Source organism: Camelina sativa, chromosome 5 (genome assembly GCF_030686135.1).
Source record: "Camelina sativa cultivar CO46 ecotype springtype chromosome 5, ASM3068613v1".
NCBI lineage: Eukaryota > Viridiplantae > Streptophyta > Magnoliopsida > Brassicales > Brassicaceae > Camelina > Camelina sativa.
Genome location: NC_141884.1, coordinates 38463225 through 38586929, shown reverse-complemented (window position 1 = coordinate 38586929; position 123705 = coordinate 38463225). Strand labels below are relative to the sequence as shown.

At 33.5% G+C, this 123705-nt stretch overlaps 22 protein-coding genes, 2 non-coding genes and 3 pseudogenes across 49 annotated transcripts; 14 read left to right on the top strand and 13 right to left on the bottom strand.

The window, feature by feature from the left end:
* Positions 1 to 8534: 8534 nt before the first annotated feature.
* Positions 8535 to 20442, top strand: LOC104788224 (short-chain dehydrogenase/reductase 2-like). 3 transcript variants are annotated; one of them, XM_087451393.1, is made up of 5 exons: positions 8535 to 8692; positions 8805 to 9066; positions 9328 to 9510; positions 9650 to 9832; positions 20099 to 20442. In XM_087451393.1, exons 1-5 carry the CDS (start codon positions 8652 to 8654, stop codon positions 20315 to 20317), a joined length of 888 nt encoding a protein of 295 aa, XP_087307519.1. In that variant the 5' UTR covers positions 8535 to 8651; the 3' UTR covers positions 20318 to 20442. The 3 variants fall into 3 exon arrangements, with proteins under 3 accessions (XP_087307519.1, XP_010512245.2, XP_087307518.1); XM_087451392.1 differs by having other exon boundaries at positions 8539 to 8722; XM_010513943.3 differs by lacking the exon at positions 20099 to 20442 and having other exon boundaries at positions 8536 to 8692; positions 9650 to 10313.
* Positions 10634 to 13513, top strand: LOC147944907 (uncharacterized; annotated as a pseudogene).
* Positions 16691 to 18014, top strand: LOC147944906 (uncharacterized). Its single transcript, XM_087452067.1, has 3 exons — positions 16691 to 17337; positions 17745 to 17874; positions 17985 to 18014. Exons 1-3 carry the CDS (start codon positions 16691 to 16693, stop codon positions 18012 to 18014), a joined length of 807 nt encoding a protein of 268 aa, XP_087308193.1.
* Positions 17864 to 19297, top strand: LOC147944905 (uncharacterized). Its single transcript, XM_087452066.1, has 3 exons — positions 17864 to 18270; positions 18350 to 18578; positions 18815 to 19297. Exons 1-3 carry the CDS (start codon positions 18086 to 18088, stop codon positions 19295 to 19297), a joined length of 897 nt encoding a protein of 298 aa, XP_087308192.1. The 5' UTR covers positions 17864 to 18085.
* Positions 20443 to 21798: 1356 nt separating the features above from the next.
* LOC147944904 (small nucleolar RNA snoR86) lies at positions 21799 to 21922 on the top strand. Its single transcript, XR_015558593.1, has one exon. It is a non-coding gene; the product is annotated as a small nucleolar RNA snoR86 (small nucleolar RNA).
* A 422-nt stretch (positions 21923 to 22344) lies between these two features.
* Positions 22345 to 22468, top strand: LOC147944903 (small nucleolar RNA snoR86). Its single transcript, XR_015558704.1, has one exon. It is a non-coding gene; the product is annotated as a small nucleolar RNA snoR86 (small nucleolar RNA).
* Positions 22469 to 22785: 317 nt separating this feature from the next.
* LOC104788223 (L-type lectin-domain containing receptor kinase V.5 pseudogene) lies at positions 22786 to 25062 on the bottom strand (annotated as a pseudogene). Its single transcript, XR_015557991.1, has one exon. The product of XR_015557991.1 is annotated as an L-type lectin-domain containing receptor kinase V.5 pseudogene (transcript).
* A 776-nt stretch (positions 25063 to 25838) lies between these two features.
* On the bottom strand, positions 25839 to 29093 carry LOC104788222 (protein IQ-DOMAIN 13). 6 transcript variants are annotated; one of them, XM_010513941.3, is made up of 7 exons: positions 28691 to 29053; positions 28124 to 28211; positions 27917 to 28027; positions 27331 to 27798; positions 27037 to 27246; positions 26833 to 26949; positions 25839 to 26722 (listed from the first exon to the last, which is right to left on the bottom strand). In XM_010513941.3, the coding sequence occupies exons 3-7, from the start codon at positions 27998 to 28000 to the stop codon at positions 26039 to 26041; spliced, it is 1563 nt and encodes a 520-aa protein (XP_010512243.2). In that variant the 5' UTR covers positions 28001 to 28027; positions 28124 to 28211; positions 28691 to 29053; the 3' UTR covers positions 25839 to 26038. The 6 variants fall into 6 exon arrangements, with proteins under 6 accessions (XP_010512243.2, XP_010512244.2, XP_087307514.1 ...); XM_010513942.3 differs by lacking the exon at positions 28124 to 28211 and having other exon boundaries at positions 28691 to 29093; XM_087451388.1 differs by having other exon boundaries at positions 26833 to 27246; positions 28691 to 29046.
* A 3787-nt stretch (positions 29094 to 32880) lies between these two features.
* LOC104788221 (uncharacterized) lies at positions 32881 to 36305 on the bottom strand. 4 transcript variants are annotated; one of them, XM_087451386.1, is made up of 2 exons: positions 35858 to 36305; positions 32881 to 33737 (listed from the first exon to the last, which is right to left on the bottom strand). In XM_087451386.1, exons 1-2 carry the CDS (start codon positions 35884 to 35886, stop codon positions 33125 to 33127), a joined length of 642 nt encoding a protein of 213 aa, XP_087307512.1. In that variant the 5' UTR covers positions 35887 to 36305; the 3' UTR covers positions 32881 to 33124. The 4 variants fall into 4 exon arrangements, with proteins under 4 accessions (XP_087307512.1, XP_087307513.1, XP_087307510.1 ...); XM_087451387.1 differs by having other exon boundaries at positions 32881 to 33721; positions 35858 to 36297; XM_087451384.1 differs by having other exon boundaries at positions 32881 to 33784; positions 35858 to 36255.
* A 1345-nt stretch (positions 36306 to 37650) lies between these two features.
* LOC104788220 (uncharacterized) lies at positions 37651 to 40846 on the bottom strand. The gene is made up of 6 exons (XM_010513940.2): positions 40702 to 40846; positions 39451 to 39921; positions 39035 to 39357; positions 38884 to 38934; positions 38345 to 38814; positions 37651 to 38268 (listed from the first exon to the last, which is right to left on the bottom strand). Exons 2-6 carry the CDS (start codon positions 39843 to 39845, stop codon positions 37951 to 37953), a joined length of 1557 nt encoding a protein of 518 aa, XP_010512242.1. The 5' UTR covers positions 39846 to 39921; positions 40702 to 40846; the 3' UTR covers positions 37651 to 37950.
* A 1067-nt stretch (positions 40847 to 41913) lies between these two features.
* LOC104788219 (BAG-associated GRAM protein 1) lies at positions 41914 to 46597 on the top strand. 4 transcript variants are annotated; one of them, XR_015557989.1, is made up of 19 exons: positions 42005 to 42383; positions 42501 to 42551; positions 42626 to 42723; positions 42950 to 43025; positions 43297 to 43425; positions 43527 to 43573; positions 43892 to 44012; positions 44136 to 44252; positions 44328 to 44357; positions 44447 to 44546; positions 44633 to 44738; positions 44823 to 44892; positions 45049 to 45195; positions 45279 to 45383; positions 45529 to 45675; positions 45791 to 45844; positions 45951 to 46014; positions 46126 to 46187; positions 46276 to 46597. XR_015557989.1 is itself a non-coding variant. In XM_010513939.2 (18 exons), exons 1-18 carry the CDS (start codon positions 42189 to 42191, stop codon positions 46402 to 46404), a joined length of 1779 nt encoding a protein of 592 aa, XP_010512241.2. In that variant the 5' UTR covers positions 41914 to 42188; the 3' UTR covers positions 46405 to 46597. The 4 variants fall into 4 exon arrangements, 2 of the variants coding, with proteins under 2 accessions (XP_010512241.2, XP_087307509.1); XM_010513939.2 differs by lacking the exon at positions 44633 to 44738 and having other exon boundaries at positions 41914 to 42383; positions 44786 to 44892; XR_015557990.1 differs by lacking the exon at positions 44633 to 44738.
* Positions 46598 to 49736: 3139 nt separating this feature from the next.
* LOC147944902 (BAG-associated GRAM protein 1-like) lies at positions 49737 to 52447 on the top strand. The gene is made up of 12 exons (XM_087451380.1): positions 49737 to 49862; positions 49986 to 50102; positions 50178 to 50207; positions 50297 to 50396; positions 50636 to 50742; positions 50899 to 51045; positions 51129 to 51233; positions 51379 to 51525; positions 51641 to 51694; positions 51801 to 51864; positions 51976 to 52037; positions 52126 to 52447. The coding sequence occupies exons 2-12, from the start codon at positions 50043 to 50045 to the stop codon at positions 52252 to 52254; spliced, it is 1005 nt and encodes a 334-aa protein (XP_087307506.1). The 5' UTR covers positions 49737 to 49862; positions 49986 to 50042; the 3' UTR covers positions 52255 to 52447.
* Positions 52448 to 56215: 3768 nt separating this feature from the next.
* On the bottom strand, positions 56216 to 58113 carry LOC104788216 (uncharacterized). 8 transcript variants are annotated; one of them, XR_015557987.1, is made up of 5 exons: positions 57907 to 58110; positions 57641 to 57731; positions 57269 to 57450; positions 56587 to 56706; positions 56216 to 56471 (listed from the first exon to the last, which is right to left on the bottom strand). XR_015557987.1 is itself a non-coding variant. In XM_087451381.1 (5 exons), the coding sequence occupies exons 1-5, from the start codon at positions 58002 to 58004 to the stop codon at positions 56364 to 56366; spliced, it is 516 nt and encodes a 171-aa protein (XP_087307507.1). In that variant the 5' UTR covers positions 58005 to 58105; the 3' UTR covers positions 56216 to 56363. The 8 variants fall into 8 exon arrangements, 4 of the variants coding, with proteins under 4 accessions (XP_087307507.1, XP_010512235.1, XP_010512236.1 ...); XR_768209.3 differs by having other exon boundaries at positions 56587 to 56663; positions 57346 to 57450; positions 57907 to 58107; XR_015557986.1 differs by lacking the exon at positions 56587 to 56706 and adding an exon at positions 57112 to 57188 and having other exon boundaries at positions 57346 to 57450; positions 57907 to 58105.
* Positions 58114 to 59657: 1544 nt separating this feature from the next.
* Positions 59658 to 60202, bottom strand: LOC147944901 (uncharacterized protein At1g43920, Chloroplastic-like; annotated as a pseudogene).
* Positions 60203 to 62398: 2196 nt separating this feature from the next.
* Positions 62399 to 64862, top strand: LOC104788217 (protein CONTINUOUS VASCULAR RING 1). Of its 2 annotated transcripts, XM_019246163.2 has the most exons (7): positions 62399 to 62607; positions 62709 to 62999; positions 63398 to 63450; positions 63545 to 63654; positions 63739 to 63906; positions 64007 to 64104; positions 64511 to 64862. In XM_019246163.2, the coding sequence occupies exons 2-7, from the start codon at positions 62826 to 62828 to the stop codon at positions 64754 to 64756; spliced, it is 849 nt and encodes a 282-aa protein (XP_019101708.2). In that variant the 5' UTR covers positions 62399 to 62607; positions 62709 to 62825; the 3' UTR covers positions 64757 to 64862. The 2 variants fall into 2 exon arrangements, with proteins under 2 accessions (XP_019101708.2, XP_019101707.2); XM_019246162.2 differs by lacking the exon at positions 62399 to 62607 and having other exon boundaries at positions 62628 to 62999.
* A 3766-nt stretch (positions 64863 to 68628) lies between these two features.
* On the bottom strand, positions 68629 to 69543 carry LOC147944900 (uncharacterized). Its single transcript, XM_087512766.1, has 2 exons — positions 69376 to 69543; positions 68629 to 69267 (listed from the first exon to the last, which is right to left on the bottom strand). The coding sequence occupies exons 1-2, from the start codon at positions 69541 to 69543 to the stop codon at positions 68629 to 68631; spliced, it is 807 nt and encodes a 268-aa protein (XP_087368892.1).
* Positions 69544 to 71431: 1888 nt separating this feature from the next.
* Positions 71432 to 72492, bottom strand: LOC104788218 (large ribosomal subunit protein mL43-like). Its single transcript, XM_010513936.3, has 3 exons — positions 72323 to 72492; positions 71910 to 72016; positions 71432 to 71814 (listed from the first exon to the last, which is right to left on the bottom strand). The coding sequence occupies exons 1-3, from the start codon at positions 72400 to 72402 to the stop codon at positions 71642 to 71644; spliced, it is 360 nt and encodes a 119-aa protein (XP_010512238.1). The 5' UTR covers positions 72403 to 72492; the 3' UTR covers positions 71432 to 71641.
* A 2934-nt stretch (positions 72493 to 75426) lies between these two features.
* Positions 75427 to 76475, top strand: LOC104789788 (F-box/LRR-repeat protein At2g43260-like). The gene is made up of 2 exons (XM_010515436.2): positions 75427 to 75994; positions 76060 to 76475. Exons 1-2 carry the CDS (start codon positions 75427 to 75429, stop codon positions 76473 to 76475), a joined length of 984 nt encoding a protein of 327 aa, XP_010513738.2.
* A 94-nt stretch (positions 76476 to 76569) lies between these two features.
* On the bottom strand, positions 76570 to 78375 carry LOC104788215 (uncharacterized). Of its 2 annotated transcripts, none has more exons than XM_010513931.3 (4): positions 78236 to 78375; positions 77754 to 78063; positions 77105 to 77347; positions 76570 to 77019 (listed from the first exon to the last, which is right to left on the bottom strand). In XM_010513931.3, exons 2-4 carry the CDS (start codon positions 78018 to 78020, stop codon positions 76789 to 76791), a joined length of 741 nt encoding a protein of 246 aa, XP_010512233.1. In that variant the 5' UTR covers positions 78021 to 78063; positions 78236 to 78375; the 3' UTR covers positions 76570 to 76788. The 2 variants fall into 2 exon arrangements, with proteins under 2 accessions (XP_010512233.1, XP_087307505.1); XM_087451379.1 differs by having other exon boundaries at positions 78182 to 78345.
* Positions 78376 to 79393: 1018 nt separating this feature from the next.
* LOC104788214 (uncharacterized) lies at positions 79394 to 80835 on the bottom strand. Of its 2 annotated transcripts, XM_010513929.3 has the most exons (5): positions 80583 to 80835; positions 80325 to 80415; positions 79976 to 80102; positions 79770 to 79846; positions 79394 to 79642 (listed from the first exon to the last, which is right to left on the bottom strand). In XM_010513929.3, exons 1-5 carry the CDS (start codon positions 80666 to 80668, stop codon positions 79535 to 79537), a joined length of 489 nt encoding a protein of 162 aa, XP_010512231.1. In that variant the 5' UTR covers positions 80669 to 80835; the 3' UTR covers positions 79394 to 79534. The 2 variants fall into 2 exon arrangements, 1 of the variants encoding a protein (XP_010512231.1); XR_015557985.1 differs by lacking the exon at positions 80325 to 80415 and having other exon boundaries at positions 80583 to 80783.
* A 2089-nt stretch (positions 80836 to 82924) lies between these two features.
* LOC104788213 (F-box/LRR-repeat protein At3g60040-like) lies at positions 82925 to 85037 on the top strand. The gene is made up of 4 exons (XM_019246161.2): positions 82925 to 83070; positions 83394 to 84361; positions 84448 to 84597; positions 84694 to 85037. Exons 2-4 carry the CDS (start codon positions 83432 to 83434, stop codon positions 84778 to 84780), a joined length of 1167 nt encoding a protein of 388 aa, XP_019101706.2. The 5' UTR covers positions 82925 to 83070; positions 83394 to 83431; the 3' UTR covers positions 84781 to 85037.
* A 7757-nt stretch (positions 85038 to 92794) lies between these two features.
* LOC104789787 (F-box/LRR-repeat protein At3g60040-like) lies at positions 92795 to 95252 on the top strand. Its single transcript, XM_087451378.1, has 4 exons — positions 92795 to 93002; positions 93484 to 94445; positions 94529 to 94678; positions 94783 to 95252. The coding sequence occupies exons 2-4, from the start codon at positions 93525 to 93527 to the stop codon at positions 95041 to 95043; spliced, it is 1332 nt and encodes a 443-aa protein (XP_087307504.1). The 5' UTR covers positions 92795 to 93002; positions 93484 to 93524; the 3' UTR covers positions 95044 to 95252.
* A 1807-nt stretch (positions 95253 to 97059) lies between these two features.
* LOC104788211 (uncharacterized) lies at positions 97060 to 99750 on the top strand. 2 transcript variants are annotated; one of them, XM_010513926.3, is made up of 10 exons: positions 97060 to 97263; positions 97367 to 97563; positions 97643 to 97751; positions 97845 to 98169; positions 98349 to 98418; positions 98532 to 98599; positions 98688 to 98803; positions 98905 to 99011; positions 99116 to 99261; positions 99352 to 99750. In XM_010513926.3, exons 1-10 carry the CDS (start codon positions 97177 to 97179, stop codon positions 99594 to 99596), a joined length of 1470 nt encoding a protein of 489 aa, XP_010512228.2. In that variant the 5' UTR covers positions 97060 to 97176; the 3' UTR covers positions 99597 to 99750. The 2 variants fall into 2 exon arrangements, 1 of the variants encoding a protein (XP_010512228.2); XR_015557984.1 differs by having other exon boundaries at positions 97069 to 97263; positions 98353 to 98418.
* LOC104788210 (jacalin-related lectin 39-like) lies at positions 99649 to 105715 on the bottom strand. Its single transcript, XM_010513925.3, has 3 exons — positions 105520 to 105715; positions 100117 to 100375; positions 99649 to 100031 (listed from the first exon to the last, which is right to left on the bottom strand). The coding sequence occupies exons 2-3, from the start codon at positions 100363 to 100365 to the stop codon at positions 99783 to 99785; spliced, it is 498 nt and encodes a 165-aa protein (XP_010512227.1). The 5' UTR covers positions 100366 to 100375; positions 105520 to 105715; the 3' UTR covers positions 99649 to 99782.
* A 4071-nt stretch (positions 105716 to 109786) lies between these two features.
* On the top strand, positions 109787 to 110959 carry LOC147944899 (zinc finger BED domain-containing protein RICESLEEPER 2-like). Its single transcript, XM_087512765.1, has one exon. It carries the CDS (start codon positions 109787 to 109789, stop codon positions 110957 to 110959), a length of 1173 nt encoding a protein of 390 aa, XP_087368891.1.
* Positions 110960 to 113970: 3011 nt separating this feature from the next.
* Positions 113971 to 116260, bottom strand: LOC104788209 (jacalin-related lectin 38-like). The gene is made up of 3 exons (XM_010513924.3): positions 114672 to 116260; positions 114504 to 114584; positions 113971 to 114418 (listed from the first exon to the last, which is right to left on the bottom strand). Exons 1-3 carry the CDS (start codon positions 116019 to 116021, stop codon positions 114173 to 114175), a joined length of 1677 nt encoding a protein of 558 aa, XP_010512226.3. The 5' UTR covers positions 116022 to 116260; the 3' UTR covers positions 113971 to 114172.
* Positions 116261 to 120640: 4380 nt separating this feature from the next.
* On the bottom strand, positions 120641 to 122624 carry LOC104788208 (F-box/LRR-repeat protein At1g06630-like). Its single transcript, XM_010513923.3, has 4 exons — positions 122390 to 122624; positions 121236 to 122150; positions 121000 to 121149; positions 120641 to 120903 (listed from the first exon to the last, which is right to left on the bottom strand). The coding sequence occupies exons 1-4, from the start codon at positions 122516 to 122518 to the stop codon at positions 120775 to 120777; spliced, it is 1323 nt and encodes a 440-aa protein (XP_010512225.1). The 5' UTR covers positions 122519 to 122624; the 3' UTR covers positions 120641 to 120774.
* Between the last annotated feature and the right edge of the window lie 1081 nt (positions 122625 to 123705).

Below are 123705 nucleotides of genomic sequence, written 5' to 3'. Positions count from 1 at the left end.
ATATCTAACACAAAAGAAACGTTTCAATTAATTTTTTTTACACATAGGCCAAAATTAAAACACATGACAGGTAGTTGCATTTTTTTATTTTTTATATAGTATTTATGTATTTAAATATTAGTTTCATAAATTTATACATTTGAACATCTATTTATCCTTATGTCTATTCCTGCAAAAAAATTTAGTTAAACATATTTATAGACGTATATGTTTATATGCTAACAAATAGTATCACCATATAAAGTGTTAATTTAGTAGAAATGTACAAAAAATTATTTTTAAATTTATTTGGTATCCCATGGATGATGATCTAAAATTAGAAGTTAAGTAGAAGCTTATATATCTTGAAACCTTATATTATCACAAAATTTTCATTTAAAATCAAAGCTCTATATTCTAATATTATATCATCATCCATGGACCATGGGGATATGATATCAATACTTTTTTAATAGCCAGCTGGAATATAAATGTTTTCTATACAGATTCACTTTCATCCATTGTTTTTTTTTTTGAAAAAAAATGGCTAGCTACATAAAGTATAGGTGAATACATGGTCACACATACCAATTATAGTATTGTATATTCAACTACACGACGTATATATATTACATGGCCACATGTATGAACTATATGACGTCATGTGTTCAACATCATAGACATACAATCTGGTACACTGATTGGTCAATTTCGGTGAAGACCGGTATTGACTCCGGTGTTGACCAAAAAAATTATAAAATTAAAAATAAAAACTAAAAATTTACTATATTTAATCATTTATAGTTTTTATTAATAAAAAAATTATATTCAATATCTAAATATTTTTTACATATTTTTAATGTATTCATTCTTGGAAGATTTTCAAAAATACTTTTTTCCTATGTCATTTTTCAAAAATACCCTTTTATGTTGTCCATTTTCAAAAATACTCCTTTTCTATATATAAAATAACTAAATTCTAAGCCTTAAACTCCAAATACTAAATCCTAACTCCTCAACACTATATCATAAATGTAAAATAGAGAATCCAAACCTTAAAAAAAATTCTGAAAATTAAATTAACATTCTTATACTTAGTTAATTTTCAATTTTAAAGCTAAACTAATAGTTACATAAAAATCACTGATGATTATTTTCAAGATATAATATAAAGGCATTTGCAAAAATACTCTTATTCTATACCCTTTTGCAACATACCCTTAAATCAATTACATTGTTTTGCTAAAATGAATTTTTTTGTATCTTTATCTTTTATTATTAAAAGTAAATATTATGAATTTTGTTGTTGTTGTTTATATGTTATTTTGAGTATGTAAATTTTAAAGTAAAGAGTATCTAAAATTTTGTATAACATTTACCATGCAAAATTTAGAGTAAAGAGTCTTATACTCAATCTTTTGCATATTATTTTCTAATGAAAGTAGTTGAATTTGATTTTATTGATTTTGTAGTATAAATAATCTGATTATCAGAGATTTATATATATATTTATATATATATATATATATATATATAAATATATATATCTTTAATATAATTATAAATGATTTTTTATATCTTGAAAATAATTATAAATGATTTTCTATCTTGAAAATAATTATAAATAAAATTTTCTATCTTGAAAATAATTATAAATGATTTTTATTTAACTATTTACTTTAGCTTGAAAAATAAACAATAACTAATTATAAGAATGAATATATTAGAGATATATAAAAATATTTGGATATTGAATAGAATATGTTTTTTAATCATGAAAACCCATAACTGATTTAGTCTAATAATTTATTATTTTTAATTTTAAACTTTTAAAAATTTAAAATATATATTTTTTTGTCAGTGTTGGTCAACGCCGGAGTCAACGTCGGTTTTCGCCGGAGTCAGTCAACCGGTGTACTGGATTATATGTTTATGGTGTTGACCGCATAACGTCATATAGTTCATGCATGTGGTCATGTAATACATATACTTCGTGTAGTTGATAATACAATAGTATATTTGGCACTCTGATACTTCATGTAGCTAGGCATCTTTTTTCCTTTTTTTTCTAACGAAAAAAATCAAAAAAGATATACATATTGTTTTTTGAATAAAAAGATATATCATATTGTTAATTATATGAACCTAATTTCTTATAACACAGTCTCTTAAAACCTTTTCTGTTAGCCTTGTTTTTGTCAAAAATCAAACACGAAAGAAAATAAAAACAATAATCTCAGAAACCTGTATAAAAGAAAAAAAAATCAATATTGTTTTTGTCGTCTAAAACGTTAAACGTACGTGGAGAAAGAAAACCAAGAGAGTCGAAGATCAGCAAACAAAGTTATAGCCGTATAGATGGGAACAAGGAGACATATATACACGTACGTAACTTTCAATAGCTTTCTATAAGCAAATTGAATCAAAGTACATAAAGCTGTAACTTTGGTGAACTTGGTTTGATCACTACAGTTGATCCTTAATTCTGAAAATAACTGTAGGTTCTCGATTCAACTTAACACTTCTCTCATTCATCGTCGAAGAGTTGTTCTCTCCACTCTCCTGCCTTCTTATTTAATTACTAGAAAGTAGCCCACGCAATGCATGGATTATGTATGCATTATTAGTTTGAAATAAAGAATTAAATTTTTATTCAATTGTATATGAAATGTACATGTAATTGTTAATATATATCTTAAAAATTAATTTTCATAATATTACAGTTTAACTATAATATTCTAATATATAATTGTTATATGATGTTTCATAAAAGAATCATTTTGAAAATGAGAAATTTAAAAAGTTAAATTACACAGAATTGTTGAAAATATTTAGACAATATGTTACTATAATAAAGGACCATTGTTTTAGTTAACGCAAAATCAATTTAATTTGGTCTTTTTGTTAAGTAATTAAGATAAACTATATTTATTTACATTTTTGTTTTTTTTGGAAACAAACTGAGAAGTAGTCTAAAAAGAAAATTGTAAGACCTTACTATATAAATACTTTGATAGATAATTTAATGTTGTTCTATATATTAATTTTACTTTCATCATCTAAAAGTAATACTTAACAACAAATAATTTAAAAGAAATACCATCTCTTGTAATCCATTTTCAATAATATCCTTATATATATACAAAATAACTAAATTCTAAACCCTAAACTTCAAATACTAAACATACTAAACATTATCTCTCCATCACTCTTGAATAAACTTGCCTCAACTTTTTTTTTGTTTTGTAAATGATTTCATAAATAAAACATTTGACTTTTATAAATTTTATACTATGGAGTATTGATTTACCATTTTTTCTATTGCTTACCTTTTTTTACGACTCACTTCTGTATAATTAACTTTTATTTTGTTCGGTCCAAATGTTTGAAGTGCCTTTAATATTGCCTCCATCTTCATGGATAGTGATTCTCCACAATCCAGCCTGGCCAATATTGTAATATGAAACAAAATCCCTTTCATCCAACAAAATGAAATTGTTGCCACAAATCATAAGCCGGCCTTCTTTCTATTTATCATTGAAAATTTTAATACATTAATATAAAAATTATGTGGGACTGTATTAAATGGTTATATTAGACAATACTCCCTATGTTCCTGATTAATCCATATTTTAGGATTTTCAAACATATTAGAACCTGACTTTAGTCGCATTATTTTTTTCGATTAACAAATTTCAACCCATAATATTCAGTTTCTTTTTTGAAGTTTACAATTTGTCATTAGTTACTTATTAAAAGTATATAGAAAACCTAAAATTTGTTTTTTTTGTGCAACATTTTTTTCTCTAGAAAATGGATTAATAAAGAATGGATGGAGTAGATTTTAGTGAGGAAACCATATTGTTTAATAGGAAAAAAATATTTTACAAAATGTACCTTGTCAATGCATCTATGTAACTATAAAAGTTGGAAAAGACTTGGCCATGTTTTTCACTCTTCTTCGCATCTGTGAAACACAGAACACATGAAATATATCTTGATTATGGAGAAAAAGAGTAAATATATTTTGATTAATTATAAGGACCACTTGCTAGACATCAAACCTCTGTTTGATCATCGAGGATTGGAGAAGAGTACCATCATATCAAGAAACTTGACAATCTGTTTTCCTCTTGCAGCGATGATGATACGTTAGAACAGATCTAGAATTTGAGAGTAAATTTGAGTCCAAGTATAGTAAATGTCTACCTCTGGCTATATATACGTACACTATTTGAATGTTAGATAGATGTTATTCTTAGGTTCAAAATATCTTATTGACAGTTACAAATTTGGGGATTATGAAATTTGGTGTCATAAATTTTGTAACATAAATATTTGCAACGGAAATATTTTCATTAGATTAAATACAGTTCAATACATGGTTATTGAAATTATAAAAACGCATCTCTCTTTAATGCATGGTGAAAGAAATTTGTAACCCACTACATGATATTAAATATAAAATTTCAATATATTTTCCATATAAGAAATAATCAAACTTAATGATTTAATTAATACTATATTAAATATGTCACTTACAATTGTGTAATGAAATAAATAGATAGAAAATCAAGAAAAGTCAACATATATCAAAATCTTCTTACATATATATATATACATATATATATACATGACAACAATTCTGAAATGCTCTTGACAGATCGCTATTATTGTGTAATTTATACATTATTATGTAATTTATCATAATTTAATAGGATTTTAGTGGAATTGACTAACTTTATTGCCTACTCAATTAACAAAAGAAAACATTATATGATTTTAAAATGTGTAATAATTAAGGTTTATAAAATTACATAAAGGCATAATTATAATCATGTATTTAAACTATTTCATTTCTCATTCAAGATATGGTTTTTATTATGATATATATATATATATATTTTTATATAAAATAGTATGTATTTTTTCACTTTAAAGGATGAAAGAAAAATTAGATAATGTAAGAAAATGTGTAAAACAGATGTATCAAATATCAGTTAATTTATTAGTAAATGTTATAGAATATTAGATTTTGTATCAAATATATAATATGAGATTTTATTATAAAAAAATCTGATTTTGTTTGACAAAAGAACTTAAAATATAAAAGTGGATTTAAAAATATATGCCAATTGTACTAACTGGATAAAAGAAGTATGATTATTTGGATTGAAAATGATATAAATTTATTGATAAAAATGGAAATAAAAGATGACATGTGTCATTAAAAGAGAACTAGGTTCGGACCTGCACGTACGTGCAGGGTTAATTTCAAAAACTAAATTTGTAATCAAATTTGCAATATATAATGTATATACGGATTATTTTTGCAAACCTATTTTTAGTAGGGTTGGACCTTCGGGTAACCCGTTCAGATTAGGATATTATCCGATCAAGTTTGGTTAAATGGGTTTAGAAAAATAGAACCTAGTAAGTATTTTTCAATATATGGGTTCGGTTTAGTTCGGATACTATCGGCTTTGGGTCAGTGCAGGTTATAAATTTGAGAACCGATTAGTACACCGAGTACCCAAAAATAATGACTTGATATAGCATTTATATTATAACTTTTGTTTTAAAAAAAAAAAAAGACATAAGAGTAAAAAAAATATAAAATAATTAAAATATGTTTGATACAAATATTTTGGAGTGGATGTAATTCATGTTTCGTCTTGTAACTGAATTCTAGTTGTATAGAGAATGCATTCCCAATAGTGAAGATTCTTGATATATGACATTTCCGATATTTGAAAAAAAAAATTATTCCCGACTGGAAACGGGATAGAACGAATACAAAAATTACCAAAATACAATTTGGGACAAACACAAATATAGTTCATAGTATATTTCTATATCATAAAATAAAACAATATTACAAAATTAGTTGATTTTTTTATTCTTATTATTTTATGTTTGGTTCATCTATATTGCATTACGTTTCTTTGTTTTTAAAATTTTAATATTGTAAAACACACTTTAATGCCTTTTAAAAAAACATGTTACATATAAGATTGTAAGCGTCGATATAATTCAAAAATAAAATAATATTTCTGAGGAAAATAAATAGATAAATTAGCTCAAAATAAAATAATATGGTTAGATATAATAATTATTTATAATATGTTCTAAAGGTATAATATTATATATATATATATAGGTGAGAGTTTATGTTGCTTTTAATTATAAATAGTAAGGATCACAAAGTTTCTTTTAGTTGCTTTGTGGTTATTTTCAGTTTTGGGAATTCTTGATCACAAATATTTCGGAGTGGATGTAATTATTTGATCGGTTTATTAAAAGATAATTAATAAACTAATTTACAAACATAGTAACCACCATCAACATTATGCACAAAAAAAAAGGGTAGATTGTTTTTCTTATGAAAATTATGTGTTTTTGTAAATATTATTTGTAGACAAAAAATCTTAAATAATTTCAATATTGCTTTTAAGAAACAGTTGAGAACTTTATAACATAAAAACAGAAAAATGAATAATAATGAGAAGGCAGAATATATAAGTCAAATTTCATTTTTGATGTCTCAAAATTCATTACAAATTTTAAGTAAAGTAAAGAAAAAATGAAATGTCAATTCGAAACTAAAATAATTCCAAATGGCTCTTACCAATTTTAATTTTAGACTAAAATAATTCCAAATGGCTTTTATCTCAAAAGATATAACTAAATTAAATATGTTTACATATATAAGTTTAAATTTAATTGCCCGATTTTGATAGTAACAAATTTACTTTTTATAAATTTGAATTTTAGATTAGTGGTTTGTAATTGGATAGTTTCATTTAAATGCATTAAATATTTTGAGTGATTTTAGGGATTAAATATGCTTGTAGTGAGTATTATTATTTTACCCCCGCTGGATAGGATCCAAATCCTTTCAAACCGGATAGCATAGGATCCGCGTATTTTTTATTTAACCCGACTTCAAACAAACCGGGTCACTTTAGGATCCGCGGGTTTTTTAGTTTTTATTTTGACCAAACTACTATTTTCTCTGTTTTTTGTTTGTTCTAACTTGAATGACATTACATTTAATAATAGAGAACTTTGTGACTATATAATGAAAAATATTTCTCTTTTAATTGTATAAATATATTTAGCTAATGTGAGACTCTACATACACTTATCTATATCTTTTAATATATAATCAAATTAAATTTTTTTACATATATAAAATTTTGTTTTTTAATTCTTTTTTATCTATACTAATCGTGATTAATTACTTAAATTTCGTTTAGGAAATATTGCAAAATCTAAACTAAATAATTATTTGTTTTTATCTAATTGTATTAAATTGATTTGTTATTTTCGTAAATATCTCACAATATAAAACCAAATCAAATATGTTTATATATATATATGGAACCAAACTTTAAATAGCTTTCAAAGATATTGAGTAATTATCGGTTCTGTTTATATGGCTGTAGAATTAAATTGTGATTTTCTTATATATCAAACAAATTGATTAAATTCATTTTTTGAACTGTTTGTATACGCATCTATACTAAGGTTCTCATATTTTTAATAGTAAATATATACTAAGGTTTTCATATTTTTTTTCAGTTTTTTCCATATGTATTAAGATGAATTAATTAACATAGTTTTTTTGGTTAAGAAAATTTAAAAATCTAAAATAAAAGATAATATTCAAATATTAAATTAGATTTCTATAAATATCTCAAAATCTAGAACCATTTACGTTATATATACAATTTCAAATTTAATAATTTGCTTTTATAGTAACAACTTTAAATCATTTCCAAAAATATCAGTTAATTTAATTTTATAATTAATTTCGTAATTATTGTTTTCATAAATATTAGATTTTTGAATAACAGATTTTGTTCACCATATATTGTTTTTTAAAATTATATAAGTAATTGGACATGTTTGGCAATATGGATTAACAGGTTTTGTTTACCATATATTGTTTTTTTAATTATATAAGTAATTAGACCTTTTTGGCAACATGGATATATGACATGTTTTTTTTTCCAAAATCTTGTTTTGTACTCCCCAATTAATAGTATATATATTAAATATCACAATGTGAGTAAGAGTTAAAAAAACCTTCTCATATTATATAAGATATAAGATATTCCTACAGTCTAAACTCTTTTATTTGTTAAAATCTCTTAAAATCACCTAATATTATTCTTTTAATTTTTATCACATCACAAACCATTTTTCCTTTAAAAAAACAATCAAAAAATTCCAAATTCGACAAAATCATTAAAAATCTTCAATCCAATAATACACATAGGTCCCGGTTTTCGAAGTTGGTATAAATTGTTGTTTGTTGGTTTCTGTTTCATTCGGTCCCATTGAAGTTTATATAAAATGGTATATTTTTGTAAAACGAAAAAAAACAAGAAAAAAAACCTGACATTATTTTACAGCATTATTTATTCACGTGTTCTTCTTAAATATTTTATTCTTATTATTTTTTGGCACCGCCACACACACCCACACACGAACAATTACCATATATGTTGTGTATTTATTTATATACCAATTAACATGCATGTGTTTCAGATCCAGGTCTATTTACATAATAACCCTATCATGTAAAATTATATATAATCCCTTCATCAAGTCTTCGTTAGCCTCAAATATCATATCACCTTGTTGCTTTCCCAAAAATATTTAAAATGGATCATCTGATCTCTCCTCTTTCTCCATTAACAAATAAGTACATATATAAAATCCCGTTCTTAAAGAGGTTTTTTTTTGTTTGTGTGTGTGCAAAAGTCTCTCTCTCTCTCTATATAACTTCAATAACCATTTATTATCATTGCTTGAAGGTGGTGGTCGGAAGGAACAACAGCTGTCGTGACCGGAGCAAACAAAGGTATAGGTTTTGCGGTGGTGAAAAGGTTACTCGAGCTTGGACTAACTGTTGTATTAACCGCCCGAAACACCGTAAACGGAAGCCAAGCCACCGATTCCCTCCGTCGCATTGGCTTTCAAAACGTTCATTTTTGCTCCCTCGACATCTCCGATCCTTCTTCCATCGCCGCCTTCGTCTCCTGGTTCCGTCGCAACTTGGGAGTACTCGACATTCTGGTAATTATTTATAAATAATTGATTATCTAAAATGCATACGCAACTACTATACAATTAGTCCACAACTACTATATAAAATATGACCGAACTCCAATGAACCGTAGAAATTTTGATTACCTTCTTAATTGTTTTGTGTTAAAAAAGAATATTTTAGATTGACAAAGTTAAAACTTACAACTTTATCTTTCACAGGGTATTTAATTTATTATTATTCGAAACTTTTTTACTGATGGAAATATTACACGGCGTCGGCTTGGTCAGGTGAACAATGCGGGGGTTTCATTTAACGCGGTCGGAGAGAATTCAATCAAACAGCCAGAGACCATTATCAACACCAATTTCTACGGTGCCAAACTTTTAACGGAGGCTCTTTTGCCCTTATTCCGCCGTTCGGAATCCGTTAGCCGCATCCTTAACATCAGTTCAAGGCTTGGCACATTAAACGTACTATATGTCTATATCATCTAAGATTCAGAACGAGGCGCTTTTGCCCACTAAAACTTTATGTATATAAACTGAATATTGCTCTCGTTTACAAATGAGTCTATTTGTCTCATTTCGATATGTTTTTTGGTATATACAGAAACTGAGAAGTCCTAGTCTAAGACGAACACTAGAAAGTGAAGACCTTACCGACGAACAAATCGATGCTACTGTGACCCAATTTCTAGAGGATGTGATGAACGGGACGTGGGAAAAGCAAGGATGGCCGGAGAATTGGCCAGGTTACGCCATATCAAAGATGGCCTTAAACGCTTACTCTAGGGTCACTACACGAAAACACGGCGTTTGGGACTACTTTTTGTGACTGAATTTATAGTCGCAAACTTTTGTGACTACTTTGTGACACTTTTGCCACGGACTAACGATGACGAATACAATGGACGTAAAACAGTCGCAAATTTACGGCGATTAACTGTAGTCGCTAACTCGTTGCTATTATGCGACTACTTTGGGACATTTTATCGAGAAAAAATAGAGCGTCGCAAAATAATCGCAATTTATGACAAACTATAAACTGAAGATTAAGTCAGTAAAGTTAGTCGCAAAGCTGTCTTTAAATCACGACGTATTTGCCACTTTTGTTTTGCTTTTAATTTTATTGTCACAAATCAGTCGGTGACTATGTCGGTAAAAAACGTGGTAAATGTGGTAGTGTGGATTTGTACTGAACTTTTGTGACCCTTTTTTGAGTCTCTATTACGTGGTAAAACAGTGACAAATGCGTCGTTATTTGCGACACATCCGTTCGTTGTTGCAAAAGAGTCGCAAAGCAGTCACTTATTGATGTCGGCAAAAAACGTGATAAATGTTTCAGTTTGCGTTTGTATTGAGCTGTTTCGAGCTTTAATTTGTCTCAATTATGTAGTTTTTAGTTACAAAGGAGTCCTTATTTGCGACTGTTTTTACTGGAGTCGCAAAGTAGTCGCAAAATTTATACTATATATAACGCATCACTCTCACCATTCCATTCATATCACTCTCATTCATTTCTAAGTAGAGAGACGGAATAAAAAAAAAGTAGTGAAAAAAAGATTTTTTTTTTTTTTTTAGAAGAGAAGAAAAAAAAAGAGAGAAAGAAGATTTGTTTTTTTAGAAGAAAAGAAAAAAAAAAGCTATGTGGAATTCATCTCGAGAGTGGATGTATAATCGGATCGATGGAAGAACAAATAATATCTCTAAAGAATTTTTGGCGGGAGTTGAGCAGTTCATGAATTTCGCAAACAGCCAGCCTATGGCACAAAACAGTGGAGGTAGGTTTTACTGTCCTTGCGTAAAATGTCAGAACGATGTTATTTTGCATGGTACGACAATATCTAATCATTTGCATAGTAAAGGATTTATGCCAAATTATTATGTATGGTCTGAACATGGTGAAGATTATGACGTGCTAGGGGTAGGAACTAGTAGTCATTATCCTAATACAAATTATACTAGTACTAGTAGTCAGCATGGTAGTCAACCTGGTAGTCAGCCAATAGGATTTGAGGGAAATGTATATGCTGAGATGGTGAATGATGCATTTCATGGTACCACGCCTTTTAATGAGTATCATGAGTATGAAAGTGGATATGATCATGGATATGATCATATCCATGAAGAACCCATTGAAGAGGCGAAACGGTTCTATGACATGTTAGATGCTGCAAATAGTCCACTTTATGATGGATGTCATGAAGGTCATTCGCAACTATCATTGGCGTCTAGGTTCATAAACATCAAGGTTGATAATAATTTGTCTGAGGCATGCATGGACGATTGGGCTGAATTGTTTACGGAGGTTTTACCAGAGGGTAATCAAGCTACTGGTTCATACTACGAGACAGAGAATTTAGTTCGAAAGATAGGATTGCCATACCATACAATTGATGTATGTATAGAGAATTGTATGATATTTTGGAAAGAAGATGGGAATTTGGAGCATTGCAAGTTCTGTGGGAAGCCAAGGTACAAAAGTAGTGGGGGTAGAACTAGAATACCCTTCAGTCGTATGTGGTATCTACCTATTGCAGATAGATTGAAGAGGATGTACCAATCAGAGAAGACCGCATCATCAATGAGATGGCATGCTGAGCATGATTCAGAAGATGGAGTAATGTGTCATCCATCTGATGCGCCTGAATGGAAGAATTTCCAACATTTACATCCCACATTTGCGCAAAAGCCACGAAACGTTTACCTTGGGTTATGTACAGATGGTTGTAATCCATTTGGGGTCTCCAAAAATCATACTTTGTGGCCTGTGATCTTAACTCCATACAACCTACCTCCGGATATGTGCATGAACAGCGAGTATTTATTTCTTACGATTCTGAACTCCGGACCAAACCACCCACGAGCCAGCTTTGATGTTTTCCTCCAACCATTAATCGATGAGTTAAAGGAGTTATGGTATAATGGGGTTGAGGCTTATAATATCTCACTAAATCAAAATTTCAACATGAAAGTTGTTCTTATGTGGACAATAAGCGATTTTCCAGCATACGGTATGTTGTCGGGATGGACGACACATGGAAGATTAGCATGTCCAATTTGTATGGATGACACTGGTGCTTTTCAATTACCAGCTGGGAGGAAAACATGTTGGTTTGACTGTCATAGGAGATTTCTTCCTACAAGTCATCCGATGCGGAAGAATAAAAAGGACTTTCTGAAGGGAAAAGATTCATTGAATGACGAGCCACCAGCATCTCTGAGTAGTCAAGCTATCTATGAGCGTATAAGGAAAGCCAAAGCACCTAAAACATCTATTTGCGGTGGGAATGGTCACGAAAAGAAAGTTAAAGGCTACGGAAGATGGCATAATTGGCATAAAGAAAGCATATTATGGCAGTTACCGTACTGGGTCGATCTGAATTTAAGGCACAACCTGGATTTGATGCACGTCGAGAAAAATGTCTTTGATAACTTGATGTACACCACTATGAATGTAAAAGATAGATCGAAAGACAACGTGCAGTCAAGATTGGATATTGCAAGATTTTGTTCCCGGCAAGATTTACATCTAGATGCTCAAGGGAGAGCCCCATTCCCTATTTGGAGATTGAAAACCAAAGCGAAAGAGGCTTTATTAAAATGGGTAAAAGAAGATGTTAGATTCCCAGACGGATATGTCGCAGATTTAGCTAGCTGTGCTGACATGAAAAATGGAAAGTTTTCGGGAATGAAGAGTCATGACTGCCATGTGTTTATGGAACGATTGCTTCCGTTCATATTTGCAGAGCTTTTACCGCGTAATGTCCACCTGGCGATTTCAGGTATATAAATTAAACATTTAATTTGGTTTAGTTGTTGATATTATATTTATATGTAACAACATAACATGTTATAACTTTGTAGGGATTGGAGCATTTTTCCGCGACCTATGTAGTAGAACATTGGAGCAATCCCGCCTCGAAATTCTGAAGGATAATATTGTCATGATCTTGTGTAATTTGGAGAAAATCTTCCCTCCTTCATTCTTTGATGTAATGGAGCACCTCCCTATTCACCTACCTTATGAAGCACAACTTGGTGGTCCTGTGCAATATAGGTGGATGTATCCTTTCGAAAGGTTTTTTTAACGTTTAAAAGGGAAAGCGAAGAACAAAAGATATCCAGTTGGCTCAATAGTTCAATCCTACTTGAATGATGAGATATCTTATTTCTCAGAACACTATTTCGCTTCACACATTTCTACAACAAGGAGAAGAAGGTAAAACTTCAAATATGATTATTGAATTTTTCTATCAACTTCTAAAATTGTGAAAAGGTTTTACAAAATAAACTTTAACAGGTTAATTCGGCATGAAGAAGGTGAAGTACCTGTATATCCTATACAAGTACCAGATATATTCACTCAAGTTGGTCGTCCAGGCGGAAAAAGTAGTGAATTTTGGTTAACTGAAAAAGATTATAAATGTGCACACGCATATGTTCTGCGCAATTGTGATTATTTCCAGCAACATGAGAGGTATTTTTGATTTACCAAGTATATTTATAACCATATGTTCTTAGGTAAACTTTAAAATATTTACTTTTTGTTGATAAAATACAGATTGTTGGAGGCGCAAATTCGATATGAATATCCAAAACTATCTGATGAAGATGTTAGGTCGAAAAGAGAAGAAGATTTCCATGAATGGATTAAGCAATATGTATGTTTTACTATCCACCAATTAATTATATCAACATGATAAATATTGTGATCTAAAATTTTGTATATATATTTGGCACAGGTGCGTGGTGGTTTTGAAAGTTTTCCTCCATGGGTCCATGAAATCGTGGACGGTCCTGAAAATAAAGTTAAGTCTTGGCCTATATATTTTACAAGAGGTTATCTGTTTCACACAAAAGCTCACGGTCTCACTAAAAAAACAATGAATTATGAGGTATGTGTCCGAGGACAAACTTATTCCAATTCATCTGGCGAGGACGATTTTTACGGGACCATTGAAAATATCATAGAGCTTACCTATCCAGGATTTTTGAATTTACGGGTCACACTTTTCTATTGTGAATGGTATGACTCTACAATTGACAAAGGCACTCGAATACGCGATGGAGGCATTGTTGACGTGTTGTCATCAAGGAGATACCGACATTATGAACCGTTTATATTAGGTAATGTTCTATTTTAAATATATATTTATAGATATATATATACATCTAATTGAGAACCATTTTTTATGTGTAGGTTCTCAAGCTGATCAAGTTTGTTATCTTTCATATCCTCACACTAAACGACCTCGAAAACTTTGGCTCAACGTTCTGAAAGTTAATCCAAGGCATGCTGTACAAGGGAACTTAAAACAAAAGGAGGTTGTTATATTGCAGCAAACAGTTGATGATGGAATGACAGATTCAATAGAGGAGATCATAGTTGACAGTTTCGTAGATGGTAATCAGCCTAATGAAGAACTTGATTTTGAGATCAACGATGCTGAACAAGAAGACGAATTTCGTGGCAACTACTCGTCGTCGTCTTCGTCTTCAGATGAGGATGAAGATCAAGAAGATGAAAATGAGGAATATGAATAATTTTCATGTTTATTATTTGTGTATTTGTAATTTTATTGAAATCGCAAACACTAGTGTTATTATAATTTTATTGAAATTTCGATGATGTTTTCTCTCTAATTTTATCAATATTTTATAGTCAGAAAAACGTCATAAATTGAGACTATAGTGCGACTGTTATGTTTTGTCTAATATTTTTTTGGTTAAAAAATCTTAACACAAAATTAGACTAATATTTTATTGTCACAAAGACGTCACAAATTGAGACTATATTGTGACTGAACTTATATTTTGCGACTGTTTTGTCACTAAAGTGATTGTGCATCTGTTTCTGTCAGTCGCAATAGAGTCTTAAAGTACAACGGTTTAGCGAGTATCTTACATTAATTTTAGAATTTTACAAATTTGAGTACAAAAAATGTCAACTTATACATTTCTACTTATATGTGACATCTAATATTTACTAAATTTCTATAATCACATAAATAAAACACCAAATTAGACAATTATGTTTATATCCTCCAACACATGTATTAGGGTTACATGTGTTTAATTAAGTTAGAGTAGTGAAGGTTGTATATATTTACAAAAACATATAAAAATTATTATGTTTGATATTTTATCAAAACTAAACTCTTAAATGAGAGTATACATGATCAAAGGGTCATGTCTAATATGTTTTTGGTTATAAAATCTTAACACAAAATTAGACTAATATTTTATTGTCACAAAGACGTCACAAATTGAGACTATATTGTGACTGAACTTATATTTTGCGACTGTTTTGTCACTAAAGTGATTGTGCATCTGTTTCTGTCAGTCGCAATAGAGTCTTAAAGTACAACGGTTTAGCGAGTATCTTACATTAATTTTAGAATTTTACAAATTTGAGTACAAAAAATGTCAACTTATACATTTCTACTTATATGTGACATCTAATATTTACTAAATTTCTATAATCACATAAATAAAACACCAAATTAGACAATTATGTTTATATCCTCCAACACATGTATTAGGGTTACATGTGTTTAATTAAGTTAGAGTAGTGAAGGTTGTATATATTTACAAAAACATATAAAAATTATTATGTTTGATATTTTATCAAAACTAAACTCTTAAATGAGAGTATACATGATCAAAGGGTCATGTCTAATATGTTTTTGGTTATAAAATCTTAACACAAAATTATACTAATATTTTATTGTCACAAAGACGTCACAAATTGAGACTATATTGTGACTGAACTTATATTTTGCGACTGTTTTGTCACTAAAGTGATTGTGCATCTGTTTCTGTCAGTCGCAATAGAGTCTTAAAGTACAACGGTTTAGCGAGTATCTTACATTAATTTTAGAATTTTACAAATTTGAGTACAAAAAATATCAACTTATACATTTCTACTTATATGTGACATCTAATATTTACTAAATTTCTATAATCACATAAATAAAACACCAAATTAGACAATTATGTTTATATCCTCCAACACATGTATTAGAATTACATGTGTTTAATTAAGTTAAAGTAGTGAAGGTTGTATATATTTACAAAAACATATAAAAATTATTATGTTTGATATTTTATCAAAACTAAACTCTTAAATGAGAGTATACATGATCAAAGGGTCATGTCTAATATGTTTTTGGTTATAAAATCTTAACACAAAATTATACTAATATTTTATTGTCACAAAGACGTCACAAATTGAGACTATATTGTGACTGAACTTATATTTTGCGACTGTTTTGTCACTATTTAGATTGTGCATGTCAACAAATTGAGACGTGTAGGTGTCTGGGTTTATAATTTGCGACTGTTCTGCCACTAAGTATAGTTTTTGTTTAATGTTTACGACAGTCACAAAGTAGTCTTAAAGTACCACTACTTTCTTACGGATTAAAATTTCCCCAAATTTTAGTGAAAATTATTAGCGGTAATTATTCCCCCGAGTTTAATTATTCCCCCCCCCATCAAATTGAACACTCTTAGTAACACTCTTAGTAAATATCGAAACCCTCATAATTTCCCGAAACCCTCTTTTTTCTTTTCTCTCTGTCTTTTCGTTTTCTAATCTACTGAAATTCCGACTTCTTCTCCGACTTCTTCTCCGACTTCTGTTCCGATGAAATCCGGCGGTGGTGGTCGTGGATCTGGCGGTGGTGGTCGTAGATCTGGCGGTGGTGGTCATGGATCTGGCGGCGTTGCGAGACGAAGTAGAGATGTCGCTTCGTCGTCTCACTCCTCTAACCCTTCCTCTCACAACGAAAATTCTTCACACTCCCAACAATCTCAACCGTCGCTTCCATCTCGGTATACGCAAGCATCATTTCCCCAGTATCCTCGAGAAGCTTCTCCTCAGCCACAACAACCAGGCTTTCAACAACAGCTCCACTCCCAGATGCAGCAGCCACCACCACCGCATGCTCATGTTCCGGTGTATCAACAGGTGGCTCCTCAGAATCCGGGATACAACCAGCCGCTTCACAATGGTGGATATCAACCACCGCTTCACCATCCGGCTTATCCACCGCCGCTTCAGGATCTGGGGTTTCTGCCGCCGAATCCTCAGAATCCGGTGTATCAACCGCTGGCTCCTCCGAATCAAGGATTCCAACCGCCGCCGCCTCCGAATCAGGACGGTCAAGAGCATCCACCACCGGCTCAGAATCAAGACTTCCAACAGCAACTGGATGAGTTGCTTGCACTTCCTGGTCGACACCATCTCCCGATATTGAGTCCGCATCCCATCCCCGACACTCAAAGCATATGGTAAAATATTTTTTTCTTTTATTTTATCATTTGATTATTATTTTGATAAATAAGTAAAATATTTATCATTTGATTATCATTTTATCATTTGGTAAAATATTTTTTTCTTTTATTTTATAATTTGATTATCGCATTGCTCCCATTTGAATAACGCTTTGTGTGTTGTGTTATCGTTTAGATAAAATAAGTAGATTATTGTTTGGTTCAGTTTCTTATTGTTTTCAAAGTTTGGTTCGTTTTCTTAGTTGTTTTCAAAGTTTCTAAATTGTTTTCAAAGTTTGTTGTGTTGTGTTGTATTGTGTTGTGAAGTTTAGTTCAATTTCCATTAGATTATTGTGTTGTGATCCATTCGCTTATGTTTGATGGCTTATATTTTATAACTTAACACTCTCATATTTATGTAACAGGTTTGGACGAGACAAAGGAAAGCTATCTCGTGTTATTTCTGGGATTTTAAGGAGAAAGTTCGATGGTCCATACTTCAGCTGGAAGGTTACGCCATTACACATACGGGAGAGATATTTTAGATCCTTTACGGTAATGAGTTTCTTTTTAGACACAGTTTCTTTTTTTACTAAACTAAGTCAATGAGTTTGTCTTTTGTTTACTTACTTGACACTTACTTTACATTGTTGTACTGTGTAGAGGAAATACAATTGGGATGTTGCGATTACTGAGCTTGTGAGAGAAGGATTTGTGAAGATAGCGAAAAACAGAATGAAAGGAATTGTAAGTCAAGCAAAGACGTATGATGAGCCACCGATTTGGATCAATCCTACACTTTGGAAACAAATGTGGGAGCATTGGGACACACCTGAAGCTAAGGAGAAGAGCTCTAATGCATCCCAAGCCCGTAATTCTGATCGTGACGGTCTTGGAATCCACAAACATCTATCCAGCCAGAAATCTTACTTGCGAATTCAACAAGAGTTGGTAAATGCTCTAAACTAACTCTAATTATTTCATTTAAATATTTCAGTATCCACAATTAACATTTTTCTATCCATTGTAGGAAGAAAAGTTGGGACGTCCTGTCTCGCTTGGAGAGGTGTTTGTCGCAACACATACAAAGGCAGATGGAAGTTTTTATTCAGAAGGCCAAACAAGTTGTGGAGACATATGAGAAGAACATAGAGGAGGTAATGTCTCAAATGGAGTCTGATGTTACAGACCACTCCTCGCCAGATTCTCCTCATGCAACCCTCCTCCCCATTCAAGAAAAAGATGACATTTTCTTAAAGGTAATTTCCAGTACAATTGTCTTTGTTGTGCCTATCATAATTGTCTTATTTTGCTAAGCTAAGTATCTGATTTTGATTGATGCTTAAGAATCCTTGATATTGATATACTTTTGATTGATGCTTGAGAATACTCGATGTTGATTATCTGGGTTTGTGTGATATTTCTATCTGGGTTTGTGTGATATTTCTGTTTGTTATGTTTGTTTTGTGAATGATCATCTCTTCTTTTGTCTTAGTGTACTGTAACGAATGCCAAGGGAACCCCCTTTGGACTTGGAAGTCTCTCGGAGATAATCACCAAAGGGAAAAGAAAGGCTACTTATCCAAGCTCTAGTCCAGATTCGCTGTTAGAGATTCAAGAACAACTCCAGGTTGCTCGTCGTAAGCTCGCTGATCAAGATGAAGAAAATGCTCGACGTGCCAGAGAAGATGCTAGACGTGATGAGGAGCAACGTGACGCTCAAAACCGCATTGCAACCTTGGAGATGCTCGTATCCTACTTGAAGACTAGTGATCCGGGGGTTGCAGAATTCTTGTCTACTCAACCACCAGCCAATGCGCCATTAACCACAGCAGCACCAGCAACCAACATCACTCCAGCCACTGCGACCAATGTCAACCAACCTGCAACAACCACTTCAGGAGCTAGTTCACCATCTACTTCACCTGCGACTGCACCAACCACTTCACCTTTGTCAGTATCATCCTCTCATGCTTAACAAACTAATTCTATCTCTTTTAAGCCTCTATAACTATTTTTTGGATTGTGTAGTAGTGTTTCTAGATCCTTAGCCTAAAACTATTTTCTGTATATGATCGTTGAATGATTTGTATGTTTTTTGTTAAGATCATTCAAATCAGGATTTTAATTTAAATTCAGGTTTTTTTTTTCAAAATTTATTGTATACTGTCCCAAATTACTAGGTATATTTTCACTGATTTGCGACCATTTATAATTTAAATAAACACAAACAAAGTACCAAATTTGTTGTGTATATGTCAAGATTTTGGGACTAAAAAAACTTAGTCTTCAGTCCGTCACAAACAATTCTGACTCCTTTGCGACTATCTTGTGACTAAACAGCGACTATTTTAGGACCAAAATTCAGATTTTTAAAGTTTACTGTGGTATTAAGTCAGTCTTCCAAACGTAGCTAATTTGTGACTACCATGTCGTCTGAAAGAAGTCGTCTATTACGACTGCCAAAGCGAGTCACTATACTGTCGTTAATTACGACGGTATATTCCGGTCTGTCCGTAGTCGCCAATTACGACTGCGCCAGTGAGTCACTATAGAGTCGTTCATTACGACGGTACGTTTCGGTCTGTCCGTAGTCGCTAATTAACGACCATAACCCTTGTCTCCAATGCGTCGCAAATAAGGGACTGGTTTGCGACCAAAACAATTTGCGACCAAATATTTGCGACCAAATATAACAGTCCTTCAATAGTTGCACATACCGACTTAGCGACTGATTTGAGACGATTCCAGTAGTCCCAAACGCCGTGTTTTCGTGTAGTGGGTTTTGGCTCGACGTTACGACGGAAAAAGACTAAGTGTGAATTGTTTTTGCCCTGGTTTCACTCGTACGTCTATGACCGGTGGTCAGGGGACTCACACGGCAGATGAGGCTGCTGCCATTGTAGCCAAGTTGGTGTTGCTTCCTCCTGAGAAGCTGTCTTCCGGCAAGTTCTATATTTGCTTAGAGGAGCCTAAGAAAATTATTTCCAAGCTGTGACTCTCTTCTATTATAGCTTTCTTCACCTGCACGCTCGTAATTATTAGATTACCATTGGTTAATGTCAATTGCGATATATGCATAATTGTAACAATAAGTAAATTAATGTTAAGAGACTACTACAATCAGGAATGTTTAACGGTCCTGTTTATTTTTATTTTTATCATAAATAAGCTAAAATCTAAAAATAAGCACAAGTACCACGTTTTTTTTGAGCTGGCCTTGACTACAATCGGGCCCGACTCATACCTAGAGTGAGAGAGGCGGCGGCCATGGGACAAATTTTTTTTCAATAAACCTTAAGCAAATGGTGTCCAAAAAAATGGAAACAAAAAATTTATGTTGAGAAGAGTCTAAAAAAAATTATATGCCTAGGGACCAAAAAATTGTTGAGACGGGGCTGACTACAATGGCTGTATATCAATTAGTTGAACATTCCAATTTATACCGAACGAATCATGTTTGGAACCTTTTCACAGTACCAAAAGTAATTGATTCGGCTTGATCGAAATTTTTACGTCCAATTTAAAATTGATAGAGTGGAAGTGTAGAACTACAGTAGTATTATTATAGATAGACTTTTTAACAGTTTTTTTTTTTTTTTCACTGAAATATTATATTGATATTGATATATTGGACCTTAACTTACAAAATGGATCGAAGGCAATCAACCCAGCAAACCAAAGCTAAATCATACAGAGATTCTAGCTATGTCCTCCACAAAAATACAGTGTAACCAAGAGGGGTAACCGGTTGCTACATACGATTGGCGACGATCCTCTCTTGTTACGCTCTTAGCTATAAGGTGAGCCGCAAGATTCGAATTTCTGTCCTCCAAAAACAGTTTCCAATCCAAAAAATTTTCCAAACCTGCACCAATCCAAAGGGACTGTAACTTGAAAGAAGGCCAGGCTCGAGGCCTAAGAACCCCTTCTATCAGCTCTTTATCCTCTGACGCAAAGATGATCTTATTGAAATTGTGACTTTTCATGCTTTCAATAGACCATAACCAACCATGAAAACTTGGCATCAATATTACTAACCACCGATGCAAAAGACTTTCTGCTGTGGAGTAAAGCAGTTCTTTTTTAACAGTTTAATAGTATTGCTTTCGAGTTTCGAGTTTCAAATAATAATTTCAGAGCAATTACTTTGTGGACTTGAGCCCATTTTGAATCAAATGTAGGGCCTTTAGCCCATTAATTTCAATTTCGTCGGTTTGATAAAACAATGAAATTAGGGTTTCTACATCTTCTTCTGCAGCCGCTTCTTTTTCTTCTATATAAATCAGTAAAGTCGATAACTTTCAGAATCATCTCTTAGTTCGATTCATATAGCCATAGTTCATCTCTTCTTCATCTTCTAGGGTTCTTTTAGCTGTCTCTCTCGCTGCGTTTCTAGGGTATTAGTTGTTGCGTTTCCAAGTTTTGTTTTGTTTTCAAAAATAATCGAATTGTTAGCTTAAGGAAAGCCAATTAGCAGAGCAATGACGTCAAATAAAAAATGGCGTAAGTTGCCTTGAAGGTTGGCAATAACAAATAGCGATTCTCCGTGCCTATCAAGTTTTCTCAATGTTGATTGTGGCCTCGAACAAGTCGCTACATCCACTCTCTAATCCAAATCGTTGTTTTGTTTTCTTGATTTCTTCTTAGGTTTTCAAGATTTGCATCTTTTAAGGTTTCTTAGAGGTTTTGGTAACAGTAATGCTAATGCAATGTTATATTTACGATATTACTGATAATTACTGTGATTCCTGGTTGGACTGTAGAAGCAATAATGATGGGGACAACTTTGTTTGATATTGATGGTAACTGTTGTGTTGAAGGATTGCATAACCAACCATTCAGTTAAAATTGCCTATTTCAGAAGCTTACCTGATTTAGAAATGCTGCTTATAGAGATGAGTTTGAATGATACAAGAAGATCATTATATCCAAGAAACATACGATTGGCTTTGTGTTGCTGCATCAATTAGTTGTTGTTCAAAAATAATCGAGAATTTGTAGCTTAAGGAAAGCCAATTAGCAGAGCAATGACGTCAAATTATAAATGGCGTAAGTTGCCTTGAAGGTTGGCAATAACAAATAGCGATTCTCCGTGCCTATCAAGTTTAATCAATGTTGATCGTGGCCTCGAACAAGTCGCTATATCCCACTCTTAAATCCAAATCGTTGTTTTGTGGTTTTTGTTTTCCTTCAACTTCTTGTTAGGTTTCAAGATCTGCATCTCTTAGCGTTTATTAGATTTTACACTTTTAAAACATTAGGTAATAACAATTCAAAAGCATACGCAGTATCATTTACCGTTATTCTTGTTCATTATGCAATGAACTATATGCAGTATCGTGATGGGACAAAGGTTCTGAAGTACCAGGGTTTTAATATGAAGAACTGTTTTCATGGTCCGTAGAAAAATAAACCTGAACTTTGTTTGATCTTGTTCTTTCCCTATTGAGAAAGTGGTAACTGTTTGTGTTGAAGGATTTCATAACCATTCCATTAAAATTCCCACTTTCGGATAGACCTCTCTATGCAGGCTAAGAAACAGAGACGAAATTTACAAATATTATATTGTACATATATAATGCTCTACAAGAATAAAGAACTAAAGAAGGATAAAACAAATTTGGTGGAGACGAGAGTGTGGTCTAGTTCATGTACATATCCGGAAAACAATCGATTGGCTTTGTGTTGCTGCATCAATCTCAGGTTTGGTAACCAAAGAATCAAAATGGTTAACTGAAAGTTCAACGTCCGTGGTCAGCAAATGATGAATCTGTTAACTCCAATGTACTCAGTGAATTCACATCAAGTAGTACTTCCTCCATTGATGTCTCTGGCCATCCTTTGAATTTCTCAGCTCTTACGACATCAAGAAGATTATCTGGAAGCTGTGAAACGCCGTTCAAAATCCGCATAACCGCACTCATAGCTGGTCTGATTGATGCTGCTTGATGCGAACACAACACGCCTAGCTTCAAAACCAGCTCAAGTTGTCCCCTGTTTCGTTCTTGACGTATACTTCCCTCTGCTGCATCGAAAATTTTCCCATTTTCCCAAAGCTCTAAGATCCATTCCACAAGGTATTCTTCATTTTCCGCTGCACGTCGCTCAATCAGCCTTCTACCACAAACTACTTCCAGCATTACCAACCCAAATGCATAGACATCAGTGCTTGTAGTTGCTCTTCCTGTTCTTAGAAACTCCGGTGCAATATACCCGAATGTTCCCGCTACTTTAGATGTCTCAGGATCAAATCCTTGATCATACAGCTTCGCTAGTCCGAAGTCCCCTAGCCTCGCATTCATTTCATGGTCGATTAAAAGCCGGTTTGATATCTCGATGAATGATGACTTGCACCCATTCTTGATGCAGGTGTAGTAGAGCAGTCCCAACATCTTTGATAATCTTGAAACGTTGTTCCCAAGTAAGCCGTTCTTGATTCTCATTACGGTTTAAATACTTGTCAAGGCTTCCATTAGGCATAAAGTCATAAACCAAGTAGAGATTCTCCTTATGCCTACAATACCCCAAAAGCCTGACCAAATTTGGATGTCTTAGCCGACCAATGGTTGAAATCTCGGCTAGAAACTCGCTCATCCCTTGTCTTGAATCATGAGAAGTCCGTTTCACAGCAATCTCTGCATCAGAACCTGGAAGCGTTCCTCTATAGACTTGACCAAAACCTCCTTTCCCAAGAAGTTGTTTCTCCTTGAAACCCTTTGTGGCATTGTAAAGCTCCTTATAAGCAAACCTATGAGGTCCATACTGAATCTCCCATTCCTCAAGAACCTCTTTAACCTTCTTATGCCTCAAATAGAAGACGAAACCGATCCACGAGGCGGCAAACGCAGCAATCACTGATACCGTTAAGCAGACTGCTAAAACCGTTTTTGTTCTGTTAGATGATTTCTTTGGATATCGAGGAAGGATTGGTAGAATACCAAACTCCAGTTTCGGATACTCGACTACTCCATTAACAAACCAACCCATCATGTAATGTATTGCACCAACCGACCCTGTGGATGCAGTGAACCCAAGATATAATTTCTCACTCAGATACGGAGAGAGATCTCGGTTTAAAGACAAAAGCGGCTTCTTAGGTGGAACAGAGATATTAGCAGGCAATAAAGTAACATTGAGCTGTTGATCAGGTTGACTATAAACGATCGAAAGCCTCATTACCTTTCTGCTGATCAGAGAAAGGTTTCTAAATTTGCCATCTTTATCATCAAAGTAACCAGCAGGAGCAGAGACAACGGATCTCAGACCATTAATGTTAATCCCAACATGGTTATCATCAATATCTCCAAACTCATCGTCTTTATGTACATCCAACTCGATAGCTACCACGTGATTTGAAGTGTTACCGTTGTTTGTCTCGTTGAAGATTCCGAGGTACTGATCAGAGGAAGCTCCGGGAAGGCCTCTAGTAGGAGACATGACGAAAGCCATACCGTGTGAGCCTTGATGATTATGCTCAGGGACGATCGCGAAGAAGAAGTTGACTGAGAAAGATGTTAAAAGACCTGTTGATGAGTTCTTGATTGAGTAACGTTCGCTGTCGAAAGCTTGACCGTATGCATGTTTTGTTGTGTTGGTTAAAGTGAAGTAACCGTTGTAGCCGATTCCTACAGATCCTTGTGGGATGAAGTAGCCATGGGAATTGTAAAACAGAGTAAAGAACAGAGCAAGAATTGCTTGAGACAGAAGAGACATTGATGTTTTTTTTTTGTTTGCGTGAAAAGATTATGATCGTATCGTACAGTGATATTATCATCATATCTTGAGTGTTGAGAAGAAACACTAAAAAGTCAAAAGTTTGACTTTTAGGGCATGTGGTCAAAATTTACAACTAGGATATTTTGTTGACACTATTCAGTATCACCTATCCATTGTGGATTAATAGTGTGAAAGCATCAAATCAATATAAGAAATCAAGTCAATTATCACAACCAAAGTTCTGACCAGAAGGTATATATTTTTAGGTCAAATGATGATACTTCATACATGACGCCAATGTATCATACGTAGATTGACCTTTCATTTTTCTAATATGATTGACCTTTCATTTTCCTAATATTGATATGCTCTACGCACATTCAAAATTTTTATACTTTCTAGAATTCAAAATTCTTATCAATTTTCTACATAACGCATCAAAATTGATTGTTTTTTGTGAAGTGATTTTAGTGTAGTGGCAGGAGGTAAGTCCACTGGTAGAAGACACCATCACATCCGAGATCAAGTCCCGGTTCTTACGTAGGAATTTGGCTAACGGGCCGACCAGTTGTGGCCAATGGTTGACAAACAAAATTGACTGGTTTTCTTAATTAATTTAGTTGGTTGTTATTTCATTATTTGAGTGATGACAACAAAAGAAAGGTTAAAGTTTGGGCCCAATAGAAAGGTTAAAGTTTGTTGTTTGGCCCAGAAGATAGATTCGGGATCAACTAAGGCAAAATCTCTGTAGTTTAAAAATCGAAACCCTAGTTAAGATATATAAAGATCACATCACACTGTACAATCCAAATCCTCTGTTTTTGTTGTTTACTTTTTATTATCATGTTACATCTGTAAAAATCGTAATCAAAGAACACAAACAACACTCAAAATCATCACCACTCATAAAAATTGATGTAAGATAAACAAATCAAAGAAGAATCAACTGAGAAAAAAAAAAGTAAAGGTGTTTTTTTCTTTTCGAAAAAAAAAAGACAAATCACGCAAATCTGTTAAAAGCCCTCCTCCCAACTGTTGCAGGCATCGAAACAGTAGAATCAATACTCAAATTTCCTACGGATTTGAGGGTTTTATGCTTCTCAAGCACCACAGCACTAGAAGATGAAGAACCTGGACCCTTGTTGTTGTTGTTACTGTTGCTGCTCATGAACAATGACCCTTTGTTCCATTTAAACGAACCAAGAGGGAACGAACTCCGTCTCTTCTCGTTTGTGCTTACCGGTGTACGGTCCATTCTCTCTTTTGGATTGCTGTTTGCTCTCAGTTTTGCTTTAGCTGAGACTGTTGGAGCCATGTAGCTTGGAGCTGAGAACGGAGGGCAGCTTGTGAGGCTATCATCATCTTTATAAGGAGAATCTTGTGTAGCTCTTCCTCCACCTCGTGAGTATCTTGATACGCTGCTACTGTATGGTTGCGGAGTATGAATGGGTCTAGATGGAGTAACATATGTGGATTTTGATGAGTTGGGTGTGGAGATGTCGAAACTGTTGTTGAGCCTGAAATGGTTTTGATTGCTAGTTTGAGGCTGAGGGCTTGGGCTAGGTCGTGTTGGTGTTAGCCTGAATGGTTGGATTTGGTTCTTCTGCCGATCCACCCAGTTCCACCAAAGTGGGAACCCACTTGTTCGAATGTCCTGAGCAGACTTTGGACTATTTTTCCATAACTGCGTAGCAAACAAGCAAAGTGACAGAGTGTTATTGGCTAAAAAAACCATAGATATTACATAGCTATGATGAGTAAGTGAAGAAGAAGAGATGAGTCATGAGTGTATACCTGGTGAGAATAAGCATAGGCCATGGACCGTTCTCTTTTGATCATTGCATCAATCTTCCTATGTAGCCTCGCATCTCTTTCTTCTTTTGTCAGCACGCTATCGTCCCAATCCTCAGACTGTGATAAAGAACAATAATGCTCGAATGATTCAATATTTAAGAGAGATTTTTTTCTTGTCGAACTAAGTTTCATGAGAGCACTTACCATAAGGCTAGAGACTAATTTGGTGTCATCTTTATCATTCCTAGCTCTGTTTTCCAGCATTTGGATGCGACGTGACTGAACTTGTGTTTGGACTCGGACTAAAAGCTGCATATACTTCATAGCATTCATTGTTTGACGCTTCACGCTGTGTCCTCTCACCACTCCTTGAAGCCTAACAAGACCTTTCAAAGCTCTGAAACTCCTCCTTGCCTAACAAACAAATTTCCATCTCCTAAATTATGAATGCCTTGAGATTTATTGTGACAAAACAGAATCAAGAATGTTTTGCATTACCATGTAACCTCTGAAAGCTGCTTGAATCTTTGTTGCAGTAGCATTTCTGACCAGTAGAGTTGGCTCTGGTCTATGCACAAACTCACGTCGCTGCAAAACCCTAGGCGAAGCGGCTCTTGGGGAAGGAGGCTTTGGAGAAGGGGGCTTCGGAGAAGGGGCTTGAGAGGAAGCAAATCTTGGCGAAACTGGTTTAGGAGAAGAGACATATCTCTGAGAAGGCAGTTTAGGAGAAGCAGGCCTAAAAGAAGGAGATGGAACAGAGGCAGATGAGGCCTTTGCTCGATCCGTGAGGGGAGATGGTGGCCTAAAGACAAGGTTGTGCTCTCGTTCGGCATCAGACAAGATCTTTTCGATACTACTAGGCTGTCTAAAAATGGGAAGAAATGTATTGGTTTCTCCATTCCTTAGCTTCTTTCCGAAACCTTTCTTCTTCTTTTCTTTGTTTTCACTCTTTCTCTCTGGTTCTTGCTTTCAAAACACAAAAAAATGTATATACACACTTTAATCTCATCTCAAATCATCGTTGCAGTTTATCAAAACCAAATGTTTAAGTACATACATATATACATATAAGAAAATAGCTTACGTTGTTGTTGCTTAGCTGTTTCTCTTTGGAATGTGGTGTGAAAACCCTTTTGATTGCAGAAAACCAACTTCCTTTCTTCCCCATTTCTCAAACATTACTTTCCTTTTTTAACTGTTAAAAAACAATAGAGGAAACAGAAATATATAAAAACATTGTTAAGAAGCTTTTCTTGATTCAAACACATGCTCATAAACATTATTTGCTTACTGAGTTTGATGATGGCCAAGATTTAGCATGATTGTTCTGTTTTTACCAATGAGGAGGAACATAGATTGAACCACAACAAAAAAAAACTCTACAACATAATTCCCAATAGAAACAGTAGATTAGGACAAAAGAGTTAAAACAAAGCAACAAAAAAAAAAAAAAAACTGAAGAACAATCAATAATGACAAGAGGAAACTGCCAGGAAATAAAGATTTGAAGTTGTTGAGCTTTCATGAAAAAGGAAAGTTTTTTAACTTTTGAGAAATCTTAAATCGAACTCTATCTTTCTAAGTCCAAAATTAGGTAAACTGATTATATCACATAAAAATTGACTAGAAAATTACTTATGCAGCAGATAATTAGTATTATTATCGATTTTGTTTGAAATTATTTTGATTAAGATTACTCTAAAAGATAACTTAGACAAGATATATAAGATCAAAGAAACCAGCAAAAACATATATAATACACAACTTCTTGATTAAGCAGACCCAACAACAAGAACAAAACGATATTATTGGAAAAAGAATCATTGGGATAAATCACAAACAGCATGAAGCAACATACCTTGATTATGGGGTTACAGAGAAAAGCTGTTCCAGAGAAAGACTCAAAGAAGCAACCAAATTAATTTTGCTTTCTTTCTTTCTTCTTCTTCTTCTTATTGCTTTTCTAACATATTATTCTTTTTCTTTCTATATTTTGGGTTTTTTTTGGGAGATAAGTTACTTTGAATATGTAGAAAAACTAAAAGTCTGCTACTTTGATTCTGGGTCTAGCTGGTATGGAAGAAATTTAAAAAAAACCTTTTTCTTTTCTGTCTCTGACTACCTTTTTGGATTAATCAAATGAAATCAATTTAATTTTTTGATTGATGGTACAGAGAGAATTAGTTGGCCACTTTCTCACTCAATGTTGTTTTTAACCTTTACTTCATTGTAAAGACAAACATTTTAAGGAAACCAAACTCGATTTCAAAATTCGACCAAAGACTGTTGATATATAATCATTAATTAACCAGACTTAGATGATGATATAGATAGTAGATCATGAAAGCTAGCTAGTAGTGTGTAACAGTCCAACAAATAATAAAAATCATGATTGTAAATTGTTAAATGTTTGAGTTACATTAGTTAAGATGTTACAAAAATAATAATAGATTTTGACCAAAACGGTTAGGTTTGGTGGAGGGACTCTGTCCTATACTTATCATGATGTTTTACGTCAGTTGATGCTATTGAAGAAGGCTATAATATAAAGTTTTAAAACATTTTTATAAAAAAAAAAAAAAAAAAAAAAAACCGTAGAAGACGAGGACCAAGGTTGATTCTTCTTTGGTCGTGTCTGACGACCACACACGCCTTCGTTCGTACGCGCGTAATTCCTTCCATACTTATGTCTGTTTAAGTCAAAATTTTGTCCCCCTCCATTTTTTTTTTGGTCAGGTTTGATGAATTTAATTAAACTTATAGATTAAAAAAAAAGCTTATAACCGATAAATTTTGGACCCAAAATATATCAAACTAATTAATCTTTAAAAAATACTCATGTGAAGTTTGGATACTTTTGTCATTTCCAAAGTTTACAATTTTTCAGCTATAACTGAATTTCGTAATGGAATCATACTCTAGCAGTCTAGCTAGCTCTTTATGGATAATGATGAATCATTCAGCAACTAAAACCACCATGAGTTGGTTTTTTGTGATAATGAAAAACATTCATATCTTAAGGGTATAACAACACTGTTATTTGTTTAGTTGAAAGACAATTGTTCTTAATATTATATGAAAATAGAGTTATACTACTATTTAGATTGAAAAGTTGTGTCATTATCTCATAGCCCAAATACGGTACTAAACATATATATTTGTTAAATAAAACATATATTACTGTAGTTGTTTCAGACTTTCATCAGTACTAATGGAAATACATTGGTAATAACAATAGATATCATAGGTTCGAGATGTTAGAAAGTAAGTTAGAATAATAATGAAATGATATGAGCTTGGAATATAATTCAAGCAACAAGATTGTAAAACAAACAAAAAAAAAACTTGCAATTAACCTAAAGTGACAACTGACTAGTCTCCTTCCCAACATTCCTTCTTCTTCATAGGCTGACACACTTTGGTCGTGCGCGTGCGTGCCTGCTGTGTCTTCTTTTCTATTCTATCTATCAACTTTATGTTTCTCCAGTTTTCTTGTCACCAAATTTCGTTTGTTATCTAGAATAGATACGATTAGCTAGAGATATATATCATGCGCGCAATTGAATTTAGAAAAACTATACACTGATATCACTAGTCGGATATATACAACTTTTTGTATAACCGATTTTGTGGATTTTGTAATACAGTATGCACTCGTGAGAATACATGCCCACTACCTCCATTAACTATGGTCGATATTAGCCTTAAATATTTATCGAAGATTGTTTTAGTCATTTAAAATTACTCAATTAGCTGAGAAGAAATCAAAACAAAGTTACTAATTCCAAACAAATCATGATGTAATTATTGAAGTACGTATTAGTATAGTTTTCGGTATAATTATTTGTTGATTTATGTCTTTAGGGGAAATCTGGACATATACAAAATGTTTATAAACAGGAAACATGAGGAAATGCTAGACTATAACATCACATGATGTCAGATATTTCAGAGAGACCCGAGCTTTTGAGTGCCTTTCAAGCAAAGCTAACTAGACGTGTATCATGATAGAATGTTCTTATATATAATTAATTACGAAAATACATAATACTAAACTCCATACCTTTAATTATGTTTTATGTAAATGCATGCATGCAGTAATCTATATATATAAAGTTAACTTTTCTCTCTTCTCATTCCTCCACATCATCATCCACCTAAGCAATGATATATATATTTTTGCATTAAAAATAATATTTTAAATATTTATTCATTGCATATTTATTACTCATAATTAATAATATAAAAATTAAATAAAAACGAATTAAGTAAGATTACTTAAAATTTTAAATAGTAAATACAATAATAAAATTTGTTTTAGTAAATAATAAAAGTAAAATAAATGAATATTTTAAAATAGTAAAAATAATACTGTGGATTTAATTTAGTAGTAATGTTATTATTTAAATTTTAACCAAAAAATGATTATATTCCAAAATTTAGAATGGGTTAATGAGTTGTAGAATAGAAGGAAGATTTTAATGTATGGTGGAGTAAAAAAACAATTTATGTAGTTGTATTTATAAAATTCTAAACATAAAAATAAAATTGAAGTGAAACATTTGTTTCTAAGAAACATATATTACAAAGATTTATTATGAAATTTCACTTGTAGAAAAATAAAAGATTAATTACTCACCTCAACTTAAAGTTTTGATCTAAAACGAAGACATTAAAATGGTCACACTTTTTTTTTTGGGAAAACTATGAAAAAGAATCTTGGAAAAATAATCCATCTAAAAAAACAAAATCAATGGTCATAAAATATAGAAAAAATGATATGTAAGCCGTACAAAAAAAAGTGACATGTGATTTGTATAACATATCTCACAATGCATATTATCAACCGGAGCTACAATTCTATAACATGATAAAATATAAAATATAAAACATGCTTGAGATTTCATCAATTCTATTACATGCTCTTAACCGAAAAAATTGGCAGAAACAACATATTTAAAGTACACCATGTTTTTTTGAGAAGATGAATCTAAGGTTGTATCACAAAATTAACATCTGAAAATAACATACATATAAGGGTTTTAGACAAATATGTAACTTAGATTAGTGAATAGATATTCATTGTCGGGTTTAATCGTTTCACCATCTAAGCATTCTTAACTTGGTCGGAAGTTCCATTATGGCAGGTAATGCACTTGGAAAACTCCATTGTAGTGACATAGCAATAAAAATGTTAATGAAATTTTGTATATTTGCATTTAATGTGATATCGCTATGTTTAAATAATCTCTATAATTAGGTCAACCATCGACTTTCGATGTTAGAAATTTTAAAAAGATATTTTTGTGGGATATGAATGTGGAATAAACTCTTCTAGGGAGGTTTTAAAGTCATTTTTTTGTTACTACGTGATATATTGTTGATTTGCCAAAAAAACATTATTGTGATACTAGACAATATATGTTATATATAAATTAGTAAAATAAAAATGACTTTTATATGGATTAATCTTTTAAACTTCAAATGATTAATTATTTTTATATTAAATGATTCTTATTCCTAAAATAATTAAACTAAAATCTCAACCAAATAAATATAACAATGAAACATTATCTTCAACAATACATTTGTTGTATATCACTTAGTAAAGTAAGTTTAGCGTTTATATAGATTTATACTTAAAATTTTGAATAAATATATTTGAGCTCAAGAATTTAGATTAATAGAAAATATTTTAAATTAAAATTCCGCGCGTGCGCGGGTACAGATTCTAGTATTACATAAAGACTAGATTACATTGACATTCTTAAAATAAATAAATAAACAAATCAATTATGTACACATCCACGGACTATTATGTAATGTATATTGACTTAAATTTTAATTATTACTAAGTTTCTGATCAAGAGAACGATAGCACAAAACCAACTAATCTTCAACCTTAAGCATTACATCCATCCATAATCCATTACTATATAATATAGTACTATAAATAATACTATATACTGTATCAACAAAGATAATCTCAAATGAGTAGTCTAGCACCAGTAATCCATTACCAAAGTTATCAAGTTTAACCGGACCAAATAGACAATTAATCAACCATTTTAATTGTGTTTACCTTCCTTCCATCTTTCACATTAAACCTTTCCCACAAAAAACAGCTAAATAAACAAAACGGCACCGTTTACCATGTGGGCATTAAACGGCACGGTGTTCCGGTTAATTATCTCTGAAAAGGAAAATTAGAAAAGGAAAATTACAAAAACAAAAGCAAAAAAATCTTAATTTCCTTTTTCTTCTTTTGAATGTTTCTTCTCTGTTCTTGAATTCAATGATGAAAAGCTTGTTCATCTTCTTCAGCAATAACCATACGACTAAGAGGACTAGGTCCAAGCTTCTTCTTCCTCCTCATCTGATTCCTCTTCCTCACAATCTCCATCTCATCTCTCCTTCTATTCTCCATCATTGCTTCTTCTTCCGCCGCCACAAACCTCCTCATCAACGCGTTCTCCTTCAACGACTTCCCTCTAAAATACATCCTCCTCCCTGATGATGAATCCGTACTCATCCTCGTCGCTGTTGCCACCGCCGTTTCAATCGCCGTCTCCGTCACCATAGGAAGAGGCTTCGACGGAGGATAGCTACAGCTTCTTCTCGGGGGAACATAGTTTCGGAAAACGTCGTCGTATGGACCGATCGGAGAACAGAGACAAACCCTAGTAAACGAATTCGCAGCTACTTTCAAAGACGAGCACTTCCTAAGCTGATGATGGATTTGGTTTTGATTCGACGATGACTTGTTGTTCACGCTAGGGTTTCGAGACGTACGAATATTAATCTCTGCTTGTTGTTGTTGTTGTTGTTGTGATGATGATTTAGGGATTGTTCTCCAACTCGTCGCGAATCTCGCCACCGCCATAGCTCTCTGGTACCAAGGTTTTCTGTTTGTCATCACCTTTTTTATGTCACACTCACACATCTCTGATGACTATTAACAAATAAATATACAATTTAACATTGATGTATCAATTATTATCCATCATTGGTTTGTTAATGTATAATCAAAAGCGCGTATGAGATTTGAAATTTGGAGAAGCTAAGCTAATTTACTTACAACTTTCTTCTGAAATTGGGGTAATTTTTTTAGATTCCAAATTTGAGTTTAGGGAAAAAGGAAAACTATTATTTTCTTCTTTGACTTTTTTAAAAAGGAAACAAAATACTAATTTGTTTTAGGATTTTTATTTATTTACCAAAAATATGGATCAGTAACTATATTTGCATTTTTTTAAAGACATGAGATCATATCTTTAACAAATAATTAAAGAATCTGAAATTTATAAATCCATTAAAACAAAGCATCTTTATTATCTTTACATGTCTTTTTTGTATTTGATACGTATCTTGTCGCAGTATACATTTATGGCCGTTTTAAAGAAGGAAAAATGATTGCCTGCTACGTCAAGTATAGGCCAACACATCGCCACACATACAAACAATATAAATGTTTTATTAACTACACGAACTATTGTCATTACATACGGACATGCATAAACAAACATGAGTTATGTGTACAACACCATAACCATCTAATTCGGATACTTTTTTTACCGGAGTCCGGTGTTGACCGGTATTGACCGGCGTTGACCGATGTTGACCGGTGTTGACCAATTTTTTTTTTCATAAACAACAAAAATTAACAAAATAATTACATAACTTTGGTAAAAAATTATATAAATAAATTTTACTACAAAATAGTATAACGAATATACATTTTTCTTCTGTACATTCAAAAGTTAGTTTAATCTATACCAAATCATATTTATTATATACAAAATAAAATGTATATTTGTTATATACCATATTATATTTGTTATATACAAAAGGAAAATGTATATTTGTTATAATATTTTGTAGTAAAATTTTATTATATACAAAAATTTCCTTTTTATATATAACAACTATAATAGGGTATATAACAAATGATGAGACCTATAATCTTTTCTTAAAATCTTTTGGCTTAAAAATGTTCATAGACTTTTTATAATTGAGTCTAATTTGTTATATTGTTTTTTTTTTGGTCAAAGTATATTGCACCTAAACTTTTGATTTACCATTATTTGTTATATATTTGTTATATAAAAATATTTAATAACATGCTACATAATAAAATATAATAGGGTATAAAAATGATATGGTATAAAATTAAAAACCAACTTTTGAATTTATAAAAGGAAAATGTATATTTGTTGTATTATTTTGTAGTAAAAATTTATTATATAATCTTTTAGTAAAGTTATGTATTTTTTTTTTACTTTTGTTGTTTATAAAAGATAAATAATTTTTTTTGGTCAACATCGGTCAACGCCGGTCAATACCGGTCAATACCGGATTCCGGCAAGCAAATCATCGGAATTAGATGGTTATGGTGTTGTACACATAACTCATGTTAGTTTATGTATGTACTTATGTAATGACAATAGTTCGTGTAGGTAACAAAACATTTATATTGTTTGTATGTGTGGTCATGTGTTGGCGTATACTTGACGTAGCTGGCAATTATTTATCTTTAAAGAACACACAAACAATACGGTTGGGAAGAATTGAGATTAATTAAGCCCAACATTGGCCCAAGCTAGGTTGGCAGGTTGCAGTGTCCAATTTTATTTTATGTTTGTTAAATTACAAACTCTATTCTTAATTTCTTACCATCTATTGATGGAAAAAATCAAAGATTCCTTTGAAGTTATCAAATAATCAAATAAGCGTTCGAGTTTTAGTCTTAATAAACTGTGACTTAAAATAATCACTTTGAAGGTGAGAATTGGACTGCTTATCTAGTTTGGAACCAAATTTCAGAAAAGAAAACTATACTAGATCATGTATTAGAAGAGAATTTAATCTTTCTGCAAGAATGAGATTTTGATATGGTATTTCATTTTCCTTTTAAGAGAAAAACCCAAACAGTTACATAATCATGTGAGTGTTTATGAAACCCTGATTGATTTTGAAGCAAAACCAAAAAAACTAAGCATTAAAGGGAGTGAGGTAATAGGCATACCTTGCAGGTGAGGTCTTTGAATCTTGCATGAAACAGAAGAAGAAGAGTGAGTAAGTGAACAATTTAGAGAGAGAGATAGCCAAAGGATGGAGAAGAAGTTGGGGATACTTTTCATCTGTCCAGTGCCAAATATTAGATACAGAATTTGAGAGAGGAGAGAGGGAGGGGGGAGTGTGAGTTAAACAATTGACTAGCTTTTTTTTTTCCTCTTTATTTCATTCTTTAAGAGTTGCTGTTTTCTCTTCTCTCTCTCTTGCTTTTTACAGTCATAGGAGTCTTGTAGTTGTGGAGAGAGGTAAGAGATTCAAAAATTTGTAAAGAGAAAGTGATGAAGAGAATTTTGGTGCTTTTAATGCAATTACCATAGTCCTCATGATCCACTTTCAATGGAAGCCTTTAAAGAGTAGTCTTCTCTCATCAAATCTCATGATATGAGCCTTGATCATTCATGTATTTTACATGTTATATTCATTAAATATAAAGCAGAATGGTTCTCTTGTCTAATGATTTTGTTTGGTTATTCGATTACAATAGTGAAACTCACGTAAAGATTTACAAGCTTTTACAAAATTATGGACCTTATCGTACAAATCTATTTATTTACTTATAAAAGAAACTTATAATTCGACACTTGATGATATAAACATTCAATATTACAAATTCTTATGAAATATTTTACATGTTATATTCATCCTCCTCCGATCCAATAGAGATTTACTAATATAATATAGACTACATATGAGAATAATTAAGAAAGGGATTAAGTGCTGGATTAATCATGTTAACCTCATGGGACCATCTTCTTTTCAAAGATGATTATTATGGGCATGCATCATAGTTAGAGCATTTATTAGCTTTGGCATATATTTAGTAATATTTACACATAACGATGTATATATATGCAATGTCCTTCAAATAATATATATCTACAAAACCCCTCTTGTGATTTTTGTTTTACAATATATAATGATGTGAAAAAAATTCAAGCATAGCAAGAGGGTTTGTTTCAGTTTCACAAATAAATTGTTTTCGTTCTATGAAATTTATTGAATCATCATGTACTATATGTGTTATACCGATAAAATAATTACTAGTCACATTTCTATTTATACTCGTTTTGTCAAAATAAACCACCTATCGCATATTCGCACCGCGTGCTAGAATTGTGATAAGCGATTCATAAAAAATAAGAGGACACTTATAGAGAGATCAAACAAGTCATTAAAAAATGTAGATAGTATGTATAATCAATCATGGTTCTCAATATGATATCGTGGGTGGTGTTATATCAAGAACCTCCAAAAAGCTGCTGCAAACATTATGATTGGTCCTGTTAGTTTTTTTTTTTTTTTTTGGTAAATTAATTTAATTATTCAATGCCCAACAATTATTTAAACAAACAACTAAAGCTGAAACTTGAAGCTTTTTTTTCTATATTTATTAATCTTTTTTTTTTTTTTTCGGGATGATCAGAATCAGATTAATTTCCACTTGAAGTAGGCACTTTTTTGATTATCACCCACCAAGGGCACATGATAGGCCACCAAAGCTACACAAAGAATCCACCTTCATACTTTCTCATCTCATAATTTTTAAAAAAATATAAATCAGTTCCAAACATTTGATTTAAATAATTTGACTACAAACTCGTGAAACAGTAACTATATGCTCTATCAATTAATGGGTTCAAACAGTAACTATATACTCGTGAAACAGTAACTATATAATACAGAAACCAAGGAGGGTGAATAGAAGAAGAAGAAGCTAAAGGCATAAATCTTAACATGTTCTTCTAAGCAGAGCAGACATGGTTTTCTATAATTTGTAATAGAAATCTGAAGCTTATACACAGTGTGTCTTCTCTCTTAACTTTTCATCATCATAAAACAGAAAAGAAGCTAAAGAAGAAAATGATATGAAAAAAAAAAAACAAAGTTACATGGTTCTGTAAAACACACAGATACTGCAGAAAGAAAGAAAAACCAAAACTAAAGAATGTTCAGAAACAGAAGATTGAAGTAGAAATAGTAGCTGATTCAAAGAGGCATGAGAGACTCTGCTCATCAAAAGCTTAGTGATTTTTTTTTCATCAGTCACTGGCTTTCAGGATCGCTGAGATGTTTCTTGCACCAAGAACTCGCTTTACGTTCTCCACCTCTTGTCCTTTTGTTTCTAGGAACAAGCATTTCAGTAGCTAAGCATGATCTAAGAACCGAATCTTCACGGCCTTGTAGTACCAAAGATTTCTCTTCTTGGTCATCTTGTTCTGTTTCTTGATTTGGCTGCAATGGCGGCACACTGGTTCCTTCTCCTTCCTCTGGTTTCTCAGTTTCGTCATGGCAACTAGTTTCCATCAAATCATCATTCATTTCTTCAGCCACTCCATTTCGAATCAAGATATTATCCAAAATCTGCAATAAGTTGAATCAGAAAACATACATAGAAGCAGATGTTGACACATCACTAAAGTATCAAAGAGAAACTTACATTTTCACAAGAATCTCCAATTTGGGGATGATGTAAAGTAACATCAGCATCGGCGAAAAGACCAACGGTACTTTCGATTATGTCAGGAATATGAAACGCTTCTCCATAGCTCGAAATCACTCCTTCGGATGAGAAAACTAAATCACCAAGAACATAATCTGTCATATGCTGTGAAGAGTTGTAAATCGCTCCAATGGAGAGCACATCTCCATTTCCTCCAGCAGAAACAGTTGGGCTAGGAGCAGAACTTGCAGCAAGAAGGCTCAGATTCTCTGAGGATGAGAACCTTGCTGCGTTCTTGGACATCAAAACTTCAACCTGGCTTTTCAACCTATGAACTTTAGAATGCACTAGCTCAATTTTCCAGAGAACCTCTTCTAAGACACTATCCCCTTCTCGGTGATGAAAAAGTGAGTCATCGTCATCTAAGTCTTCCAGTTCCTTTGAATCAATCCGTGGATCTTTTGCATCTGCCCCAAGCAACATCTCAGTACACCAAAACATTAACAATAAACAAAATGAGATAATATTGAACATACCACCAAAATCATCAGCCAATGACATTCCATCTGAGCTCAATCTCTTGGTCTCTGAAACAAAAACCGCAGACATATTATGAAGGATATGCGCAAAGCAAGGACAGAGTTATGGAGTTAATACTGATATACAAGTATACTACTAGTCTCTTACCGATATAAGAAAAGAGGTTGTGACATGCCATATATGAAGTTATATCATCTGTGCTCTCGACCTTCTTACGCTTTCTTCTCCTCTTTGCTGCTCTTTTTTTGTAACACGGGTTAGAAAAAGGCAATGACTTGATCCCCTCACCACAACTTTCCAACACAGATGGATCAATATTAGCTTCAAGCTTTTCCTGATCATAAGACTCGAGCTCTTTCGGATATTCTAATGCTCGAGACTCTAACTCTCTAATTCTTAACTCAACCCACTTGGATCGCCACATCAGTGGCCTAATAAACTTCCTCCAGTGATTAGTTAGCCTTTTCTTCCTAGAAAACACACACAGAAGAGAGTACTAATTAGAGAAACAGCAAGAACAGTCAGTATAAAAGAAGGACTGTGAGAAGGATTAGAAAACACACCTAAAATGAAAAATGCTGCTAAAAGAATCATAAGCAGGTCCTAGATCAGTTTCATCCCAATAATGAGATTCAACCTCAGCTTCTCCGGTTAGTCCTCCATTAAGCAACATGTCAGCATTCTCAGATTCAGTGTCGGAAAATGAGCTTGAGTATTCAGTAGCGTTTGGGTCCTCATCAGTAGTGGATGTCTTGTTTTCATCAGATTCAACTATTTCAACATCCAACTCCTCACCACCAGAGACTGAAGTCACAGTTTCCTCACTTGTATTAGCACTGGGAAGACCACACTCTTCATCTTCTCCTCCAAGACTTTGTTCTTTCTTTGGCGATAACTTATCTGCATCTAATTGTTTAGTTTCTTGATTGAGCTCCATATGTGGTTCAGCCACAGTCATCACAACTGATATAACACTCTTATTTCACATTGGAACCCGTAAGTTAAAACCCCGTTGATGCTCCACGATGAAGATCCTGGAGATATAAAAGACTGTGAGTACCTCTGCTACAACTTACAGCTAACTCATATAACATTCATACTGAAAGTAGAATACATCAAGCAAGATACCAATTTGCTTTCTAAACTAACTAAAAGAATCTGGAATTCCATTACCTAAGTATTCAAAATTACTTAGATTAGACAATAAAAGACAAAGCTGTAGGCTTATGTTCAAAGCCAGAGTAAAATCTTGTAAGTAATCCCAAGAGAAGCACAACCTAAGTATTCCTTATGTTCGGATTTGAAGCTGCATCTATTACTTTTGAGCAACTAAGACAAACCAGACTTCAATTCATAACAATTCTACTCAAAGAAGCTAGCCCACGACCAAGACCAGAGTTGGAGCTCACAAGGCAGAAAAGAAAGTAAAGGGTAAAATATTTGCAACCGAACTAAGCATAGAAGATCTCAATTTGGGTACCACAATCTAAGTCCATTCTAAGTATTCCTTATGTTCGGATTTGAACGAAGCTATAGCAATCTACAAAGTTCGAAACTTTTTAAGCAACGGGGACAAAACCCGAGTTCAATTCTCAACAATTATGCTCAAAGAATATAAATAACCATCAAAGAACTGAATCTAACCTACGAACAAGAACAGAGCTGGAGCTCACATGTCATCAACAAAGACAAAAGAAAAAAGAAAAAAAAACATTTGGAACCAATCTAAAGCAAAGCAAATGAGTAAAACTAATAAAGAATCAAACTAAGAGCTAACATATACAAGAAAGAAGATAGAGGAATGATGAGATTACCAGAGAAAGAAGTAAGTGAGAGGGTTTGGTGTGTTTGCGGCGAGAAGAGGAGTAAAAGAGAAGAAGAAGGGAGGAGGAGAAGGGAATGTATAAAGGCAACTTAAAAAAACGTCAAGTGATCAAAAAGTCTATTTATACCTGACTCAAAAAACCTAAAACGGGTCCTTCCCTCTCTATCTGTCTCCTTTGTATCCCACGTGGCCTCTTCTCATTCGATTAAAACCACTTCTTTTAAAAACCGAACCGATAATTTAACTGATATTAGTCTTATTATGGATCTTTTATCCGGTTTATTAGGTTTTATATATCATAATCTATTGTATCCTGGATTTTTTCTTACGTAATTGTTAATTAGATATGCAAAAAAAAAAATATGAATATGAATAAAACTTTTATATTAAATTATCTAAAATATATTTTTTTACACTTTATTGTCTTTTATTTAATTTCTTATAAATCTAATTCTACACCTTTGTTTCAAGAAAAAACATTGAATCATTAGAAAAGTCAAGCACTATAGTTTGATTGATGATTTTGATTCCTATATCACTTTTATTTGAAAGTTTTAGATCAGATTTAAAAGCAAAGACTATATAATAAGATGAACATTTAATTTTAGTGTTATTATTTACCGTGTAGATTTTAAGACTGAAATCCGGTATCTTCATAAACACGTATATTCTCATATGATCTATGTTTTCTCACAAATCGACGAATTTTTTGCAAACAGAATTAGGATTATAAGATTTAGGTAATACAAGTTTTGATAGGATTAGAGTACCACTGTATAACCATATTGAAATTCATTTCATCAATTTTCTTGTCTCGGATGGACAATTTTACTGCAAACTTTAAACCAAATTAATTTAGGTTGTTTGGTCTGATTCAATTTGACGAAGTTCAATTTTGGTTTAGGTTGTTTGGTTTGATTCAATTTGACGAAGTTCAATTTTGGTTTAGGTTGTTTGGTTTGATTCAATTTGACGAAGTTCAATTTTGGTAAGCTTCTTTTTTTTTTTTTTTTTTTTTCTGTCGGCTTTTAGTAAGCTTCTAAAAAAATATTACTATCTTTCTTACAAGTTATACCTTTTCAACAAGTACAAAAATTGTATAGATTTTTTTTTTGGTTTTTCAGTTCATAAAAAAAAAACGAAAAAGTAGTAGTCTACGGTTACTGCTATTTACGTTGAAAACTTTTAAACTACCAGAACTACCCTCATGTTCTCGTTACAGTCCTCGACTTCCCCCAGCCAGTAACTGTTTCCAGTTCCAAGGGTAACTACGTAAATTCCATCTCCACAACTAATTTATCAGTTTCTTCGTTCTTTCTAAAAAATCCTTTTTTCTCTCTTTGATTGTCCTTTTTTGACTCACTCCTTCTCGAGAAGGCGAAGTTTCTCTTCTCTCTAGACTAAATGTTGATTCTCTTTCGTGTGATCCTCCATAAGATAAATCCATAGATTTCAAAATTTGTTTGATCGAGAGAGATGGTTCAGTCTGCGGTTGAAGTTTTATTACCGTCGTCGTGGGAGATTGAGGTTGCGGTTGTCGCTTCGTTTTTTTTATTCGCTTCATATTGGCTATTCGCTTATAGAGGAGGCGGAGATGACGATGTCGGTGGTGTTGGATTTGATCGGTCCCGTAATCTCGATTCCGGTGACACCATCTTTGACAAAGACAAGGTTTTTTTTTTTAATTTCTTAATTCGTCGTTTCTCTCAATTGATGGGTTTGATTAATTTTGCAGTAATTTCCCCCAAATTTTTTTGACTTTTGCAGTTTCTACACTTATTTTTGTAGATAGGACAGTTGAGAGGAGATGCTCAAACTAATGCTGCTTATATAATCAAGGTAATTGCTTCTTAGTGTTGTGACTTGACTGATTCTTACATTTGCATCAATGTGGGTGTATGTATCTTTTTTAGGTGGAACTGCTGGCTGCTAAGAATCTCATTGGTGCTAACTTAAATGGAACTTCAGATCCTTATGCTATTGTCAATTGTGGATCAGAAAAGCGATTCAGGTTTTTTTGTTATATATATCCTTTTTCCTATTTAGTTTTTATTACAACTTTTCAAAAGGAGCATGTGAACAACTCTTTTACGCTGTCCTATAGCTTCTTCTCAACAAACTCTATCCATCCATCCGAAATAAGTGAAAAACGTATATTGGTGGTTTTTTGGTTGTTGAGCTTACACATCTGATTGTTCTAATGTTAATGTATCTCTCTCTCTCTCTGCTTGTTACAGTTCTATGGTCCCTGGCTCTAGAAATCCAATGTGGGGTGAAGAGTTCAATTTTCCCACTGATGAGCTTCCTGTCAAGGTTAATAAAATCATTTACTGCTGTATTATGCTTTAGGACTTTTGTGGGATGATGTGAGAAACTTAATTTCACCTAAAAGCTGAGGCATAGGCCATAGGGTTTATCACTAAGTTTGAACCCTTGATATCTCCTAGTATGAAAATTTCGCGTATTTATGACTTGGTAAAGAATACCATAAAGACTTGTTCTTTAAAATAGGCATCTGGATTCAATAATTTTGGATACAAAACATGCACCTTTTCTAACATTTACCATATATTTGTGATGGCAGATCAATGTAACAATTCATGATTGGGATATAATTTGGAAAAGTACTGTTCTTGGCTCTGTAACTATTAGTGTTGAACGTGAAGGCCAAACGGGTCCAGTGTGGCACTCATTAGACAGCCCATCTGGGCAGGTGTGTTTTTCCTTAGTTACTGTTTGTGTATTTTTCTCTTCAAAGGGTTTTAATCTAATCCTTCTTTGCTTTCTAGAATCTAATCTAATTTTGTTTGTCAGGTTTGTCTTAACATTAATGCAATCAAACTACCCGTAAACGCTCCTAGGTAATACTCCAGTTCTACGTCAACCTTACTATTAGCTGGGTTTATCTTGTTTAGAAGGAGAATGATAAACGTCTTGGTCCATGACCATTTGGCTACGGCTTTGATCTGTTTGCATAAGTGGGATAACTTTTACAACATCTATCACTGTTTTTCGCTGACGAAAGCAAAAGGGGGGGGGGGGGGGGGGGGTGTTTGTTGGTTTACCAAAACACACTACTTGCATTTGGCTGGTTTTCATTTTGAATGGAACCACATCTCTGACTTGATTTTTACTAGTCTTTGTGGTTTAAAACTTTGGACAAAATGGATTTGATATAGGGCTGTAACCGGATATGCTGGAGCCTGTAGAAGAAGGGTCACATTGGATCAGCAAGGCCCAACAATTGTACATCTAAAGCCAGGACCTCTGCAGACGATATTTGATCTCCTCCCCGATGAGGTAAATCAACTAGTACTAAATGTATCATTAGTAATCTCATACGAGAGTTGAAAAATTGAGTGTCTCATATGGGATTGCCTTTACACGTTCAGTACTCTGACTAAGCATGTTCATTTTCCTTAGGTTGTTGAGCATAGTTATTCATGTGCCCTGGAGAGGTCATTCTTGTATCATGGCCGAATGTATGTTTCCGCATGGCACATATGTTTTCACTCCAATGTTTTCTCTAAGCAAATGAAGGTCAGGGCATCTATAAGCACTTACTTTTTGAGTTCTTTGAACCAATGCTAAAAACTTCCTCATCACATTTTGTAGGTTGTTGTCCCTCTCGGAGATATAGATGAGGTAGTAGTCTTTTCTTAACCACCCAAATTTCTGTTGATTTAAACTGATAAGCGGACTAACCATACATAGATTTTCATTGTTTATTATAGATTCGTAGAAGCCAACATGCATTGATAAACCCAGCTATAACAATCATACTACGGATGGGAGCTGGTGGACATGGTGTTCCCCCTCTTGGGACTCCTGATGGTTAGTAATTATGTTTGTTATTGGATATTTTTGATGACATCAACGTTCATGCCTTTCTTTATCTTCAGCAAAAACTTGTTTGATAGGTACTGTTTTACCTGCACAAGCCAGCAAGAACATTTTTGCCATTTGATTCGTGGCATAGCCATTTTTCTGTAGGAACAAAGCTTTTGGAGTTTGTCATCTATAGTGGTGCTTTGTTATGTTTATGTCTCTGTGGAATTCCTTCTTTATTTCAGGTAGAGTGAGGTATAAATTTGCATCATTTTGGAACAGGAACCATACACTAAAAGCATTGCAGCGTGCGGTTAATAATTATCATGCAATGTTAGAAGTTGAAAAGAAGGTCTCTCTCCATTTTTATAAATAAATTTTATGTTTATACGTTACTCTGTCACCGCATGCTGTATTCAATATTTGCTGGTTAATTAAGAGTAAAATTGATGTTGTCGACTGAAATCTTAACATGTTACATCTGTGGGGTGGCTTTCTTACCATATAGGAGAGAGCAGAATCTGCTTTACGTGCTCATAGTAGCTCTGTGAAAGGAGGTGGTAAAGTACAAGTTAAACCTCCTGAAGATACTGCAGCTGTACCTGTAAAGTTTCAGGCTTTCGTCAAGGAAGAAGTCCTTGTCAACATCTACAATGTAATCATTTGGTTTTTCTTGTTAGTGCTATAGTTGTCCGAAGATATTCTTCTGAATTTTCTGCATCATACTCTTGTGTGCAGGATGTTTTTGCCAGCACACCTGAGCAAGTCCTGAACGTCTTGTTGGCTGATGATTCCACTTATACTAATGAGTACAGATCTGCTCGGAAGGATAAAAACCTTAATGTAAATTTGGCACTGATATCTAGATAGTCTTCATACATATGTGCTCTTTTTGCGGTTTCCACTGCATTGCTTACATGTTTTAAAGCTGCACTCTTTAGACACAACTTCTCCGGCACTTCATTGTTGTTTGTTTGTTATTTTTTAGATTGAGCCGTGGCATACTGCCCAAGAATATGATGGCCAAGTTAGAGAGATTAAGTTCAGATCCATTTGTAATAGTCCGATGTGTCCACCAGACACTGCTGTGACGGAATGGCAGCACGTTGTTCTATCACCAGATAAGAAAGTGCTGGTAGGAATGATTCATTACAATTTGTTTCCCGTTGGATATAGTAGTTGCTTATGTTGTTTAGGCAAAATAGAAAAAGAAAATCCTGTCTGATGATACTTGCCTTTCCTTCTTTCAGGTTTTTGAAACTGTGCAACAGCCACATGATGTTCCTTTTGGGTCTTACTTTGAGGTATGTTGCCTATGACGAAAATCTGGTTCTCGATTCATCATTCTGTTTGCAACTCACCAATCAAGTTTCACCTTGGCATGCTTTATAAAGTCTGTTTGTATATCAGGTCCACTGCCAATGGCGCTTGGAAGTTAAAGAGGAGACTGTATCTGTGCTAGATATAAAAGTCGGTAAGTAAACCCAAGTACCCATCCTCAAACTATTTATGATTTCTACTTATCTGGCAGTGTGAAATTTGCAATGCACACTGTGTGGAATGATCTCTTTGGCTTCATCAACAGGTGTACATTTCAAGAAATGGTGCTTGATGCAATCGAAGATTAAAGCAGGGGCAATTGACGAGGTTAGTTTGGTGCCCTTAATTCAATTGATAAACTAAAAGGCGACATTTTAGGTTTCTCTGATACACTTGTCTTTGACACTTTACACAGTACAAGAAAGAAGTAGAAGTGATGATAGAAGTGGCATTGTCGTATCTCAAGTCACACTCTTCCTCAAGTAGCCTTGGCGATATAGACAAGTCTACTTCATCATCTCCAACAGCAGAAAACATCAGCTAAAACCTAATTTACCAAGATCAAAAAGCTTCTCAGAGTTTCATTCTCGAGCCAACTTAAGATCAGCTTTTTCCTTCTTTTCTACATGTTAAAGTGTATATGTGGTAACGGTAATTATAATTTATAATGGATATTTACAAGCGCTTGTCTGATTTCTTGTACTTTTGACAAAGAAAAATTAAGGATTCTCTCACAACTCTTTCTGTATTCGCAAACCAAAATACTAAGTCCTGTGAATTTTCACAGCAAACAAAGAACACTGTGAAAACAATGAATTGTACCATAAACCCTTGTGTAATCTTATTATAGACTGAACCATAAGAACAAAACAAAATTCAAACATTTTGGCCATGAATGTTATTTTGGCCATGAATGTTTACAAGTTTTTTTGGGTGGTTTTTGAATTCTAGATTTTAGTTTTTAGACTTTAGATTTTGGTTTATGGTTTTAAGATTTTTGTGTTAAAAATTTATTATAAAAAGAAAAATAGAAAAAAGAATTCAAGACAAGATTAAGGTCTTGAATGGTAACTAATTTTTAAGTAGATTTTGGTTTTTGATTTTTTGAAAATCTATTTTTTTACCATTCAAGATTTTAAAATTTTTGATTCTCTAAAAATTAGGGAAACTAGTTTTAAAGTGGGTTTTCCAAATTTTAAAGAGAAACTAAAAACCATAATTTTGAGGTTTTTGTTGAAAAACCTATATTTTCAAAGTACTGTTTTTACTTTTTACTTTTTGATTTATTAATTTATAAATATACAGCAAAAATTAAAAACCAAAAATTCAAAAACCAAAATCCAAAAACAAAAATCAAAAAACTAAAAACCAATGAATATGGCCATTCATAGCCTAAAAAATGAAAAACTAGTAAAACATAGATTTTGGTTTTTCTTTCAAACTTGCTAAACACAAACAAAATCTGGATTCCCTAACTTTTAGAAAAACTAATTTTTGTATAATCTTGATTGGGCTTAAACTAGATTTTTGAAAACTCTAAAACCAAAAAACATTTTTAAAATCCACAGCCATCCAAGACCTTATATCTTTTTAATACCATAATATTTTTGCTATAAATATGAACTTCTCCGTAATTTTAAAATTTTTTGTACAAAAGTTGTTTTTGAGATTGATATCGATATACAAGAAGCATCAAAAGAACCATCGAGAGGATTAATCAGACCATTGTTGGGTTAAGAATAGAATGTGAGCGCATCAACAAAGATATATCACACCTAGAGAATGGTAAATTTGCGCTGCTACGGATTAAAACAGCAACATCTTTGTTTACTGCTATGAGGGCCGTAAATAACGCCAGAATAAGATACCACAGGTTTTCTTTGTCTGATCATCGTTGTTTTTTTTTTTTTTTTCTTTTTTTTTTTGATTCCAATGTTTGATTTAGTTTTTGAGTTTCATACTCTTGGTTTTTGATTCTGGTAATTTTTTTTTACGAAGAATGGTGATGATGCAATAACAATAGTGGATTAGAGTGTGAGCGAGTTAACAGGTTTTGAGGGAGACTACTAGCTTCAAATCGGTAGAGTTGAGCGTGGAAGGGGTAGAACTAATAACCTATCAGGTAGTAATTTTACTCTCTATATTCTTCAATCCTATCCTTTTTGTTGTTGTTGATTGATTTACTGTTTTTGATTGTTTTACTGTAGAGAAGTTTACCATTTTTTGTTTTCACAGCGTTTTGTTAATATACCTTTTTATAATAATTATATTATTGTTATTTTAAATGTCAATTTTATTTTGGATTTGTCACAGAGAAAGGTTCAAATCAGCGATGTAAAAGTTCAGTTAATAGCGGCCGAGAAACATACTGGTAAGAGTATTTTAAATTTTAGTTACTGTATTTAATTTTAAAAAATCTATTAATTAATACTGACTATTTTTTTTTTTTTGTTTATGGTAGAGGGGAATAATGAAGAGAAGATCTATCTCCTGAGTAATAAAAACTGAGACAAAAAAAAAAAAAACAGTAATTGGTTTTTGCTGATGATGTCAGTGTCAAGTCTAAATGATTTTGTAAGATATTTTAAATCCCATTATTAGAGATTAAACAATAGTATACTTAGAAAAATCTTTGACAACTGTTGTCGTCTGTTGATCAGTCACCAAGAAGTATTATGTAAGGTAACTACATCCAGATGGAATGTGTCAATGTGATACTGATATCAAAGTAGTGAGAATTGCGAAGAAGTATCTTGTTTCCTTAACAATGGTGTAAGGTCACTACAAGAGAATATTAAGAATATTGACAAGTTATGTCTAAGGTTAAAAAAATACAGGGAATGTGATACTAATAGCAAAGGAGTGATAACTGAAAAGTAGTATACTTGTTTACTTAGCAATGGTGTAGAGTTATTGCAAGAGAAGTTATGTATAACGTAATTACAGGGATTGTGGTATCTTTAAAATTATTTGTTTGGCTTTTCCAGACTTAAAATGAGTGTTTCTCTAGCTCTGTTGGATAGCCAGCTGGTTTGGTAGAATAGGTTCTTGATGGTTTCCCTAACCTGGAAATCTGTTTATCTGGAAGTGTGAAATTTTGCAATTCACACTGTCGAATGATCTCTTTGGCTTCATCAATAGGTGTACATTTCAAGAAATGGTGTTTGATGCAATCGAAGATTAAAGCAGGGGCAATTGACGAGGTTAGTTTGGTGCCCACTTATTTCAATCGATAAACTAAAAGGCGCCATTTTAGGTTTCTCTGGTACACTTGCTTTTTTGACACTTTACACAGTACAAGAAAGAAGTAGAAGTGATGATAGAAGTGGCATTGTCGTATCTCAAGACACACTCTTCCTCAAGTAGCCTTGGCGTATATAGACAAGTCTACTTCATCATCTCCAACACCAGAAAAACATCAGCTAAAACCTATATTACCCTTGTGTAATCTTATTATAGATTGCATAAACTGCAAAACATTTGAAGACTGAATCTTTTGTTCAGGGTCACAAACGGTACAGACAACTTGGGATTGTAAACATAGATAAACAATCAATCCTGATACTTGCAACATTCGATTCAATATCTAGAAGAAGAAATCCTGCAAACTATGCAGTTAAGTAGGAAAGGTCTCAGAATTTGACAGCGGTAGTCCAAGTGCCTTGAACACTGGGGTGTTTGGTGACATGTCTGGTCCTAAGCTTCACCACTTTCCTTCCAAGCGAGTTCCTCAGCCTTGTTGCATTCAGAAGCACTTCTTCAGGATCCAAAACACACTACTTGCATTTGGCTGGTTTTCATTTTGAATGGAACCACATCTCTGACTTGATTTTTACTAGTCTTTGTGGTTTAAAACTTTGGACAAAATGGATTTGATATAGGGCTGTAACCGGATATGCTGGAGCCTGTAGAAGAAGGGTCACATTGGATCAGCAAGGCCCAACAATTGTACATCTAAAGCCAGGACCTCTGCAGACGATATTTGATCTCCTCCCCGATGAGGTAAATCAACTAGTACTAAATGTATCATTAGTAATCTCATACGAGAGTTGAAAAATTGAGTGTCTCATATGGGATTGCCTTTACACGTTCAGTACTCTGACTAAGCATGTTCATTTTCCTTAGGTTGTTGAGCATAGTTATTCATGTGCCCTGGAGAGGTCATTCTTGTATCATGGCCGAATGTATGTTTCCGCATGGCACATATGTTTTCACTCCAATGTTTTCTCTAAGCAAATGAAGGTCAGGGCATCTATAAGCACTTACTTTTTGAGTTCTTTGAACCAATGCTAAAAACTTCCTCATCACATTTTGTAGGTTGTTGTCCCTCTCGGAGATATAGATGAGGTAGTAGTCTTTTCTTAACCACCCAAATTTCTGTTGATTTAAACTGATAAGCGGACTAACCATACATAGATTTTCATTGTTTATTATAGATTCGTAGAAGCCAACATGCATTGATAAACCCAGCTATAACAATCATACTACGGATGGGAGCTGGTGGACATGGTGTTCCCCCTCTTGGGACTCCTGATGGTTAGTAATTATGTTTGTTATTGGATATTTTTGATGACATCAACGTTCATGCCTTTCTTTATCTTCAGCAAAAACTTGTTTGATAGGTACTGTTTTACCTGCACAAGCCAGCAAGAACATTTTTGCCATTTGATTCGTGGCATAGCCATTTTTCTGTAGGAACAAAGCTTTTGGAGTTTGTCATCTATAGTGGTGCTTTGTTATGTTTATGTCTCTGTGGAATTCCTTCTTTATTTCAGGTAGAGTGAGGTATAAATTTGCATCATTTTGGAACAGGAACCATACACTAAAAGCATTGCAGCGTGCGGTTAATAATTATCATGCAATGTTAGAAGTTGAAAAGAAGGTCTCTCTCCATTTTTATAAATAAATTTTATGTTTATACGTTACTCTGTCACCGCATGCTGTATTCAATATTTGCTGGTTAATTAAGAGTAAAATTGATGTTGTCGACTGAAATCTTAACATGTTACATCTGTGGGGTGGCTTTCTTACCATATAGGAGAGAGCAGAATCTGCTTTACGTGCTCATAGTAGCTCTGTGAAAGGAGGTGGTAAAGTACAAGTTAAACCTCCTGAAGATACTGCAGCTGTACCTGTAAAGTTTCAGGCTTTCGTCAAGGAAGAAGTCCTTGTCAACATCTACAATGTAATCATTTGGTTTTTCTTGTTAGTGCTATAGTTGTCCGAAGATATTCTTCTGAATTTTCTGCATCATACTCTTGTGTGCAGGATGTTTTTGCCAGCACACCTGAGCAAGTCCTGAACGTCTTGTTGGCTGATGATTCCACTTATACTAATGAGTACAGATCTGCTCGGAAGGATAAAAACCTTAATGTAAATTTGGCACTGATATCTAGATAGTCTTCATACATATGTGCTCTTTTTGCGGTTTCCACTGCATTGCTTACATGTTTTAAAGCTGCACTCTTTAGACACAACTTCTCCGGCACTTCATTGTTGTTTGTTTGTTATTTTTTAGATTGAGCCGTGGCATACTGCCCAAGAATATGATGGCCAAGTTAGAGAGATTAAGTTCAGATCCATTTGTAATAGTCCGATGTGTCCACCAGACACTGCTGTGACGGAATGGCAGCACGTTGTTCTATCACCAGATAAGAAAGTGCTGGTAGGAATGATTCATTACAATTTGTTTCCCGTTGGATATAGTAGTTGCTTATGTTGTTTAGGCAAAATAGAAAAAGAAAATCCTGTCTGATGATACTTGCCTTTCCTTCTTTCAGGTTTTTGAAACTGTGCAACAGCCACATGATGTTCCTTTTGGGTCTTACTTTGAGGTATGTTGCCTATGACGAAAATCTGGTTCTCGATTCATCATTCTGTTTGCAACTCACCAATCAAGTTTCACCTTGGCATGCTTTATAAAGTCTGTTTGTATATCAGGTCCACTGCCAATGGCGCTTGGAAGTTAAAGAGGAGACTGTATCTGTGCTAGATATAAAAGTCGGTAAGTAAACCCAAGTACCCATCCTCAAACTATTTATGATTTCTACTTATCTGGCAGTGTGAAATTTGCAATGCACACTGTGTGGAATGATCTCTTTGGCTTCATCAACAGGTGTACATTTCAAGAAATGGTGCTTGATGCAATCGAAGATTAAAGCAGGGGCAATTGACGAGGTTAGTTTGGTGCCCTTAATTCAATTGATAAACTAAAAGGCGACATTTTAGGTTTCTCTGATACACTTGTCTTTGACACTTTACACAGTACAAGAAAGAAGTAGAAGTGATGATAGAAGTGGCATTGTCGTATCTCAAGTCACACTCTTCCTCAAGTAGCCTTGGCGATATAGACAAGTCTACTTCATCATCTCCAACAGCAGAAAACATCAGCTAAAACCTAATTTACCAAGATCAAAAAGCTTCTCAGAGTTTCATTCTCGAGCCAACTTAAGATCAGCTTTTTCCTTCTTTTCTACATGTTAAAGTGTATATGTGGTAACGGTAATTATAATTTATAATGGATATTTACAAGCGCTTGTCTGATTTCTTGTACTTTTGACAAAGAAAAATTAAGGATTCTCTCACAACTCTTTCTGTATTCGCAAACCAAAATACTAAGTCCTGTGAATTTTCACAGCAAACAAAGAACACTGTGAAAACAATGAATTGTACCATAAACCCTTGTGTAATCTTATTATAGACTGAACCATAAGAACAAAACAAAATTCAAACATTTTGGCCATGAATGTTATTTTGGCCATGAATGTTTACAAGTTTTTTTGGGTGGTTTTTGAATTCTAGATTTTAGTTTTTAGACTTTAGATTTTGGTTTATGGTTTTAAGATTTTTGTGTTAAAAATTTATTATAAAAAGAAAAATAGAAAAAAGAATTCAAGACAAGATTAAGGTCTTGAATGGTAACTAATTTTTAAGTAGATTTTGGTTTTTGATTTTTTGAAAATCTATTTTTTTACCATTCAAGATTTTAAAATTTTTGATTCTCTAAAAATTAGGGAAACTAGTTTTAAAGTGGGTTTTCCAAATTTTAAAGAGAAACTAAAAACCATAATTTTGAGGTTTTTGTTGAAAAACCTATATTTTCAAAGTACTGTTTTTACTTTTTACTTTTTGATTTATTAATTTATAAATATACAGCAAAAATTAAAAACCAAAAATTCAAAAACCAAAATCCAAAAACAAAAATCAAAAAACTAAAAACCAATGAATATGGCCATTCATAGCCTAAAAAATGAAAAACTAGTAAAACATAGATTTTGGTTTTTCTTTCAAACTTGCTAAACACAAACAAAATCTGGATTCCCTAACTTTTAGAAAAACTAATTTTTGTATAATCTTGATTGGGCTTAAACTAGATTTTTGAAAACTCTAAAACCAAAAAACATTTTTAAAATCCACAGCCATCCAAGACCTTATATCTTTTTAATACCATAATATTTTTGCTATAAATATGAACTTCTCCGTAATTTTAAAATTTTTTGTACAAAAGTTGTTTTTGAGATTGATATCGATATACAAGAAGCATCAAAAGAACCATCGAGAGGATTAATCAGACCATTGTTGGGTTAAGAATAGAATGTGAGCGCATCAACAAAGATATATCACACCTAGAGAATGGTAAATTTGCGCTGCTACGGATTAAAACAGCAACATCTTTGTTTACTGCTATGAGGGCCGTAAATAACGCCAGAATAAGATACCACAGGTTTTCTTTGTCTGATCATCGTTGTTTTTTTTTTTTTTTTCTTTTTTTTTTTGATTCCAATGTTTGATTTAGTTTTTGAGTTTCATACTCTTGGTTTTTGATTCTGGTAATTTTTTTTTACGAAGAATGGTGATGATGCAATAACAATAGTGGATTAGAGTGTGAGCGAGTTAACAGGTTTTGAGGGAGACTACTAGCTTCAAATCGGTAGAGTTGAGCGTGGAAGGGGTAGAACTAATAACCTATCAGGTAGTAATTTTACTCTCTATATTCTTCAATCCTATCCTTTTTGTTGTTGTTGATTGATTTACTGTTTTTGATTGTTTTACTGTAGAGAAGTTTACCATTTTTTGTTTTCACAGCGTTTTGTTAATATACCTTTTTATAATAATTATATTATTGTTATTTTAAATGTCAATTTTATTTTGGATTTGTCACAGAGAAAGGTTCAAATCAGCGATGTAAAAGTTCAGTTAATAGCGGCCGAGAAACATACTGGTAAGAGTATTTTAAATTTTAGTTACTGTATTTAATTTTAAAAAATCTATTAATTAATACTGACTATTTTTTTTTTTTTGTTTATGGTAGAGGGGAATAATGAAGAGAAGATCTATCTCCTGAGTAATAAAAACTGAGACAAAAAAAAAAAAAACAGTAATTGGTTTTTGCTGATGATGTCAGTGTCAAGTCTAAATGATTTTGTAAGATATTTTAAATCCCATTATTAGAGATTAAACAATAGTATACTTAGAAAAATCTTTGACAACTGTTGTCGTCTGTTGATCAGTCACCAAGAAGTATTATGTAAGGTAACTACATCCAGATGGAATGTGTCAATGTGATACTGATATCAAAGTAGTGAGAATTGCGAAGAAGTATCTTGTTTCCTTAACAATGGTGTAAGGTCACTACAAGAGAATATTAAGAATATTGACAAGTTATGTCTAAGGTTAAAAAAATACAGGGAATGTGATACTAATAGCAAAGGAGTGATAACTGAAAAGTAGTATACTTGTTTACTTAGCAATGGTGTAGAGTTATTGCAAGAGAAGTTATGTATAACGTAATTACAGGGATTGTGGTATCTTTAAAATTATTTGTTTGGCTTTTCCAGACTTAAAATGAGTGTTTCTCTAGCTCTGTTGGATAGCCAGCTGGTTTGGTAGAATAGGTTCTTGATGGTTTCCCTAACCTGGAAATCTGTTTATCTGGAAGTGTGAAATTTTGCAATTCACACTGTCGAATGATCTCTTTGGCTTCATCAATAGGTGTACATTTCAAGAAATGGTGTTTGATGCAATCGAAGATTAAAGCAGGGGCAATTGACGAGGTTAGTTTGGTGCCCACTTATTTCAATCGATAAACTAAAAGGCGCCATTTTAGGTTTCTCTGGTACACTTGCTTTTTTGACACTTTACACAGTACAAGAAAGAAGTAGAAGTGATGATAGAAGTGGCATTGTCGTATCTCAAGACACACTCTTCCTCAAGTAGCCTTGGCGTATATAGACAAGTCTACTTCATCATCTCCAACACCAGAAAAACATCAGCTAAAACCTATATTACCCTTGTGTAATCTTATTATAGATTGCATAAACTGCAAAACATTTGAAGACTGAATCTTTTGTTCAGGGTCACAAACGGTACAGACAACTTGGGATTGTAAACATAGATAAACAATCAATCCTGATACTTGCAACATTCGATTCAATATCTAGAAGAAGAAATCCTGCAAACTATGCAGTTAAGTAGGAAAGGTCTCAGAATTTGACAGCGGTAGTCCAAGTGCCTTGAACACTGGGGTGTTTGGTGACATGTCTGGTCCTAAGCTTCACCACTTTCCTTCCAAGCGAGTTCCTCAGCCTTGTTGCATTCAGAAGCACTTCTTCAGGATCCATGTTCTTCACACACACCACCCTTTCATTTCTATTCCCTATGAATTGTGCAAGTGACATCTCTAATGTCAAGAACTGTTGTATGCTTATTGCTTGTAATAATAATGATAAGAGGAGGAAAGACTCATACTGTAAATGCCCTTCAAATAAGGATGATGTCCTCGTGAAAGCTCCGTAACCACTTCGAGCTGCGGGTTTTTGTCTTTTAGTGCAGGCAATTCTGATTCCACAAAGGCTCTGTAAGTAGAAGAAAACACATGATAGAATGATCAGTACCTAACTATGAAATGGTAACGATTCATTACTTGCACTAAAAGAGAAAACACAGGATAGAATGATCAGAGATGGAAATGCTCAGTGCATAACTATGAAATGGTAACTATTCATTACTTGCACAGATAGATCACATTTGGAAAGGAAACCACATCAAAGAGAGGAACAATGGAACCAAATTTCTAAAACATGAAAAGTTAATTTGCTTCACAGATGAGAAGTACAAAGCTCAGAGATTCGAATAAATAGTCTGTAAAAATTGGTAGATCGAGGACTAATAAATAAAAATACGGCTCATAGATTGGGAAATCAAAAATTAGGGAAAAGAAATTGACCTGATGCCTCTACTGCTACCACCCCAAATGCAGTAGAAGACTGGAACGTCTTCCAACGCTATAAATGTATCGGCTTTATCCAAGTCAAGAAGATATTTTGAGAGAGAGAGAGAGCGACGCAAACAGTAAATAAGCAGCAACAACTTGGCATATTATAGATTTATAGGAAATAATTCATTAACTTAAACAAACCATTCATACATAACTGATCTATGGATTGGTGGGGGTAGTCTAGAAGAGATAGAAGAAAAAAAGAGACTGAAAAGAAAAGGGACAAGTTAAAAGAAGAAACAAAATAGACTTCTTCTAGTCTTTTGGGCGGTGAAGAACTCTGCATCCTGCAGTGCTTCAATCTGTTTTTTTTGGAGTCTTTGAACGTACTCCACCTGTGTAAAAGAAAAAGAAAAGAAAAGGAGGTGATTGATAAGATAGCCAAACAAGCACAATCAGAATCCATTTAAACAAAAAACATATATAACTTATATATAAAAATGCTCTCACTTCAAAATGAAGAGCCCGCACATAATAGCCATGGTAACTAGCACCACGATCAGCTACGTCCTCACATTTCAAAAGTACTGAAGTAGTTTTACATGAATTGAATGTAAAAATCAAACATTGCTACACAGCAGTACAGAGCAAGTAAATACATATACTTGATACAATATTATACTTGGCATGTGTGACCATGCATTCTCTAATACTTCATGTAGCTAGCCATCTTTTACAAGTCAATCCTGAATTTACTCCTAATTTTCTGCTATTATTATTATTATCATAAACTTCTCTGAGATGAAGAAGCATGGACTGTCCACTAGTCGATAAGGAAGAGAGTCCACAGTAGATGAGTAGGCTGATGTTATCAGAGATTACTTGCAGCAATTAGTGATGCTCTAATAAAATCTATGGATTGATTATAGGAAATAATTTAAACAAAAACATATATAACTTATATATAAAAATGCTCGCACTTCAGAATCCATTTAAACAAAAACATATATAACTTATATATAAAAATGCTCGCACTTCAAAATGAAGAGCCCGCACATAATAGCCATGGTAACTAGCACCACGATCAGCTACGTCCTCACATTTCAAAAGTACTGAAGTAGTTTTACACGAAAGAATGAATTGAATGTAAAAATCAGTAGAGGAGGTATAGTAGTAGATCAAACATTGCTACACAGCAGTACAGAGCAAGTAAAATAAAGATGGGGTCGTACACATTTTTGTGGATTCATACACGGCTTTGCCAAATACCTCAATCTCTCTGGATTTGGATTTGCTAAGTGCCTCAAGCTTTCTGGATGTGTCTGCAGCCAAGTCCACGTACTCTTTCTCAACTTTTGCAAACTCTTCAATCGACTGAGAGAGATGACAGACCGTAGTGTACCATTATTGAGAAAGGCAGACACAATATACTAACCAGTATAAAAAGGCTTTGCTCTAAAAAAAAATTGGATTCTCAAATAGCCATATATATATATATATATATAGTTAAAATTTCAAAAAAAAAGATATAATTCCGACATAGTATGAAACAATATTATTGTACCTTGTTTAAAAAGTCTATAATTTTTTGAAGATCTCTAATCTGCTTCTTGGGATTGCCCGAGTTGAAGCAACCCGTTCCTCTCCGACCATAGCTAATTTTGCATCCAACCAACCAAAGAAAGAAAACAAAAAAAAATCAAAACTTTGACCCAATCAATTCAATCAATCGCTCTGAAAAAAAAAAAAAAAATTAGGGTTTTATATGGTTCCATCTCTGTAGTATAAATACACAAATCCAAAGACCAAAGTAAATCACAAAACCCTTACATATGCTGAAGCAATTTAGATCTGAGCCTGGATGGGAGTAATCTGAAAGGAGGTACATAATCATCAAAATCAAGAAGCCCTTCTCTTGTCTCCTCCATCGGTTATAGTTTCCTCCTACTAAATGATGAAAGAAACAGAGAGAGAGAGAGAGGAAGAGAGAGAGATATTAAAACTATTTAAAAGTATCATTCTATGCTCTATACTATTATTATTATACTAAAAAGAAAAGAAGAAGAACTTCCGATTTGCTTCCGGAAAAATGCCATAAAAATCCCTAAGTTTCAAAAATGGGACAAAATAATCCCCAACTCTTGAGATGTCATTTTAATTCCCAACTTTGAGTTGACTTAACTAAAAAATAGCAAATTTTTTTGATCTTGCTTTTTTAGGCATAGGGTTAAGTCTCCGTCAGAAGCTAGTAGACGGGGTTAACAAATCGTTAAAGGCTTCCGTTTAGCCAAAACGTCGACGTCTTATTAACGAAAGAACAACATCGTTTACAACTAAAAAATTCCCAAATCGATTACAAATCGAAAACCCTAAAAAAAAAATCCCCAAATTCTCTCTAAGTCTTCGCGAATCGTCTTCATGGCACGGACCCGTGGAGGAAGAAAGCAAGTTCCGTCTCGGCGGTCGTTGCAATTGATGAATACTTCAGAGAAAGACTCCACTCAAACAAGATCTGAAGTCGAGACGATTGAGATTCAATCTGATACTGATGTGGATCGAACAGAGACTGGTAAGGATCAAATCGAAGAGGAGACTGAGAAGGATGGACCTGAGGCGGATCGAATCGAAGAGGAGACTGGTCCTGAGGCTGATCGAATCAAAGAGGAGACTTGTCCTGAGGCTGATCGAATTGAAGAGGAGACTGGTCCTGAGGCTGATCGAATCGAAGAGGAGACTGGTCCGGAGGCTGATCGAATCGAAGAGGAAACTGGTAAAGATCAAATTCCTTCTGATACTGAGACGAATCGAAACCCATTAGAGACTGAGGACGTGGCGATGATTACTGAACCAAACAGTGAGCCAATGGCTAAGGCGGTTCCTCAACCCAAACTCAAACGCAAGCGTAAAAGGAAGAAGGTTGCTGAAGATATTGAAGATGACCGAGAGGCTGTTAGTGGAGATGATTGTGAGGTAGTTGGTGATGACGACTGTGATGAGGTTAGGTATGCAGACGAAGGTAACCGTGAAGAAGCTCATGAAGCTCATGAAGATGATGGTGTAGATGGTGTAGAAGAAAGAGACGAAGGTAACCGTGAAGAAGCTCAACCATCTCAAGGACCAGCTTCTCAACCATCTCAAGGACCACCAGCTCAGCCATCACAAGGAGCACCATCTCAACCAACTCAACCAGCTCAACCATCTCAACCATCTCAACCATCACAAGGGAGATCTCATCCAACAACCTCAGTCAGAGGAAGATCTCATCCAACGACCTCAGTCAGATCAAGAACTCATCTGGGTGGATCACAGGGAAGTTCACAGCGAGGAGGTTGGGCACCATGGTTTGAATGTTCACGCTAAACTTCAAAGTCGGGTTTCGTTTGGGTACTCTGTTTTTTTTTGTTTGTTTGGATTGCTTTTTGGCCTTTTGTTTGTATCAAAACATGTTCTATCATGATTGAGACACAATTCAAACAAGAGATTTCCATTTTCCATTACTTTTGAGATCAAAGAAATCATCCAACAAGAAATATCACAAAGAGTTTACATTAAGCTCACAAAGAGTTTACATTAAGCTCTTTTTAATAACCTAACATAAAAGTCTTCTGATTTCCTTGCCTAAACAATACAAAACTACACAAAATGGTCATAACACAAAGCCAAACAAAACCGACTTTGAAGCACAGCATAAACTTGCGTAGTTCTTTTTTATTGGCCATGTCTTCTTCCTTCAATTCTTTCACCATAGCATCTATCTCATTGACCTCTGCTTTGATTTTGCTAATCTCATTTGCAATGATGGATAGTCTTGGAAAGGCATCTTCTACTTCTTCAAACACGGCATCCTACACCCACTTGAACAAATGATTCTAATGTACAATTAAATGAAATACAGTTAGCTTACCATGATTATGAAACCGAATTTGAACTGTACGAATTGACTATAACTTACATCCCTTTTGCTTGTCCACGTATTTACATCTCGTTTGCTTACACAACGAAAGAATGGTCGTCTCGGGTTCTCTTGAGTTTTAGAGGTAAATATCTTGACATCTAAGCCACACACACACTTCGACGGCACACCACGTTCACCTACACCACCAGATGTGATAGAACTTGAACTCATCGGAAAAGAGAGAGGTTGAGAAATCGAATTGGGGATTTGAAAACTAAAACCTAGAAATCGATTTGGGGATTCTTATTTCCTTCGTTGTTCTCTCGTTAATAAGACGTCGACATTTTGGCTAAACGAAAGCCTTTAACGGTTTGTTAACCCCTTCTACTAGCTTCTGACGGAGACTTAACCCCGTGCCTAAAAAGGCAAGGTCAAAGAAAGTTTGCTATTTTTTGGTTAAGTCAACTCAAAGTTGGGGATTAAAATGACATCTCAAGAATTGGGGATTATTTTGTCCCATTTTAAAAACTTGGGGATTTTTATGGTATTTTTCCCAATTTGCTTCCCCAAAATATATTCTTTCAAGAACTCGCCTATTACCATTACCACCACCACATATAGACTTTTGGAAACGGGATTATTATGAATTTTGCTACTTTTTATTTTTGAATCTGCTATTTTTATTAAATTTACCTTTTTCGGTCACTTAAAAATTTTAATTCTATACAATTATAATTATTTACTAAAATACATACTTCACAACAAATACTAAACTCTAAAAAAAAAAAAAACTCAAACATCTCTTCTAATTATATAAAGTTAGGTTTTGAACTGTATTTTCCGAACCAGATCGGATCGGCCTGTCGAACCGATTAACTCACGATCCGCTCGGTAAAAACCAACAACCCAACTTAATTAACTTTCCCTTATCAAAAGCTTTTCGTATTTTAATTTGAACAGTAATTTTTCACATTTTTCTACAAAATTTGATGAAAAACAATATTCTAGTTAAGTTTGAATTGAAGTCAGGAAAAAGAGAAAAGATAAAAGATGTGTGAGAGAGAGCTTTTTTGTTTTTCTATTTTTTTTGTTGGAGTTAGACAATTAATAGGAGAGATAACAAACCATTTTAATTAATTTTTCTATATTACAAGAATTTTTTATTATCCTTTGGTTAAATCATCCCACGAAAAGTCTACAATGAGGGTGTTAAATAAATTTTTCAACTGTTTAATTCATGCAATGGACCTGTTGAATTTTCTAAAAATCATACGTGTATCAAACTGAGTTGAATTAATTCAACTGGTTGAATCTGAAAATGGTGGGACCTACATTGACACGTGGCGACGTATGAAAAAAGAAGATGGTGAATGGGTTGTATCCATTTGCTTTTTGGGAGATTTCATTTCATCCTAATTATTTTAGCTCAATGATTTTATATTAATTTATTTTTTTACAAAATTAAAAGTACATCAAAAAATTCATCATTTAAAAAATCCTATAAATAGAGACTAGTCTTGTTTTATTTGGACATAGAAAAAAATATCAATTTTTATTAGAATTTTCTATTTTCCTTAGACCAATTTTTGATTGTGTGTGTCTAAACTTCTTCATTTTACTTACAAAAAATAATAATTATAAATGACACTAGAAATAAATTTTTATAAAAATTATATTAATTTAGTTTTAATCGATAATTATTATTAAATATGTAATCATAGATCATAAAATAAAATAAAAATAGAAAAATATAAAATGGTAAGGTAAGGTGTTGAATTTTATTAAGGAAAACTATTGGAGAAGTTAAAATTGAATTGAGTGTTGAATGATTATGTGGAAGAAAGAAAAAATGATGTGGAGTGTTAAAAGTTGAGGTGGAGGGTGTTGAATCTTATAACCATTGTACATGGTCTAAGTACTACTAGACATATATGTATAATATATATACACAAATAATATGCTGTCAAATATAAACACTCAAACTAATTATTAAAATTTAGAATTATAAAATGGTTACATATATTAATATTTATAAGATGTATAATATCTTATTGTATAAATCTTGATGACAAAATTACTAATTAGCAAGATCATGATATGTGTCAATTATATCATTCAGATGTTGACAAATGTCAATTCATTATTAAATTTTTAAAAAATAAAAATGTAAAAATTTAAAACATAACTTAAAAAGATTTTATATAAAAGTAAATAGATAAAATAAAACTTGATTTTATTTAGGGAAATTACCTAGAATATTGCATAAAAGTAGGTTTATTACTAGACTAACACGTTGAGATTTCTGTCTTACTAGAATAACACATAAAAGTTTGCAAATTACTTTTATATCTGAGTTGTGTGTTTTATTACGGTTTATGCCATTTATAATTAAATTTGGTCAAAAAAAACTTGAGATCTTATGTTCTTGCTCTTGTTTTCCTGTTATTGTTTTTATTTCTTTTTGAATCGATGTTTGTTTGATTTTTGTCAAATCCTCCTTTACTCTGATTCTGCAAGAAAGGAATGGACTGTTGGATAAATTCCTTTACGATGCAAGAAAAGAAGCTTCACTTCTCCACCAAATAAAGTTTCAATCTTTTGGTTCACAACTAGTTATTAATCTTTAAGTAATTTGGGTAATTTAGCATCCATTTTTAGATCAGGAGAGAAAAATCTAAAAACGACAGAGAGCTTCAAGTTGGAGTTAGCTTAGCCACTTTTTTTTTTTTGTGCTCAGAAGAAAGAACAGTCGCCGGCAAAAAAGTCTCAACCTTTTCCCTCTCCGCTCGTTCACTGGTCACCGGCATTTCTCTCTTCTCCGACTTGATTTCCTTATCGCCTGAGTTTCACGGCGATGGGAGACGAGAAGCCGGCGGTTGTGATGGCCAATCGAGAAACAGATCGAGAGCTTCTGATTCCCGTCGCTGATTCCGGCGACAAAGACGATGGTCCTTCTTCGAAGCCTTCTTCTTCTGCTTCCTCTTCCTCTTCTTCTTCTTCTTCTTCTTCGCATCAATCCAGCCACGAGGTCTAGTTTCATCTCCTGATCTAGAATCTTTTTCTTCGTTTTCTCATTTCAAGATTCATGCTTAATTAACAGTTGAATTGGATTTATAGTAAGCTCTTAGTTCCTTTCAAGATTTATTCTTCTTCATAGATTTATTTGTTTCCCCTTAGTTCAGAATCTTGGAACTTGTTTTACCCTAGATTCAATCTATCACCAAACAACACTTCCTGGAACTTGTGTGAACTAGCCAAACACTTGTCTTTATTATGCAGAAGCTTGTAAATTCCTGATTGAGTCAAGTATGAATTTGCTAGGATCTGTCGATTCTTGAGTCTTGTGATGTTTATGGTCATTAATGTTTTCAAGCATATATAACAACATAGAGCATTGTGGTCTGATGCTTTAGCTATTTCCTGCAGACTTTAAGCTTGTTCATTAGGGGTTGGGCGTCCAAGAAGTTCATGACAGGCTGGTAAGCAACACTTGAATTTTTTTGTCATTTGATTGTAGTTGGCACAGATTCAGAACTTGTGCTGATAGTTTTAAGTCCCAATTTCTCTTTGCAGTGTTATCCTACTTCCTATTGCAATTACTTTCTATATAACATGGTGGTTTATTCACTTTGTGGATGGATTCTTCTCTCCAATATATGCACAAATTGGAATCAACGTATTTGGTAAGCATTTGAATGGTCCCTCTTTATCGAATCAACTACTGGATATGATCTGTTGCTCACACGAGTTTGATTTTGGTTTTGTAGGTTTTGGTTTTTTGACTTCTATAGCATTCATCTTCTTGGTCGGGGTGTTCATGTCTTCGTGGTTGGGAGCATCGGTTCTGAACTTAGGAGAGTGGTTTATCAAGCGAATGCCATTTGTTTGTCATATCTACAACGCCTCTAAGCAGATCAGCACTGCCATATCTCCTGGTATCGCTTAAGAAAAGGCTTATTTTACATTTTCAGCATTATAAGTTAATTATAATTTTCTAATCTCAACTTGCTCATATCCAGTTCTTTCTCTGTTCAGATCAAAATACACAAGCTTTCAAGGAAGTTGCAATCATTAGGCATCCCCGAATAGGCGAATATGCATTTGGCTTCATTACATCGACAGTTGTTCTCCAGGTGAGTGAAACTGCTTGGTTCAAGGATTTTGTTATTGTTTTCAGAACTTTTCTTGTAGGATACAGAGGGCATAATTGCAACATTTTTGCATGTGAAGGAATTTATTAGAATGTTCAATTCCAGTGTTATTCGTGTACACGTTTTATAAATTCTTCTCAATTCAGGTGTTATTGGATTAGTGCTTTTAATCATTCTTTTAAATTCTAGTGCTATTCGATGTTATAGAAATTTTTTAAAGCAACATTATTTAACAAGAATGTGAAAGAATTGTTAGTGCAAATTGTGAATAATGAATTCTGACCTTTTAAGCCGAGATTTGGTTAGATATAGAGACAACCTCACATGTGTTCTTCCCTTTTGGATACACGAAGAACAATCACCACTCACTAACGACTGATTGCTCCAGATTCACGAAGAACAGTCACCGGCGGCGATTAACTACGACGACTGCGGCAGTCGCAGTGGGACTGTACTTGGCGGTAGAGATGAAGAAGAATTGTATTTGTCCCTTGTGATTGATGAATCCACCTTACGATCTAAAAACCTTTCTATTTACGAATCTATTGTTATATATCTCTACTTTAGTTGCAGCATTGAGATTTATGTCTTATTATGTCTTCCTTTCGAAAAAACTGTGGGAACGAACGATTGAGTTTCTGATAATCTCTCTCCGGTTCATTTTTTGACAATATCTGTAATATATTTGTCCATTCTACTGCAATTATTTGAGTTAAAGAGTGATTCAGTTTTGTTTTCAATTTGCTTGACAATTGAATTTGAGCTAGAAGTCAGTATTTGAATCTTACAAGTTTTTGGATCACTTCAAGATTTTCATGTTTCTGTATTTGCGCTAGAAGTCAAGTCAGTATTCAGATGTAAGATCCATTACAGTAATATTCAGTTGTATCATCAAATTCGTTCTCTGTTTGAAATTCAATTCTCTGTTTTGTTCTATCCTTCAGATTCTTGGTTAAGATGGTGATATTGGTTGTGATGCCATGGAGTTCTTGTTGTAAACGTAACTTTCCTCTCTCTTTTCTTTTATGCATTTCACTCTTTGCAAGAGATGTCTTTGCTTCGTGATTGTTAAACTGCAAGCTTATAATCTAAAAGTTGTCACGAGACTGGTCATTAATTGAATTTGCAAAGTCTGTTCTCACAAAGATTTAACTCCCTTGATATGGCTATACGTTCTTTGTCTCCTCTTTCAAACCACCATTTACTCCATTTGGCGAGAACGTAACAGACTCTGCAATCGGCATCATCAACTTTTTCATCGATGCAACAGAACGTAACAGACATAGCAGAGACAACGCATTTATCTAACAAGTTGTTTATCACCCCTACATAAATTTATGGGCATAAGCCCGGTTACTCAACAAGGATTACTTCACGTGTAAGTTTGTTTCATTATGTCTGGTAGCTAATTTTCTACGCTAGAGGGAAATTAGAAGACTTTATCTATATTCAATTCTATTAAGAATTCTATTCGATTCTGATAAAATATAGTAGTTAGAATCAGACAGAAAGATTTGTAAATCCTTTACAATATATGAAAATCTATTATTTTGTCATTAATTCCTGTCTATTAAATTCTTTCACAATCTGGTGTCCAATACCACCCCCTAAGCATTGTTTGTTATAATTAGATCCTTTTTATAGTAAAATGTAATAATGCTCTGTCATTGCAGAACTATCCAACTGAGGAGATAAAATGTTTTTTCTTGATACCTGTCTGTAAGCATACCGATGTTCTTGATTTGCATTACTGAGAAAGATTGAAAATAGAAAAAATGGTGAAGAATAAGTCCACTGATGATTTTTTTATTGTACTTGATGATGAAGCCATGTGTGCACAACATATATTGTACTAGCTTGAAGAAAGATTAGAAAAGACTGTACATTGAGTATATGATGTCCTATAGTTGTAGTAGCAAATGCCAAGAAGTATAGCCAGTCCACCTGACATTAACATACATACATGACCATGGATCTCATCAGCTGGTTTCTACAGACAGAAAACGTAAAAATTTCCTGATAATATAAAGTGAGCTATAACCTTCTCATGGTATGCAAAAATGCGTATCAAAACTGACCACATGTCTGCCGTGAGCAACGAGAGGTTGAACATGTACAAATTTTTTGGAACAGGCAAGGATGTTTTTCATTGAGTTTGACCACAAATTTTTTCACTATTAATTAGATATACAAGTAAATCCATAACACAATGTTCATAAAAACTTGGTTTTCACCTCTTTTGCTTCATTTCAGGTGATCCAGCCCCGGCTCTAGGCATGTGCCAGAGGTGCTAGAGCACAGGGTCCATTCAAATTTTTGTTTTTTTTCTTCACAAAAAATGGTCCAAAATTTTTTACTTCAGAAAAACATAAGGAAAAGGGCCCTTTTCTATTTTCTAGCTCAGGGACCTCAATTTTCTTGAGCCGGCCCTGAGGTGATCACTTACTAAATTTTCCTTATACTATAAAGAGTGTTTTATGTAAAAACGATAGTATGTATTAGAAAGGGATTAATTCTTGTATTGTTGATTAAACATAGTTCTTTAATAGTTCAATATGTAAAGAAATTCGTATAAACCTTAATTATCATTTTCATATTTTAAATATAAATGCAAATCTAAATATATATTTAGTTGTACCTAGTTGAACTGAGTATTGTATATTTATGTTATCTAAATATTACCCTCTATAGTTAAAATGTAATTTTGTGTGGTTATTGTTCATTACCTCTCGAAAATATGATAAATAAATAAACAATTACGAATTACTTAGGTTGTTCTAGTAACATATCTTACTTTTTCTAGTAACATCTCTTACTTGTTCCATTTCCGGTGAACAACAACGACAATATTAGCTGGGGTTGCAGAAGAAGATATGTTGAAGATAACTACAAAATTACAATAATATCGTTTATTAAAACGGATTTATGGACACTAAGCAAAAGAACGTTATGTACGTACAATAATTTCAAGAACGTTATGTACGTATGCGTTCATATGTACGTACACGTTTATGTGTACGTACACGTTCGCTTTTAGGTTTAATGAACCCGAAATTACCAGAATATCCTCGTCTTCTACCTCTAACATACGACTGAAAACCCTAATTTTCCCTGCCTCACTTGATTTTTTCAGGACTTATGTCTATTTTTTTGGGCATAACATCTGTCCTGAAAAACCCCAAAAAACCCCAAAAAAATCAGGACTTATGTCTATTTTTTCAGGACTTATGTCTATTTTTTGGACTGAAAACTCAACTATTATAGATTTTCATCTCAACATCTGATTTCTAAATTAAAGACCTATAAAAAGTGAGTTATATAGATCCTCCAATAACGATATCTTGCTCTTCCATGGATCAACCCAGAGGAAAGATTTCCGAAACTGAGTAGGAAAAAGACGTTTGCTCCGGCCGATAAACAGAACACAATTGATGAATCTTCTACAAACTTTATTACATGAACACCATTAATCGGAAGAACAGCAAACCTGTTTAGATCTTCCTCCAATAAGTCTATCGCAACGCTAGACTGTCTTTGCCAGCTCAAACAAATTCGTGTTATTCTGGTAAGACTTTACAGCTGTCAATCTTGCTTACTAAATCTACCACGGACAAGAAACCTACCACAACACTATGAAAACTATTTCAAAAAACAAACAAAGTATACCAAAAATATCTGTAAGGAGAGAAGGCTGTCGCAAAAATCTGTCGCAACAGGCCATTAGTCTACCATAAATATCTTCCCACCCTTTTACGTTTCCCGCTACACGCGCTAAAAACAAAAGTCTATCATCAAAGGGAAATTCCTCTACCAACTTAATCTACCGAATCGATTTCATGTACGTCCACCGATAAGTGTACCAACACTACAACTAAGTGTACCATCTACAGTGACCGATAAGTGTACCAAGACTACAACTAAGTGTACCAAAAATATCTGACGTACACCTTTAATCAGTCCACGTGTATAAATCTACCATCAAAGGATCGGTAGACTTAGTCCCAACTTCCAATGTTTTTTTTTTCCTAATGGCATTAGCCGTAATTACGTTTTTTCCCAACACTAGTTTCAGGGGTAGAATAGGTACAATGTGTTAGTCTAGTAATTACAAACAATTGTATGTTACTTTTGTAATAAGGAAAATAAGGAAGCTTTTATGCAATATTCTAGTAACTCACCCTTTTATTTAAAGTCTAATTATAAGATAAATTATATATATATACCATAAAATTCAAAATTAAAATATTGTTTATTTATTTTAATTTTAAATTGCTATATTACAAGAAAAATATTACATTTTATATAAGATAAAAAATGATTGTGAAAATTATACAATTAGTTACTGTTTTTAAAAAAATGAAAATACTCACCTTTACATAAAGAAAAAGATTGTTGAAGTAAAAAAACAAAATAATCGTCTCATATTTTTTTCACCAATCAAATATTTTATTTAAAAGACTGCTATTGTAATATTTTTTTTTTTTTTTTTGTCAACAAAAGATTAGCTCAGATGAGCCAATGCGGAGGGAAATTGTTTACATACAGAACATTATGCGGAGATGTGCGCGCACAGCGTGCCAAGAGATCCGCTTTTATATTTGCAGTCCTAGGAATAAAAGATAAGGAAAAAGAAGAAAATTCCTCCATGTCCATCGTGATGTCCTCAAGATAAGTGGAGAACGCCGGCCAGTCTTTTGGCGAAGACACCATCTTCACCAAGTCAGCGCAGTCTGAGTAAAACGCCACGTCATGGTAATCATGTCCGATCATGCAGCGCATTGCCCAAATGAAAGCCTCGACTTCAGCGTGTAGGGGGGAGAGACTCCTTCGAAAGTTAGTAGCTCCCATACTTGGCATCGGATCCTGCGGCTTGGTGCAAACCCAGCCAGCTCCTGCAAAACGGTCACCTGACTTCCAAGAGCCATCGACGAAACAACGAACGCCTGTAAAAACCATTGGAAGAGAAAAGGGTGTCCTCCGAAAACTAGGCTCAACAACCAATGGCTGGCCAATCGAATCCGCATCATCACCCTCCTCCTGAGCCTGCTGCCAGGATAAAGCCTCTCCTTCAGCTATCCGAATCACCTCCTCCGGTCTTTCCGTAATATTTTCAAAAACCTTTGCATTACGCGCTTTCCATAAATACTAGAGAATCCACGGGTAGGCAGACACATGGGATCCCTGGCTTTTAGGGTCCAAGAAATGATCCATATTAGCGTAAACAGAGCCCACCGGAAAACAATGTGAGCCTACCGGTATCTGAGATAGGGCCCACACCTGACGTGCTGGTGGACAAAGAAACAGAACATGATTGACGGTTTCCTCCTCCGCACCACACCGGGAGCAGCCCAAATCACACGCGATACCCCGCCGCCGTAAGTTCCGTGAAACAGGAATGCACCCAGACAACACTTGCCACATAAAGTGGTGGAGTTTTGGCGGGCATCTAACCTTCCAGACACTGGCTAGGAGAGAGGTAATCTCCGGCCCGTCCCCATGTGCCTTAAAAGGCCCAGTTATCGTCACTGCTATTGTAATATATGAGTATGTAAGATTAACATATGTGCTTTTGTAACTATAAAAATGTTAAAGTGAAGAGACATATAATAGGTTATTTAATGTGTTCATAAATATAATTTGTTGGTAGTATTTAAGACTAAAGATTATATTTTAACAGTAAAATATATATGTGTCTACAAATAAACTTTTAGTGGTAATGTAGACAGTAGATTTGTAAATGGATATACATTAGTGTATTATAACAAAAAATAAAACAACTATTTTCAAGAACTAAAAGTTTATCTCTTTACTTTTATATACATTGTTTTTACTTACGAAAAGAATTAAATATATATTCTTTGTTAAATTTAGTTTAATTTTAATACTTTTGAATTCATCTACAACTATTTTCTTTAACTAAAAGTGTATCTATTTTTTTCAACCAAACAATAAATTAAAAAGAATTTCCTCGGTTAGTTGCCCAAGCCAGAGGGAAGAGATTTACAAAAGAAACTTCAGAGATAAGAGAATGCAAAGCACGGACAAAACAATTCGCCTTCGAATTTGTCGCATGCGGGATCCAAAAGATGGAGAATAGTAAAATCTAAATCCTAACCATCTCATTTATAAACCCAATCCGACATATAATTTTGTTCTTATTGTAAAATCTAAACCCTAACCACATCATTTGTAAACTCAAACCGACATATCATTTCGTTTTAATTCTAAAATCTAAACCCTAATTCTCATTTATAAATCCAAACCGATATTTAACTTTGTTTAATTGTAAAATCTAAACCAAGTCAATATTTTAACTTTCCTTAAATAAAAGTATACATGATTTGTTTCCTTAATTTGTTTTGCTTTAAAATATTAATTTTGATTTATTTATAAATAAAATATTAAATAGAACATTCTGATTGGTTGAGAAAGTAGGGGGTGAATACAAAGGTTCTCACAAAACTGAAAAATTTCGATTTTTTCCATCATTAAAAAATATTCTCCCAAAAAAGAAATTTGCCCGCCAAAATTGCACATTATCACCAAAATTATATATTTAAATGGGTTTGGGTTCGCAAGATTCTACTAGAGTTTTTTTCTTTGATTCCTTCAAGTAAAATGTTTTAAAGCACTTTCTATAAACAGTCTATAAAATGTTTATTTTTCTTTAAATATAATTTAACATTAAGTTCAAAATAAATAAATGGGTTTGGGTTTAAATGGGATTGGTTTAAATGGGGTGGGTTTACCCATTTAAAAATCTTTATATGGGACTGTACTTACAAAAAATCTTTATATGGGACTGTACTTACAAAAAATCTTTGACAACTGTTGTCGTCTTATATGATATCAAAGTAGTGAGAATTGAAAAGTAGTATTCTTGTTTCCTTAACAATGGTGTAGAGTTATTGCAAGAGAATATTGACTTCATCAATAGGTTCTTGATGGTTTCCCTAACCATCAACTAACCTGCAGATCTGTTTATCTGGAAGTGTGAAATTTGCAATTCACACTCAATAGGTGTACATTTCAAGAAATGGTGTTTGATGCAATCGAAGATTAAAGCAGGGGCAATTGACGAGGTTAGTTTGGTGCCCTTATTTCAAACGACAAACTAAAAGGCGCCATTTTAGGTTTCTCTGATACACTTTGTTTTTTTTTACACTTTACACAGTACAAGAAAGAAGTAGAAGTGATAGAAGTGGCATTGTCGTATCTCAAGACACACTCTTCCTCAAGTAGCCTTGGCGTATATAGACAAGTCTACTTCATCATATCCAACACCAGAAAAATTTCAGCTAAAACCTAATTTACCATAAACCCTTGTGTAATCTTATTATAGATTGAACCAGAAGGACAAAAATAAAATTCAAACATTGCATAAACTGCAAAACATTTGAAGACTGAATCTTTGTCCAGGGTCACAAACGGTACAAACAATCAATCCTGATACTTGCAACATTCGATTCAATATCTAGAAGAAAAAAACCTGCAAAGTATGCAGTAAGTAGGAAATGTCTCAGAATTTGACAGCGGTAGTCCAGGTGCCTTGAACACTGGGGTGTTTGGTGACATGTCTGGTCCTAAGCTTCACCACTTTCCTTCCAAGCGAGTTCCTCAGCCTTGTTGCATTCAAAAGCACTTCTTCAGGATCCATGTTCTTCACACACACCACCCTTTCATTTCTATTCCCTATAAAATTGTGTAAGTGAAATTGCTAATGTTAAGAAACTGTTGTAGGTGCTGCTTGTAATAATAATGATAAGAGGAGGAGGAAAGATTCATACTGTAAATGCCCTTCAAATAAGGATGCTGTCCCCGTGAAAGCTCCGTAACCACTTCGAGCTGCGGGTTTTTCTCTTTTAGTGCAGGCAATTCTGATTCCATAAAGGCTCTGTAAGTATAAGAAAACACATATGATAGAATGATCAGATATGAAAATGCTCAGTACCTAACTATGAAATGGTAACGATTCATTGGGTAGAGCACATTTGGGAAGGAAATCACAATGGATACATCAAAGAGAGGAACAATCGAACCAAATTTCTAAAACATATAAAAGTTAATTTGGTTCACAGATGAGAAGTACAAAGCTCATAGATTCGAATAGATAGTCTGTAAAAATTGGTAGATCGAGGACTAATAATTAAAAATACGGCTCATAGATTGGGAAATCAAAAGATAGGGAAAAGGAATTGACCTGATGCCTCTACTGCTACCACCCCAATTGCAGTAGCTGACAACGAGTTTCTTGAGCTGCCAAACTCCTCTAAGCGCCATTTGAATCTCGTCGGTAAGAGAACCCCAAAACCCCACCGATCCCTACCGATGTGTTGTAAACAAAAGAAGATGATCACGTGATAGGTGCCACGTGACTTACGTTACAGAACTAAATCTAATTAAAATGGGCTTAAATTGGGCCAAAAAAGCCTGTACTCTCTATTAAGCCTTTAGTAATCTAGTTGAAATGGGTTTCTCGACATTTTAACTGATTTGTGTAAAATTTACAAATCCTATGTTATTCAATCATGGATTTTAAAAAATTTTCTGAAATCCACTGTTATTGAACTGATGATTTAAAAATCTACTTTAAATTCCACTGTTATTCAAAACAGTTTGTGGATTTGGATTTTAATAAGTTTTAGGGATTCTGGAGGATTTGAGAGGATTTGTTTAGTTAAAAATACAGAAATCCAAATCTCATGGTTTTAGGTGGGATTTGAAAGAATTTCACCATAAATCATATCAACTTCCCTAAAATCCATCAAAATTCCAAATTTTCTAAATCCCATCAAATTCTCCAAAATCATGGTTTCAATACACCCCCTAAGTGACTTCAACAACACTACAAAAACATCTGAGAATCTCATTTTGATAAATTAAGGTTCTTCAATTTAGGTTTTGGGGATTTATAATTGGGTAAAAAATATATGATAATATCTTTAGGAAAAATAATAATAACAAAACCAAATTCTAATCGGAATAGTCTTTAGTATAAATTTTAAAAGTATCTATACTATTAAATGGGGAGTACACTTTGGGATAAAAAAAACAAAAAACATGACATATATCCATGTTGCCAAACAGACCAGCTTGCCTACATAATTAAACTAAAAAAAAATTAAACTTTCCTAAACCAGTGGTAACAATTATAAAAAAAATAAATGATTAACCCTAAAAAATGGTAACAATTAATAAATAAATAAATGATTAACTCTTCCAATATTTTAGGAAACTATATTAACTATAAAAGATACATTCCTATATTTTATGAAATTATATTAATTACAAATAATAAATTTAAATATTTGACATACCGTCACTCTAAAAAAATTACAGCCAATAAGATTACAAAATGAAAATTTTAAATATTATAATAAAACAAAATTATTTCTATTAACAATTCCTTGAGTTTATATAGTTATTAGAATTTTATAAAATAATAAGAGAGTTTTGCAATTAATAAAACTTATCATTTAACAAGATTTCCATAACAACTGTATCTAATTAATTTTTAATAGTAATATGAAAATAACTTAACTTTAATTTAAACAGATGATTTATTTTAAGAAATCTTAAAATAAATCAGTAATTAGTTTACCAAATATCTAAAATTAAGGGATTATTTCTAAAACTAACTTTATATATATACTCTCATCGGTTTAATAGGACTTGCAAAATCTAGACAATTAATTCATTATCCAAATCTAATCATCCATATAGATTCAAACATATTGTATATATATTAACTGAAAAATAAATAAGCTTTTAAAAGATTTTTTTATAGATTTTTGTTATTTTAAACGTAAAAGTAAAAAATGTTTAGCGAACTCTTTCCAGCCTATAAATAGAGTAATCGATTTAACATTCACATATCATATACACCACTCTAACACTATTGTTCTATCTCTTTGTTTCTGCAAAAAAAAAAAAAATGTATATGTCTCTGTATTTAAGTTTGCATATATGCATATACCTTCCTAACATCTACTATATTCTTTTTTTTAGTTCACCAATACTATGTTTTATGTCCTGTTTATCATTTATTATTCTTATGAATTGTTAAATTTATAATTTTCAATCCTGTACATAAGCATATACAAATCAAGACTTTTTTCGACAGCATACATTTTTTACCTAGAGATTGTATATAAGGGAGGATTGTGGTATGAACGGGTGTTCATCCAATTGACATAGCATCTACAAAACAAGAAAATTACATATCTATTGAGAATGTATGTTTTTGATCGAAAATACAAATTGGTCTCATATTGAGAATGTTTTCTTTTATGCAACAGAAATTTGAGAACGGGTGTAGGACATGATGGAACATGATAAAACGGAAAGAGAATTACGTCCACCCCTAAATATTTGTATTTGTCTTAAACGAGTTTTCATCGTTGTTAGCGGTTAAATATTTGATTTGATAGTTCACTAATTTAATAGAATCTAACCAATCATTTATCTGATTTAGTTTGTTATCAGTCCAACCATTATGTTGTTCCAAATTTTAAAATATTGGTGAACCCATTATTATTTTAAATTTTCAAACATTAATAAATTAAACAAAAAAAATCAAACTAAAATCTCAATTAGTATGAGTTTGATTATGACTAGTAAAATAAATTAGTTTATAAACATAACCTACGTGCGGGTCCAAACCTAGTATATATATAAATCAAGAGGCTGTTGGTATAAGCTTGAAGATAGCTTGAGGTGTAAGCTATATCAATCCTACCGAGTTATGGAATTAGGATTAATTCTATTTAGGAGTTATCTAAATATGTTAGTTTACCGGTTTAGAATAGGAAAGTTGTCAACTCTAGGGTTGAGCAGTTGTTATAAATACCAAGAGAGCGTTTCATAAAGTGGTGCGCGTCTTAGGGTATTATAGAGAGATGCACACAAGGTGTGTGGCGTCGCCCCATCAATCAATAAGATAGAGATCTTTTGATGGTATTGTTGATGTTCTACTTCTAATTAATAAATTCTGGACTTGGTCCCGAGATGTAGGTTATCCGAACCCCGTTAACAAAGCTTGTGTCTTATTTACTATTATGCTCTTACATATACGTTCTCCAACTTGAAACAAATAGATCGATCCACATATATGTGCTTTAGAGGCAACTTAAAAACAAAAACTTGAGAGAGAAGAAAATTAACAAGCATGGCTTCAATAACAACAACACCAAATGATGTCGAGTCCTCCTAAAACTTCCATTGAAATCTATCATCAGATTCAAGTCCGTTTCCAAGCAATGGAAGTCGTTAATCGAATCCCATACCTTCGTCAAGAAACATCTGATGAAGACTTCCCTACGTCGTCGTAAAACACTTTTAGCTTTCGGTTGCAAAGACGACGGAGACGATTCTCCACCGTTTCTTGTCCCTGAAGAAGATGAAGATAAAGAAGAAGAGATCTGCTATATCGGCAACTGCGACGCTTCCCGTATCTCACTTACATGCGACGGTTTGATCTGCATCCCAGGGTCGGATTCGATCCAAGTTTGTAACCCGGCGACTCGAGTGTCCCGGCGGTTCCCTACCGGAGAATGTCTCGTCTCAACTAGGATCTTACTTCATGGAGTAACCGGGCGTATCCCCGCTACATCTCTTTTGCACCGTCAAAGATATTTAGATCATGAACACGTGCCTAAGTTTCCGACGACAAGAAGCTCGTTTGGATTCGGTAAAGATGAAGTTACGGGTGAGTATAAGGTCGTTGAGCTACGTGGTCATCCTCGTGCCTCGCTCATCGTTGGGAATGCAATGTTCTTGATCTTCAAACCAGGCGGTGGAGACACGTCAACATCGTTCCTTATAGGGTTTTTGTCAAGGAAAGATCCGTTTATGTCAATGGTTCCGTCCACTGGTTCACTGTTGATCTTTGGGAACCTAACGCTTCAAGAATTGTTGCGTTTCATCTTCATCTTGAAGAGTTTAGAGTCGTCTCCCACCCTAACCCGATCTATACTTCAGACGATGGCGGCACTCCTTATTTCTCTGAGCTTATCGTCCTTCGAGACCGCCTCTCTGTATCTGAGATGAGGATCACTAATGTTCCTCATCCCCGACTCGATATTTGGAGCATGGTCGATGCAGTAAAAGAAGGATGGGTTAAGATGCATTCATTCTGTTTATGCCAACTTTACAAATCACGACCAAGTGAGATTCGCTTATTCACGCCCTTGGCAATCCTTGACGACCAAGGAGATGGAGGAGTGCTGATCGTTTGGGATTATCAAGAGTCTTTGTTCATGTCTTACCCTAAAAATTTCCTCCTTAACAAGGTTTCTGCATACGCTCGTGTTGTTGCTTCATCTTACTTCCAAACTCTTGTTCCGGTTCCCTAAGTATGTACATTATATCTCCTTTGCGTTTTTTCTTTTTTTCTTTTAACATACTCTGTTTTTTGTTATGATCACTACAAGATGATTCAGCCACAAGTTTTAGCAAGTCCTTCACTATTTTCTTTTAGTTAATCCACAATTGAGATTTTCAATACTTATGAAACACATCAATATTTACTACCGTGACAATGGCGAAAGTTAACTAAAAGTGTAAAACAAAGATCAAAACACGGTTCAGGGTCTAAGGGAAACTGCTTAAATCAGCCAGAAAAAAAAAACTAATCATCATCTTCATTTGAATGAAGTACATAAGACCTCAAGACGCGTCAGTATTTGCCGAGGATATCATACCAGGTAGACGTGTTGATGATCGCTTGATCTTTATCCAGTAGTCATCGTACACTCTTTTTCTCGACATACGCTCGAAGAATCTACTCCAACTTTCCATAACTCTGGTCAGCCTAACACTCTTGGGTCGTCCAATTAGGTACCTAACGTAATCTCTTGCAAGACGGAACAACTCCTCCCCGTTGATGATGTAGATGTACTGCAAAAAAAAAGAATTAGTATTCTCAAAGTTAAAGATACTATAGATCATTCAAAGGTAACTTGTTGTGTAGGCTTGTTATTACCAGAAAGATGAAGCCTAAGGTTGCCAACACCACTTGCAAAGTTTCATCCGCGATACCAGCAAGACCACCATCTTCTCCTGATGAGCCTTCAGACCCATTATTATTCCCACCATTTCTACCGCCCCCTCCTCCTCCTCGTGGAGGAATGCCGCCAGTGTCTTTCTTTTGTATCTGCTCACGCAACATATCTTCAACCGATTTCTTCCCCATTGCTTTCTCAATAGCTTTCCATGGTGATGATATCTGATGAATAAAAACATCATCACTAACCGTGTTAATATCAGAAACACTAAACATAAACTTAGTTATAATGTGCATTAACTTCTTACAAACACACACCACACAAAAAGGATCACTTTTGCAAGATTGAAGATTCAAATATCGGCTACAACATCCATAGAATGACGAGAAAACATAAGTTATGTCATCACTACTATCATATCTATCCTTCCGACCAAGTACAAAACACAAAAGAATCATATCAGCACTAGTTATCATCAGAAACATAACTCAACTATGTGGCTATGTGCCCAACTTCTTACACGGACACACACAAAAAGAACAATTTTGCAAGATATAAAGATCAAATCACAGCATTCTCTGATTTAATAAGCAGAGACATCTTAAGAATGAAGAAGAAGAATCTGACCTCATTACTACGGTTAGAGTTATCCTTCCCACCAAGTAAGCACAAAACAGGACCTTGCCTCTGATTCCGACATCGATGATTCTGTAGAGGCGAAAAGCGAGTAGACACAGATGATGATGATGCAGATGCCCGAATAGTCAATTTGGGGAGTGGTCGCTGATCAAAGCGTAATGACGACTTAAAAGGTGCAACAGAGACATGTCTCGTTTGTGTTGTCCTTGCACAGAACAAGGATGGTCTGAATAGGTTAGCCTGCGTAGAGCTCATCTCTTACCTCAACGGCTTCTCTTCAATACATCAACTCAAGGATCTTCAACAACAACAACAAAAAAAAAAACGTTCTTTTAGTCTGTTCGCTAAGCCAATAAAAGAAGAATTAGAATTGGGAAAGAAGAAGGGACTGAACCAATCGATAGAAATATAAAAACCTGGAAATTTGAACTACCCAATTCGGAATTCGATAGAAAGTTTAAATGTGATACCTTGATGAAACCCTAAGTCGATAGAGAGAGAGAGATCTATTTTGAGGTTTCTTGTTTGTGTGTTCAATACGAAAAACAAACCGAAGAAGTCGGAGGTGGTAATAATGACCGAAGAATATTGCTTGACGGCGGTGGATGATAATAATACGATGTCGTTTCAGCTCAATCTATAAATTTACTTTTTTTTTTTTTGGTTAACATAAATTTACTTTAACCGGTTTTAATCAACACGGAAACCTAATGCTCGCCGGTTTAATATATACGACAAACGTTTAAACGTTTAATATAACCGGTTTTTGGACTATCTGCTTTTCTGGATCGGTTCTGACAGTTCAGCTTTCGCCAATGTAGTACTGACCTTCAATGGTTGTGACATAGGTATATAAATATATGGCTTTATCCATGGAAATCTCTTGATCTAGTTAGTCAAACGTTTGAGTAACTTAATACAGTCCATTTTCTTAAAGAAAATATCTAATTGATTGACAAAGACAATGAATAGCTTATTTTCTTGGTTATGTTTTGTTTGTTTGTTAATCTTAGTCAGATATGATGCTGAAGAAGATTCTTTGGTGACGGAATTTTATCAACAAAGAAGGATACTTCAGCGACGGTATACTCACTTGTTTCAAGCAGACATCTCATGTGCCCAAACCGCTCTTTTAGATAGCAAAGAGTTCATGTCCCCTGTCATAACTCCGTTCGAAGCCAATCTTGCTTTTAGCAGGTACGTACATAGGGGAAATTATTATATGCAGTAATCTTTATAGTTTTTGAATTCGATCCACGAGTTCCTTAATCGACGTCTTTGGAGTTTCTGTTTCCACAGAGGGAGTGAGTGGACTGGTGCATACCTAATGCAATTCCAAGACGTGATCAACTCTGTAAAATTAGAATCAGTTGCTGCATTGATGAAGTTGGAGCTTTGCATATTGACGCAGAGTGTGTTGTTCATTACGGCCAAACATGTCTAAGCCCGTGAGTCAATCGACAGAGCATAAATACCAAACGTCTTTCAACAACAAAAATTGAACATTGACAAGCTGAAAGGGCAGAGACAAGACTACTGGCACGTCTTCCGACGCTATTAATGTATCGGTTTTATCCAAGTCGAGAAGAAATTTTGAGAGAGAGAGAGAGAGCGACGCAAACAGTAAATAAGCAGCAACAACTTGGCATATTATAGATTACAGGAAATAATTCATTAACTTAAACCATTCATACATAACTGATCTATGGATTAGTGGGGGTAGTCTAGAATAGATAGAAAAAAAAGAGACTGTAAAGAAAAGGGACAAGTTAAAAGAAGAAACAAAATAGACGTCTTCTAGTCTTTTGGGCGGTGAAGAACTCTTCATCCTGCAGTGCTTCAATCTGTTTTTTAAGGCGTCTTTGGACGTACTCCACCTGTGTAAAAACAAAGAAAGGAGGTGATTGATAAGATAGCCAAACAAGCACACTCAGAATCCATTTAACGAGAAACATATATATGTAACAAAAAAAACAAAAAAAACTTATATATAAAAATGCTCACTTCATATCGAAGAACCAGTATCCAACCGGCATGGTATGCAATACCACGATGAGCTATGTCCTTAGCTGACAAAAGATCTGAAGTAGTTTGACATGAAAGAATGAATTGAATGAAAAAATCAGTAGAGGAGGTATAGTAGTAGTAGATCAAACATTGCTACACAGCAGTACAGAGCAAGTAAAAAAAAAAAAAAGATGGGGTCGTACACTTTTTTGTGGATTCAAACACGGATTTGCCAAGTGCCTCAAGCTTTCCGGATGCCTCAAGCTTTCTGGATGTCTCTGCAGCCATGTCCAGGTATTCTTTCTCATCTTTTGCATGATCTTCAATCGACTGAGAGAAATGACCGACCGTAGTGTACCATTATTGAGAAAGGCAGACACAATATACTAACTAGTATAAAAAGACTTTGCTCTACAAAAATTGGATTCTCAAATAGCCATATATATATATCTCTCTCTCTCTCTATATATATATATATATAGGTAAACTTAAATATAGTTAAATTTCAAAAAAGATACATTACCGACATAGTATGAAACAACATTATTGTACCTTGTTTAATAAGTCTATAATTTTTTTAAGATCTCTAATATGTTTCTTGGGATTGCCCGACTTGAAGAAACCCGTTCCTCTCCGAACAGAACTAATTTTGCATCCAACCAACCAAAAAAAAAAAGAAAAAAAAATCAAAACTTTGACCCAATCAATCAATCGGTCTGAAAAAAAAAATTAGGGTTTTTATATGGTTCCATCTCTATATATAATAACTATACAAATCCAAAGACCAAAGTAAACCACAAAACTCCTTACTCATCATGCTGCAGCAATTTAGATCTGAGCCTGGTTGGGAGTGATCGGAAAGAAGGTAGAAGAAAAGGTCTTCCTGTCTCCTCCATCGGTTATGAAAGAAACAGAGAGAGAGAGAGAGATTAAAAGTATCATTTCTATGCTCTATTATTATTATACTAGAAAGAAAAGAAAAAGAACTTCCAATTTGCTTCCCCAAAATATATTCTTTCAAGAATTTTTGGAAACGGGATTATTAAGAGATTTTCCACTTTTCACTCCAATTATTTAAAATCTGCTATTTTAAAAAAGTATTTTAAATTTACCATTTTTTTGGTCGGTTAAAAATTAAAATCTATACAATTATAATTTTTAAAAACTAAAATACATACTTCACAACAAATACTATACCCTACAAAAAAAATAAAACGAAAAAACCTCAAACATAATGTATAAAATCCCCTATATATTAATAGAGAAGCACTCTCTTGAAAAAGCTGATGTGTCGCCGCCAGAGAGCTCTGGACACATTTAGCAAAAAAACCCTTAAATTTTATACTTAATTACATTAACATGCCACTATATTAAAAAAAACAATTAATTGAATAATAATTAGATATGTCATCAATTCTCACACAAATTTAAATATCACATGTTAAACCTAAATAAATAATTACATACTATTTTAAGTCAAAATTTCACTAAAATTTACTTACAAATATACAAGTCAAAATTATATTATTTTTAAGAAATCAATATTAAATATTGATTTCTTAAAATCAATATAAGTAAAATATTCTAAAAAGACTATAAGAACATATAAAGTTAATAAAAATAAAGAACATATAACTTATTAAACATATAACTTCTTAACAAAATCATATAAAAATGTTAGTATTATTACCATAATAATTTAAATAACAAGTTTTCAGTAGTTATTATAATTGATTATAAAATGAAATATATTACCCCTGAATTATCTCCAACTCATTAAAGGAAACTTAATTCCCAATAAATATAGATTTATATATATTCATAACTAAATATAAAAATGACAAAAAATTAGGGAATATCATGATATGTGATTATTTATAAATATCTAAGTATGTAAACTAATTAATCTCAACATTTAGTGTGATTATTTATTAAAAAATGGAAATATTGATAACCAAATAGGAATATACTTTTTAATTGTACATTAATCAATGTGCTATTAAAAAGGAATGAAAAATAACCCTTAACATTATAAATAAACTTAGTACCCAAAAAAATATAATATATTTAAAATGAGTGATTATCAGATTATGAAAAATTGTTATAGTTACTCGCTTAACCATAAATATAAAAATTTGATTTTAAAAGCACACAAAAAATATATAATTCCATAAATTGTAACATTTTATAAATATTTTCTTTACCACGTTCACATAATTCACTAGTGAAATGTATTTTTACACGAAAAAGTTGATTTTGAAATTTAATTAATTTTTTCATAATGGTTTTTTTGGTAATAATCCGTTATTTATAGAAAATATTAACAAACCGACTAACTCAAAATATTTAAATAGCCTAATCACAAATATTAAATCAATAGATTAGATTATCTTCAGAAAATTTAATTTAGAATCTGATTGTTACTAACATATAATAAAATTAATTAGTTAAACTACCGAGTAATTAAGTATATGTTGTTATGGTTACATAAGAAACATGCAAAATTGTTATGATTACAAAATAAAACATAAAAGATATGAATTTGATTTTTAAACCACACAAAAGATATATTGCAATAAATAGTAACATTTTATCAATATTTTATCTTTCACATTTACAGATTTCACGGTGAAACAATTTTTTTACACAAAAAAACGCAACTTTGAATAAATAGGTAAAAAAATTTAGTTACATATTATGTTTGACACAAAAATATTGATTCTAGAATAATAATTTTACTTATATGATTTTTTTTAAATCGATTTATTCCGCACATAATGCGGGTTGTTACCTAGTTATGTTTTAAAATCTAGAAAATTGGCAAACCCATAAGATTTTAGCCAAAATGGCAAAATCCACAAATGCCACTAAAAAAATGGTTTCTTTCATAATTAACTCTTTTTTGGAAACAACATAGTATTTCACCAAATTCTTTTATTGATTTGAACATAGAAAAAAACACATACATTACTATTGGAAATGTTAGTTCCGATTTTTCTTTTCAACGTTTTACAAGATAAAGTTATTCCCGATAAAAGAACTTATATTTATCTAGAATTTTTATAATTCTCAGAATAAAAAATTGTCAATTATTTTTATTTTGGAATATATGCTACACTATTATTTGTTTTCTTCACTTTTTCCTGTTTTCCAAACTTTTGTTTTGAAGAAGAAATTATAGAAAATAGGGTTGATAAATATAACTTCTTTATTTTCGTTACAAGTCTACTAAAGAAGTTACTTGCTTGGGAGTAGGTATAAACCTTTAGCTTCTGTAACCTTGTTGATTGCAATTTTGGTATGTGGATCTTCTCTAAGCTCTGTTCTCCATGATTTCCATGTTGTTGATTGCAATTTACTAAAAAAGCACTCTCAAATTCTTGTTCTTTTGTTTTGATGCAGCTGTTGTAAGCTTGAACCTTTAGCTTCTCTAATATTGTTATTTGTTCTTTAAAACTTCGTTAATTCAGCTTCATCGCGTAGTTGTGTGTGCTCAAATCTCTTTGTAAACTGGATCTTATATTCTTTGTTAGTATCTCTCTGGTTAGTTATATAACATTCAGACAATTTTTTGAGCTTTTCAAGGTGCATGATCCCTCTGAGCTGACTTCAATGTTTCAGGCACTTACTTTTTAAAGAGATTGCTTCTGACTGTCACTATGGATACCAAAGAGTTGGATACTGGCTCCAATGATGCAATCAGCTGGCTCCCTCATGAGGTTCTGGGTGACATCTTGTCAAGAGTTCCGACCAAACTGGCTGCTTCAACATCTGTGCTCTCGAGAAAGTGGAGGGATGTGTTCGCATTGAGGGATAGTCTCGATTTTGATGATTCTGCATCTCTGAAACGGAATAAAGAGGGTAAACTAGAGAGGGATGTGATCCTCCGGGAGTGCTTCAGGAACTTTGTCGATAGAACACTCGCTTTGCAATTGCAATGCGCTTCTCTTATCACGAGATTCTCTCTAAGATATCACGTTCGTGACGACTCTGAGATGGATCATGTGGTCCGCTGGGTATGTAATGTCTTAGAGCGTGGCGTAGTGGACCTGCACGTTAGTTTAGCTCCTCAGGATGAAATCTTTTTACCTCCTGCGCTCTACACGAGCAAGACGCTCGTTAAGCTTTCACTGGGAACCAAGATTAGTTTAGGAAAGCTTCCTCCAGATTTGTCTCTTCCAGCGCTTAAGACTCTCTTCATCGATGCTATCTTTTTTGAATATGAAGATCTGTGTTACGTGCTTCTTCCTGGTTGTCCCGTGCTCGAGGAGCTTTTTGTACGTCACAATGACTTTTACGCACAACCATACTGCATATCCAGTCGGACCATCCATAAACTAACAGTTCAATACGATTCTAACTTTGATATTGGCTCTTTGACGATCTCATTTGATGCCCCAAGTCTTGTCTTCCTGGACTACTCCGATTATGCCCTGTCTGGCTATCCACAAGTTAACTTGAAGTCCCTAGTCGAAGCTAGGCTGGACCTTCGTTATCATTCTAAAGAGATCAAGAGGCCAAATATATGGGGTCTCTTTACAGGGATAAGCCACATTAAGACCCTGCATCTTTCTGCCAATTCTGCTGATGTAAGTTTTGCCACTTTCTTCTATTAACTTTAAAAAAAAAAAGCTTTTAGACATTCTTGAAGTTCGTGTGCGTGTGTGTATTTCAGGTGATCTCTCGATGTGTTAAACATGGACTAATACTACCGGTGTTTAACAATCTGGTAAGCTTGACTTTTGGGAGTAAGAATAAACGAGGTTGGAGACTACTGCCGCAGCTGCTTAAGCAGTGTCCTATGCTTGAAACTCTAACCATCCAGGTACATATATCTTATTTTGCTTAACCCATGAACGAATCTATCTATAGATAGAGGGACACAAACATAGTTGGTGATCATTTACATGCATCTCTCCAGGGTCTGGATGGTCATATATCTGATGTGACTATGCACACTGCTAAAGACTTGGAGCACTTGAAGAGTTTACTGGGGACCCAATTATGACAATGACTAACTGGACTATCCACGGAATTTATAAACATAATTATACAAGAAGCTTGTAAAGTCTTGCTTAACATATAAATTTATACTCAACATACTAAAAATTCATACTAAGTTCATACCTAATTCTTAAGTATTTTGATACAAAATCATTAAAAAGTTTTATATTTGTGACTCCATACATATACATTACTTCATAACGAGAATTCAAAAAATAGTTTGTGTTTATGGTTTTAATGGAGTTTTTTCTTATTCGAAAATGAGAATTTTTGCAATTTTATAAAACTGATTTTTCAGTGTTTCATGATTCACATCTAACTAGGATTGAACCCGCGGTAAACCGCGGGACGATTTAATCATATTGTATTTTTAATATATATATTTTAAAATTTTTAAAGTCTTTATTGGAATGGTACAATATTCATTTTTCTGTCATGTGTTGGTGTATTTTGTAGTTCATATAATAAATATGGATAGAATTTGTAACTTAGTTCATCCCAAACTATGGTTATAAATATATAGTATAAGAAAAAAGTTAAAATTTTTAGTGTTGGTGTAATAGTTTAACCCCGTTAGGCTAGATCTATCCCGCAACAGATTTAAAGATTTTTAAATACAATATATTTATTTCTATTGAAATATTTAGATCTGTGTGCATCCGTCCAACACTTTTTAGTTTAATTAATAGGTCTAAATGTGGATACTAATTAACATGCAATACATCGCAGTACAAAATTTTCGGTTTACTATATTTTAGAAAATAAAAGATGATCATATATTTTGTTATTTAATGTCATTTACATTTTTAATCATAAAAACTATTACAATAGAAAAAGTAATGATAGTATATTTTAAAAAGTGATAACCATTTAAAATTATTAATTATGTAAAATCCTAGTGCTATTTGCAAAAAAAAAACACAAATTACATGACCCGTTTTTAAAAAAAGATCTTTTGAACGAGATCCGATTAAATATAAGAACAAAACATAAAATTAACGATATTTAAAAAAAAAACATGATCTGAGTACAATATTTTTGGAAACCATATTTTTAACTCTCAACACTTGTAATAATTCTAGTCTAAGATTGAATCATAATATTTGTTATTTAACAATGGTACTTATAATTTAATTTATGTATCATAATACTTGTAAGTTTAATTTAAATGCTGATATTTAAATATGGTTTAATTTAGAATCTAAAAGGTAAAACATTTAGATATGATCTAGCTACCGCCAACAACAATTTAGGGTGACATTTGTTACATAATAATGATCTAATTTATAAGATTAAATATAAGATTTATTATATTTTGTGTTGGGGCGAAAACAAAATCAGCCGAACTGAGACGTCCAAAAATCACTTAAAATATGAATTTTCATCTAAAAAGTGGTCGTCAGGTCAGTTCATAGTTTGACAAAAAAAGTTAGTCTTTTTGAACTGCATGTTCTCATTACTTACAAAATTATTCAGATAAGTCTAAAATGAGATCCAATCTTATAAAATATGTGAAATTACTACTACATATATTAGTAAAATGATAAATATACTCAAACATTTGATTTAGAAATGCAATTTATCATCTTATCTTGTTTATCATATAACTAAATTCGTTATAAACATGGACTCACCAATGGTTAATATTATCATTGAGGATCCAAAGTATCTATGGTAGTGAAACAACAACAGTTAGGCTTTAGGTTAAATAAATAAAAATCTTACAAATGTACTTATGATGGTTTCTCAATAATAAAGTGTAGACATTTAGATGGGTATATTACTATATTGTCAGACTCACGCCCCAAACAAACATGCAGGTTGACTGAAATTAAAAGAGATGATGTCATTTTCCTGTCAATGAATGCTGCTACTTTGGCTGGTTCTCTCACTCTACTCGTCTCTCAAGTTCATAACGATCTGCCAACTCTCGCATAGAATGATAAGGAGGTCAGAGTGGATTCTAACCTCTAAATCTCAACATTTCATATAGAATCAGATGGTACATTCGAATATTAAATTCAAATTTTACTTGCATGACTTCTCCTATTGAATATCAAGAACCTGTTCATCAGATCCTTTTTCGCAGAAGCGTCAATTTTGTACCCTGAAAATAACATAACAGTAGGTTAGGTTTATGAACATGTATAATTAATGTGTATGTACGTATACAACAATATAAGATCTTTGCGAGTACCATGTCAAAGGTTTCACCAAACATTTTTTATATGTCTTCGAGGTATGAAGAACCCTGATTTGCACTTTTCACGAAGTCTTGTAAGGCTTGAACCCTGTCTCGGAGGAAGGCGTAGGATGCAGCCATTCCGAGGTATGTGTGTTCAAAGCTTGTATTTGAGAAATGGTGATTCAACGCTTGTATTTGAGAAATGGTGAATGTGTGATGATTTGTTCTATGCATTTCATGAGGATATTTATAGGTAATTGACACATTATTGTTTATGTTAGAATCGATAAATGATAGACTTCGTGTGCAAGCACAAAATCTTTGATACGATTAACAAAAAAGGATTATTCGCATAATTAGCATTGAATTAAGGGAAGTTTAGATTATTTGATACTAATTTTTAGAGATTTTGTGATATTACGATGCAATAATTTTAGGGATTGATTGAATGATGATTATGAAAAATTAAGGATGTTAGTAAGTAGTCGAATATATAGCATATTCTTTTTTTGGGTGGGCGAAATTTACGGTTTATTGGTAATCGATAATTAAAACAATTTGTAATGTTGGGCCAAAGTTTATTTGAAATTATTGTCCAATTGCCGGCCTTTTTGTTTGTTTTTTAAATAGGTGTTTGCTATTTCCGCGTAGCCCAACTATCACAAATCCGGGTTTCTTTTAAAAAAGCGCGGATCCCCTCAGAAACGGGTCGGGTAATGTCGCAAATATGATTTCAGACAATTGTACCCTTCCCGATTTCCAGAAACGCTTTCCTTTTTGTGAAATTGAGTGGCAATTGCTGTAAATACCGTGATGATTTCAGTCATTTTTAAAAATGAAACTCCTCTTTTAATTATAAGAAAATTTGTACTGTTTTACATTCAATGTATGATGATTAACGAAGAATGACACATCTTTTGCATATTTTTTACCATTTGACATTTTTAATTATCTACGCGTTGAAATTATTATTTTTAAAAGATAAATAATTTTATAAAATTTTATTCTATTATTTTGTTTTTTTTTTTTTTAAAATAAACGAAAATTCTCATTTTTGAGGAAAAGGAAATAAAAGAAAGAACAAAAGTTCTCTCAAATTAAGAAACCCTGGTAGATTGGTTTTTGAACCCATATGTCCGCTTCAATTCAATTTTGAGTGTAACAACTAACCGGACATTATAATTTGGACCGGTTTAGCCCATAGTGCCGTTTGACATCCCTAGCGCCTATCTAAGTATTATCAATCTATATATATAAAGTTGGCTTTTCTCTCTTCTCCTTCCTCCACCTCATCACTTTTTATTTTTAATTTTAATAAATTAATTCAAAATATCAAAGAACATTAAATCTAAAGTTAATACATCAATTAATTCACTTATGTGTGTAATATTTTTATTATTATTAAAAGTAATCATTTAAAATAATTCAAAACTAAAATATAAACCAGAAACAAATTGAAAAATACAACAAAAAAAAGTCAAAGTAAAATATGAATAATGATTACATATTGTGTAATGTTTTGATTATTATTAAAAACAACCATATATTTAAAATAATTCAAAAATTAAATATAAACCAAAACAAAATGAAAAAAAAATACAACAAAAACATATCAAAGTAAAATATGAATAATGATTAAACAAAAATATATAAAAAGAATTAATCAAGTGCTCAAAAATTAAGATAATGTATATATTTAAGAGAAATGCAAAAGATTATTTGAAATAAAACATATTAAATATAACTTATTCTGAACATCACACACACAAAAAAAATAGTGAAAATTACTAAGAAGGAATTTGAAAAAGTTATTTGTAAAAACCAAATACGATGGTAGCGGTAGATTGTAAAATTTTAATTAAAATTAAAAAAAAAATCTATTTTCAGATAAATACATAGATTTAAAAGTTAGAGTAATCTTATAATTTAGTAGATTAGGAGAATCAAAAAAAAAAACATTGTATAAACCATCGTAGACTATATATATTTTAAAGTAAAAAGGTTATATATGTCAACATAATTTTTCTTTTGTCAAACAGTTAAGGTAAAATGTAATATTTGATGTTATAATATGATGTTTACAGATAAAAACGAGTCAAATTATGAGTTTTATTACTACGAAGCAAAGCTTACATGTAGTAGTATATAACCCTGTTCAAGAAACTTTGCGAGAAAGAGTGGGTATATTATCTAAAAAAATTTACGTCTTTGTTAGTAAATAATAATCACTCAACCGATAAAAAAGTATTGGAAGATGAAAAATAGTTATAATATGTCTTCATAATCAATATTTCATAAGTGAGATAATAGAATGTGAAAAGAGAATAGATGCAAGAGATGACGAATGTATACCGAAAAGTAAAGAAAGAGTTAATTGTGAAAACATGTTAAAATAAATAGATAAGTTATATATCACTTAATAAAATAAAATTGATATCTATATAGATTTATATTTTCATACTGAAAAATTATAATTATATTCAACGGTTAGTATTAATAATTAAAATAATTGTAGTCCCGCACAACGTGCGGGTAATAAATCTAGACCCACCTGCCACCTCAGATGCCACGTCAGCCACTTCTTTTTAAATTTTGTGGGCTTTACAGATTTTAATAAGCCTTTTAAACAATCATACAAATGACAAACTGATCAACTAAATTTCATCCAAAATCTGTAGGTCCAACACTATTTCATTCAAAGTCTCTAGACCCATCACTATTTTAAATCCTATAAATTCAATTTTTTATTTTAAAATATTCATTTAGTGCATATTTTTGTTAATTATAATTAATCGAAAGTTTAAATAAAAAAATAATTATATAAAATAAATTAAATGTTAAAATAAGAAAACAATACTATAATTTTTCATTAGTAGTAATAATATAATTAAAAATTTATATTAAACTAATCATAATTTAAAATATCAAAACAAGGCAATCAAAGCAACACTTTCAAAGAATCAAGGAAACACAACTAGAAATCAATTAAAATTATTTGGCAGCACTTCACAAATCCATCACCAAAGACAAAGACGCAAAGAGATGTACACTCATTTAATAAACTAAAAAGATTCATATATATGAATACCACAATCTGATAACCGTAACACAAAATTATATAAAAAAGACAACCGAGAAAATAAAAAACAATCCGGACTTTATAAAATTACAGCAGATAAACAAGAAAATTAATTTTCCCCAAAACACAACTCACATCGAATCGAAAAAATCACTCACAGGACAAGCGGAAAAAAAATTACAACCAAGAACACAAAACAACTCACAACTTAACTAGGAAACCTAAAGAAGCCAACATATTTTCATATAAACAAATTTGCAACCCAATTGACATTCACCTTTAACAAAATCAACAGGGGGATAACCAAATATCCCCAACAGATAAGCGAGCAAGGAATCAACCAAAACGCAAACCCAAAAAAAAAAAGAATATTCAAGGGAAAACGATTACGATAGGAATGAATGAAAAAATGATTACGAGCATCAAAGATATAAGTTCAATCCTCCAACAGATCTCTAGATCAGAAAATTGCTCTTCTCCTATCCGTTCACGAGGACATCGGATTTTGAAAAAAAACAAATCAATTTCAACTCAATAACATACAAATAATGGCCCAATAAATCCACAAATTATAAGCCTTACAGAGAAATTAGGCACCGAATGAAACAAACAAAAATAGCATAGAAAAGAGGAATGTAAGTTATTGATTTTATTTATTTTTCTTAATAAAACCCACAATCTTTTTCATTCCAAACACTAAAACATTGGCAAAAAAATTATTCCAACATTTTACAAAATACATATGAAATATCAAATAACAATCCAACCACAAAATGAAAAATAATAATAAATTAATGACAACTAACAGCTACAGCAAAACAACAACTTCAACTAAACAATGTTAACTTCTAATAATAACTAGATAATATCCAGCGCATTTGCACGGGTTGTTGTGTTAGTTATGTTAATTTATATGTATTTTAAAAATTTTCATTAAAAAATACATATATAACAAACAAATTTCCTAAGTGTCAATAATTCACTTTATTTATTCAAATCATAAAATTTTACTATGATATTCAAAATTTGCCTAAAACATTCAATAATTAAATTGCAAAATTATTTTTTGAAATATCAATTAAATATATTTCCTATAAAATCATATGAGACACAGTTTAAAATCCCAAATATTAATTTAAATTTTAATCTCTTTTATATTCACCTTAATTTAAGCTATACTGCTAGGTTAAATTCTAATGATTTGCTCTTTGTACTAAAATTTTGGAAGTGGAATATCAAATTTTTTATTATATAGAAAATCATTAAATTACAAAATTTTGAATTAAAGAAACATTGTAATGATCTTTATATAATTATATTTTGGATCACAAGAACTAAATATAATGATGAGTATACTAATTCTCAAAAACAAATTGGAGGTAAGAGAGAGTTAAAATTTTTGATTTAATAATTCTATTATTATAGTTAATTTTGTTAAAACATTGCATACTTTTAAAATAAAATATATATACATGTATGAAGATGATTTCTTTAGATTGATTCCCTCATTGGATTTTCATTGAAATTAGTGTTGTTGAATCTGCATCAATAATTGTATTTTTACAGCCACCAAATTTGTATTATACATATGTAATTGAAAATAGTAAGAAGAGAAAGAAGTAAGGAAGAAATACATTTAAAAAAAATAAATAAATAAAATTGAACAAAATATATGAGAATTCCAGCAAAATATATAATCACACTCTTACCATGAGTTTTGAATTCATGCAAAAACATAAACAAAACAAATAAAATATTTAGAGTTTGTGATATGGTGGATGATGATGTGAGAATGATTATTTATAGGATTTCAAGGATAGAAGTTACATTTTTAAAATAATTTAATTAGAGTATTTACAATTATAATTTATAGTGTGTTTGAGTGATGATGAATGGAAAAGTCAACTATATATATTAAAGTGAATTAATTATGTCCCTAGACTCATTTTTACACATTGACTGTTTGAAAGGAATATGAACATCTAATTCTCAAATAAACTTGATTTTTTTGTTAAAACCAACATATGTGAATTTAAATTTAATTATGGAAAATTTAAAAAAATGAATAAATTAGAAAGGCAAGAAATATAAAAGAAATATTTTATTTTTATACAAACATAATAAAAATTGAAAACAATGTTAAATATATATAATACTATCTGAATTTAAATATAGAATCAAACTCTTACAACACATATGAGATATAACAACATTTGATATTGGTGGGAGATGAGAAGAGAATGATATTTCGTTTGGTTTTTTGTAATCCATACAACAAAAGCAAGAAATCAAAAACAAAACAAAAACTAAAAATGATTTGATGTATTGTAAAAGAGAATGAGAAAAATGGAAGAGAATGAGAGAACATGAAAATGTGAAAGTAAAAGAATGCTAATATGAGAGAATGAAATAATGCTTATTTATATAATAAGAATGGATGGAAGTTACAAAAGAAAAATGTGTATAATTATAATTAATTGTGTTTGAATAAAATTGAATGGTGGAATATGATTAATGCATAATTTCTTTTATTTCAGATATGATTTTATTTTAATGTGTGAGTTAATTGGGTATTAAATATTATTTAAAGCAAATAAAAAATAAATAAATTAGAAAGCATTAAGTGAAATCAACCAATGAAGAGAGACTAAAACCTTACTTTTATGTATATGATTTTTTAAAAAAGCATTATAATCACACAAGATGATCTCAATTTTTCCTTTAAAAACAGCAAACTAAATTATACTTACTGCAAAACATATTATTAAAATATCCAACAAAACAATATAAGAAACCAAAATTAAATACAAAAACAAAAACAAAAACCAAAAAAAAAAATATATTCAACAAAACTCGGAATACACCTTAATATCGATTGCTAGTATATATATATTAGTCTTGGGAGAAAGGCAGAACAATCAATTCAATCGGTAAACGAAAAGGTTGAAGCTTTTACCCCTTTGTAAGTTTCGTGGAACCTCATTGTTTAATTGCATATTGTAGGATTTGAATCTTCTATGATCTCTGTTCCTTTATGATTTCCTCTCGGTTTCTTACAAGCGCTTAAATTGTTGTTCTTTTGAGTTTCCACTAGATTATAGCTAGACAGGTTTTGTAATGAGGCTGTTGTAGTAGTTTGACACTAATCGGCTTTCTCGTGTTACTCTAGCTCGATTCAGTTTTTTTAAAAAGGGATCAAGCTTGAACCTTTAGCTTTTGTAACCTTATTATTTTTCTGAAACTTCGTATTAATTCAGCTTCATCGTCTAGTAATTGTGAAATCTGTCTTTCATGGTTTGTGGAACTTCTCTCTGGTTATTATTATAACATTCAGACACTTTTGAGCTCTCGCTAGGTTTTATAAATATCCAATTTTGTTTGTTGGGTGCGTTATGGCTTTTATCCAGCAGTTAAATCACTCTTAGCTGACTTCAATGTCTCAGGCACTTACTACTTTTAAGGAAGAGATTGCTTCTGTCTCTCTATGGATACCAGAAAGTTGGATACTGGCTCCGAAGATGCAATCAGCTGGCTCCCTCATGAGGTTCTAGGCGACATCTTGTCCAGAGTTCCGACCAAACTGGCTGCTTCAACATCTGTTCTCTCGAAAAAGTGGAGGGATATGTTTGCATTGGTGCACAATCTCGATTTTGATAATTCCGTCTTCCTGCAACCGGAAGATGGTAAGCGAGAGAGGGACGAGGTCCGGGAGTGCTTCAGGAACTTTGTCGATAGAACACTGGCTTTGCAATGCGCTTCTCCGCTCAAGAAGTTCTCTCTAAAATATCACATTGGCGACGACAGTGAGATGGATCATATGTACCCCTGGATAAGTAATGCCGTAGAGCGTGGTGTAGTGGAGCTTGACGTTTGTATTGAGCCTACCTATGGTGACATCTTGCTGCCTTATGAGTTCTTCATGAGCAACACATTGGTTAAGCTGACACTGGGGACACGAGTTTCTTTAGGAAAGTTTCCTCCAGATTTGTCTCTTCCAGCACTTAAGAGTCTCTTCTTGGACTCGGTCGTTTTTGAATATGAAGATCTGTGTCATGTGCTTCTTCCTGGTTGTCCAGTGCTCGAGGATTTAGTCGTACGTCACAAGTACTTTGAAGCACTCCCATACTGCATATCGAGTCGGAGCATCAAGAAGCTATCAGTTCACTACGATTGTGAGCTTGAACTTGGTCCCTATAGTGTTATGTCATTTGACGCCCCAAGTCTTGTGTCCTTGGACTACTCCGATTATGCCTTGGCTATATACGAACAAGTTAACTTGGCTTCCCTAGTGGAAGCTAAGCTGGATATTCGTTATTCTAAAAGAATCGAGAGGCCTGATGTATCAAGTCTCATTGAAGGGATATGCAACGTGGAGACCCTGCATCTTTCTCCCGGTTCTGTTGATGTAAGTTTGCCACTTTCTTTCTTTCTTTGCAACTTTGTAAAGAGCTTGGACATTCTCTCTAAGTGTGTGTGTGTGTGTTTCAGGTGATTTCTCGATGTGTTAAACGTGGAATAATTCTACCGTTGTTCAACAATCTGGTAAGCTTGTCTTTTGGGAGTAAGAATAATGAAGGTTGGGAACTGCTGCCATATCTGCTTGAGCAGTGTCCAAAGCTGGAAACTCTAATCATCCAGGTATATATATCATTAGCAAAACCCATGAAACGTATAGTATATATATAAAGAGAGACAGAGATAGGGACTTAGTGGTTGATCCCTTACACATGCTACTTCTCCAGGGGCTGGATAGTTACAGAGGGGATGTGACCATTCATCCATCCCAGGTGAAGGTGTTGCGTGTTCTTGGTTATGGAGGAACCGCTAAAGAGTTGGAAGACTTGAAGAAATTGATTGGTGAGTCGGAATGCCTTGAAGTGGTGCAAGTGGAGGTTGTGCAAGGTGCTGTGGAAGATGGTGGTGTTATATCGCAAACATACAACGATCTAAGGAGGCTCCTTGGTGTTTCACTCCCATCCAAGTGCAAGATCATGGTCGCATAATTCAACTCCACCAGAATCTTCAACAACCTTCAAAGAAAAAACAAGTAGTAGTCATGCATAGCAACACTTGAGAAAACGGATAGACATCATATTTATATTTGAGAACAGCAATGTTTTTACCATCATTTTTTTCTAGAACACTTATAATGATATGCTTTGAACTTTTAAATCGTATTTATATATCCAATTATATGATTTTTGGAGTTTAATTGGGTAGTAATCCCGGATATAATTTGTTGGTAGACCGAGCTAAACGTCAGCTCAAGCGAGACGGCGGCGTTTCGTATAATTCTGGTTTGTTTCTTTGTCTCTTTAGCCGTGATTCCAAGTCTATTAATTAAATTACTCTTAAAAGTCTAATAATTATTTTGCACTAATGAAATTAAGAAAAATATTACAAAGAAAAAATATCAAAACTTCCACAAATTTGTATAGATTTTAATAAATAATTTTACTTTCAATAAAATGGGTGAGTGTTTAATTTTATAAAGATTTTGAAATAATAGACAATAAATTAATAAATATATATAATATTGAAAAACAAATTATTTATTATTTGTAATTAAAAAACCCCATGCTTTTTCTTCTTCTTCTTCTAAATTGAGTATTATGGGGGAAGTTTTGAACAACAAACTGAAAACTCCAAGGCTTTGGAGAGAGAGAGTGACGAACAAAACAAACAAAATTGATAAATCGAACTTAAAATTTTAAAACTTTAGTTAAAAAAATCGTCTCGCGATATATTGTAATTTAAAATCTAGTATGTAAAATGTCTTCAAACATTAATGTGTTAGATTGATTATAAGGTTTATTTTATTCATTGAAAGACTCTGGCTGAGACAAAGTGTGTCCTTTGATGATCTTTCAAGTGTCGTTGTTTTAAGCAAAAAGACGATCGTAAATAAGAAAGAGGCACAATCCGGTTTATTTAGGGTTATTTCCTTAAACAACAACAAAATCAATCTCTCAATTTCTCACTTCTTCTCCTATCGATTAGAAGAAACTCTCGCAAATTTCACTCTCTTCGATTAGATGATGGAGCAACAAGAACAGATCATTGCTTCCACACGCACTGATCTACAGTGTTGTCTATGGGATTGCAAGTGGTCCTCTCTCCCAACGAGTTTTCCTGTTAATACCTTCCTAGCTACTGACAGTTGCTGGTGAAGCCTATGAAAATGCAGCGGTAGTTATCGGTGGATATGGGGACACCGAACAATATCTCAATTATTTATTTATATTAGCCTCCACTTCTTTTATTTTTAGAAATTTAAATATACAGGCGGACGCGCGCGTACAACTCCATATCATGTTTAGTAATCATTTAAATAGATGATAAATAGTATGCAAAAGTACAATACAATATCTTATTTTTGATTCTTTTTTAAAAAAAGAAACTATTAATTTTTTCCCTGTTTTGAATATCATTTACGTTGTTTAAACTTTTGTTTTTATATGTTGGTGTTGGTTATAAGATACATCTAACAAATGACGGACAAAAATCCACCTTGATTTTAAAAGTTTTAAATTAATATTAAGATATACTCCTAATACTTCCATTCAAAACTACTTCTCCCTAAAAAAACAAAGCTTTTCAAAATTATGGGTAAAGAATATACAAAATAACCTTTATATGTGTGTAAAACTTTATAAATACCTTATAAAATCTTATAAGTTTTATACACATATTATCTTATCATCTCCATACCATTTATTTATGTTTTTGGTCTAGATATAGATTTTAGATTTTATCAAAACTAATTAAGTTTTATAACTATTATGTAATATTCTATATATATATATTAGATTTCATTTGATATTTTTAAAAAAAATATATTTTGGATTTAAAAAACAACTTTGAGACCAAAAATGATGTGCTTTGAACTTTCAAATCGTATTTATATCCAATTATATGATTTCTGGAGTTTAATTGGGTAGCAATCCCGGATATAATTTGTTTGTAAACCGAGCTAAACCGATGGTATACCTATTAATTAAATTACTCATATAAGACTCAATCGAAACGGCGCCGTTTCATAGTTCACCGTTTGTTTCTTCTTCTTCAGCCGCAATTCCAAAGGATTTTAGTTAGTCCGGCCGGAAAGGTTTGATAGTTTCCTGGGATTTAAACCTATGGAGTTGGAGTTTGAATCAAGGTATGAGATCAATCGTACTGCAGAGTTCATTATCAGCAAAAGCTTCACCAGAATTGCTTTACAGGTACCTAATTCTCGTTTCTGAATTTTTGTTTCTTTGCTAAAATTGTTAAATTTAATGAATCTGGGGATGATAAAGCTTACTTTTTTTTTACTTGGTCTGATAGTTTCCGGATGAGTTGTTAAAGGAATCAACTAAGGTCGTGAGTGCTCTTAAGAGCAAAACTCGTTTGCTTACCGACAGAGAAGTCAGGTTCTTTGTTATGGCGGACACAACTTACGGTAGTTGCTGCATTGATGAAGTTGGAGCTTTGCATATTGACGCAGACTGTGTTGTTCATTACGGTCAAACATGTCTAAGCCCGTGAGTCAATTTACCCTGTTCTTGATTTGTGTAATTGCTGTGACTTCCCTTGTTGTGAAGTGTTTATGTTTTGTTGCAGGACATCGGTTCTTCCAGCATTCTTCGTTTTCGGGAAAGCTTCGATCAACGTCTCAAGCTGCGTTAAGCATCTGATAGATTATGCGTCTAAGAGCGTTAAGCCTATTATGGTATGTGAAGCTAGCTAGTTTATCTTTATTATTATTATGAAATAGTGATAAAAGTGTTCTGTTTTCTCCATCATTGAACTTTGTGTGTTTCAGATTCTTTATGGACTAGAATACGCCCATATGATTCCGCATATCCGAGAAGAATTAGGATTATCAAAGACTGAATCTCTTCAGTTGAAGTTCTCTGTAGCCAATGTCTTGTGTTCATTTATTAGTCCATCTAAAGACCCTAGAGAGTCCATGGAGCATCCGAGACCATATAGTGATAGCTTATCCTCATCTAGAAACTATAGACTGGGAGGGCTAACTTGGGACTTGCCAGAAGGAAGCAACATCGAGGACTATCTACTTTTCTGGATCGGTTCTGACAGTTCAGCTTTCGCCAATGTAGTACTCACCTTCAATGGTTGTGACATAGGTATATAAATATATATATGGCTTTATCCATGGAAATCTCTTGATCTAGTTCTTGGTTATGTCAAACGTTTGAGTAACTTACTACAGTCCATTTTCTTAAACAAAATATCTAATTGATTGACAAATACCATGAGAATAGCTTATTTTCTTGGTTATGTTTTGTTTGTTTGTTAATCTTAGTCAGATATGATGCTGAAGAAGATTCTTTGGTGACGGAATTTTATCAACAAAGAAGGATACTTCAGCGACGGTATACTCAGCAGACGTCACAAAAATATCAAAATTCGTCAATTCTTATAATCTTTTCTTTATCATCTCTGTGGATTTGTATTTGTAGTCCTCACTCAGAGTTATGTTTTCCAGATATTACTTGGTGGAAAAAGCCAAGGATGCGAATATTATTGGTATTTTGGTAGGGACTCTTGGTGTTGGTAAGTTCCCGTTCTTATGCATTTGTGATGTCAAGGTTGATGAGTTTTTCATTGAATGTCTAATAATATCACATGGCATTGGATGCAGCTGGTTACCTTCATATGATTCACCATATGCAAGCACTCATATCTGCAGCTGGCAAAAAATCTTACATTCTTGCCATGGGACGACCTAATCCGGCCAAACTCGCAAACTTCCCCGAGGTAAGTTAAACAAGTGAAATATGTCATTTTAGCTGTTAATTATTACAAGTGAGATATGTCAAGTGAGTTAGTGTCTTTTCTTTCCTGTGTTTGTCTCTTAGTGCGATGTATTCATCTACATCTCATGTGCCCAAACCGCTCTTTTAGATAGCAAAGAGTTCATGTCCCCTGTCATAACTCCGTTCGAAGCCAATCTTGCTTTTAGCAGGTACGTACATAGGGGAAATTAGTATATGCAGGAATCTTTTAGAGTTTTTGAATTCGATCCACGAGTTCCTTAATCGACGTCTTTTGTGTTTCTGTTTTCCACAGAGGGAGTGAATGGACTGGTGCATACCTAATGCAATTCCAAGACGTGATCAACTCTGTAAAATTAGAATCAGAAGCACATAGCGAATCAGAGGAGCCACGGTTCTCCTTCTTTCAGGGTGGTTACGTAGAAGATCACAAGACAAACGGTACAATGGAAGCTCAATACAGTTTTCTAATCGACAAAAGCCATAATTATCATTCATTGAGGTTAACAAACATTGTGCTACTTGTTGCAGATCAAGCTAAGAATGGAGAAGAAGACACAGGAGAGACAATGGCATTGGTACAAACTGCAGAGAAAGCATTGCAATTGAAAGGCAATGATCATAACTTGCTCACTAAACAAACCACTGCAAAATCAGGACCCGAGTATTTCCTCAGCCGTGCTTATCGCGGTTTGGAGATAAATAGTGATAATACTTCGCCGGAGCCTTACATAGTCGGGAGAAGCGGGAAGGCGTCAGGGTATAAGCACGAGTAGTAACTCCAAGAAGTAATTGTGTACTATTTCAGAAAGATAGATTTGTGTACTATTTCAGAAACTAATTTTTTTATTTGTTCATTTAAAAAATACGTACAACGTACGTGAAAACATAACAGTAAAGTAGAAAGTAGCTTGAGAGCTGTTTTATTTATATCTTTTTATTTATTTTTTTAGATTTTAATTTTAAGATTGATGAGGACGAAGGTAGACACCGAGTTCATGAAGGTAATGAATCCCAGATTTGCCATGGAAGCCGACGATCGGGCGTTTGTCTATATCGCCATATGTGGCCCGTAGTTCTTCAATTTCTGGGTCGTTTGCCTCGACTCCGAACTTAATGATTCGCTTGCTCGTCTCGAACTCAATCTTCCTCACACAATTTGTGATATATGCTACCACGGTGTGGATGTATTCGTCTTCAGCTAGCGAAAACTACCAAAAATAAAATCATGAATATTTGGAATACAACCAAAAAAAAAAATGATCAAGAAAAAAAAGATTAATCTGCAAGCAAAACCTCTTTTGTTACGGACCACGCGTCTGGATTACTCCTCCCGAAATCGTCAGGCAATACAAAACGCTTCCCGTGATCAGGACCTTTTACAAGAGCTTTGTTGCCGTCGATATAGTCAAACTGAACCAAGGTGATACCACTGCCATTGTGACTTGCTTTTATCTTCCTAACCTTTACGTAGGCCCCATCGTCCCACTCGGTTCCAGTCTGAGCAACAAAGCTCGAAGTATATCGAGCATGACGATATGCCATTGTTTTCTTCCTGAAAAATTCAAATACGAACACAGTTACGTACGGCGCAATCATAGTAATGGTCACTGGTACTGGTGATCAACTACGTACTGTCTTTATTTACTTAAAAAGATATATAACCAATTAAAAAAAAAAAAAATATATATATATATATATACAAGATAGCTTTTAATAAAGATTAGAGACTTAATACGGAAATTTTTTTTAAATGATGGTCAAAACAAAAAGAAGAGATCAAAACTGTATTTTGTGAATTTTGAGTTTTCTTAGATCTGATTCAAGCCTTCAATGTTAGAATAGGAATATAGAATATTTCCTTTATGTCGATAATGTCAAGTATGTAACTATATTGCTTGGAGGCTACTCCTCTTGTACATATATAAGGTCTGCCTCATTAATAGAATTCTCTACGGAGTTTAATAAGTTTACATGGTATCAGAGCTAACCCTAGCTAACCCTATTCTCGGTTACTAGAACTCGATCCATCTCCGCACTTTTCTTCTTCTTCTTCTTCCGCCAAACTCTCTTTCTCTCTCTCGTTTTCTCTCTCTACCCTTTTCTTCCTCTTTTTTGTTCTCTTTCTTCTCCCACACGATGACACTCTCAGAATCATCGACCCCCACAACCACGGACAAACCGTTTGGTATTAGCCAGATCCGTGCCCATGTTCCCGTGATCCTTGATCTCAACAAACACAACTATGACACTTGACGTGAGATCTTTGAAACCCACTGTACTAGTTTCGGCGTGATCGGTCTTCTTGACGGTTCGGAAAAATCCACACCCGAAACCGAGAAACAATGGAAGGAACGTGATGGCTTGGTCAAGATGTGGATCTATGGCACTATGTCTGAAGACTTACTTGACACGATCTTGAAGGCGAAATCGCAAGCCCGTGACCTATGGCTTCAGCTCGAGTCGCTCTTCCATGACAACAAAGAAGCTCAAATCCTCCAATTTGAAAACGAGATTCGTACGCTTGAGATTGGTGACAGAACTGTTCAACAATATTGTCACAAACTCAAGTCGTTATCCGATCTTCTCTCCAATCTCGATTCTCCGATCTCTGACCGTATGTTGGTGATGCATATGTTGAACGGCTTATCTGACAAGTTTGATAGTATAATCAACGTGATCAAGCATCAAACACCGTTCCCGTCATTTACCAAAGCTCGCTCAATGTTAAGTATGGAAGAGGACCGTCTCAACAAACTCGTCAAACCGGCATCGCGTCACACTGATCACTCTTCTTCACCGGATGTACTATACACGGACACCAACTCTCACCAACGATCTGCTCCTCCACAAGGTTCTGACAATCACAACGGTGGTAACTATGGACGCAATGGCTGCGGACGTGGTAGAGGCGGTCGCAACAACAGAGGACGTGGATGCTTTAACAACTCCAACAACTCTTGGTCTAACAACGGAACATGGCCACCAAACAACCCATGGCCATATCCTCCGCCTTGGGCTTCGGGTCCGTATGGTTGGTCTTACCCGTCACCATACCAGCCTAGCTACGCCGCCAGTCCACCACCGTCCTCTCTGCCGTACACTCCACATCACCATCCAGCTCACTCACGCAGCATTCTTGGGTCACACCCGCAACAACATATACGAGGCGAAGCTCACTTAACGCATCTCGCCAACCCCACTCCATCCATTGGCGAATCCTCTGCTTATCTTCCCTCTGCATTATCAAGTGCGATCAGCTCCATGAGCATTCAAGACCCCTCTGAGTCAAGCTGGTACATGGACACCGGTGCAACGAACCACGTCACGGCTAAGCCAGGTACGCTACGTCCCCCTTTTAATAAGAGCACCATTCCCTCTCTTACAGTTGGTAATGGGTCTTCTGCCCTTGTTACTCACACCGGACACACTGTCATACCATCTTCATCTCGTCCTCTCCACCTTCGTGATGTTCTTGTGTGTCCGTCTATTGTTAAGAACTTGGTTTCGGTTCGTCGCTTTGTTACTGACAATAAATGTACTGTTGAGTTTGACCCTTTTGGATTTTCTGTTAAGGATCTTCTCACACGGAACCGGCTTCTCCGATGTGATAGTAGTGGCCATCTCTACACGGTTACGCCACCCACTCTCATGTCTCCTCAAGCACTCACCGTCTCCACCGTTGATGGCTCTCTCTGGCACCGTCGTCTTGGTCATCCGGGCATATCTACGCTTTCTTCTCTAGCTTCTTTGGGTTTTATTTCATTTCGTAAGGCTGACTTGACAAATTTGTGTCATGCATGTCAATTGGGAAAACACACTCGTCTCCCTTTCTTTAAATCTACTTCTATTGTTCGTGAACCATTTGAAATCATTCATACCGACATTTTTACATCTCCAATTCCTACTTCTAGCGGGCTTCGATATTATGTTTTATTTGTTGATGATTTCACTCACTTTGTATAGGTTTATCCACTTCGACACAAAAGCGATGTTTTTGGGAAATTTCTTCTTTTTTCAGCGTATGTCCGGATGCACTTTCAGCGTGAGATCAAGTTTCTCCAATGTGATAACGGTGGTGAATATGATAATCGACAATTCCATGATCACATGTCCACCACGGGTACTCGTTTTCGTTTCTCATGTCCGTATACGTCCCAGCAAAATGGCAAAGCTGAACGCATGATTCGCACGCTCAACAATCTTGTCCGCACTTTGTTGGTTCAAGCCTCAATGCCGCTGATTTATTGGGCTGAAGCACTCCTTACTGCCGCTTACACTCTAAACCGTCTCCCGTCTTCGGCGATAAACAGTGAGATTCCGTTTGTTAAGTTATACCACTCACCGGTTCCGTTTCACCATTTTCGTGTGTTTGGTTCTCTGTGCTATCCGAATCTCACCTCCACGACACCACATAAACTCGCTCCAAGGTCGACTCCTTGTGTTTTTCTCGGCTATCCAACCGATCATCGTGGTTTTCGCTGTCTTGATCGCCGTACCAATCGCATCATTCTCTCCCGCCATGTGATATTCGATGAGAATCAATTCCCATTTGCTATAAGCTCTACACCTTCTATTCCTCATGATCATGTGGCTGTCCCTCCACTAACGCGGTCCATCACTCCGTTACCGCCACCACAAACTGATCCGATACAGCCACTTGCCCCTGAACCACATCCTGCACCAGTCCCGGCACCGGTACCCGCAACAACACAAGCTCCTGCGTCTAGTTCTACCCAATCCATGACTACACGCAGTAAGAATGGCATTACCAAGCCTATTCAGCGCTTGTGTCTCCATACCGCGGCTGTCTCTCCCCTACCTGCTTCTCATATACAAGCGGCAAAAGACCCTAACTGGAATGGGGCTATGGAATGTGAATATAGTGCTCTTATTAAAACCGGGACGTGGTCACTTGTACCACGGCCCAAGCATGCTAATGTGGTTCGTTCTTTATGGTTGTACAGGCACAAATTTAATGCTGATGGGACGCTTGCTCGCTACAAAGCTCGGCTTGTTGCTAACGGAAAATCACAACAGGAAGGTGTCGATTGTGAAGAGACGTTCAGCCTGGTGGTGAAACCTACTACTATTCGTGCTGTTCTTCATGTCGCTACGACACGGAAGTGGCCGCTCCATCAACTCGATGTGCAAAACGCTTTTCTTCATGGTGATCTCAAGGAAACTGTTTATATGCACCAACCGCCAGGCTTTCGTGATCCTGACAAACCTGATCATGTCTGTCTTCTCCGGCGGTCCCTCTATGGTCTCAAACAAGCCCCTCGCGCTTGGAACGAGCGGTTCTCTACGTATGCACGCCGTATTGGTTTTATTCAGAGCATTGCGGATCCGTCGTTGTTCGTCATGGCTCGAGGTCGTGATTTTGCGTATCTCCTATTGTACGTTGACGACATTCTGCTTACTGCCTCATCTCCGTCACTCGTCCAATCCATCATCAAGGCCCTTAGCAGCGAGTTTGCTATGACTGATCTTGGTCGACTACATCACTTTCTCGGTATCACTTTTACTCATAACTCCTTTGGTTTGTTTCTTCAACAACAGAACTATGCTGCTGATATTCTTCACCGCGCTAAGATGACGAATTGCAAACCATGCCTCACACCGGTTGATACGCAGTCAAAGCTTGCTGAAGCGGTTGGTGATGCGGTTGATGATCCTACCTTATATCGTAGTCTTGCTGGGGCATTACAATATCTCACTATAACTCGTCCTGACATATCCTATGCTGTCCACCAAGTTTGTTTGTACATGCATGATCCACGAGTTCCTCATTTCAATGCTCTTAAACGCATTCTTCGCTATGTTAAGGGTACTATCCAGCATGGTCTCCAGCTCTATGCATCATCCTCAACCGATCTTATCGCCTATACTGATGCGGATTGGGCTGGGTGTCCTACAACTCGTCGATCAACCTCTGGGTTTTGTGTATTCATGGGTGATAATCTTATCTCTTGGTCATCAAAACGTCAACATACAGTGTCACGCTCTAGTGCTGAGGCAGAATATAGAGGTGTTGCGAATGTGGTCGCCGAAGCTACTTGGATACGTAATCTTTTTCTTGAGTTACGTTGTCCTCTTTCCAAAGCCTCCCTTGTGTTTTGCGATAATGTTAGTGCAGTTTACATGTCGTCTAATCCTGTACAACACCAACGCACCAAACATATCGAAATTGATATACATTTTGTTCGGGAAAAGGTGGCTCTTGGTCAGGTCAAAGTCTTTCATGTTCCGTCGTCTCTCCAATACGCCGACATCTTCACTAAGGGACTTCCCACAACCATATTTTGCGACTTTCGATCCAGTCTGAACATCCGGCCACCTCCTGCTCCGACTGAGGGAGGGTGTTAGAATAGGAATATAGAATATTTCCTTTATGTCGATAATGTCAAGTCTGTAACTATATTGCTTGGAGGCTACTCCTCTTGTACATATATAAGGCCTGCCTCATTAATAGAATTCTCTACGGAGTTTAATAAGTTTACATTCAAGGTATCTATGTGTGGAGAATATGATGAATTGGAGAGGGAACTATATGTTATATATGTAGAGCTATACTAAAACTATATATATATATATAATATATCTACAGTAATATAGATCTTAACAAATAGAGACTAGGTAAGAATATTAGAATTATGAAGAGCAAAACTAAAAGTAGAGAAAAAGATGATTCTTGACCTTTGAGTTTCTTAGCTCTAATTCAAGCTGTATATAATATAAATCTGGTGATACTTGAGAGCGATGATTTACTTCATGAGGGAGAGCGAGGGGGGTATATATAGTTCTTTCTCGTCTCTTGAGTTTTTCTAAACTAATTTACATGTAATTTTATATTTCAATATTTCTTAATAAGTTCGTATAGACTCTTCCTACCGAAAGAAAAAAGTTCGTAGTTTCATTCTATTTATAGGAAGTGGTTTGCCAGGATGATGCAAGAAAGTGAGTTAACTCACTATTTGTTTCGTATATCCACGTATGTTCCATACATGATACAACTACCACCACACGATTAGCGTACAACGAATAGGCTACTTTGTCATTCGTTTTACTTTTGTCTTGACTCATTTGTTTTTTTTCTTTTCAAAAAATAAATTTTTTTTTCTTTAAAGATTAAGTATATTAAGGATCCAGAGAATACAGTCCAAATCTTGTCAAAATATTTATTTTATACCAATGAGGCCATTCTCATTTATAGGATTAAAGACTTTTATGCAACTTGCTAAAATGTTTTCCTTATATAAATTAACTTGATTAATAAGTACATGTATTTGTGAGATCAACACACACACGTTTTCTCTCGCCAGTTAATTAACGCATAATTTTTTAAAAGTTTTTGTAAAAAATGCTTAATCTTTTTTGACGTTCATTGATGCAAGATAGTTGTTAACAACTTAACATTAGGTGTACTGGCGGATGCACGTTGACCTTAGGTGTGGCACGTGCCCCACTTTATTTTCTTTAATTTCTTAAATAAATAGTTAATTTTCTTAAATAAATAGTTCAATATTTATTTATATACTTTAACAATCGAATATGATTTCATTGTATTCGTGAACATCTATTTCCACCTTATAACAGTAATCTCCGTCCCTCATTGGGGAAAAAACTACGATCAAACTTATTCTAAATTCGGGATCAAATTTAAGTTTTCAAACATACATCCATGTAGTTTAATCAATAGATTTCTGGCGTCTCTTAGATTTTAATTTCCATTTATTGAAAACATTTTTACCGATGACTGGGGTCGATGTTCGAAACGCAAAAAAAAGAACAGTAAGAAATATCCTCCCTGGAGGGGGTACTGACTAGCCCTGAGCATAAAATCCGAACCCGATTACCCAATCCAAAATCCGACCCAAAAAACCGGGTTCAGAGTGGATTCGGGTATAGCTATAAAACCTTATTGGGTTCTATTTTCCAGAACCCGTAGATTCGGGTTAGGATTGGGTAATAGCCGATACCCATTCGGGTACCCACGGAGCCGAGCAACATAACACTCTCTCAACATATGAAGCATCTACTATATTATTTAAACAACCCTTTAAACAAATAACCCTATTCTATGTAAGATATTACATAAAATGCCACTGTATATTAATACCAAATATAATAACCAGAAAATAGTTACCCTAATTAATAGCAATTAAAAATAACCTATTATATTAAATCGTATTTAGTTACAAATTACAAACAGTTAATATTAATATTAAGATAACATCACTCCATACGACAAAAGCATAATGCTATTGAACATACTTTTGATATATAGCATAAGAATTTCAGATAAGAACTAACATGATTTAACACGACAAAAGTATTTTATATGTTGTTGACTAATTTTCATATTTTAAGTAAAAATTAAATTCAAACCAATTTGTAATGCTAATGAACACCACACATGATATATAGCAAAGGAATTACATGAGTGTATAATTAAACATGAGATTGCATATGTTACGTAAATAATTTTAACAGAATAGTCGTAACAATAACATAGTGCAAATGTTTTCTAACTATACATTACGGATATTAGATCATCTATGAGATCATAGCAGATTAACAAAATCCCACCAAAATAGTGTTCTTCAAGCTTAAACAATAACCTGAATAGAAAAATCAGAATACAATCAGAAAATAATTTATAAGATCAAATTACTAAGATTCTCATTTCAACATTAACATGATTTGAAACTTAGTATCCCGCAACTACACAACTAACATATCTTACTTATTGGTATATAACAGTTTGAGAACCTTCTCTAAAACAAGGGATCATACATTGATCATAGCGTTCCTGGAATATATTGTAAAAGATCTTCTTAATCGAATTATCCTTTCTTGATGATAGGATCAAACTGTTTTCTCGGCGACTAAAACCTAACGTATTCGCTGCTTCATTTACTATATAAGCAGCCCATTAGTAGCTTTCTAACAAACCATCAACCCAAAATACGTAAACAACTATCTTATAATTTCCAACAATCGAGTTACTCAAAATGAATGGTCTAATGGCAATGACTTACCTCGCTGATGTCAAGCCGTACAAAAGCACTTGGCGGATCCAGGTTAAGGTCCTACATCACTGTCCAGTCTGGAGAAATATTTGAGATGGTGTTAGCTGACCAGAGGGTTAGTTGTTGTAAACAGAGTTCATATTACGAAAAATGATATTGTATTTTCATTAATCTAATAACTAACAAAAGAAAAGTTTATATTTGTCTATAAAATAATAAAACAATATTATCGAAATTATTTAATGAAATTATTTAACAGATTCTATTTATTATTTCAGAAATCTTAGGAAATAATATCAAACTATTTAATTGGCTAAAACTTACTTTTTATAAATAATATTCACTATGTAAACAATATTGAATGTATAATGTTGAGAATATATATATATATATATATATATATTTTTCCACATATATACTAACATGTTATATCAATAACTACAATGGTGTTAAGATTTATACCAATCACTATTGTAAATTTGATATATTAAGATTTCTAAACACGATCACATCAATTTGTAATAAAAAATCACCGGTCAATACATGTTTGGTTGGATTTTTTTTAGACTTTACCGAATTTATAATTAACGAATTTGATATTGCACCTTAACCAAAATAGTAGTACCAACTACGGGTCGAAATCGGAGTATGAAATTAAGTAATTAAATATATAATTTTATAAATGTATAGAATAAATAAAGTTTCTACTATTATTTTGTAAAAACAAGTCCAAATTTACGTAAATATTTTCCCACGTTGTATAGCGTGGGTCACTATCTAGTTTAAAGTATTAGGGTTACCTTTTGTTTTGTAATTCTTTGTCGATTGAGTTTCCTAAAATCTCTCGAGTTTTGATTCGATATATATTCATCATCTATTCTAAATTTCAGAGACAAACCTGGAAACCCTACCTGCTTCTAATTCCACGGAGACCTTATCATCACCGTCGAAGGAGATAAACTCACCACCGTTAGCCTTGTCGCGAAATCACTCAGAGGTATGACTTCTGATTTTTTAGGGTTCTTCTTCTTTCTCTCAATTCTGTTATTCTTTTGATTCAAACGACAAACAAAATTAGATTTTTGAATTGATTTGTGTTAAAATCGATTGCTAAATTTGATTGCTAATTGGTAATTGCTTTTTGTTAAACGATTTCTCGACATTACTAATTAGATTGTTTAGTTGATTTTTATCTCTAGATTTGATTGTCATCTTCTTGTTTTGTTTTAGATTTGTTACTAATTTTGTCATCTTCTTGTGTTGTTGTTAGTTCATAGTTGTTACTGGTTTTGTAATTTTCTTAATCAATTGATTTACGATTCTAAAGAGTAAAGATTAATTGGTTTGTTTGTGTTTTTAAAATGCAGATGGCGTCTTCTTCTGAGCCAAATCCTCCCGATGATAATGTTGAAGTTGAACTAAGTGGATCCGATTCTGAATCCGATGATGATGTTCAAACTCTTGGTTCTGAAAATAAGAGGAAGAGGAAAGAGAGAGTTAGTGACGATGGAGGAGGTAATAGTTCTGGTAAGAAGATGAAGACAAGATCATGGGTTTGGGATCACTTCACCAAGAAGGGACCAAAGTAGGACAAATGCGAATGCCATTACTGTGGGAGAAAATTGGCTTGTGAGATTAAAAATGGGACTTCTACAATGAAGAAGCATCTCGAATTGTTCTGCAAACAATACAAGGTATGGAAAGATGCTAACGGTAATGATCCAACTCAAACTGTTTTTACTTCTGATGGTGCTGGTGGTAGTCTTAGGGCAGTTAAAGTTTCAGAAGCAATATTTAGAGAGGCTACCAATGAGTTGATAGTACTTGCAGAGCTACCCTTATCATTCATAGAGTGCTTGGGTTGAAGACATTTCTGCTCCAAGGCTCAAATGTATAAACCTCATTCTAGGAGGACAGCATCGAGAGATATTATGGAGATTTATGTCAATAAGAAAGCAGCTATGAAGAAGATTCTTGGGCAGAACCAACAGAGGTTGTCATTGACTACGGACATATGGGTTTCAACAACTACTGGAGCGCGTTATATGGTAATAACTGCTCATTTTGTGGATGCTATGTGGAAGTTAAGGAAGATGGCCATAGGATTCAAGAGTGTTGATGATCATAAGGGTGAAACAATCTGTAATGTTCTCCTTCAGTGTCTAGCCGAGTGGGATATACAGAGAGTGTTCTGCATCACAGTAGATAATGCTACAGCAAATAGTTCTGCTATGACTAAATTTAAGAATGCTATGAAGAACATTGGAGATGATGCATTGATATTGAAAGGTAAGTATATGCATTTGAGGTGTGCTACGCACATATTGAATTTGGTTTTGAGAGAAGGTTTACAAGAGGTCGACAGTAGTGTGGCTGGAATTCGAAATGGTATTCAGTATGTGAGAGCTACAACAAACAGACTCAAATCATTTGATTTGCGACTTGAGGCAGTGAAGATTAAAAGGGGAAGTGTACCTTTGGATGTGAAAACAAGATGGAACTCGACTTACCTCATGTTAGATCAAGCTTTGAAGTTTAGGTTGGCATTTGAGAGGATGGAGGCTGAAGATAAAGTGTATAACGATTACTTTCTAGAAAAGGTGGATGGAACGAAAAGGATTGGACCAATGCCATCTGATTTTGATGAAGTTGAGAGGTTGGTTTCTACTCTTGTCATATTTTATAAGTCCACATTGGTTCTTTCTGCTTCAAATATGGTTGCCTCTCATAAACTCTACAATGAGATAGTTTCTGTTACTAAGAACCTGAGTGAGTTAACTACAAGTACAGATCCTGAAGACCCTTTGAAAAAGAAAGCTTTGTCTATGTTAACAAAGTTGGCAAAGTATTGGGATCCATTTGGAGATCAAGTTGAAATGAATAGGTTGGTGATAGTAGCAAGTGTTTTTGATCCTAGAAAGAAAACGAAATTTGTTGAGCTCTGTTTCGATGCTTTGTATGGGAAAGGCAGTATGGAGTCTGTGCATCTTTTAGCTGATTTGAATAGTATCTTGAAGGACTTGTATGATGAGTATAGTAGAAACAGTTTACTAAACAAGACTGGTTCATCTTCTCAGTCACATGGATCATCTTCCCAGTCGTAGACCCGAGAGCAAGTTGCACCGGATTTTTGTCAGAAAGCAGGTATTGTTGACATGGAAAACGTATTTGATGAGATGGTGATGGAAAAGGTAATTTACAGCTCCTTTAATGAGTTGGAAATTTACTTGAAAGATAATGTGGAGAAACCAAGTATTCTTAAAGGTACAAAATATGATTTGTTATCTTGGTGGAAGGTTAACAGTGGGAAATATCCGATTTTGTCTCTAATTGCTAAGGACATACTTGCAATGCAAGTGTCTTCAGTAGCCTCTGAATCTGCGTTTAGCACTAGTGGTAGAATTTTAGAACCGTATAGGAGCTGTTTAACACACAAAATGATAGAAGTGTTGATCTGCACCAAGCAATGGCTAAAAGCTGAAATTCATATCAATGAAAAAGGAGTCTCCACAGTAGAACATTTGCTTTCGGAAGTTGAGCATGATGATAAACTTTTGAGAGGTAAGTTTTCTTTTTATTGTTTAACTCTTTCTACAATTTTGAATATGATTTTGATTGTTCTTACGGTTTTTCCTTTTTTTTATAGAGTATGAACCTGAATTCACGCATTTGGACAGCTAATCTTGAGAATGAGTCACCCAGATGATCTTTATAGTTTGAACTTTGAATGGTTAGTTTAAGTATATACTATATAGTCTCTACTCTCTACTCTTTGTATTTGTCATTATTCTCATTGTTGTTATTGATATTTGTTTCATTTTGTTTCAGGAAATTTCAAATCAAAGACATCAATCACCAAGTTTCTACTTTCTATCTTCTATTTCTAATTTTCTATGTTGCACTTTCACATCTAAACTCTTCTTTGCTTTCACTCTTTCAGCAACTTGAATTTGTTATCACTTATCACTTTTCTATCTCTTTCAGTTTTTGGATGTTAAATTTGGAGTTATATTCTATGTTTTCATTAGTTATGTGTAATAGTTATGTGATTTTGGATGGTAAACTGCAGATTTAGGATGGTAAACTGCAGATTTTTTCATGTATTTCAGGTGTAGTTCGGGTTTCGGTTCGGGTTTTTGTTGAGTTCGGGTACACTTTACCCGAAACCGAATAGAACCCGTTTTTTCGGGTTTTTGTTCTGAAAATTGTAACCCAAACCGACCCGAATCCGGTACTACCCGAACCGAACCGAACCCAAATATAGTAAAATACCCGAATGGGTTCTATTTTCCATTACCCAGTAACCCGAACCCGTACGGGTAACCCGAATGCCCAGGGCTAGTACTGACCCAAACAGAAAACTATAATTCTTTTGGAAATAAAAAGGCTTGAGTTTTATAATTTCATTAGAAATTATATTTTTAAAACATTTACAATGTTTTTAAAATTTGTTGAACTGCAAAAATAAACTAATAAACCACCTTAAAACAAATTTAATCACATGCTTATTCTAATATCCACATATTCCATCATTTATATTAATTTCATATATAAATAACAAAATGTACAAATAACAAATATTTTCCATAAAGGTTAGGCTTTAACTTTTATTCTAGAATAAATATATAAATATATATATATATATATATATTAATGTGTATATATATTATTAATAAATGATAAAACTAAAACATATTCACGGGTATTTTCGGGTCGGATAACAAAACAGGTAATAGAACGGGTGTTAAAAATTATATTAATACATAATACTCGATCTTTATTTATGGATAATATAATTATAATAACTCGACTTTAAAGTTGCGGGTATCCTTTTTTCGGGATTGGTACGATCCGAATAGTAGGTCAAATACAGATAACGAGTATTAGTGCCTAAATATACCTATCAGGCCCAACGATTGACCAGTGCAATGAGTGCATTTGCATTGGGACCAAAAAAATTAAGACCCAATAAATTTAAAGTCCAATGAAATTACACTAACCTAAAACTAAACTATTGCTTCTTTTCCTCTTTTGATTCGATCTCACCTGCTTCTCAATCCTCAACAAGCAAAATATGTCCCTACAGCTTTATTTTACTGATGAGTTTGCTTCAGATCATATAAACAAAATGTCATTATTCACTTAAAAATGTATTTTACTTCTTTTTATATATATTTTTTTTGGATCCAATTATTTAGTTAAAAAAAGGATATTTTTTTTGTGATCGCACCGGATTACTCCGTTGATTACGCCGGCGCTGATACTTATTAGTAGTTTAATATGACTCAAAACTTATCATATAATACTATATTATATAATATGTAAATAAACGATACAACATAATTATAATCTTAACAAATAAAAACAAATAACAAAATAAAAAAAAAATTGCACTACCCGTACGGTCATTATCTAATAATATAATATTTATTTATATACCTTTATATTAGTCTCACTAATGCCCCATATTAAATATATGTCTGCATAGTCTTCTTACTAGATATGTTCCTACGAAATACATTAGAGTTGAAACTTTGAATTATCCACGCAAAATTCGACGCAAGTCATTTCTTGTCTTTGTTTACTAGCTACTTTTACTATTTTAGCATACCGAGTATGTATTTTCAATGCATTCACACTTTAAAATAAATGCTATGAGCATGCTTCATCTAGTGTTATTTATTTTTAGTATCTCTAGAAATTTTATTTGGAGGACCATTAAAAATTAGAGAATTTTCCCATTGAAAAAAAACAAAATTTTGAAGAAAAAGAAACAGTAAGAAGGTTAAAGGTAGTTTACTGTAGTTGGAAACATTTTTTTCGTCATTTACTGGAAGGATTTTCAGCAGTGCTCGTACAACTTTAATCAACTCCTACAAACCTTGTGTTGTTTTTTTACACATGTGATATGGTTCAAGAAACATTATGATCCCGGTAAAAATATTTTATGGGTCCGCTACTGATGTAAAATACACACAAAATTACCAAACATACAATTAAAAAGCAGTAGACTTCATTACCAGAGTAAAAAGACCAAACAAACAAACAAACAAACAAACAAAGAAGAATATATATACGTATCAGGAGTTCCATCGAGATTTCTATAGAATATGACTGTGTGAATAAGTTCTATATTAAAAAGATCAGCTTGTAACGGAGCAGAACAAATCACGAGTTTGATCGGTTGACTATTATAACATTTAGTTTGAGACATCATCTTGTATATAGTAAAGATTAAAATATATTTTTAGTTCAAACAAATTACTAGACTCCCACCATACACATCAGTAGTTATTCATCTTGGAAATGAAAAAAGTCTAAGGAAAGGGGGAGAGGTGGACGCCGAGAGCGGTGAGGTGGTCATCAGAGCTTCTTCCGTAAAACCCGAGGATCTTCGAGCCTCGTCCTCCTCCAAGCGCAAAGGACTTTCCCTCGAATGATCCTAAAAGTAGCGACTCGTTGTCCTTGTGCAACCGGAACGCTATGGACGTGATGTGACTCTCAGTGTAGGTTCCCTCCACGGCTTCGATGTAGTCGTCAACGGCAACCTGATACTGTATAATCTGTATATAAAACCATAAAAATATATAGTTCTATATATGAAATTAAACTATTAAATTAGAAAATTAATAAAACAAAAAATTCCACCTCGCGAGTTTTGGTCGAATCCCCATGAGTGGCTCCGGTTCCCTCCACGGCTTCGATATAGTCGTCAATGGCAACCTGACACTGTATATAAAACCATAAGAATATATGTAATTAACTATTAAATTAGAAAATTAATAAAATAAGAAATTTTCCATAATAATACGATACCGTTGCAGTAGTAGAATCCCCATGAGTGGCTCCTGTTACAACTACGATACCGTTGCAGTAGTTGAACTTGACAAAGGTGATACCATGATAATTGAAACCTACAGTCACATGCTTCACATTATCGAAAACGCCATCGTCCCACTCGTCTCCTCCAACTCCACCGCTCACTTGTACTCCCCTGGGGTGTGCAAAGCGGGATTCAACCTCGTTCTGTTGCGTTATGCCCCTACCGGTCATCGTGAACGTAGGAACTTGGACCAAACTGGGGAAATAGGTACGGTGACGAGGATGATAATACTCAACCAAATCTTTTATTTCAATTTGATGGAACTTATCTCCCTTGGCAATATAAATGTAAGCTTTTCCCTCCTTGTTATAACAACACATTACAAGAGTCATGAGACTTTTATCTTCAACGATGAAGTAACTTGGCGGGTAGTAGTTGACTTTTAAACTCGACCATTCAGGAAGTAACACACTCATCAAATTCACCCACTCTACACCTTCTCCATCCCCATTTTTAATCTTTTCTTTTGTCACCCAAATCTCTACAGCCCTTGGGTTATAGAACACTTGCTCTAAATACGAAAATCGATCTTCCCTATATACGGCAAGTGATGAAATAGCATTGCATGGACCACGTGCGTTTTTAGTAGGCAAGATACAATAGGGTTCAAATCTCTCCGTGGAAAAGTCAAAACTTTGAATAAAGTGCTCACGAGACTCATAATTAAAAGCAACCCAATATAAAGTCCCATTTAATGATACACTATAGAACGACTCTAACTGCCATTTATCAGATGCATACTCGTACAATTTCCATTCGTCGGATCCAAAGTCGGTGCAGACCACGGACATTGTATTGGTATTACGATTAGACCTAAAGATCTTGTAGTGCTTGTCAGGTCTACTATTGTCGTATCCCATCCCATTGAAATCATAGCAGTGATCATAGGTACTAATCCATCTAATCTGTCTTAACCATGGGTTGCAAACCGCGACCCCTTTGTACGTAACATAAGTAAATAAGCCTTCACAATATTCGACGTGCATGGGCATTGACAGTTCATAACCAGGAATATCTGAGGGTAATTTATGCACCTTTATTGATGGACCGTCAAGATTAACGTCCACTGAACAAATCTTGGACTCGGCAATCAAGATGAATTGTGGACGGGCGAGACCCATGCCAATGTTGAAGAACCTCCGTTCCTTGAAAAGCGTGTTCCATCTTTTGCAAACAGAACTAAGTCGAGCGAAATTTTTTGTTGCATCTATATTCTGTTTATTAAATTTTTGGAGTATTTCATCCTCCAAATCATGTGGAAGTGTCTCAGCTGGTTGCATCATATATATTCTGTTTATGGAAGCGGTTGTTTATGATTTATTTTTATAAACAATTCTGTCTAGCTATTACAATAGGACTCTATATATACAGATGGATATGTCAGGATGTGTATAACACAACTTTAATACTTACAGATACTGGTACTATTACCACATGAAGAAAATAATTACAACTCTATTAATAGGTGGAAAAATGAGCAAAAAATAAATATACTTTTGTCCAAAAATGAGATGATAGATATGAAGCAATTAAAATTAATTCAAAAAATATATAAACAGATATATGTTTTAGATTAGATGTGAGTGAACAGATTTGTATCCTATTAATGAAAATCAAATAAAATCTGGAAATATATAATACAGTAAAACCTCTATAAATTAATAATGTTGGGACCATGACATTTTATTAATTTATAGTGATATTAATTTATCTATAAATTAATAATTATTAAATTTATAGATATATTTTGACTTTTTAATTATAAAAATTATGAATTGAGACAATTTTAGTAAAATAAGATTAGATTTTCAGATATTATCAATTTAGAATTGAATTTGTAATATTTAGAAAACATTATTGACAGTAAATTACAAATAATCTATAAAAATATCAAAATAAAAATGATGCATATGTAGAAATTGAAAACTTAAAAAACTTAGCTATTTTGATCCCTCTTTAAAACATGTCAAATTTGATTAAACAATTAAGATGTATATAAAAAGTATACTTTTTAGATTTTTTTTATCAAATAAAATAATTAAAAAATATAAAGTATTCTATGATTATGAAATGAAGTAAATATTAGCTGATGTCAAAAAGGAAAAGTAAATGTTACTCCCTCTCTATTAAAATAGATTTAGAAATGAAGTAAATGTTTTAGAAATTTATCTTGTATTACAAAAATATTGATTTTCTATATTTTTATTAATTAATGCTATGAAATTGTAGATTTCAAGATTCATTAAATTAAGAATTTAAGATTTAATGAACTACTATTGGTTAATAGTTGTGAGAAATATTTTAGAGAAATTCCTTTAAATACCACTAAAAAAGTTTTTTTTCCAAAAATACCACATTTTAGTTTTTTTCCCAAAAATACCACAAAAGTTTTTTTTTCCAAAATTACCACTAAAACAAAAAATTGAATTTTAAGAATGTAGAATTATTTTTTTTTATGTTTGGGTTGACAAATTTAGTTTTAGGGTTTAGTTTTTAGGGGTAGGGTTTAGTATTTATAATTTAGGAATTAGTTTTTAGTATTAGAACTTTAGTTCAATTATGTGGTATTTTTGGAAAAAAATACATTTTAGTGGTAGTTTTGGAAAAAAAAATTAAAATGTGGTATTTTTGGAAAAAAAAAAATTTTAGTGATATTTATGACAATTGCCCAATATTTTATTATATATAAAAATACATTTATGACTAAACATTAATTATTTTCTTAATCTATGTGAAAATCTTAAAAAATCTTTTATGATACAAAGGGAGTATCTAAATTGGTACGACGGCACCTGTTTATACCGATCTTTCATTCTTGGTCTGGTTTGTTTCTTTAGCCGCCACCACCACTGGAGTTTGTTTCTTAGCGTAAATTGTTAATTCAGTATAATAGGGGATGTGGTAAAGCTTTTTTTTTTTATTTGTTTTGTTTTTTTGATAAAGATGAGTTGTTACAGTTTTGCATATTCACTAGGATTTACCTCGTGGTACACCATGGATCTATTTATTTATAGAAATTAATTAAATAGATTAATATGTTGAAAAGATTAGGTTTTTGTATAGTTAATATAAATGTTACAATATTATATATATGTTGTTGTATTTGCAAATTTACCTCGTAGTACATTTCTTTGTTTTGTAATATAAATATAACAATGTTATATATATTTTGGTGTCTTTTCAAAAATACAATGAACTATAATTAAACACAAATTTGCTAAAATAATTATATGAATATATTACAGCTGTATTTGTAAATATATTTAGATTTTTAATAAAATATAAGTTTTTGTATTGTTAATATATCTATAAGTATGTAACATTATTAAACTATAATAGATTATATTTAATTTTCTATTGAAACACAACTTTATAAAATTTTACAAAACACAAAATATAACAATTTTGGTTACAATATAATTAAAATATATAGTAATCTATATATATTTTATGTGTTTTAACCCATAAAAGGAAATTATATGCAAATGATTAAAGATATATAACGATAATTTTATTATTGAAAGAGTTCATATATGAAAAGAGGAACTATCTGCGATCTATGTTTTGTTCTTTTGCTAGCAAAACGATTTTTCGGTTCTCTGTTCCAAATTGTTCTTCTGTAAATATTTCTCACAAAATCTTACTTAACATAGAGATATTCATTCAAAACTAGGCATGTCAATTAGGGCCAAAGGCCCGGCTCTGAAAAACAGCGGGTTCGGGCTTAAATATATATATGTCCAGAAAAATCGGGCCTTTCGGGCTCAGCCCGTTTGGGCTATAGGGTTTTTCGGGCTTGGCCCGACCGGGCTCGGACCAGCCCGAAAAGTCTTTTAACAAATATATTTGTATTTTTCTGTTCACATTTTTATTTGATTGCAGTATTTGATTAATAATTTATTATAATTAAAGTTTTAAACTCTAATCCTAGTTTTTATATTTACCTAATAACCATACTTAATACTTTAAAAATTTTTTATCTATGATATTTTATATGAGTTATATATTAGTTTACTTGGTTAAAGTATCAAAATTTTGTTTATTCTTAAACTTTTTATATTAAATTAAGTTGGTTGTAATGAATATAGATGAGTTATTAAATTTTTAATTGATTTTTTTTATAGTGCACCTTCAAACACTGTTTTTTAAGACTTATAAATTTGAACTTTTGATCAGTAAGCTAACTCCGAAAAAGCCCTGTAGCCCTGTTAGGGCCGAGCTCGGACTTTGAAATATAGGCTCGGAAATATTTCGGACCGGGCCGGGCCAAGCTCAAACATATGCGGACTTTACGGGTTCCAGGCCGGGCCGGGCCGGGCCAGCCCGATTGACACCCCTATTCAAAGCCCGATTGACACCCCTATTCAAAACTAATGCATGATTGTCTCCATTTAAGTAAATTACTCTAGAGAAGAAAATAAAATAATCCACCTGCTATACAATCACACGAATCAATTGATGAATCGGTTTGAACTCACACGGAAGATTACAAAAGTTACCAATACTTGGGTATATAGACATACAGAAGTTTACACGACAATTGCAAATACCTTGAAACCCCACAAAAGCAATTATAGTTAATGCTCTAGAGTCCAAGATTGAAATGAAAAGAAACAAAATCTGCCACATGATTTATTAAACGAAGAATAATATAATACGGTTTCACCTAATATACAAAACTTGAGAAATGACATCAATTGACAAAATGTGTGTGTGTTTTTTTCTTTTTTTTTTTGTGTTTGTTTACTGTAGTGGCTTGTTAGAGCGTTATAATACTTAAAAAAAATTTTGAGGGTTTTTGTGTGAGTTAGTAGAGAAAATATTGAGAGATGTTTAATCTAAAAATTTTGGAATGGTTGATTAAGTATATGCTATTATTATGCTTGTATGTAATTAATTTTGTTACTATATGATGTTAAAATATATTTAACATTTTTGATTTAGTTGACTGCATTGCTACATTTAAGGAAGTTGTATATTGGATTAATAATCTGGAGAGTCATTAGCCTATGGTGAAATCTTAACAAATATGCTTATGCTTGATAATTAGTGCCGATTTTTTGGCGTAGAAATAGTTTTATATTAGAACCAAAATATTACCATATCTTTAATATTGTTTTTAATTTTGACTAACATAATTAATATTGTTTGAAAACGACTGCGAGATCTTTGGCAATAATATAATTTTGGAATGTAATTAAGTATAATCCGAGTTTTAGTCATTTATGCAGTTATTTATATATAAAAAAATATTTAATTCATCATCAATAGTATACGTATCCATCGTGATTTTAATATTGATACAATACTGGAGTTAATAGTGCGTATATACGCTACTAAGAATTAACCAAATTTGTATGCGATTTTTTTTAATCTTAATTAGATATTGCCTAACATGTAATTGTCTTTAATTGGGTGCTATATTATAGAGATGCTGCAACTTGCAAGTAAATCTTTAATTAATGTTGCAATTTTCTGATTAATATAGGTATAACTACTTACCAAATTGTTTGTGTACTTTCGATATTTTAGAGATGTTGCAAATTGTATATTGGCTAAATTTTAGGGAAGATCCGATTATCACAAGCGGATAAATTGTTTAAAAAAAACCCGACTCGTGTGATAAGGTAAGAAAAGATCCGATTTATTGAATCGGTTTAAATGCTTTAAAAAAATCCGACCCGGGTGTTAAAAAGAAGGAGACAAATTTGTACTCCAAAAATGTATAGATAGATGCTGAATGTGTTGTTCATTATGACGGTCAAACATGTCTAAGCCCTTGAGTTCATAAACCCTGTTCTTCATTACAAGAAACACATTCCTCCATCACTTTTTTGGAGCAGCCCGCAGATAGGGAAGATGCAATCAGCCGAAACATTGGACACCAGCTCGAAATGATGAATGATGAATGAGTGGGGTGGCTATTTTAATAAACAGATCGAAGGTGTTTTATATTGTGTGTGTTTCCGGCTAACAACAACCTAACGCAAATAAAAATAGGATAGGTTTATGTTGTGGGATAACAAAAAAAAACATCTAACTCTTTAGCAGTGCCTCCCAAAGAAAACTCTTCAAGTGCTCCAAGTCTTTAGCAGTGTGCCTCCCTAACAACACTTTCACTTGGGATGCAGGCATAGTCACATCAGATATATGACCATCCAGACCCTGGAGAGATGCATGTAAATGATCACCAACTATGTTTGTGTCCCTCTATCTATAGATAGATTCGTTCATGGGTTAAGCAAAATGAGAGATATGTACCTGGATGGTTAGAGTTTCAAGCATAGGACACTGCTTAAGCAGCTGCGGCAGTAGTCTCCAACCTCGTTTATTCTTACTCCCAAAAGTCAAGCTTACCAGATTGTTAAACACCGGTAGTATTAGTCCATGTTTAACACATCGAGAGATCACCTGAAATACACACACGCACACGAACTTCAAGAATGTCTAAAAGCTTTTTTTTTTTAAAGTTAATAGAAGAAAGTGGCAAAACTTACATCAGCAGAATTGGCAGAAAGATGCAGGGTCTTAATGTGGCTTATCCCTGTAAAGAGACCCCATATATTTGGCCTCTTGATCTCTTTAGAATGATAACGAAGGTCTAGCCTAGCTTCGACTAGGGACTTCAAGTTAACTTGTGGATAGCCAGACAGGGCATAATCGGAGTAGTCCAGGAAGACAAGACTTGGGGCATCAAATGAGATCGTCAAAGAGCCAATATCAAAGTTAGAATCGTATTGAACTGTTAGTTTATGGATGGTCCGACTGGATATGCAGTATGGTTGTGCGTAAAAGTCATTGTGACGTACAAAAAGCTCCTCGAGCACGGGACAACCAGGAAGAAGCACGTAACACAGATCTTCATATTCAAAAAAGATAGCATCGATGAAGAGAGTCTTAAGCGCTGGAAGAGACAAATCTGGAGGAAGCTTTCCTAAACTAATCTTGGTTCCCAGTGAAAGCTTAACGAGCGTCTTGCTCGTGTAGAGCGCAGGAGGTAAAAAGATTTCATCGTGAGGAGCTAAACTAACGTGCAGGTCCACTACGCCACGCTCTAAGACATTACATACCCAGCGGACCACATGATCCATCTCAGAGTCGTCACGAACGTGATATCTTAGAGAGAATCTCGTGATAAGAGAAGCGCATTGCAATTGCAAAGCGAGTGTTCTATCGACAAAGTTCCTGAAGCACTCCCGGAGGATCACATCCCTCTCTAGTTTACCCTCTTTATTCCGTTTCAGAGATGCAGAATCATCAAAATCGAGACTATCCCTCAATGCGAACACATCCCTCCACTTTCTCGAGAGCACAGATGTTGAAGCAGCCAGTTTGGTCGGAACTCTTGACAAGATGTCGCCCAGAACCTCATGAGGGAGCCAGCTGATTGCATCATTGGAGCCAGTATTCAACTTGAACAACATTTAACAAAATCGCAACCAATTAGGTTTCCGAAAGCTCAAATCTCTCTACCTTAATCTCACAATTACAAGAGGAAATTAGGTTTCCCTCAAACTCGCAACAACCAATTAGGTTTCCTAAAGCAAGCTCAAAATGACATAGATCTCTCTCTACCTTATTCTCACAATTACAAGAGGAAATTTCAAAACGTAATCGAAGGGAAACGAGAGAGAGAGAGAGAGAGAGTTACCTTAGCTTTTCGAGCGAGATAGTCTCTGCCAAACTTTCCTTTGACAAGTGGTCTCCCGATCTCGTAATCAGCCAGGTTCCATGGCTCCTCAGTATCTCCAGCGTCAGATTCTCTCGATTTCTCACTCATTTTCTACGACTCCGACGACGGCGAGAGAGAAAGAGTTGAAGAAGAAGAGCAAGTTTTTTTCTTACTTTTTAAGATGATACCGAGACAGAGAGATAAAGAGTTTAAGAAGAAGAGCAAGGAAACTTTGAATTCTAAATTCTCTTCAATACGCAGCGTTTCGTAAGTCTTGATTCACCTGCTTCACCAACTGACGATTTTACCCTCTGCATGCTCTCTAATTTCTGAACTACCACAGAGCCGTGTACAGTTTGCTAGACCTTATTATTAGGGCATCTTCAATAACTCTCTTCATTTTGAAGGGAGTAAATTTTGAAGATTTGAAGGTTGTTTGTTTCAACAATCAATCCTCAAAAAAATTCTTCAAAACTAATTAATTTGCAATATAGTCTTTAATATTTACAAAATTCACTAATAACGATAAAATCTCATAAATAAATATATAACATACATTTAATTTATTATACAATCCAAAATATTATTTATTTTATTATACAATACACAGTATTACATAATAAAGGTTACATGATAATATAAATTACATATATAATAATAAAACACATATAATGTATTTTGGTACAACTTGTAATATATGTGTGTTCAAGTAATTTATGTGTACTTTGCTTTAGTTTGTGTTAAGTTTGTTTAATGTATTTTTCTTTTGTGAGAATCTTGTTTAATGTATCTTTTTGTAACTTTGTTTTTAATATTATATTTTATTTTGTAAACTTTGTTTTTAACATTACAAATTATTTTTTGTTTATTAAATTTATTTTAGTGTGCTTAAGTTTCCTTATATAAATTTTTTTTTTTTTGCTAAATTGTAAATATTTCATTGATATGAAAAAAGTTTAGGTTACAATCAAAGATTAGAAACCTATAAATATGGTTCCATGGCAAAAAAAATTAAAACATGGAAGCATAAGATGGTAATTAAACCAAGTTTTCGGTCCATCTATTCAACCAAACAATGAAGCTTCGGGAACAAGATGAAGCGATGACGTTTTTGTTATCCTTCCCGGATGAGTTGCAGAAGGAGAAGGGGATTTGCAGATTGTAAAACACTTCTTTGCGACAATTAGCTCTAGAAGCCTTTCGCAGGAGGTCCGAGACCGAGCCGTCAACGGTGAAAACTCCAAATCATCGATCACATACTCTCCCTGCGTCATGTGAGATCGATTCTTCGTTTC

What these genes read in the sequence shown, in the direction of transcription:
- LOC147944899 (XM_087512765.1), top strand. Translation starts at nt 109,787, where the DNA reads ATGGAGATTTATGTCAATAAGAAAGCAGCTATGAAGAAGATTCTTGGG.
- LOC147944905 (XM_087452066.1), top strand. Translation starts at nt 18,086, where the DNA reads ATGATGAGCCACCGATTTGGATCAATCCTACACTTTGGAAACAAATGT. An exon ending in TGCGAATTCAACAAGAGTTG is followed by an intron (nt 18,271 to 18,349) that starts GTAAATGCTCTA and finishes TATCCATTGTAG; the next exon opens with GAAGAAAAGTTGGGACGTCC. An exon ending in AAGATGACATTTTCTTAAAG is followed by an intron (nt 18,579 to 18,814) that starts GTAATTTCCAGT and finishes CTTTTGTCTTAG; the next exon opens with TGTACTGTAACGAATGCCAA.
- LOC104788216 (XM_087451381.1), bottom strand. Translation starts at nt 58,004, where the DNA reads ATGGAGGAGACAAGAGAAGGGCTTCTTGATTTTGATGATTATGTACCT. An exon ending in TTATAGACTTTTTAAACAAG is followed by an intron (nt 57,451 to 57,640) that starts GTACAATAATAT and finishes CATCTCTCTCAG; the next exon opens with TCGATTGAAGAGTTTGCAAA. An exon ending in GTATGAATCCACAAAAATGT is followed by an intron (nt 57,189 to 57,308) that starts GTACGACCCCAT and finishes AAACTACTTCAG; the next exon opens with TACTTTTGAAATGTGAGGAC.
- LOC104788218 (XM_010513936.3), bottom strand. Translation starts at nt 72,402, where the DNA reads ATGGCGCTTAGAGGAGTTTGGCAGCTCAAGAAACTCGTTGTCAGCTAC. An exon ending in GGTAGCAGTAGAGGCATCAG is followed by an intron (nt 72,017 to 72,322) that starts GTCAATTCCTTT and finishes TTATACTTACAG; the next exon opens with AGCCTTTATGGAATCAGAAT. An exon ending in TTATTTGAAGGGCATTTACA is followed by an intron (nt 71,815 to 71,909) that starts GTATGAATCTTT and finishes ACAATTTTATAG; the next exon opens with GGAATAGAAATGAAAGGGTG.
- LOC147944906 (XM_087452067.1), top strand. Translation starts at nt 16,691, where the DNA reads ATGAAATCCGGCGGTGGTGGTCGTGGATCTGGCGGTGGTGGTCGTAGA. An exon ending in CCCGACACTCAAAGCATATG is followed by an intron (nt 17,338 to 17,744) that starts GTAAAATATTTT and finishes TTTATGTAACAG; the next exon opens with GTTTGGACGAGACAAAGGAA. An exon ending in GATATTTTAGATCCTTTACG is followed by an intron (nt 17,875 to 17,984) that starts GTAATGAGTTTC and finishes TACTGTGTAGAG; the next exon opens with GAAATACAATTGGGATGTTG.
- LOC104788224 (XM_087451392.1), top strand. Translation starts at nt 8,652, where the DNA reads ATGGATCATCTGATCTCTCCTCTTTCTCCATTAACAAATAAGTACATA. An exon ending in CAAGGCTTGGCACATTAAAC is followed by an intron (nt 9,511 to 9,649) that starts GTACTATATGTC and finishes TGGTATATACAG; the next exon opens with AAACTGAGAAGTCCTAGTCT. An exon ending in CCTTAAACGCTTACTCTAGG is followed by an intron (nt 9,833 to 20,098) that starts GTCACTACACGA and finishes GTTTTCGTGTAG; the next exon opens with TGGGTTTTGGCTCGACGTTA.
- LOC104788214 (XM_010513929.3), bottom strand. Translation starts at nt 80,668, where the DNA reads ATGGAGGAGACAGGAAGACCTTTTCTTCTACCTTCTTTCCGATCACTC. An exon ending in GTTTGAATCCACAAAAAAGT is followed by an intron (nt 79,847 to 79,975) that starts GTACGACCCCAT and finishes AAACTACTTCAG; the next exon opens with ATCTTTTGTCAGCTAAGGAC. An exon ending in TACTGGTTCTTCGATATGAA is followed by an intron (nt 79,643 to 79,769) that starts GTGAGCATTTTT and finishes GTTTTTACACAG; the next exon opens with GTGGAGTACGTCCAAAGACG.
- LOC104789787 (XM_087451378.1), top strand. Translation starts at nt 93,525, where the DNA reads ATGGATACCAGAAAGTTGGATACTGGCTCCGAAGATGCAATCAGCTGG. An exon ending in TTTCTCCCGGTTCTGTTGAT is followed by an intron (nt 94,446 to 94,528) that starts GTAAGTTTGCCA and finishes TGTGTGTTTCAG; the next exon opens with GTGATTTCTCGATGTGTTAA. An exon ending in TGGAAACTCTAATCATCCAG is followed by an intron (nt 94,679 to 94,782) that starts GTATATATATCA and finishes CTACTTCTCCAG; the next exon opens with GGGCTGGATAGTTACAGAGG.
- LOC104788210 (XM_010513925.3), bottom strand. Translation starts at nt 100,365, where the DNA reads ATGGCATATCGTCATGCTCGATATACTTCGAGCTTTGTTGCTCAGACT. An exon ending in CGTGGTCCGTAACAAAAGAG is followed by an intron (nt 100,032 to 100,116) that starts GTTTTGCTTGCA and finishes TATTTTTGGTAG; the next exon opens with TTTTCGCTAGCTGAAGACGA.
- LOC104788217 (XM_019246163.2), top strand. Translation starts at nt 62,826, where the DNA reads ATGGGAGACGAGAAGCCGGCGGTTGTGATGGCCAATCGAGAAACAGAT. An exon ending in CGCATCAATCCAGCCACGAG is followed by an intron (nt 63,000 to 63,397) that starts GTCTAGTTTCAT and finishes TATTTCCTGCAG; the next exon opens with ACTTTAAGCTTGTTCATTAG. An exon ending in AAGAAGTTCATGACAGGCTG is followed by an intron (nt 63,451 to 63,544) that starts GTAAGCAACACT and finishes TTCTCTTTGCAG; the next exon opens with TGTTATCCTACTTCCTATTG.
- LOC104788211 (XM_010513926.3), top strand. Translation starts at nt 97,177, where the DNA reads ATGGAGTTGGAGTTTGAATCAAGGTATGAGATCAATCGTACTGCAGAG. An exon ending in CTTCAATGGTTGTGACATAG is followed by an intron (nt 98,170 to 98,348) that starts GTATATAAATAT and finishes TGTTAATCTTAG; the next exon opens with TCAGATATGATGCTGAAGAA. An exon ending in AACTCGCAAACTTCCCCGAG is followed by an intron (nt 98,804 to 98,904) that starts GTAAGTTAAACA and finishes TTTGTCTCTTAG; the next exon opens with TGCGATGTATTCATCTACAT.
- LOC104788222 (XM_087451388.1), bottom strand. Translation starts at nt 28,000, where the DNA reads ATGGGGAAGAAAGGAAGTTGGTTTTCTGCAATCAAAAGGGTTTTCACA. An exon ending in CAGCTTTCAGAGGTTACATG is followed by an intron (nt 27,247 to 27,330) that starts GTAATGCAAAAC and finishes TTTGTTTGTTAG; the next exon opens with GCAAGGAGGAGTTTCAGAGC. An exon ending in CCTATGCTTATTCTCACCAG is followed by an intron (nt 26,723 to 26,832) that starts GTATACACTCAT and finishes TTTGCTACGCAG; the next exon opens with TTATGGAAAAATAGTCCAAA.
- LOC104788219 (XM_010513939.2), top strand. Translation starts at nt 42,189, where the DNA reads ATGGTTCAGTCTGCGGTTGAAGTTTTATTACCGTCGTCGTGGGAGATT. An exon ending in GGAAGGATAAAAACCTTAAT is followed by an intron (nt 45,384 to 45,528) that starts GTAAATTTGGCA and finishes GTTATTTTTTAG; the next exon opens with ATTGAGCCGTGGCATACTGC. An exon ending in AAGCAGGGGCAATTGACGAG is followed by an intron (nt 46,188 to 46,275) that starts GTTAGTTTGGTG and finishes CACTTTACACAG; the next exon opens with TACAAGAAAGAAGTAGAAGT.
- LOC147944902 (XM_087451380.1), top strand. Translation starts at nt 50,043, where the DNA reads ATGTATGTTTCCGCATGGCACATATGTTTTCACTCCAATGTTTTCTCT. An exon ending in CCCTCTTGGGACTCCTGATG is followed by an intron (nt 50,397 to 50,635) that starts GTTAGTAATTAT and finishes TCTTTATTTCAG; the next exon opens with GTAGAGTGAGGTATAAATTT. An exon ending in AAGCAGGGGCAATTGACGAG is followed by an intron (nt 52,038 to 52,125) that starts GTTAGTTTGGTG and finishes CACTTTACACAG; the next exon opens with TACAAGAAAGAAGTAGAAGT.
- LOC104788213 (XM_019246161.2), top strand. Translation starts at nt 83,432, where the DNA reads ATGGATACCAAAGAGTTGGATACTGGCTCCAATGATGCAATCAGCTGG. An exon ending in TTTCTGCCAATTCTGCTGAT is followed by an intron (nt 84,362 to 84,447) that starts GTAAGTTTTGCC and finishes TGTGTATTTCAG; the next exon opens with GTGATCTCTCGATGTGTTAA. An exon ending in TTGAAACTCTAACCATCCAG is followed by an intron (nt 84,598 to 84,693) that starts GTACATATATCT and finishes GCATCTCTCCAG; the next exon opens with GGTCTGGATGGTCATATATC.
- LOC104788221 (XM_087451384.1), bottom strand. Translation starts at nt 33,775, where the DNA reads ATGTGTGAGTGTGACATAAAAAAGGTGATGACAAACAGAAAACCTTGG.
- LOC104789788 (XM_010515436.2), top strand. Translation starts at nt 75,427, where the DNA reads ATGAAGACTTCCCTACGTCGTCGTAAAACACTTTTAGCTTTCGGTTGC. An exon ending in GTCAATGGTTCCGTCCACTG is followed by an intron (nt 75,995 to 76,059) that starts GTTCACTGTTGA and finishes TTCATCTTGAAG; the next exon opens with AGTTTAGAGTCGTCTCCCAC.
- LOC104788208 (XM_010513923.3), bottom strand. Translation starts at nt 122,518, where the DNA reads ATGAGTGAGAAATCGAGAGAATCTGACGCTGGAGATACTGAGGAGCCA. An exon ending in ATCTCGCTCGAAAAGCTAAG is followed by an intron (nt 122,151 to 122,389) that starts GTAACTCTCTCT and finishes ATGTTGTTCAAG; the next exon opens with TTGAATACTGGCTCCAATGA. An exon ending in TTGAAACTCTAACCATCCAG is followed by an intron (nt 120,904 to 120,999) that starts GTACATATCTCT and finishes GCATCTCTCCAG; the next exon opens with GGTCTGGATGGTCATATATC.
- LOC104788220 (XM_010513940.2), bottom strand. Translation starts at nt 39,845, where the DNA reads ATGACTGTGGCTGAACCACATATGGAGCTCAATCAAGAAACTAAACAA. An exon ending in AGCAGCATTTTTCATTTTAG is followed by an intron (nt 39,358 to 39,450) that starts GTGTGTTTTCTA and finishes TGTGTTTTCTAG; the next exon opens with GAAGAAAAGGCTAACTAATC. An exon ending in CAACCTCTTTTCTTATATCG is followed by an intron (nt 38,935 to 39,034) that starts GTAAGAGACTAG and finishes TTTTTGTTTCAG; the next exon opens with AGACCAAGAGATTGAGCTCA.
- LOC104788215 (XM_010513931.3), bottom strand. Translation starts at nt 78,020, where the DNA reads ATGAGCTCTACGCAGGCTAACCTATTCAGACCATCCTTGTTCTGTGCA. An exon ending in ACTCTAACCGTAGTAATGAG is followed by an intron (nt 77,348 to 77,753) that starts GTCAGATTCTTC and finishes TTTATTCATCAG; the next exon opens with ATATCATCACCATGGAAAGC. An exon ending in CCTTAGGCTTCATCTTTCTG is followed by an intron (nt 77,020 to 77,104) that starts GTAATAACAAGC and finishes TTTTTTTTGCAG; the next exon opens with TACATCTACATCATCAACGG.
- LOC104788209 (XM_010513924.3), bottom strand. Translation starts at nt 116,021, where the DNA reads ATGATGCAACCAGCTGAGACACTTCCACATGATTTGGAGGATGAAATA. An exon ending in GGGATTCTACTACTGCAACG is followed by an intron (nt 114,585 to 114,671) that starts GTATCGTATTAT and finishes TTTTATATACAG; the next exon opens with TGTCAGGTTGCCATTGACGA. An exon ending in ATTCGACCAAAACTCGCGAG is followed by an intron (nt 114,419 to 114,503) that starts GTGGAATTTTTT and finishes TTTTATATACAG; the next exon opens with ATTATACAGTATCAGGTTGC.
- LOC147944900 (XM_087512766.1), bottom strand. Translation starts at nt 69,543, where the DNA reads ATGTGGCAAGTGTTGTCTGGGTGCATTCCTGTTTCACGGAACTTACGG. An exon ending in GGGCCCTATCTCAGATACCG is followed by an intron (nt 69,268 to 69,375) that starts GTAGGCTCACAT and finishes TGGATTCTCTAG; the next exon opens with TATTTATGGAAAGCGCGTAA.